Raw genomic sequence first — 133457 nt, 5'->3', positions numbered from 1 at the left:
TTGAGATAGCTTGCTCTCGGAATGCAAGGATTGAGTGGAATAATATGAGTCTTTGCATGAGATTTGTTGTCTCCTTGTCGCAAATAAGGTGGATCGGCCCATCAGCACCGCCATCTATTTCCTCCTCCCTAGTGGAAGCATCTCCAGACTACATCGGATTCCTTCTGCCAAAGTTTGGCATTTTTATCTAGGGGAACCCCTATGGGTATGCATTGCTAATTTCTATCACTGATCTTATTAGGGACGAAGTGTAGTATGTGTGGGTCAAGATTTGTGTTGTGTGAGGTCATGGGTAAGGTCATGAAGTTGATGGGAATGCAAATTGGATGGGCGTAGGTGATGGAGATCAACGAACAAGGCCGAGTGAAACACATGGCTCTAGGTCCGGGATCTGGAAGTAGGGCAAAAGCTTTAGTACACTATACCCCCTCTAGTATGGTTCGGAGCTTAATATTTGACTAAAGACGTGGAAACCATCTCGAACGATGAATGTACAATAGTAAAAGCTTCCGCTAGGGATGCAGAATAGCATTTCTCACTCGTTGGCTGAATAGTGGCCCCTGCTTTCCAATTTCAGGATTCTCAGATGGCCAAACGGTCCAATCTTCTCGCTAAGAGAGATTAAAACTTACGAATCAGCTATGAGAGATTAAAACATTGTCAAACTAGATGAGATGTTCGATTACTTCCTTTAGAAATCCTCTCCATTGCAAATGTTACAAAGCCTCTGCAACTACTTTTCCATGGGAATTTCACTGCAATTATATAAGATTGAAGTAGCTTAAGTTTTAGCTTTAACCGTGCAATGCTCGCATAACCAGCAACAACAACAGGGAGATAGTACTAGGGCGAGCTATTTTAGGTTTGGGCAAAAAGATTAGCGAAGCTGTCACCTTGCAGAATTTTGGGTGTACTCAGAATTATAGAGTCTCTATAGAGTGATAGCTATTGGGATGTCATAGAGTGATAGTTACTGCATTGCTCAGTATGCCACATCTAGCTTGTGATGATGGCCAGTGGCATACGGAGTCCTCAGGTTCCAGATTTTGTTCCAAGGAAACATGGGATAGAAGATTCCTATAAATAGTGCATATAAGATAGTTGGATGGCAGAGTAGCTTGAGAAGGATCAGCATAGTATAGGTGACTTTTGTAGATGTAAACATAAGCAAGTACACTATATAGGATCATGTATGACTACAGATTACAACTTTCTGCCACTTTGATTATTGAGTATTGAAGGGAATTACTTTTGTTTTCATGTTGCAATTCCTTTAGCCTCTACATATATTAATTTTTAAATTGTATCAGCTTTGTTGATATGTGTTTTTTTTGTTTGCAGGCGACATTAGAAGAGTCAAGATATGGGATTGATAAAATTTCACATCATGCTTTAAGAGACAGGGTAGTTGTAGCACTTGATATTAGTCTTCGGTAGTTGTTATAAGGAGAAACCTTTCCTAAGGTTGGTACAAGTAGTGCACCGAAGTCCATAGTTTGTGAAGCGACTTCAAAGGTATGCTAACAGCCTGTCTTCTTTTTGCAAAAACTATTTAGTACGAATTCTTTAACAATCAGGGAGCGAGACAGTAAATGTGGCTATGTAGCAAATGTTTGTGTTGTGAGGTCAGTTCGATGCCAAGTAATAGCCTCAAACCTCTAGAGGTTTCAGTCAAGGAAGCAGATCTCTTTCTTTGCAATAGGATCTCTCAAGAATGGAAGAGTCCACAAATCCTACAATTAGAGCTCCCTACCAAAGCATTCCGAGTATGAGTTCATATAAGCAACAAAGGCCACAATTTGTTCAATAGCAACAAGGCTTGCCTATTAGACAAGAATACTATCCAAGATTAAATCAGCCACCTGTATTCTCATTTACATACCCTCTCCAGCAGCCTTTTGATAGGATAAACACCCCTTTTCTGCAGTATCAATCAATGGGAATATATGGACCTCATCATACTAGAGATTTCTCACAGCATGCATTTCCACAAGCTACACTTCAGCAATCCCCAATGTCAGCATTCTCTAGTTATCACGAGGAAGAGGGATTCCACGTAGTATTGGACAGTACTGAATCTTGGAGGGAGAGCACTCAATGCCAAACTGCTAATCCCTCTTCCTATCCTAGCTGTACTAAAACACACACCCCCTCCCATGACAACCAGCAGGTTTCTAAAGGGAAGGTAGTAAAGATGAAGGATTGGCCTTCTAGAAAAAGAAAGGCATGTAAACGCCAGGAATCTGAAGCTGAAGGAGATGAACATGAAGACAATGATCCACAAAGGGGAAATAGATATTTAGCCAGTGAGTTGATTGATTTAGTAAACTTTCGCCTAGAGATGCAACCCAAGTTTGAGACACTAACCACTCATCATGAGCTACGGGTGACAATTGCCATCAAGATGGCATCAGAGGGGTATCCTGTGAGGCAATGGGAAAGTTATAGAGACAAGTGGGATTTTGAATTTAAGAGGTACAATGTAGAGTTTAAAAGCTTGCTAAATTAATATGGATTTGGAGATGATAATGAGCTTGAAGGTACATAATTTATATTGTTCAAGGATCAAGTTTTGAATGCAATACACAAAGTAATGCACAGAAGGCCAAAGATTGCTTCACAATCTAGATGTCAGAGTGTAGTAGGAGGGGCACGAGGACCCACTTGTGAAGAGAAGTTGCAATAGGAAGGTGTTTCAGGGATGGGTGGAAAGAGAGAAAAGAGAAGCTCTCATATTCAGTCCATTGTCTTTGATGCAATGGATAAGGTAATGGATAAGTTTGAAGCACGACAAAGCCATGAGGACATGAATGAAGCCATCAAGGCTGTTTCCTCATCGGCAAGGCAATTAGTGAAAGAACCAGAGGAAAGAAATGGTCCTATGCAACAAGAAAGTTGTGTTGATGAGAGAGTCTCATTGGTTAGCTTCGATAAGGAGAGAAAAGTATGCTACCAACTGTGCAAGGGGTGACGTGGATTGGGAAGCATTGGTGTGTTTAAAAGAGGATGACCTTCGAGGTGAGCTTCTCATCCTTGCCGGACCCGCAAGGCACATTTGGAAGGAGATCAAAAAATTGAAGCAAAAAGATGGTGGGGATAGCTCTTAGGTAACATATGTACATGCCACGCTAAGTGCTAGAAATGTTTTGACTCTCAGACTCAAAGGGGGAGATTAGCAATATTGGACTCTTCATATCCAAGCGGATGGCTTTATTAGCATTTTCCAAGGACAGAAAAATAATGATAGTACTTATGGGCTCAATGATACCGATATGAGATCAAGTTTCATCCCACTGGAAAAGATGAGAAGTCGTCATTGGGTTGATGTTTCAAGGTCTTGGGAATGACAACAATCCATCTTAGGAAGGAAACCTTTCATTTTAGCCCAACTTGCTTGTTTTTTGCTATTGTTTAATTCCCAACCTAGTCAAATCCCTTTGCCAGGCAAACTCAAATGATTGAAGAGTAGCAAAACCTCCCACCAATGTATACATCAATTAATACTCAAAGCAATCCCTTGCCTGCCTTAGGTGAAGAGCCTTCAAGGCCACGTGTTCAGTTCTATGATGGCAAACCCTCCTTCACTAGAACTTCCGAGCCTTGGGTACCCAGGTTCTAGCCACCGTCTCGAAGGGCAGGGTACTGATCAAATGGACTTTGGGGAGAGCACCTTGCCTCATCCAATGGCCCCTCATCCTAATCTGTATGCAACTTTGGAGGAGCTCCAAAAGGTATTCCCTTCCCTATGGCTACACCCTTATAGGACGGTACCTAACATAAACATATAGATGCCAAGGCCCATACTGATGAGGCTAGTAAACGCGAGCCCACCATGAGTGTCAGCCCCAGGTTTTGGCTCCAGGTCTTATGAGGCTAGGACTAGCAAACACAATTCCTATTTGGCCGACAAACTTCTATAATCCACCCCAAGGACCACCTAACTATGGTATTGTGCCAGCTCCTCAAGCACCTCCACTTGCACCACAAGCAATACTCACCAATGAGGCAATGAGGATCCTAGTGCAAGCACTAGGAAGGGGGGCCGCGTTGCAAGTTGTTATGGAAAGAGATACTAATGCTTCATGAAGCCATCCGGTTACCATCTCCAAGCTTATCACTAAGTTTCCAAGAGAAGGAGATCATGTCTCCCAAGTGGAAAGGTTCGAGTAGATTTGCGAAACTTTTGGAGACATCGATGACCTGGATAAAGTGAACACATTTGGGATAAGCCTTGACGACAAGGGGGGCCAATGGTACATGGCCTTAGGAGCTGATGAAAAAATCAAATGGGAGACATTCAGGAAGGCCTTTATAGTGGGATTCGCTCCCACTTGCCCAAAACGGAGTACGATCAACTAGTTGTATGAGGTTAAGCAAAAGGAGCATGAAACCCTACGGGAGTACATTGCTAGGATTAAATATATGAACTCCCGTTGCGAGCCTCGTGAGAGAATGAGCAACGACAGCTCCTGCTTGGATTCCTTATCAGGTTAAGGGATGCAAATTTTCATGACCATCTGTTCACCCGTAACCCCACGCCGTTTGAGTTGTGTAGCAAGGCCACTCTACCCTTGGATGACAATATGAAGGATAAGGACCAACTTGTGAAGTCCCCTGTCGCTCCTTCAGAAGTGTCTCATGCCAGCAATGCAACTAGCCCAAGAGAGTCTAAGGAGATAGCCCCTATTCCTCAGGGGGCAAACGCAGATGAGATGGCCCTTGATCTCTTGAATAGAGTGGCCCTACAACTCAAGGGAGGATTAGTAAGAGAAGGTCCAAGCAATCCTCACCTGTTTCCTAGAAGGGAAAACATGTGGTGTGGGTTGTGCACGAGCAACCACCCTATGAACGAGTGCCCATGCGTTAGGGCAAGGACGATGCTTTATTGAGCCCATTGTGCCAAAGGGAGGAATCATGAGACCTCCTAGTGTTATTATTAGAGGGTCAAGCCTTTGCCATTGTATCAACAAAGGGAACCCCTGACTTTAACCGTCCCACCTAACCAATTTATCCAAGGTCAACTTGCTATACAAGGAGCCCCCTTGCCAACCAAGTGCAATACAGGGCCCAAAATCTCGCATTGCCACCACCCATTCTAGGCCCTCAACCCCCCTCCACCTCACATCACCGCTATGAACCAAGTAATTGTTGAACAACCCTGGGCAAGTGGGATGAATTGTATGTGCCCCGTTGACAAGTAACTCTGGCCCATACGAAGGTTCCTCATACCAATCGGGCCAAATAAGTCACTATGTCCTTCAAGATGAATTGTACGTTTTGGTGTACCAAATGGCTTTTGCCCCTCAATGGGCTAGGGATATGAACACCTTGACACAAAGGCAGGCCATACAATGCTATTCATGCCAAGGCCCACACCGGGCCAGTGAATGTCCCTATAAGAATCAAGCCAATTGGCCAATCTCTTGTTTCAAGTGCCACGGACTTCACTTCCTCACAAACTGCCCCTATAAGGACGATCAACTCCTGCCCCATAAACTCCATCTGGTACCAATGCGCCGTTATGCACAGGCTGTGGGATGGATCACCTATCTAAGGATTGCCCAATGAGGTGAGCCCCAAAGGCGCCCCGGATCCTAAGGCCGGTATTAATCTGCTGCTCAAGCACTAAAAGGGGCCAAGTCTCATTGGTATAATTGAATGTGATCACTAGGGCACAAGCAAGGGCTATGAGTAGGGAACTCAAAAAATAGGCTGAGAGAGATAAGGTAGCTTCGACCCAATCTACAAGAAAGGGTATTCAGGAGCCATAAAAATTGGATAAGCTTATCATTTAGAGTGGGTCTGATGAGAGGACACCGCCACCCACCTCATCTGTCGATGTTGGACCAAGCTGACCCTTAAACTGAGAATGAGAGTAATGCGAAAGGGAGATGACCACAGGAGCAAGACTTAGGCTCAACGGTGCACAGTGAATACCTTGACCCTATAATTGAGAAGCAAGTGAGGAGGCACAACAGTTGGTCCGTGAATACCAGGAAAGATTTGAGGAGAGGCTTAGGACCGGTAAGGTTAGGGAAATTTCAATGTACTAAGAAACAAGCATCTCCTTGATCCTAGGCAAGTATACCTTATGTGACATTTGAAACTCCTTATCTCGAAATGGTATCATGACTGAGCAAACAAAGATAAAGGCACTTGAGAGGATGCTCAAACCTTGAATCTATCCTAGGTATACTCATTTACTCAAGTAGCAACACCTTGTGTGAATCCCACTTCATATGTATCAGAAGCGATATTCAGCCTTTGACGAGCTCAAGGGGAAAGCATTTGCTTTTCCATAAACAACAAAGATAGACCTAGTATTCAATGTCCATGCAGATGCCTCAAGGTCTGCAATTGGAGTCGTTCTAGCACAATCCAAAGGTCAAGTTGACTGTTTAGTGCATTATGCCAGCATGAAGGACTTCCATTCCTCCTAAACAAGACTATAGTCGCACCAAGAGAGGGACTCTCTGTATGACATGTACAATTTTTTTCTTTTCAAAACCCATATATGTATTGTGTCGATCATGAAAATTTATTATACTTCATCAACAAATTAGCAATCCAAGGACTCATCGAATGGTGGGTACTAGTGTTGTACATATTTATTTCCAAAATCATTCACAAGCCTAGGAAAGACTATTGTAGAGCAAAATGTTTATCCTAAGTGTCCCTCAAAACATTAGGGGAAACAAAAATTCACAACCCAATCGGATTCTTCAAGCCAATGCATTCATGACACATAAGCTCCAATGCCATGTAAGATTCTACTTTAAAATTTGGAGGGAAAATTAAAACTCTAAATACACATTGTCCAAACTATATCAATATATATATCACTAGAATGCTTTTGGTTAGACAATTCTAAAACTATAAAGCCCAACAAATCTGGGTGATTTCTAGCTATCGGTTTCCAAAGTTTCCCATGAACTTTTTGTGAAGTTTCAGAACCTCATTAAAAGGCCCTTTTGAGACCCCAAATTTCCCATAGTGAGGCAAAGGGAGTGTCCTTTTGAATTTCCTGATGCATTATTGTTTAAAGTTGATGCGCTAGATCTTAACCATGCAGAGCACCTATAGTACTTATCTAGTGCTATATTTTCCATGGATGTGCTTTGACACCAACACCAACAGCTAGCACTAAAAGCTTCGAAAGCATTCCAAGCTTTACAAGCAAGGAGTAGTGAAATCTTTAGGCAATTGGATTGCTACGGACTCCATCCTTGAAGAAGCTTACCAAGGTTCCTCTATGTCCATAGTACACAACCTTAAGCAACCTATTATGATTCCAAACACATCTCTACATGCTAGAGGGGACGAGCTACCAACAAAATGTCTCTACACACTTGAATGTTGGAAATTTGAGTGCATTCACTCATCAAAATATGTGCAATGTGGCTGCACAATGAAAACTTGCAATGATAGGAGTGAAAATGTGTAGAACTATACAAAGATCAAAGAAGAAGAGAGCTATGACGCATTGTACCCCTTCTTCAAAGTTCCATGCACACACTTTTTTGGTTGCTGCTACAAGATGGTTATAGAAAAAGTTAATGCGTTAAACAAGATCCAAAGTCTAGCATGTTTATAGATACTTTAAGAAATGTGCCATACATGAATCAAGCTTATTATATATAACATGTTATAAAATCTTAGATCTTTACATGGTAGTAACACAATATACCAAAGTTCTCCTTTGATAGATATCATATGCGAGAATTCAAAATGAAGATTTTTCAAAACTCTCAGTTGTACAACTATGAGGTATTGTTGTTTCCGTGCCAACATGGACTTAGGTAGAATAGAATGTGTGTGTAGAGTAACAGCAAAGCTCCGCTTGTACTTGCATAAAGCTAGAAATAATCCCTCTTAGAAATTCAACTTGCATGTTCTATATGCAAGTTCTACATCCGAGTTCTACATGCAACTCCTACATGCGAGTTCTATATGCGAGTTCTACGTGCAACTCCTACATGTGAGTCCTACATGCGAATTCTACATGCAACTTCTACATGCGAGTTCTACATGCAAGTTCTACATGCAATCCCTACATGCAACTCCTACATACGAGTTCTACATGCAAGTTCTACATGCGACTCCTACATGCAGCTCCTACATGCGAGTTCTACATGCAACTCTTACATGCAACTTCTATATGCAAGTTTTACATGTAGAGAGAGAATGCCTTACAATCCCTACATGTAGAGAGAGAAGCTCTCCAACTTGTATAAATACCCCATAATGGAATGAAGCCCACACTCTTTGGGGCATTGTGTTGAGTTCTACTTTGGTATTCCAAGCAATTGTCTCAACTGTCCATGCTTCCTTGCATTCCACGTCCAAAAGCATGTCCTAACCTTGCAACTCCTCCTCCCCTCTCCTCCAACCTTGCAACCCATCCTCTTTCTCTCTTCCTCCCTCCTCCCCCTTCCTTCTCCTCTTCCCTCCTCCTCCTCCTCTCCCTCTCCTCCTTCTTCTCCTCCCTTCTCCTTCTCCCTCCTCGTTCTCCTCCTCCCTTCTCCTCCTCCTTCCTCTCTCTTCTTTCCCCCATGCTCTTACACCTTCTTCCTCTCCTACTCCTATGCTCCCCCTAAACCCTTAGTTCCTTAACCCTTAACCTCCATGATCTACGAGGGAGATGAGTTCTCTATCATGTACTCTATCCTGAACCTTGGATCCTCCTTCTAACCCTGGAACCTCTTCTAAACTCTGGAACCTCTCTCTAACCCTTAGAATCTCCTCCTAACCATTGAATCTCCTTCTAAACCTTGGAACCTTCCTCTAATCCTTGAACCTCTTCTAGACTCTGGAACCTCTTTCTAAACCTTGGAACCTCCTTCTAAACCCCCTCTCTAACCCTTGAACTCCTCCTAAACCCTACAACCCCCAATGAAGGCAAAAGCCTTCATTACCCTAACCATGATGATACACGTTCCTTTTACACATGCATGCACAATGTTTGCTTACCACACTTAAGCCTTTTTCTTTTTTACGGAAGCACATTCTGACACACCAAAAGTTATGAGCAATCAATGATTAAAGGTTTTAAATGCCATAATCCAAAAGAAAAATTAAAACCACCTTCCTAGTCAAACGTGAATAAATTCAAAGCTGCACGTGTTTGACTACTCAAAAGTTGACAAATTCAAAGGTGCACCAAATTCAAAGCTGCATATGTATTTAACTACTCAAAAGTGGACAAATTCAAAGGTGTACAAGTGTTTGACTAAATCCACAGCTCCCCCTCCTTTCCTATAAAAGAACACCCATTCCTCTCATACTTTTTCTTTCACATCTTGCCTCCATCCTCTCCCTCTCCTCCCCCCTTCTCCTTCTTCTCCTCCTCCTCCCTTTTCCTCCTCTTCCCCATTCCGGAGCCCTACGCAAAACACTCCTCCACTCCGAGCCCTACACAAGACACTCCTCCCTCTCCATCGACCACCACCTTACTCCCATCCTCACATGGTGAGTTACTTCGAGCCCATTTCGCAACGATAACCTAGCCATCCATCCACCTTTTATTTGTCCTCAATAATCCCATTACATCGAGAAAGACTTGGAGAGTGTTCACGACAAGAAGCTATGCCAAAACTCAAGATGAATTAGCAAAAGAGTCTGCAGCCTCAGCAACAAGACCCACGCCAAACATCATAGCCGTCTCCTAAATGTAAAAATATCAGACTTGCATGCAAACTCATCTACAAGCTCAATGATACGGATGCAATCGCATCCAACATGTATGCAAGATAGTAAGAAATGCCAACCTCAACGAGACCCTCGCCAAATCTCTTCCCAAGAAGATTCGATGGCAAAGTCCACAATCTCAGCAACGAGATCCCCTATGAAATTCACAACCATCTATCCCTCCTCAAGAGAAGATAAGCTACCTGACTACGACCATAAATTGTATACTACAAAAGCATTACAGCAGGAATGACTCGCATTCCACAAGCTCAACAATCACTGAGTTACGTACATGGCATCCTAACTTCGAAATCAAAATAAGCCATAACCCGAGGACGGGTGATCAAATGGATCCGAGTATGTTGTGTCTGTACCTTAGGTAGAACAGAATGTGTGTGTAGAGTAGCGACAAAGCTCCGCTTGTACTCGCATAAAGCTAAAAATAATTCCTCTTAGAAATCCAACTTGCATGTTCTACGTGCGAGTTCTACATGCGAGTCCTACCATCGAGTCGTATCGAGTCGTACATGCAAGTTCTACATGTAACTCCTACATGCAAGTTCTACATACAAGTTCTACATGCAACTCCTACATGCAACTCCTACATACAAGTTCTACATGCAACTCTTACATATAACTCCTACATGTGAGTTCTATATGCAACTCTTACATGCGAGTTCTACACGCAACTCCTACATATAAAGAGAGAATGTCTTACAATTCCTACATGCAGAGAGAGAAGCTCTTCAACTTGTATAAATACCTCATAATGGAATGAAGCCCACACTCTTTGGGACATTGTGTTGAGTTCTACTTTGGTATTCCAAACAATTGTCTCAAGTATCCATGCTTCCTTACACTACACATCCAAAAGCATGTCCTAACCTTGCAACTCCTCTCCCCTCTCCTCCAACCTTGCAACCCATCCTCTCCCTCTCTTCCTCCCTCCTCCTTCTCCCTTCTCCTCCCTCCTCCTCCTCCTCTCTCTCTCCTCCTCCTCCTCCTCCTCCTTCCTCCTCCTTCTCCTCTTCTCCTTCTCTCTCCTCTCTCTTCTTTCCCCCATGCTCTTATACCTTCTTCCTCTCCTACTCCTATACTCCTCCTAAATCCTTAGTTCCTTAATCCTTAACCTCCATGATCTACGAGGGAGACGAGTTCTCCATCATGTACTCTATCCTAAACCTTGGATCCTCTTTCTAACCCTAGGATCTCTTCTAAACTCTGGAACCTCTCTCTAAACCTTGAAATTTCCTTCTAACCCTTGAACCTCGTTCTAAACCTTGAAACCTCCCTCTAACCCTTGAACCTCTTTTAAACTCTGGAATCTCTTTCTAAACCTTGGAACCTCCTTCTAAACCTTGAACCTCTCTCTAACCCTTGAACTCCTTTTAAACCCTATAACCCCCAATAAAGGCAAAAGCCTTCATTACCCCAACCATGATGATACACGTTTCTTGTACACATGCATGCACTATGTTTGCTTACTACACTTAAGCCTACGTCTCTCACCGAAATACGACTTGAGGTCCTAAGCTACACGTATATTACAAACGACAACCCCGATATATCTGTAGGTGACAAAAAGCCTCGGAACCCTGCATACTGAGAATACCTTGCTCTTCCTGGGAAAACCGTGGAAAAGAGCCAACAAGTATAGTATGATCGTAGTGTGATCATTTTTTCTTTACTCCAATGCCTAATCTCCATAACTACATATTTCCTATTCGTGTAGCAACCTTGGCTATGATTGAATTTGTAGCGACTTTGGCTTCCATTAATGCCATTTTTTGACAACTTTTCTTTATACCATGATCTCACTTCTTTGACTTATTATGACATGATCATTGTGCTCATGCTTCTCTAGAAAATTCTTGTCTGTTATTGAGTCTACTCAACCCTCTGTTATAATGAAGAGAGAAATCAATAGAGGAAAATATTAAACATTGCCTACATCGATTATTGAAGGCAACCGAATTCCCTCAATAATTTAAATGCGTGATGCTCAAAAAGCAGCTAAACACTTTCTGAAGAAGCCTTTCTGAATAAGAATTCAAAATTGCGACCATCTTCGAGTAATAGCAACTTCACTCTTAATGCTAGAATACACAGAAAAAGGAAAGGATTTAGCCTGGAATTGACCAAACCCCATAAGTAGATTCGCTACGGGGCTCTAGAAAAATTTATACTACTACAAATGAGGAAAGAAAGTAACAACTTTGTAGAGACCAGGGGGACTGCAAATGAGCAAGGCAAAACCTCAAAAACTGTGCCCTTGGAATAAAAATAAAAGACAAACAATAACCACAGGTGATATAGCACCTCTGTTAAAACTAAGTGTGGCTGCGCCATACATTACGTTCAAACCAAGAATCTACATTCAATACTCCATGCTCAAGAAACCTCTCAAAATAAGGCTTCCACTGGGACTTTACTAAGGCAAATAGAACTTTGTTCAATGTTGTTCTCAAGACCTCACATAATAGTTAACAAGAAGTTTCAACTCACCATTATCAGCTACTTTGCTCAAGCTTAGTCAATGTCATTCAGATGACAGAACAGCAAACTTTTAGCTTGTGCCTCAGAAGAGGTTTTACTTAGCAGAAGGAATTGAATCCAGTAAGAGAGAGGAAAACCAATATTTTTAGATATTGCCTCCTCTGATATACTAAATATTTTGTTCTGTTTCATAGCCCAGGTGAGCAGGCATCCACTTCCCTGGGGATCTGCTTCCCTAGGACACTCTTACTTTTGTATGGAGATGGCTTAAATTTTCTGGAAAGGAAAAAAAGGGACTTTAACTAAAGCCAGCTCAAAAGCCAAACCTGTTTGGACATTTGTCATGATTATGTCCTTCCAATGGTTTCCCTCTGACATAGTCTACCTTCAAATCTAAAATATGCACAGAATCTCATGATTCCTCCCTATTGTGGTGATGACCCACCTTTAGCTTACGAGCTCCTTTTGGTCTTTCCTTCGCCAAACCTTGTTTATCCAATGGCTTGACAGTGTCCATCATGTGTGGATTTAAGGTGTTTGCAAGGTGTTGATGGATAGCTGAGAAGGGATTTGACCTGAAATCAGGATGAGCTAGTACTTTCGCAAGCTGGTTAGCTTCATTTACCCTACAACAAGGCAATATTTCCCATCAGTTCACAAGACAACTATCAGTGCTTCATTACTCTACCCTGTCAATTTCTTTAAACAACAATGGGAAGAAAATTGCAGATTCTAATTGTTGTAAAAGCAAGGAAATACATACACAAGTAGCTGCCGAGCTTTGGCATGATTTCTTTCTGGAATCATTGGTCCTTTGCCCTTCCCATCTAAAGAAGGAAGAAACTCCGCGAGAGTGGACAAGTTGCTCAATGCAGATTTCTTGCGCCTGTGCTTTCTCTGATGAAAGAACAATGTCACTCACCAGAATAAAAAAAGGTCCTCTCTCTCATCTCTCTCTCTCTCTCTCTCTCATAAACTATACATAAGCAATTCTTGGTAGGGGAGTTAGGGGTTAAGGCACAGACACCCTACCCCATCATACTAGCTGAAACAGGTATGTTACCTCTAGAGGGGGAAGCATTATATCCATTCATGGCTAACCTCAACAAAGTTGAGAAGATGGACACCAATAGGATACCACACAAGGCGATGGAACCTACATAGATCAAAGGGCTGGCACAGAGAGGGAAGGGAGTGGATGGAATCATGGGGTATAACAGCCGCTGATATACCAAAAGATGCATGTAAATAAGGGAGATAGTGACAGAAAATGCTACAAAAAATCTGGCGAAACCCGGGAATAATAATGCAGTTTTATAAACAGGAATCTAACTCAATGGACAGCTATGGAATGAAGAAATACCTCAGGGAAGAAATATCAACATTTAAAAGGCATCTAACCTGTAAAATCAGAACTAGTTCACATGATCTCAAGGTAGAGAGGGGTACATAGGCAAGAGCTTGGATCCTCAAAGAGGAAAGAACTTGCGAAATGTGCCCAGTAGAAGATGAACAGCATGTACTTCTGAGATGAAGAGCCTATGCACACATCAGAGAAGGATATGGGGACAGCAAAGATCTAAAAGATCACTGGAGCAGCCAGCCAAAAAGTTAGGAAGCTACTTGAAAGAGATTTTGGAACATCGCAATAAGGTACTGGATCTAGCACACAAGCTAGCCCAACAAGTACTCAAGGCATGACTAGTTGTAACATTTTTTCTCACTGGATGTAAGAGATCACTATTAGTTGGTAGCACTCACCAGTTCCATAGATCCTCATTGGTCTTCCACGGACTTTAAGACAATCATATCATATAATCTCTCTCTCTCTCTTCCCGCCATCCCCCCACTCCCCCGCCAACCACTCTCCCCCCTTTTTCCCAACCCACTTCCTCTAGAGCTCTCTCTCTCTCTCTCTCTCCCTCACAGCAGATTGTCTCAAGCACACCAGAGGGTGACACATACAAATCTCAGATATGTTCCAAAGTCACCAAGGGCTTCAAATACCCTAGCTGTTAGACATTCTTCATCTTTGAGACGCATTTTCGGAATCGTTTTCCAGTTTCCTTTCGTTTACACTCTAGTTCACCTACATGGGGTGTATGAGGGATCATGATGATATATTTTGGATTTTGTTCTCGAAAGCCTTATTGTCTTTTGCAAACGCTTCTCTCTCTCTCTCTCTCTCTCTCTCACACACACACACACACACACACACACACTTTTTTTTTTTGTGAAACCAGTAACTATATTATTAACATGAGATCAATGTACATGACATTAGACTCCAAAAGAGAGCCTAATGGAAGAACTCAAAAACAGTCGGAAAAGACTTCAAGGCTAGTAGCATCCAGGTCCCTTGTGGCATAACTATCATATAGAGATTGCTTGAGGGACATCCTGAAGAAAGCATATGCCTGAGGAAACTGTTGTCCCATCCTAGAATGCAATCTCTGTGTCCAAATAGTCCATAGTACCCAAAAACGAACCCAGTGAAAGAAAAGGAGGAATGGAGACATCTGAGCTGAGGAGCATCCAAACATCCAGAAGAGTTTCCCGAATCTGATAGAGGGAAACCGAAGCCGCAGCAAATGAGAGACATGAGTGATCAATATCTGAGAGTACGGGCAAGACCATAATAAATGGGGAACTTTCTCACGGTGATGAGAACAATGCGACGTGCTGCCAATTTCACCCCAATAGAAAAAGCTCCCACAATACATCTCCAAAAGAAAAGCCTCTGTTTCAATGGCAATTTAGCTTTCCAAATTTTCTTTGAGTTGTGATTGCCACCAAGATAAAGGTCTATCCAAATTCCAAAGCGTGTTGGCATGCTTATCAATCCATGGCGGTGGAAGAAGAAATCTGTAAACCATCGAGGAGGCCAGATTATGCATTGAAAGTGAGCAGATATCGGGAGATAAGGAAGTCAGATTCCAGTCCAGTAATCTGTCCTGTACAAACAGTGGAGGAACAGGAACAAATGGCTGCAACATTATTGTAAGTATTCTCCAAATGGGCCTATGATGCAGACCCAAGGGGAATGTCCTGCAAGCTTGTGGAAATGAAAGCACATGACCATGTTGATCCACAACATCTCCGACAAATCTTATGCCCAATTTCATAAGATTATATGCTTTAACAGGAGCCTGTAAAGCAAGAGGAGATTCAAACACCTTGCTCCAATGGATGCTTTCCAAGCGAAGAGAATTACCATGATGGGAAGAAGCACCTGACCATTTAGCATAAGAGAGAATTCTCTTCCAATCATGAATAAAAGCAGTAGAAACAGGACAACCAGGAATTTTCCCCTGAAATGTGGACATGACTGCTTCCCAGTGATCTGTAATCCAATGCCCATATGCATGGGACTTCATGTTACCACACATAGCTGCTAACATAATAGCCCATGGCTGTTTTTGCTGAAAAAAATCAGCAATCATGGTGCTCTTTCTTGCCAACATATGAAACTGAAGATTGAGAATATTCAGTCCCCCATGAGTCTTGGGAGAACAAACGGACTGCATTGGAAGTAGTCGCAAAGCCTTTTTGCGAGATTTGCTTTTCCAAAATATCTCCATAGTCTGGGACATATAGGAGGCCAAATGCTTGAAAGACCAGGGAAGAAGCGACAAATAAAATTGCACATATGCCATAATGATGGACTATACTATCCGAAGTCGAACATGTAGAGGCCAAGTGGACAAATGCCAGTATTCCAACTTCTTGTTTATCTTTTGAAGCACCCATTTGAGCTGTTGTTGAGGGGTGATATTCCAGCCAATGGGATACCCTAAATGCCTCACAATAGTATGGGAAGAGATAATGTGGCCTGGCTAGAGAAGTGCATGCCAATCAGCTTCTTTCAATGCTAGAAGATTTGATTTCTGAAAGTTGATATGCAGTCCAACAGCTATGCCAAAATCATTCAGAGTATGCATCAACTGAGAGAGATCATTTTGGGAATTCCCCGGCATAAAATATGAATCATCAGCATATGCCTGTGCAAGAAACTGCTGTGCCCCTGGAATTTGCAAGCCATGAAGCTGCCCTGTATCTGCAAGATGGTCCATATGCAACAATAACGGATGAGTAGCAATGGCATAGAGCAACGAACTAAGAGGGCAACCCTGTCTCACCGAGCGGGTCATAGTTCATGTTCTTGACAACCCACCACCAAGCAAACACTGCAATGAGAATAGAACCAGTAAATAATATGGACCAACCGAGGGCCAAATCCCAATTTATGCTTAGTCTGAGAAATAAAATCCCAATGGACAGTATCAAATGCTTTCGCAATGTCCACTTGCAGAATGAGAACATCTTGCTTGGAATATTTGGCATACTCAATTGAAAGCAAAGCATTGGAGATGTTGTCAGTAATCTGTCTTCTGGGAACAAACCCATATTGCCTAGGATGAAGTCCTGCTTGCAAGATAAATCGGACCCTGAGGACAATCATTTTGGCAATGAGTTTGTAAATGACTGGCATAAGAGATATAGGCCGCCAATCAGCCATTGTCTCACACAACTTTTTTTTGGGGATCAATTTGACAAGGCCATGTTTCCAAGAAGAAGGAAGAGATTGTTCTGCCCAAGCATGATTGATCATAAGAAGCAGAGTGTTTTTGAGTTCACCCCAAAATGCACGGAAAAATTCGACAGTCAATCCATCCCAACCAGGAGAGCTGCCTCTACGTAAATGACTCAAAGCATCATCCAGTTCATTGAGCATAAAGGGCTGTTCCAATGCATGAGCCTGTTCCAGAGACAATATAGGCTGAACATGCATAAGAAATTGAGACCTAGCTGCATTCACTTGCATTGAATGATCAGGCAGAGGAGAAAAGAGATGCTGGAAATGACTAGAGCATTGCGATTCCAATTCTGATTTGGAGGTGGTCCAGGTGCCATCATCTTGCTTGATCCTGCAAATATCCTCCTTTCTCCTATCCGCATGCAGACTTTTAAAGAAGGCTTTGGAGGAACAACCCTTATCCAAAAGGGGTTTCATGCGAGCTCGAATTTGCCACTTCTTTAATTTGCGAAGATCATTTTGATGGATGAGATGAACCGCATAAGCACAAGAATCCTATTCAGAGGAGGTGAGCTGCCTATAAGAGCTGATTATATCCATTTGTTGCTTGTGAGATTGAGCCCATTTCAGCTTAATCGTGAGGTTTCCCATGTAACTCCGTCCATAATCTTGAATAACAGCCTGCAAACGATGTGGGCAAGACTGATCCAAGCGAAATCCATGTCCTCCTGAGCATGTAAGAGGAGGGGACGGACAGCCACTCTCACCATGTTATGAAATTGTTGATGAAGCAAATAAGCACTATTGACATGGAGTAAGCGACGACCAAAAAAAGGCATATCATCTGTCAAATGTGCTATAGATAATGTCAAACATACTGGAAAGTGATCAGATAGCAAGAGGGAATGATCAACCCATAGTGCACATGTGAAACTAGCATACTGCTGAGCATGCAGCAAATACCATCTGTCAAGTCGAGCCCAGTAGTGAGTAAAGGCATTGTGACGGTATGTATAGCCCATATCTCTATCCCTCGTTGAGAGCCATAAATCTTCTGCATGCAAGAAAGAAAGCATATCCTCCCAATGTCGAAGCTCAATGGGGATCATGTGAGAATGATGAGTAGTGTTGTCTTGGATGGCAGGTGAATTATTAAAATCTCCACACAAAAAGGCATTAGACAGCCATGGATATTGTTTGAGGGAGGCCCACATTCGAGCTCTTGTCGCAGAAGTTTGAGAGGCATAAACAGATGCTATTTCATAAAGATCAGCATGATAGATGCATCTGATCACCATCCAGCGACCCTGGGGGTCATTGTAAGCAACCGTGGGCTGCATATCATGTTTCACTAGCATGCATACCCCCGAAAAGGACATTGTACTAGCATAAAATATGTCATAACCAGCAAAGTGGCCGCTGGCCAGCCAAGAAGTGTTGGTTGTGTTCCTGTAAAGAAATTACATCGGGGTGCATTCTATGTACATATTGCCAAAAAAGTCTCCACTTATTGACATTACAAAGACCTTGAACATTGTATGTAATACAAGTGATTGAAGTAGACATAGAAGATATGTACAGCCAAACCAAAAAGCATAGTAAAAGTATAAGTTGTCAGGCCTCAGCCATGACATCGAGGTCCACCTGGCCTCCTGGATCATTGGCTCTATTATCCTCATCATTGTCACATACAGGGATGCCCTTCTTGAGCACATCAACCCACAGTTGAGAAGTGAGGCTATCAGTAGGGGTAGAGGCCTGCTGACCAGGGGTAGAAGTAGAGGCATCCCAATGGCGAGATTGTAACGGTCGTGGCTTGAGCGTAAATACCTTTTTGGGTTGCTGCCAGGCACCTTGGGGAGAGGCACGAGATTCTGAAATTTTGCCCTTTCCTTTATCCTTTTGCTTGGCTGAAATCTGAACTACATTTTCTTTGGGAGGGACAGATTTAGATGGCGCATCACCCAACTTGCTAGGCATGGGTTTAGGCCCCGGACCATAAGTTGGAGGGGAAGTATTTTCTGGAGCAATAGCTGTAGGTGGGAGCTGATGCAGGACTGCAGGGCACTGTGAGGCTAGATGGCCAAACTTATGACATGTGAAGCAAGCACCTGCAAATACTCCCCATTTCAAATCAAAATATTTTTCTCCCAAGGGAACATCCTCCACCTCTACCGCAATGGAAGGAGGGGTTGGGTGATCTGTATCCCAAAGAACACAAAACCGATTGCGATTACCCGAAGGACAGGGTGGGCATACAACTTGCCCCAAAGTAGCTGCCAAGCTTGGTAATTCAGCCCTCATATAATCCGGAAAGTCCACTACCTCAACCCATACAGGGCAATGATGTCGAATGAGACCATGATAATCCTTATTTGGCGACCATGGCATGACATGTACCATTTGTCTGCCATAGAATAGAGGGGACATCTCCAATATCTGCTGACGATATGAGGCATCCAAAAAGTGCACTTCATAAAAACCTCGAGAAGCAAAGTATACTCCTTCAACAAAACAGCCCCAACAAAGCCTGAACCCACTGAGCTACATCATTTGCTGAAGGTAGCTTCCCTGGGAAAAAAATGATAACTGCTTGCTGAGAAAACTTTCGGAGAGGAGCAACCAATGAGGGCAACTTCAGCTTGTACTTAAGGGCCGGGGGAGGTTTGGCCCACTCCTTCCGGCTGTGATGAAATTCATCCTTGAGCATGTCAAAGACATAGTGAGCATCTACAGATGCTGAAGAGGAAAAGTCGACTTGCTGTCTTTTGGAGTCCCAAGACAAGTCCTTTCGGGAGTAGCTTTTGAGATGGTCCTCCATGGAAGTAAGCAGGGCAGAAACGATGAAAAGGCAGAAAAAGCAGATCTGTACGAGAGGGTTTGTAGAGGGCAAACAGCACGGGAAGAGTAAAGACAAACAGTACGAAAAGAGCAGGGCTGTACGGACTGTACGAGACAGGGCAGGGATGTACGGATATCTGGAATTGTACGGACTGTACGTGATGCAGATGGAAAACGCAGAAACTGTATGGGGAAGCAAGAACCGAATAGTAATGCTGACGGGGCAGAGAGCTAGACTGTACGGAAAGGCCAGGGGCGTACGGATGTACGGAGGGGACTACTGAAAGGGGACAGCGATGGCAAGGTAAGCAGCAACGGGATTACTTGGGGACTCTGTAGGGATGAGCGGAGGCCGTTCGTACGGCCGTACGAGGGGTGTACGGCGACCGTACAACTGTATGGTCAGAAGGGGGTTGTACGGAAAGCTTTCTCTCTGTCGATCGCCTCTCTCTCACACAACACACACACACACACTTTTTTTTTTGGTGAAAGCACATTACTATATTAACATGAAATCAATGTACATGACATTAGACTCCAAAGGAGAGCCCAATGGAAGAACTCAAAAACAGTCAGAAAACACTTCAAGGCTAGTAGCATCCAAGTCCCTTGCAGCAAAACTATCATATAAGGATTGCTTGAGGGACATTCTGAAGAAAACATATGCCTGAGGAAACTGTTGACCCATCCTAGAATGCAATCTCTGTGTCCAAATGGTCCATAGTACCCAAAAGCGAGTCCAGTGAAAGAAGAGGAGGAATGGAGACATCTGAGATGAGAGGCATCCAAACATCCAGAAGAGTTTCCCAAATCTGATAGAGGGAAACCGAAGCCGCAACAAATGAGAAACATGAGTGATCAATATGCGAGAGTGCGGGCAAGACCATAACAGATGAGGAACTGTCTCGCGGTGATGAGAGCAACGGGGGTAGGAAGGGGAAGCAATGCGGCGTGCTGCCAATTTCACCCCAATGGAAAAAGCTCCCACTATACATCTCCAAAAGAAAAGCCTCTCTTTCAATGGCAATTTGGCTTTCCAGATTTTGACGAGTCGTGATTGCCACCAAGATAAAGGCCTATCCAAATTCCAAAGAGTGTTGGCATGCTTATCAATCCATGGCGGTGGAAGAAGAAATCTGTAGATCTTCAAGGAGGCCAGATTATGCATTGAAAGCGAATGGGTAGCAGGAGGTAAGGAAGTCAAATTCCAGTCCAGTAATCTGTCCTGTACAAACAGGGGAGGAACCGGAACAAATGGCTGCAACATAGTTGAAAGTATTCTCCAAATGGACCTATGATGCAGACCCAAGGAGAATGTCCTGCAAGCTTGTGGAAATGAAAGCATATAACCTTGTTGATCCACAACATCGCCAACAGATCTCATGCCCAATTTCATAAGATTGTATGCTTTAATAGGTGCCTGTAAAGCGAGAGGCGATTCAAACACCTTGCTCCAATGGATGCTTTCCAAGCGAAAAGAATTACCATGATGAGAGGAAGCACCTGTCCATTTAGCATAAGAGAGAATTCTCTTCCAATCATGAATAAAAGCAGTAGAAACAGGACAACCAGGAATTTTCCCTTGAAATGTGGTCATGACTGCTTCCCAGTGGTCTGTAATCCAATGCCCATATGCATGGGACGTCATGTTTCCACACATAGCTGCTAACATAATAGCCCATGGCTGTTTTTGCTGAAAAAAATCAGCAATCATAGTGCTCTTTCTTGCCAACATATGAACCTGAAGATTGAGAATATTCAGCCCCCCATGAGTCTTGGGTGAACAAATAGACTGCATAGGTAGTAGTCGCAAAGCCTTTTTATGAGATTTGCTTTTCCAAAATATCTCCATAGCCTGGGACATATAGGAAGCCAAATGCTTAAAAGGCCAGGGAAGAAGAGGCAAATAAAATTGCACATATGCCATAATGATGGACTATACTATCCGAAGTCAAACATGTAGAGGCCAAGTGGACAAATGCCAGTATTCCAGCTTCTTGTTGATCTTTTGAAGCACCCATTTGAGCTGTTGTTGCAGGGCAATATTCCAGCCAATGGGGTAGCCTAGATGCCACAATAGTATGGGAAGAGATAATGTGGCCTGGCCAGAGGAGTGCATGCCAATCAGCTTCTTTCAATGCTAGAAGTTTTGATTTCTGAAAGTTGATATGCAGTCCAGCAGCTATGCCAAAGTCATTCAGTGTATGCATCAAATGAGAAAGGTCACTTTGAGAATTCCTGGGCATAAAGTATGAATCATCAGCATATGCCTGTGCAAGAAATGACTGTGCCCCTGGAATTTGGAAGCCATGAAGCTGTCCTGTATCTGCAAGATGGTCCATATCCAGTCTTGAAGACGATCCTGTAGATGCAATGGAGGAACCGACTGAAAAGGTTGGAGCATCAAAGTAATCTTATGCCAAAGTGGACAATAATGCATTCCAAAGCCAAATTTGGCAGCGGCCAAAGGAAAAGTAAGGGGAAATCCAGCATCATCAACAACATCTTGAACCAAACGAATCCCCTTGAGACTCAGAAAATACGAACGTCGAGGCTCCTGCAAAGCTAAAGGAAGGGCGAACACTCTAGACCAATGTATACTTTCAACTCTGAAAGAGTTTCCCTACAAGGAATCACTGCCATGCCAATCCAAGTGTTTCCAATCCATTAATAAATGGGAAACCAAAGGACAGCCAGGGATTTTGCCTGTCATAGAACCAAAAAGAAACTCCCACTGGGAAAGCTGCCAATGACCAAAAGCTGGAGATTCAACATGCAAGAGTAAATGACGAATCATGGCAGCCCATGGTTGAGAATCTTACAAAAACTGCACATTAGTTTCCCCTTATGGGCAAGAATGTGCAGATGGATATTGAGAACAAAGCTGCTGTACCTGAAGCAAATGCAAGCTTTTTTTGCCATGGCGAGAATACCAGAAGATTTCCATAACCTCAGACATAAAAGAGGCAAGATCAGCCTTGCTGAACATAATAAGAGGCAAGTAGAATTGAATATACGCCATCAGAATAGATTGCACAATTCAAAACAGCTTGACAGCCATCAGACTAAGAATTATTGCATTTTTCTCTCACTACTGTAAATTGTGTAACTAATCCTATGGTAGTTAAATATTTGAGAGGACTTCTTTTGGCTTGCACTCCCACTAGCTTTATATCAGCTGAGTTTTATAAGAGCTTGGCTCTAAAACTCTTTTTGAGTACTATTGGCCGTCACCAGCTTATATGACAATTAAACCAGGAGTTATTGCATTTTCCTTGATGATAAGTAACCTTGGCATTGTATTGAATGTCCCATCATATTTGGTTTCTACACACACACACACACACACACTTTTTTTTTTTTGTGAGAAGAAATCTTTTATTGCTATAAAATAATTACATTCATAGTTACTTCGAAAATGAAGTAACTATTACTCAACTAAAGATCTCAGTATAAGCTGTATACACATCCTGATCAATCAAATGAGTTTGAACACAATCATAGAATGATTGCTGTAGAGATCGTTTGAAAAAAATAAAGGATATAAAAAGGGGATCACCAAAGACTCTATTATTTCTGTCCATCCATAAAGTCCATAGTGCCCAGTAGCGTATCCATATAAAAAATAAATCAAAACCCTGTCTCGGTGGATGAAAACCAAACAACCAGAAAAGCCAACCAAAAGTAACAGTGGGAAATCTCGCTCGAAGCCTTTGTCGGATGAGAGAGATGAAGGTACAAGTATGTGGACAAAACCAAAAGATGTGAAGCACAGATTCAGTAGGGTGTAAGCATCTGTGACAAACAGCCGGAGCAATATGTCTGTGTGCAAGTAGCTGGCCAGATGGAAAAATGCCAAGCAAGACTCGCCAAAGGAAAAGCTGTTGTCGAAGAGGGACTTTGTAATGCCAAAGGAGACGCAGCCTTTTTCTCCACCACTTTAGTGGGCGATCCATATGCCAAACAGTATTTGCTCTGTCAGAAATCCAAGGTGGAAGTAATAGCACTTTATATAGTGATGGCACTGTGATATGTGAGAACTTCAAGGGACAGGCTGAAGAGGAGGAAGAGCATAAAATCCAATCCTCAAGCCTATTCTGAAGTTCCAAGCGAGGTACCAGCAAAAACGGTTGAAGCATTGCTGAAATCCTATGCCAGAGAGGACGATAATGAGCTCCCAAACCGTATTTGCTGGTAGCCATAGAAAAAGATAAAAGTGTGCCATCATCCTGAAGTACATCCGCCACAGATGTAATGCCTTTAAAGGAGAGAAAGTAAGAACGTCTTGGTTCTTGAATGGCCAAAGAAGGGTGGAATACTTTAGACCAATAAATATTCTCAGCCCTCAAGGAGTTTCCCGACAAAGAGTCTTAGCCATGCCATTCCAAGAGGGATAAGATATGTTTCCAGTCAAGAAGCAGGCGAGAAACAAAAGGGCAGCCTCTGATCTTGCCTTGGATGTAGCCAAATATGAAATCCCATTGAGTTGGTTGCCAATGCCCAAAGGCAAAAGTATGAATATGTAATAAGAGAGAGCGGATCATGAAAGCCCACGGCTAATCTCCTTGCATAAACTGCAACATCATTTTTCCTCTGTGAGCAAGTAAATGCATGTGAATATTGAGAATGTTCAGACCCCCGTGCATCTTTGGAGAACAGAGACGATGCATAGAGAGTAATCTGAGACTTTTCTTGCCATTTTTTGCACACCAGAAAATTTCCATGATAGCTGACATAAAGGAGTTCAGCTCTGCCTTAGTGAACATAATGAGAGGCAGGTAGAACTGTATGTATGCTATCAGAATGGATTGTGCGATTTGCAAATGAACATATAGTGGCCAAGTTGCAAGCTTCCAATATTCAAGTTTTGCCCTCAACTTCGTCAACACCCAATCAGTTTGTTGGGAACGGGTGAGTTCCCAACCTAGAGGATAGCCGAGATGTCGAATAAATTGAGAAGCGGGGACAATTTCCCCACGCCACAGAAGAATGTGCCATTCCTGTTCATGCAACGGCAACAATTTTGATTTCTCAAAATTGACCCGAAGACCAGCAGCCAATCCATATGTAGAAAGAGCCTGCATAATCATGGACAAATCACTCCGAGTATTTTTTGGGATAAAGAATGAATCATCAGCATATGCTTGAGCGATCATGCTGTGACTGCCAGCAATCTCCAAATCATGCAACTGGTCAGTGTCCAAAAGGTGGTCCAGATATTGAAGCATTGGATGAGTGGCTATGGCAAAAAGTAAAGCACTTAGGGGACATCCTTGCCTAACAGAACAGCCAAGAGTCCAGGATGTAGAAATATCCCCTGAAAGTATGCAGGCAGCTTTACTATCTTGATATAGCCAAGTGATAACTTGCTGCATTTTTGTGCCAAATCCCAATGCGTGCATAGTCGATGAAATAAAATCCCACTTAACCGTATCAAAGGCTTTGGCAATATCAACTTGCAATAATAAAACATCTTGCTGCGTGTATTTGGCATATTCAATTCCAACATAGGCATTAGCAATGTTATCTGTGATATGCCTACGCGGGACAAAGCCATATTGGGCAGGATGCAACCCATCATGTAAAAACCCCTTTAGCCGATCGACAATCATTTTTGTAGTGACTTTTTAAATGACTGGCATAAGGGTGATAGGTCTCCAGTCTGCCAAAGATTCACAGATTAGTTTTTTTGAAAGGAGTTTGATAATACCTCTCTTCCATGTGTCTGGCATTTTCTGATTTTGCCATGCAGAATTCACCATATGCAGCAATGTATGCTTCAAAAGAGGCCAATATTCTAGAAAAAACTCAACCGTAAGACCATCCCATCCTGGAGATTTCCATCTGCCGCAAGATTTGATTACATCTGACAATTCCCTCTCAGTAAAAGGTTCCTCCAATTCCAAAGCTTGAGTAGTGGAAATAATAGGAGAAACGTGCTATAACAGCAAATTTCGTGCAACCAAAGCTTGTTGTGAGGGAGGAACTGCAAAACCAAATTGCTGAGAGAAATGTTGCACACAAACAGAAGCAAGCTGTGACCGCGAGGTGGTCCATGATCCATCAGGCATAAGCACCCTGCAAATTTCTGTTTTTAATCTCCTCTGATGCAAGCTTTTAAAAAATTCTTTGGAAGAGCAGCCTTTATCTGTAAAGACTCTTTGTCTGGCTCTAGTCTCCCATTTAGCCAGTTTTCTATGATCATTGAGTTGAAGACAATGTCTGGCCTGGCATAGTGTTGTTTGCTCATGCAGGGACAACGAACGAAGATGGCTGAGTTCAGTGAGATCCTGACAAGTAAGTTTGGCCTGAGCAATAGTTTCCCTCAGAGTCTTCATGTAAGACTTGCCGTAACTTCTTATCACAACTTGCATCTTGGAAACAAAAGAATCCCAGGCATCATCAATATGAACATAGCTGCGAGAAGACAGAGAGTGAGATGCTTCAGTAACCATGGCCTTGAAAACAGCATGTTGCAAGTAGCTATTGTTCACGATCAGATGTCGCCTTTGTGGCAATCTATCATCTGGCATATCATGAAAGGATAACCGCAACCATAGAGGTGCATGATCTGAATGCACAAAGGCATAGTTAATCCACATTTTGCATGTAAAATCCCCATTTTTGAGCTACACTATACCATCGATCCAGACGTGTCTGATAAGAAGAAAGAGCATTATGTTGGAATGTGTATCCAGGTGACAAAGGCTGCAATTCCTTCCAAAGGTCCACCAAATCCAGATGCATCAGTAATTGAGACCATGCATGCCTTTCAGGGGTTAACATATGAGTATGTCTGGAGGTATTGTCACCTTGTTGAGGAGCATTATTGAAATCCCCACATATAGGCATGATATCTCCATGGATATTGTTGCATGGCATCCCAAATTTCAGTTCTTTCTCTAGAGGATTGAGGTGCATAAACAGAGGCAAATTTAAACACCTCTCCTCGAATAATGCATTGAAGAACAAGCCATCTGCCTTTGTGGTCATTTAAAGCAATAATTGGTTGAAGCTCATGTTTGATCAAAATGACCACCCCTGAGAAAGAGTGCTCTCCAGCATAGAATGTCATAGCCACAGTAGTGTCATGTCTTTCCTGCATAGACATGTTGGTTATGTTCTTGTAATGCCACTATGTCAGGCTGAAAACTATTGATGTACAGCCACACTGTTTTCCATTTCCTACTGCCACACATCCCTTGGACATTGAGTGTAAGACATTTGATATGAGCAATCATATTTACAGATATTTATAGTAATATAACAACTATGTACAACAGCAAATTTCATGATGTCAACCCTGCATTTCTATCTCAGGGTCAATGCTTCTCCCCTGAGAAGAAATATCCACCTGAGGAGTAGACAGCAAAGCAGCAACCTCTTCTTCAGGGAAGAGTGTTCTGCTGGCTGTCACTGCAGCCCATGTGATCCCAATTCCTATATTGACCTCTGGGGTGTTTCCACTAGAAGACGCACCATTTCAAGTACGAGGGGGTGGAAGTCTTCTAGCAGAAATAACTTTTCTTGGACTTTGCCATCGATCGGTTGGAGGTTTCTGTCCTTTTGTCGAGGGTTGAATAGCAAGAGGTGAATGTGAAGAAACATTCCCATTTGAAACCACTGGAGCTTTGCCTTTATCCTGAATTCCAGAAAACTGTCTACTACCTTTGTTTTTATTTGCAATAGAAGTAGGAGCATCCTTGGTAGGCATTTGAACCGGTAAAACAGCAAGAGGCATTTTATGCTGATTCATTGGACATTGTGAAGCCATGTGTCCAAATTTTTTGCAGTCAAAACAAGCCCCTGCAAATAATCCCTATTTCAGTTTGTAAAAAGCACTTCCCATGTCCACATTATTCACCGTGACTGAATAAGAGTCTGGTGTGGGATTATCAGTATCCCAAAGAATGCAAAATCGATTTGAATTGCCATTAGGCCGTGGTGGGCAAACCACTTTGCCTAAAGAAGCTGCAATTTTAGGCAAGAGTGAGGCCATGCATTGTGGAAAGTCTACAACTTCAACCCAGACCGGGGCATCTGTGTCGGATTAAAGCCTGATAATCCCTTGTGGGAGACCATGGCAATACATGCACCCTTTGCTGCCCAAAAAAAAGAGACGAATGTTCCAAAAGCACTTGTCTGTGTACCTCATCCACCATAATAACCTCAAAAAAAACCCTGGCTGCATAGTGCACTTTGTGAACAAACGAGCCAGCCAGTGTGCGAGTCAACCAGTTGCCTATCTCTGCAGCAGGTGGCATCCGGCCAGGAAAAAATAAAATTACTGCATTTTTAGCATATTCTCTTACGGGATCCACAATTTCATCTACTTCCACCATGAGGCCAACTGATGGAACCGAATCTTTCCACTCTTTCCTTGTGTTTGCAAATCCTTCATGCATGACATCATAGACCAGTTGGGCCTCAAGAGTATCATGTACCGGGTCATGCTGACCCTCAGCCTGCTTTTGCTTCTTGCAATGAACCGAACGTTCCTTTTGAAATGTCTTTTCATAGGAATATTCAGCCATAGCTTTGTAAAAAGTGGAACTCAGAAAGGAGGTACCTGTAAAGTGGTAGTGGAGGAAAAAAACCAGTCCCAAAAAAAGCCCACAGGAAGCCCACAAAGAAGAGCAAAAGAGTATATTTGTAAGGAGAAAGAAGGAAAAGAGGGATGTAGAGGTCGAGATAGGATAGAAAACAGTTTTGTAGAGGAAACAGAGAGAAAAAAACCCGTAAAAAACCCCAGATGAAATATATTTCAGAGGGAAATGGAAGATTTTGGCAATGGAAAAAGTGCAGCAGACCCAGAGACTGAAGAGGAGAGAAATGGGAGTGAAGGCCTTCAAGATCAGGGCGTAGCTGTAGTCCGGAGGCAGAACCCTGCGCAGAAAACAGACCAGGAACCAGATACGATGTGGGAGCAGCAGACTGCAACAGGCGAAATGGGCCGTACAGGCCGTACAGCTGTACGGAAGCTGTACGGAAACTGTATGGAGGTCTGACGGGCTGTACGGCGGCTTATGTCTGCTCCAAAAGATCGAGTTCAGGGCGTTGATGCAGCGCAACAGGGTGCTGATGCTCACGGGCTGGTTGCAGGATGCTTTGGAGCTGATCTGCAAGGCTTCTCCACTCTCTACACACCTCTCACTAATTGAACACACACACACTCACACACAAAACAAATCCACAATCACTCCCCCCCCCCCCCCCCCCCACACACACACACACACACACACGGACCACACATACCGACAACAGCGAGTGCTCCATCACAAGTTTTATGCTGCCATCGCAGCCTCGCACATGGTCGACCCCCTCTTAGCCTTGACATCTCTGCCAACTTCCAGATGATCACCATAGTGCCACCAGCCCCCATCCTCTCCATGAGCTCAAAGATTCCTCTCTACGTATCAGTATTGTTATAAGTATGGCGTTTTAGTTTTCGTCATGGGAGTTACATTCCCGCTTAGAGGCTCCACCCCTCAACTCATTGGACCACCCTTCGGTCTTTCGAATACTTTTAATAAACTCTCTCTCTCTCTCTCTCTCTCTCTCTCTCTTAGAGGTGATGAGCCTTGGATTCTTCATTGTACCTGACAAAGATACATCTTCTGCTATGGGAATCAAGCTTCGTCCACTCAGCCTTATGCATATGAACAAATGCATTAGAACCGAAAATCTGCAAATGAGATATTGTAGGTTCCTTACCACAATAAGCTTCATATGGAGTCTTATTATCAATAGACTTGGTCTTGGTTCTATTGAGGATGTGAATGGCAGTGTTCACGGCTTCACCCCAATAAGTTGTCGAAAGACTTTTCCCTCGCAACATGGTCAAACCTATCTTTGTAATGATTCTATGCTTTTGCTCAGCAACTCCATTGCGCCAAGATGTGCGTGCTGTAGTAAGTTGCCACTTGATCCCGTGCTTCTTGCAAAATCCATTGAACTCGGTAGAAGTGAACTCCCCCCCCCTCTATCTATGAGGAAGGCTTTGACTACCTCCTTTGTCTCCTTTTCTACCTGGGCCTTCCATTCCTTGAATTTCTCTTAAGCCTGAAACTTCTTAGCTAGGCAATATATCTAGGTCATCCGATAGAAATCATCCACAAATAAAAGAGAATTACGCGAACGTGCAAATGAATTTCTTAACATCAGGCCACAGATATCAGAGTGAACCAACTCTAGTGGCTTCTTGGCTTGTGATGAGGCCTCTTGTGGGAACTTATCCCTGTGTTGCTTGCCCTCCAAGAAAGCCCTACAAACACGATCATTGCCTGCAATCGGTGGAAGTGCCTTCCTTGCCTTCGCTCACTGCGTAGGCTGAGCAATACTCAGTAATAATAAAGAGTGCGCGGGTAGTGATGTTGGCTGATTCCTTCCGCTTTAGGTCTACCTTCTTCTTCCGGAATTCCTTAGCTGAGTGACCAAGCTTTTCACAGTAGAAGCATTTCATCATCTTCTTCTTCTTTGCATCCTCGGAATTGCTTGGAATCCTTGGACTTGCTGTTGTCCCGCTTGTCCTTCGCCACAAGTGCTTTCTCGTTCGATTGATTGAACAATTTCTCATGAGCCTCCGCTTGCAATAGTAACAGGCCAAGCTTTTTGAATGTGAGAGGCTTGGTCCTTTGTCCCATAGTAACTGTTGTCACGAAGCTCTTGAAACTCCTAGGTAGCTTGTGAAGTGTCAGCAATGCCAGCTGACTCGAGTCTACCTTTTGACCAATTGCAACGAGATGGTCCCTCACCACGTTGACCTTCGCCAGATGGTTATGAACATTGTCTCTCTCTCATATCCAGATTGTACAACTGAAAGTGAGGATCCGTGACGTGCTATCTATTTCATACAAATCCTTTAGTATGGCCCACGCCTCTATAGACGTCTCCACCATCTAAATATGGGGAACTACTGCATCTGCCATCGTCCCTATCAACATGGCTAGGGCCTAGGCATCCTTCTCTTCCCACGCTGCGAGATCCTCCGCATCTACTGGAATAAGAATTCTTTCTAGCAGTCATAGGGAAGGTCTTACCTTTGTAGGCAGTGTCTACTCCCTTTACAAGTGGCACAAATGCCATGATCATGTCATCCATATATATGACATTCATTTCAAGCATCAATGGAAGATGATCAAAGAAACATTCATCAAAGATAGTCCTGAGGACAGACTTGATTCTAGTTTGCCAATCTACAAGTGTCCAAGCTACAAGTGTCCCTCTCTCAAACTTATCAAGTTTTGAGTAGAAGTATCTAGAACATAATGATGATTCTAGACTTGTCATGCATCAACAACTGATGGAGCAAGATCTCAGAGGGCTTTTGCAGCAGAAAGAAGTTCTAGGGGTCGCCTATCAGCAGCTACAGGCAGAGGCGAAATTCTTGCGCAGGTCGTCAGATAGAAGCAGTAGAAGGCTGAGACAAAAAACGGCCAGATCTCTTCGAATACTCCAGCATTGCTCACCAAAACTGACAGGGAGGCTCCTTGTGATGTCACCCAGCTGATCCTAGAAGGGTTTTCCAAGATATACTTCCATCAAAGAGAACTAAGACAAAGTGGCAAAATTTTAGCGACTTTTGTAGAGACAATGTTGGGCAGAATACGTCGAATTAGGCCAAGCCCTTCATTGTGTGGATTCGCCCTAATATGAAGTATCTCCAGCTGAAAGGATGGAGCAAACGAAGCTGTGGATGAGGAGAACTAAGCTTAAAGAAAAATGGGCATAAGATAGAAGAAGAAGAAGAGGAAGAAGGTGAGTTTGAAGAATATGACACGTGGCATCTAACTAGGATTTGGGCTACTAGGCTCATGGTGGATCATATTGCTCTGATACCAAATGAAGTAACTCAAAAAAGCACCTCCAATGGTTCAAGGTGCTTCTTTTCTTGCAAATAAAGACCATGCATCACATGTGAGCTCAAGAGAGAGCATCCCAGATCCACAAATCACTCCACTGATCTCTCCATGAATCTCTCAATCATCCACTAGAACCTTCCACACTCACACCTACTGACTGACACATCATCAATCACACCTACTACAGGCACACTCACCACACAGGTGGTCACACACATGGACACACAAGCACACACACAACCATAGGTATACCTTCATCAATTTGTTCTAACATGATCTAGAGTCGCGTGATTGGCCCAAAATTCTACCTGTCCCTCGGAGCTCTGCAAACCAGCTAACCTTTGTGTCGAGAGCTGATGCGTAGATCTTAGACATGACATGCCCAATCATAATGGGCTCATGGGATCCCCTGCTTTATGAATGGGACTGATGGCGTTAAGGGTTTAGGTGTGAGCGAAACTTGTGTAAATCGCCTCGTTAAAAAGCTAGGGCCATAGTATTTATTCCATATACGATGAATTCTCCCTTATGATCTTTAGCTTGGCCGAAGCTTAAAAGCTGCGTGTTTGACACCTCCGGCTGTGAAAAGAGTGCAAGAAGTAGAACGGGTTAAGGGTGAGAGGTTAGGTGATGGCTGATGAGGAATGTCATACAACGTGCGGAGTGCCATAGTGTTCGTGAGAGGAGATGGGACTCGTCGCTCGAGAAGCCTTCTTCTTTTGGTAGACGAGACAAGGGCACTTGCGTATCATATTTGTCTCACTCGGAAGGTGATGCTTAGTCTCAAATCTGAGTTGACCGTGGAGAGCCTTACACTCATCATCGTACCAGCCAGGAGGTGGCGGACGAGTGGAACGGATGGTGTGTGAAAGTGTGTAGGGAGGCCTTATGGTGGGAGCAGGTGATCAGGTGGTATGTCATGAGTAGATTGGAAAGGTGGGCGGAGTACTGAAGTGGAAGGCTATGATCAAAGTGTATGTCGTGATATGTAGTGTGTGTGGGTGGTGTCGTGGTGTGAATATATTAAAAAAGAGATAGGTGTGATCTGCTCCTGGAGGTGCTGGCGAGAAGGAGAAATGAGTGATGTGCAAGGTGAAGGCAGGGAATCCCATGAGATAGTCAAGTATGCTAGATGACCTCCCCAGTGTGAGAAACAAGTGAAACCACCCTAGGAGGGCCACCGACCCAAACCATTATAAATGACAAGATCATATATCCTACCCATGTCTAAGAATGCATGCCCATAAGATGTGACTAAGCCTTGCTTGTCTGTGGAAACTCCGGACATCATTGCCTCATCTAATCAACCTCTGATGATAAGATAGAGTCATCGTGAATATCTAAAAGCGATACCTGACGTGTGTCCATCCTTGCGTTGAAGTTTCTAACAAGGAGAGCTTCCCTATGGCTTGAGAAATCCATGATGTCTAGATATAGAACTGTGTATGGTGAAGTCTCAACCTCCTCGCATAGGTCTCGAGAAAAGTGTCAGGTCTAGGGGGGGAAGTAGCATACGACGGTATAGAGGTCTTGTCACGAGGTGTGTCGGATTCGAATCCACAGAAATCTAGCATGTGTGTCATGTGTATCCACGGAGGTCATGCCGATGAGAGATGATGAGAGAGAGAGAGAGAGAGAGAGAGAGAGAGAGAGAGAGTTTATTAAAGTATTTGAAAGACCGATGGGTCTATGAGACTGTGAAAAACCTGATACAATGAGCTGTGGTAGTGGAGCTACTAAACAAGCATCCACAGCAATGCAGAATGCAAAAAAATGCAAAATGGCAGTACTAATTCCTAAGTACAACATAATCATAGCTCGAATATATATATGAATCTCAGCATCATCATCCACATCATTATAACCATCATCATCATCATCATCATCAGCAACAGGACATCGGGATGGATGAGGTTGTGGAAGTGGAGGCATGAGGTCAGCAATAGAGCGTTGTTGCCCCCCAAGAGAAAATAAAGAAAAGAAAGATGTATTAACGTCTGCGAGAGGCCTCGTAGGCCTCTGGGACAAAGTACTAAGTACGCCAAAAAGGAAAAAGTACACCACTACACTTCTGGGCGCAGCAAGCTACCGTGGCTAGCACTGTCCTCTTCTATGGCACTTTCAACAGGAGGGGACCACAAATGCTGGTATGCATGCACAAAGAGATGGCTTGAGCGACTGGGGCTCCACATGGATAGACTCCCTCCCTTCCAATACAACATGGGTGCTCCGTTTTCTCCCCTCCTATCACACGAGGTCAACCAGGTTATCCGTGAGGATCTCTTACACCTACACACATTCCGGACCTGGTTAAGACCGAGTGAGCTCCCTGTGAAACTTAGCTTCTACAAAGATCACTGCTTGCATATCATAGAGGAGGGTTTCATTGACCCACCAGGATACACACAGATCTACTTACCCCACTCACTGAGGATCTCTCTCTTCCGAGTCTCTTCACATAGACTTCATATCGAGAGCGGCAAAGCAAAGCGCCTACCCAAGGAGAGGCGCATATGCACATTACGTGGCATGTAGGAGGTTGAGACAGAGGAGCACTTCATCTTCAGATGTCATGTTTACAATGAGATCCACGGGCGTTTCTACTGCCTCTTCAGAGATAGCTATAAGATTTTGGCCCGATTCCTCTCCTACCCAGACCAGAGGTGTTTGGCACGCTTCTTCATGAGGTACTTAGACACCAAAGAGCATCTCGAGACAGGAGCAGACTTCTTCCTTGGCTGATCCCTATCGGAGCTCTATCATGGAGTTTTTTCAGCCAGATCACAAATGTGGTGCAAGTCGTAATGGATAATGCCTCCAATTCTAGGTCTATGGATCACATGCTTGAAAGGGAGTTTCCCTCGATAATGTGGACTCCTTGTGCTAGTCATTGCCTTGATCTTCTCAGGGAGGACATAGGTGAATTGGCATGGGTGAAGACCATTGTGAGTGACCCTTGCTCCAATGTGAGCTTCATCAACTCAAAAAACAAGGTTCTTTCCATCTTTCGTACCTGCTCCGACTTGGAATTCAAGAAGCCATCAAAGACACTTTTTGCTGCTATTTGGCTACTCTTCGAGCAGCTCTATGATGTCCAAAACACGCTTGTTTCCTATGAATTCAAAGAATGGTTGAAAGGAGAGCGAAGTGCACTCAACGAGACGCTAAAACATTCAACGGCTTTGCTTCAAAGAGACTTTTTGGCAAGCGGTGAAGGTTTGTCATTATGTCCTTGTACAAGATATTGTGCATGATGGACATGGAGAGGCTACTTTAGGGCTTCTCCATCACTTCATGAAAGAGGCCATTACAGAGATTAGCGCCTCTACCATTCTAGATACGGATATTAGTCCATCATATCTTGGATGCCACACCAAAGCGTGATGACATCCTCTTTCATGTCAACAAGAGGTGGAAGTGGATAAAACGACCCATCCATGGTTTTGTTGCGCTCATGCATCCCACTTCAAGGTGCCATCTCTCTTTACTGATGGGGCTTGCACTCCAATAGAGATCCATAAAGGACATGCCATGAAGGGTCGAGAAAAGATGCCAACTTTGAACACTAGGAAGAGGAGAAAGAACCGTACATATCACTATATTCTTGTAATTCGCGTCGCTCCTGCGAGCTTCCATCCCCCATCGCTAACTACCTCCCCCCCCCCCCCCCCCGCCCCCTGTCTCTCCACTCTCACCTTCCGCTCGCCATCCCCCTCACCCGCCGCCTCGCTCGCCTCACCCGCCATCCCGCTCACCCGCTACCCATCCCTCCGCCTCGCTCGTCGCCTCCCATCCCCCGCCCCCTGCCTCTCCGCCCTCGCCCCCCCCCCGCCCTCGCTCACCCGCCCCCCTCGCTCACCCGACCCGCCCCTCGCTCACCCGCCTCGCTCACTCACCCGACCCCCTCGTTCCCCGCCTCCATCCCGCTCCCCCCCGTCCCCCGCGCCCTCACCCGCCTCTCCGCCTTCCACCCCCCCTCGCCTCCACTCCGCTCCCCCCGCTTCCTTCCGCTCCTTTAAAAAAAAAAAAAAAACACTCCGCTCCCCAATTCACCCCTCCGCCTCTGCCACATCACCCCCGCCCCCCCCGCCCTCCCGCGCCACCCGCCTGCCCCGTACCCTTCACCCCGCCCCACCCGACCCCCCCCGTTCACCCACCTCGCTTCGCTCGCCCCTCTGCTTCACTTCCCCACCCCGCCTCCACCCTCCGCCTCCGCCACCATCCCTTCCATACCCCGGCGCCATCCTCCCGCTTCGTCTCCCCTTTTGGGGTGGCAGCCTGTTCTTCATCGGAAGCTTGCAGTTAGTCTTGGCGGTATGGCGGCCCCCTGCCCGGATCCGGAGGCCCAGTCGGACCCTCCCTCTCCAGATGCCTACCGCGTTATCCTGACAGAGCAACAATCATCCCGAGTGCAGGAGGTTGCCACTGACTTTGCCCGTACCTCTGTTTACGGTAGAGTCATTGGACACTCTCCCTCCAGAGCAGCCATCAGGGACTGGCTCCAGTCCACTCTCCTGCTAGAGGATGGCCATATTGAGGAGGTGGCCCTTATGGGAAGGGGCATCTTCTGGCTCAAACTCTCCAATGAGAAAGCTGCGAGCAACCTGATTGCCGGTTCCCCCACATCGGTGGATGGAAAGATTATCATGATAGTCCCGTGGTACCGTGGATTCAGCGCAGCAGATTTTGATGTTCGGTTCCGTATACCTCGCCACCCAGTGACACTAGTTTTTCCAGGGCTTGCTGCTGAGCTGCGGCCGATTGTCAGGGACTTGGGCTCCCATTTTGGATGGGTTATGCACGACACCTTCGCCGATGCGGTGACCACGGCAGGAGCCCCCCGTGTCCGAGTGGCTGTGGCAGACCCTGCGACCCTCCCTGCAGTGATCGAGATTGTGACAGATGCCGGCAGCATCACCCAGAGCATGATAGTCACCGGACAGCCAGGTCAGTGCCTGAGGTGCCATGGCTTTGGGCACTTGGCGGCTGCGTGCCCACGCTTCGCCAGTTCATCTCGACCCCCCCCGCCCCCGCCTCCTCCGCCCCCGCCCCCCCCCTGGACAGTCACGTCAGGAGGAGCCGAGGCAGGCGGAGCCCGGTCCAGAGTTAGTGGGTGGCTGGACCGAGGTTAGAAGGAAAAGAGGAAGGAACAAGAAGATCTCGGATAAAGGCAAGGAGGCAGAGGTTACCCTTCCGGCAGCAGCACCCCAGAGACCTGACAGGAAGCCGCCCCAGGGACCTGGGAGAGCTTCTTCGTCGACGGCAGGCCGCCCGTCACAGCCCCAGATCCCCCCCTCTCCCGCTCCCTCGCCCCTTTCCACTCAGCCCCAGTCCCCTCCCCAGTTTCCCCTCCCTTCGCCCGGCCCGCAGCCTCAGCCTCCGTCTCTTCCTCCTCAGTCTCCTTCTCCTCCCTCTCAGCCCCAGCTCCAGAGGAGTCCCCATCCCCCCCCTCCCTCCGCCCCCCTCGACTCCTCTACAGTGTTAGTTGCACCCTCGGCTTCCCAGTCGAGGGCAGCCCCCGTTCCGCCTCCTCCACCTGCTCCGCCAGTCGCCTCCGTGGAGCTCGAGTCGCCTGCCCCTCAGCCTCCTCCCCCTCCCCCCCGCTGGCAGGACACCCGGAGTCTACACCACCACCGGAGCAGGCTTCCATGGCCGCTAGCCCCTCAGTGGCAGACTCTGATGGGTCTCAGCTTCAGGAGAGAGCGCTTCCTCGAGACTTTTACAGATCAGGCCCCTGGGACTACTTGGACGTGGCCGACCTTGGGACCTTCCCGGCTTATCTCGACATCAGCATCTTCTTGCTCCGCAAAGGGGCGGATGGGAAGATTGTCGCCTTGGCCCCTAGGGATGGCCCTAGCTTCGCCTTCACGTTCCTCAGCGATGGCACCGAGACCTGGACAGACGACACGGTTTGGGAGGCGCTCAGAGAGCAGACACACGCCCAGGTCTGTTCCTGGATAGGCCCGTCCGGTGGGCAGCTTCTCGAGACTCAGTGGTCCGAGGGCGATGTGCGCTTGCGGTGGCGCTGCGCCGCCAAACGCTTCCGACTGATTGTGATCCTCAGACCTGCCCCGTCATGGCCTCTCCCCCAGGATGTCAGAGCTTGGTCCCATCAGAAACTCCGCACCTTCTATGGGATGACCACTTCAGAGATCTCGAGCTGGCTCGAGAAAGCATTTGTTCATGGCACCAAAGGCCTCTCGCCTTTGTTGAAGGTGTTGAAGGACGGGCAGGACGATCCCGTCTCCCCCTCCAAACCTTCTCATAAGCGGCAGCGCCTCCATTCCGACATGCCTGATTCTTCATCGACTTCGACCGCGAGCAGACAGTTGTTCGCAGCCCCCCATCCCTCGCCATGAGCCTACACCTCGTATCCTGGAATGTGAACGGGTTTCACTCTTCTGGCACCCGTGGTCCCAGGAAGCTCATTTTGCGGCAGGAACTTCAGCCTGCAGTGATTGGTCGTTTGGATGTACTTCTGCTCCAGGAGCACAAGCTTTCTGCGGCTCATTCCCGTAGCTGCGGGAAGGTTCTCCCTGGACGTTCCTACACTTACTGGGAGCCCTCGATCGGCGCACAGGGGAGGAGCGGGGGTGTCTGTACCTCCGTGTGCGAGCAGTTAGCCCAGGGAGTTTTCGGTCATGGCACGTTGATCCCAGGCCGAGCCCTTTGGGTAGGCCTGGATTTGGAGGGATCCAAAATTGGAATACTCAATATCTACGCTCCTACAGACCTCCGATGCAGAGCCACTTTCTGGAGGACACTTACAGGGATTCTTCCAGTCATGGATTCCTGGATTGTTGGAGGTGACTTCAACAATCTGGAGTCATTGGAGGACCAGCAGGGCAGAGGTCCGGAGTTTACAGGTATGGCTCAGGCAGAGCAGTCCGCTTGGGACTCCTTCATCTTCGTGACAGGAGGTAGGGACAGCTGGAGAGACCCGTCCTTCCGGCGTTGGCACGGGAGCCTGGACTTCTCTTGGGGCTTCCGCAGGGAAGGAGGCAGACTCCTGGAGAGGCTTGATAGATTCTATGTCAGTGATTGGGCCATCAGTAGAGGCGGTCAGGCGGGTATAGTTCCAGGGACGGCACTTTCTGACCATGCGCCGGTACTCCTCTCATTAGATTCGGCAGCCCAAACCCTCCCCCCCCGGTCATGCAGGATTCCCGATTCTATTTTCTCGAGGGAGGACGTGCGTAGCAGTATTTGCAGTCTTTGGGACAGAGATTGGGGGGAGTGTACGGATTTGGTGGACTCAGTTGCGCAGGCTCTGCAGGAGTCCAGCCAGATCTGCCAGCTAGCAGCCCTACAGGTTCGTCAGGAGTGGTGGAGTAGAGAGAGAGCTCTTCGGAGGGACCTCGCATCCATTCAGCGACTCCAGCAGGCTTCCCCGGGCTCGGAGGAGCTTCGGATCCAGGCCCTTCGAGCCAGAGCCCTCCTGGAGGAGACACTCCAGCGCCGCTCAGAGTTTTCCTATCACGCCTCTCTCTCCTTCTGGGCCCGGAAGGGTGATCGGATGTGCAGAGAGTTCTTCAGGACGCATGGCCAGAGAGCTGCAGGTGATCAGCTTCGGAGTCTCAGGACAGCGGATGGTCACATCGTTACGGATTCGGGGGAGGTCCTGGGGTTGGCCACTGACTTCTACAGGACCCTCTTCCAGCAGGAGCCGCTTGCCCCTCGTGCTAGTCGTGCCCGTGAGGAGGTGTGGAGGCACATTCCATCCCTGGTCCAGCCTAGCATGCAGGCGATGTTGTTGGCGCCGTTTACCTCGGATGAGATGCTGGAGGCCTTGATGGCTATCGACGGACAGAAATGCCCAGGAGAGGATGGGCTTCCCCGAGCTTTCTTCATTTCCTTCTGGGACCAGATCCATCAGCCCCTCCTCGCAGCTCTGCAGGGGATTTTCAGCAGCGGTTTGATGCCAGAGAGCCTCTCTTCGGGTCTGATTTGCCTCATCCCGAAGGGAGGAGATAGACAGGAGATCCGCCAGTGGCGTCCGATCACTCTCCTTACTACCGCCTACAAAATCCTCGCTAAGATGATCAGTGCCAGAGTTCGGCCTCTACTCCCAGACCTCATTCATGACACTCAGACAGGCTTTGTCCAGGATCGCAGTATCTTGGATAATGTCTTCACCTTTTCAGAGGCGGCGGAGTGGGCTCAGCACAGTGGATCACACCTTGCCATTCTACTTCTCGACTTTGAGAAGGCCTACGATCGCGTGGACTGGGCCTTTTTGGAGGGGACTCTGGAGCGGCTAGGTTTCCCCGCAGGATGGATTCAGGGTATCTCAGCTTTGTACAGGACAGCGTCTAGCAGGGTCATCATTGGAGGCAGGATGGGTGAGCGCTTTAGCCTGGAGAGATCAGTGCGTCAGGGTTGCCCCCTTGCTCCTTACCTGTTTCTTTTCTTCGCCGAGGCCATGACTTACTACCTTCGGGCGAGGTCTACCGGGATCCGGGGGGTTCGCCTTCCACTTCGGGAGGACACGGAGCTTCTGGACTCGGAGTACGCAGATGATACAGCCCTTTATGTCCAGGATGATGAGAGGATGCTAGAGAGGGTGCGGATGGCCTTGGAGGTCTTCTGCTCGGCCGCTGGTGCGAAAATCAACTGAAACAAGTCAGTTGGTTTTCTCACAGACCCTGGGGCGTGTTCTCAGTGGGGGCGATTTCTGGGTTTCAGATGGATTCCACGAGGACAGACAGCTAGATACCTTGGCTTCCAGGTTGGCCTAGACATCACGCCAGCTCAGCAGTTTCTCCCGGTGCTAGACTCCATCCGACGGAAGCTGGCTTTCTGGAGTACTGCTAAGCTGTCTCTTGCAGGTCGTGCCCTGGTAGTTAACCAGGTCCTTCTAGCCACGGCTTGGTATGTGGCTTCATGCTGGTGCTTCTCGAGATCCAGCGTGGCACAGCTCAAGAGGTTGGTTCGGAACTTCCTTTGGTCTGGGGAGGATGGTCTTAGAGATACCAGAGCCAGGGTTGCTTGGCAGACAGTCATTCTTCCGCAGGCAGAGGGTGGCCTGGGGGTTATCGATCCAGAGCTTCAGAGTCAGGCCTTGTTAGGCAAGCTTGTCATCCGCGGTTTGACCCCAGGGGGGCAGACGTGGAAGATGTTGCTTCAGCAGGGAATAGGCTCTTGTGTCCCGCGCCGAGGTGGAGAGTGGCCACCGTCCCTCAGGTGGATCTTCACTTCTGCCCCGCTCACTCAGCCCCGTTCTCCACTCGTTCGTAGCCTCCTCATGGTGTGGAGGCGGCTTTGTCTCAGTCTCATACAGTCCCAGCCCAGCTGTCAGGAGGAGATCGATCGCCAGACGCTCGTCTGGAATGGGCAGGTCAGAGACGCCGAGGGCCTTCAGTTGGGGGAGAGATCACATATCAGGTGGGACGGCTGGATGAGGGGGCCAGCCCGGTCCCTTCGGGTTTGGAGGGATACGTACAGACATCTGGAGATGACCGATCTTGCAGTCGCAGCTGGAGGTGCACGTGGAGTCCAAGCGAGACGCACGGAGATTGACGGAGCGATCCCAGCCGCTTGGTTGGCTCCACCTGAGCCTCAGGTCCTCATGCCTGGAGACACCCGTTGGCTGGGACAGTTCACCCCCCGTGGCATCCCACTGGTGGTCGCAGGACGTTTGGATGACTCCTCTATCGCCTTCTTCGCGGTTTCAGGGGATGGACGACTCAGGAGAGAGGATGCGCTCATCGACCCCCTACTCCTGTGGCAGAGGGTTAGGGTCGTAGGCCTTCTGGGGAAGGTCTGGCGTACCGACCCTAGTATCGAGCAGGACCAGTTGCAGCTTTGGCGTCTTTGGCTATGGGAGGGGCGGGCCTTGTCAGAGCTTGAGTGGGACCCAGGAGAGTGGTGGTGGCCAGAGATTGTGACAGGACAGGGGCCGACTTCCTTCTTCGCTTACAGCACGACTCTGGGCAGGCGAGTTCTTGGGAGGATGCAGAGCCGCCCCCCCACCCAGCGACCTAGCTGGTACGCACAGGGTATTTCCAGGTTCTTTTTGCAGGCATTCTGGAAGGCCTTGTGGGAGAGCTGGCGGCCGCGGAAGATCTCATACTTCCTGTGGCTTCTTGCCCACAAAGGTCTTCCAGTGGGGAGCTGGTTGAGGCAGATAGGCCAGGACGGTTGCTGTCAGATTTGCCATGCGGACGAGGAGTCACACTGCCTGTGGAGCTGCACGCGCGCCCAGGAAGTGTGGAGGTGGACCTTCGGGCTTCTTACCCGCGCAGCACCAGAGCTAGGAGTGATCACTTGGGGCGCGTTCTGTTGGTGCAGCACCGCACCTGGTCTTCATCACTTGTTCGAGGCATGCCAGCAGGACCCCACCTTCCTTATCACACAGGGGACGTGGGGGCCGCTCGAGGGTATCCCACAGCACCTAGCAGAGGCTGATACAGGAGTTCGGGAGAGCCAGCCAGTCTGGGAGATTATCAGCAGCATTACAGGATGGCACATCTGGACCTCGCGCTGCGCGCAGATCCTCGGTGGCACTTCCTTATCGATTGCCCAGATCATGGCGGAGATTTGGAGTGAGATTATTCATACCCTCAGAGGCCAGTGGGACCAGATTCAGGGAGACTCCCGGGCTGGTCAGGAGAAGCGGAGACGCTTCCTCCAGGCTTGGGACACACAGAGCCTCTTCTTCGAGCAGACTACGCAGGGCCTTCGGTGGCACTACTCACCACCCCGATGGCTGTTCATTCACACTCAGCATATCCCTCCGTGAGAGTATGATTTATTATGCTACCTTTTAGGGCTGCGTCCGGTTTGTGAACGCAGCCCGTCAGCTATAAGCTGACCTCTTGTATTTTGTTCTCGAAGTAATATAATAAGCACTGTTTTTTCGGAAAAAAAAAAGGAAGAGGAGAAAGACTATAAAAAAGATACGTTTCCACCAAGTGCTCAAGAAATGATGGCAAATCTTCTAGAGCACAATCGGGTCCTCCTATAGCAACTCGAAGAACATTCATCCCAGCTAGAAGACAGTTGGACCAGACAACGCAACCTCTAGAGGAAAAAGAAGAAGGAAAGCCGCTGGAAGCAAAAGGAACCACAGATTTTGAAAAACTGCTCTTAGTGATGCGTGAGGAATGCAAGAATGAGGAGGCACTGCAACTTGCAGAGCTCGCCAAGGCAAAGAGGCAACAAAAGCTAGACCGAGAGGCGATGCTTCTCCAACACAAACAGATGTTTTTTTTTTTTTCAAAGAAAGGAACCTTCTATTAATGCTTAAAAAACAACAGCAGCCCCGAAGGTGCTGAGTATGGAAAAAAACCGGATCAAGGCTGAAAGAAGAAAAAACCAGCCTGTTCCAAAGAAACCCAGCTCACTGCCTAGGGAAACACAAACAGATGTTAACCACTATGCAGACAAGTTTGAGCCCGATAAATAGGGGGCCTCCAGGCCCTCATTTCTCATGATATATATTGTGATCCCGTTCTCATATTCACAGCTTTCATGGCAAACACCCGTGTGACCACTTGAAAAGTACAAAAGGCACTTAGGGCTGCAGCATTGACTACATGTCTCAATGGGTGACCACCAGTTGGACACAAGCAACACGCCACCCTTAATCCAATAGTTCCAATACCATGACATGACCTCTACAGTCCACATGAATGACGACAAGTTGCTCTAGGTCACCAGCCACCAAGGCTTGAACACAAGCACAAGAAATTGCAACAACACCATTTGATGGCAAATAGATTGCAATAGCCACGCTTCACATCTTTACAAGTGCTAGGATATTGCCAAAAAGGCCAATAGCATGCAGTTACACTGCTGTTGAAAGAGCCAATCTAAGTAATTAGAACAATGGTGACTGTACTTCAAATGGCACTAGATCCTCACTATAAGGTCTCCACAGTTCAATTGACTCATGAGTGACCACAATTCCAGCCGCCAGCAGTAGCACTCACTTCCAAAAAACCCTAGAAACTCCATACAGTTCAGGGAATGGTCGAACTGACATGCACGCTGACATGTGAGCTCCCATAAACCTCCACACAACCTCAAGCACCAAGATGATGAGGACTTTCAGTCCTCCAATTACCTCAAGCCACTCAAGGGCACTCAAGGAATCACTAAAGAGCTTGGACTTGTGAAGAAATTATCAATTTCCTCCAGCTTCCGTTTCACAAGCTGTTTAAACAGAAATACCCAGCGCGAGATGAGCTCCTACCGGATGTTAAGCCAGTACAAGAATTGCGGAAGCACATGTTACTATGTGAAACTAGTACAAGCATTGCAGAAGCCTATGCACAAGCACAAGAACTCTAAGGAGTAAGATAGACCCACAAACAAGACAAGTATTTCTCAGGAGACCAACTCCATCCTCTCTTGCACATGACCCAAAGTACATCTCAGGATGAGGGTCCAAGGCCGTACATGCGGCATATTATCCAGAAGTGTGAGGTGGCATGTACATGACATCTCTCCACCCATGTACCAATAGCACTAGCATTAAATGACTCATAGACCACTAGCAATAACATTAATGACCCATAGGCCAGTAGTTGGAACCATCACAAAACAGCCATTGATCTCCAACAGAGGTGTCTGCCATATAAGCTGATGTTTAATGCCACGTTCTTTGCAAAATTCCATGACTTTGTGTGACATATAATCCCCCCCCTTTGTCACTTCTAAGTATTTTGAGCTTGCAACCACTTCATTTTCAGCGGAAGCTATGAACACTGAAAAATTAGAAGACAGGTGACTTCATTTTCACACTAAGCACCAACAAAAGAAAGATAATCCATTAATAAATGTGATGAAGTATGATGCTCCATCAACAGATAATATATTAATTGGCCCAATGACACATCACACCAACAATGAAGACGTCCTGGCTTTCACTGAGCCATCCTTGAAAGGCACAGGTAAAGCTTCCCAAGAATGCACCACCCATAAAACTTTTGGAGTAGGAACAAGACCATAGACCTGTGCCAAAAAGAAGCTGCTGTTCTGCACTATATGCTAGCTTGAAAAAAAGTGGCTAGCAATACTTGGTTCACTGAAAGAGTTCTGCTGACAACAGAGCGTATGGTAGTACTCAAACATAAAAGCTTGCAGCGATATTCTCAAGGACTAATACAGACTATTGCTGTGCAGGAATGTTCATCCTAACCTAGCAATCGAGGTATCATGCCGTCTGGCCTATAAGGATCCATTTGAAGCCCTCAACCCCTCCTTGTGTCAAGGGTGCTGGAGAAGCCAAAAAGAAGCTGAAGGATTTATGCAATTGATGCGGCTGCCAGATGCAATGCACAACTGGCCAAGGAGGCCCTGCGTAAGGACATTAAGTTGTGCCCTCTGCATACGGGCCATTCATTTGCAAACTCGAATCCTAACAATCCTACGTCCTCAAATAATGACCTAGAAGTTTGCAACAAGAAATGAGAAGGGGGCTAGGGAAATTCTTGACAAACTAACCTCAAGAGGAAGAAGGCCTCTTGTGCGTGTCCCCCAATAGCTCACTGCATAGAGTGAGGAGCCACCACCTCACCAAGAAGCCCATCAGCTGCATAGTGTCACTAAGGAATCCTTGGGCTATGCGGTTGTATGGAATCCTTGATCCACACAAATGTACACATTCTTAAGTCCAACAAAAGGATTGCAAGAGGGTATTCCTGGTGCTATTCTGAATCAGAGCTGGCCTCATAAAAGGTGAAGGAGAATATTGCAGACCTGCACAAAACCTGTACAAGCAGTGTACATGAACCAAGCACGAGTGGGTGGAGAACGAAGACTCAATATCTTAGCTAGATCGTGTGGGCTATAGTGGGGAACAAAGACTCACTATCTTAGCTAGATCTTGGGCTGTGGTTTAATACCTGCTCCCTTTCAGGATTCCATTTGGTGAATGGATTCGCACCTTGATGGATTCAGGTTTTGCATTAACTGGGACAATGAGGGGCCATCACTTTGTTGTTTTAGTTTACTTTCATAAATTATATTTAGCATTGTTTGATAACTTTGTGGGGCTTTCTCATGGCTCTTTAAAGAGAAGCTTTGCAAACTGTTTCTATCTGTTAGCTGTGATTGTCATTTTTTATCTCAAAGACCCCCCTTTGTCCTTCCTGAGAATCAATATAACTTCATTCTTTCCTCATCTGTACACCCCCAAAACCTTGGTAAGTGCCACTCATCGCTGCCATTAACAGATCATACTCTCAAATCACACTGTTCACCCTATCATACAAGCTTTGGACTATTAAGTTCTTTGTTAAGGGTATACATTTCCATTGACAGCCCTGTGGTCCAAAACTCAGACTTCCGCTCACATGATAGATGATAAGGAAACCACTCACCATCTTTTTTAATCATCCCTATGTAGCATCATAAATTTATATACGAGAGAAAGTGTTGAACCTTTGAGATGGTTTTCTTTGCCTTTAAAGTACGCTGAGCCTCCTGCAGCTCTGGACACACAAGTTAAAGGTTACAACTTTTTTCATTGCAGAAAGCACCATCACTAACAAGAGCAAGCCCGTGATTAAGAAAATCACTTTTGACAAAAAAAAAAACCAGATAAACACTTAACGTTCAATTGCATTCCATTGCCTTTCAGAGATGTAGGATGGACATGCAAAGATATGCCATGGAACCGTATGTTTATGCCCGAGTATTTTCCATTTGGAAATCAGGCAGGGCCACATCTAGCTACATGTAGTTTAAACATGTGTGATCAAATGTGTAACTCGGAAAGAATTCATCATATGCAGAAGTGCAGAAACGGTGGCCCTCCTAAGCACTTTAAAGAAAGGAAGAAAAAGGATTTGCACAAAGTTTGCTCCTACAGGCTGAAGTAAACAATCGCAGGAAATGTTTAAAATTCAAAGTTGCACCTACTGGAAAGAAAATGCAGTTGCTTGGTTATTTTCCATTTCACTCGATGACTCAAGTTGCCATCACCAGGTGCTTCCTGTTCCTCCTTTCGACTGCAGTAATGCTTTGTCAGATTGTGAAGAATGTATGCATGACAATGTAACAATATAAAAATTAGTTGCTAACAAGCCTGACATCAAAGCTTCCTCAAAATCTTTAAATCAAACAAAGAAAGGATGTGAGAATGGATTACAGCATAGACTCAAGCGGTGTGGGACAAAGTGAATCCATTTACATGTAATCCTAAACGTATTATTTATTGTCCCTTCATCCCCCATTTCATTGCTTATACAAATTGAGACTGATAAGAATTCTGCCAATACATTTTTCATAAACAATGTCTAGGCAGCAGTTATATATGTTTTATATCTAAGGAAAAAGTATCATAATATGACCAAGCACATCACAAGTCATTGAAGTAAAACTCCCACTCAAATAAGAGTTGCAATATCAAGGTTTTAGAAATCATCCTGAATTTCAACATTTTATTAGGTGAACACAGAGAAAAGACTTGAGATCACAGCTCTACAGCCTGCCTGCTGTTCCCTGAACCCAACTAAAACAGATCCCCATAGCTCGTATTTTTTCCCTCCCTCCTCTTTGTCTCGGAGTTCTTTGAGCCAGATCGCACAGATCATGGCCCCACAGGTAGTCGGCGAGGTAGTGATCCAGAGCCAGTGACAAGGCACACCAGACAAAGGGAGGATGCACAGATTATGCTTGGGGACACCCCTCCCATGTTTAGACCCGGAGCTCGACCTTCACAACCCACAGGAGTTACCATGGACCTTGTCAGACGAAGAGCCACAACCAGGACACACTGATCCACCAATATAGACAGCCGTCAGCACTCTGTATCTGATATTCTACCACATCAATGGTTTCCTCATGACCTCACATCCGAGAGGCCCTCAATATCTTCCATATACACTGGTTCAGACTTGAGATGGGATCTGATTTGACATGACGATGGCGATGATGATGTAGATGTGCTCTGATGTTAGTACTGTGTAGTACTGGAACATTCTATGATTATGTGACATTTCTTTAGCATCTAGCATGGGTGATGATGCTTTTTTCAGTAGCTCCACCCTTTCAGCTGTATCAGCTTTCTTATAGTCTCATAGACCCAAATGCAGTCTTAATGTGGTTAAGGACAATGCAGCTGTCACATACCTGGGCATACGACTCAAATCATCCCCTTGGGTGGGAATATTCCTATCACAACGACAATTGAATGTGGTAAGGACACTGCAGCTGTCACATGCCTGGGCATACCGTAATGGGTTAGTGTTGCAGAGAGGGATGGTCATGATGGTCAAAAGAAAAAATTCTAAACCTTAGTCCAATCATTTTCAGACACATTGCAGCTGGTCAATTCTATCCTCTTGACCATGCAACGTACTACATAGCTTGCCGGACTGTCCATAGTACCAAGAGTCATCCCTTTTTTTAAAACCCAAATCATTCCAAAAGCCATGGGCTTCTCACTACATTGACTGCCAGCATTCAATGCTAGAGCATTCCAAAGGCAGTGGGATTGTCACTACTTAATTGCCAACAGTGTAACAACTATGGACTTCTAGGTTTTCGAAGGAGGCTTAAATGGTGAGTAGTCTATGTTCGTATGAAGGCACAACAGAGGCATGACTGGCTCGATGCTTACATCTAGTGCTCACTTAATAAAAAAGGAGGTCTCTATGCCTAGCCAACCAACGTACCAGTTCAGGGGCCAATGTGCAACCTGCCAGAGGTGCCCCTCTAAAGCTAAGTGGATCATTGCCACTACTTGGACTCACTTGTCACAAGAGAAAGAAAAGCTGGAAAGTAGCCGTGTGTCTATGCATGATCCACAGCTCCTTCCCCCCTCCCAAATTATCCTGAACATCCAATCCCTCATCATCAGACCAAAGAGTATGGGGTCCCACCACCTATGGAGGCAAAGTTGAAGCCCCAAAAAGGACAAGACGGGCACCCAACTGCGGCAATGGAACCCCCTTCTCTCTGTTGCAAGATCAGAACTGACACCTCTAGTGCAAGTAGCCATTTGGAATGTCAAGATAGTTCCAGGGCCCTTGCCACCAGAACTCCTATGTCGAAGGGGCTGTCCTGGGAAGACTTCAGCCCTGGAGTCCAAAAGAAAGGGGAAGAATCATGCGCCGGCCTTGAGTGAGTCTCATCTTGACCCTGCGAGGAAGAAGGCTGGGACTGAGACTATGAAGCCACACTCTAGCCCGAGGGCTTGGGTAGAGGCGAATGCTAAGCGGTTGACAAGGTGGAGGAAAAGTGGGTTTGAGGGGGGAGGGGGGGTGGCGATTGGGGGAGGGTTGAGGAGGAAGAGGCTACAACAATGGGAGGGGAGGTGAAGATGAAGCGAGGGGGGGTGGGAAAGGGACGGTAGTGAGGGGGGATCCTTGGCGTCATGTGACAACAACGGAGGAGTGCAGAGGGAGGGGCGGATAACGTGGGCACGAAGAAGGAAAGAGGGGGGGTGGAAGGGATCTGGGGGGTGCTGAGTGACACGGACAGGGGGACTGGGAAGGGGCACCTCCCTTGAGCCTGAGCAAGAAGTGGACTCATGAACCAATCGAGAAGTCACATGGGGCATTCAGGAGAACCGGGTCTGTCAGAAGGTTGAAGAAGACCTCCTCCTCAGGTGCCTGAGGTCAACATAAGGGGCTCCCTCAGCCTACGGTTGAAGAAAGGGGGATAGTGAGGCTCCTACCCCCGCTTGCTGACAATGACATGCTTGATATCTACCGTCGCTTGCCCAGTTTTCTTCGATCCAACGTAGTCCAAGCCCCCTCAGGCAAACATTTCTACCTATACTATACAGGAAGGCTCTCGCCCTGGGAGCCTAGAAACCTCAACCTCTAATGGAAAGAGCCCCATCCACCAGAATCGACGCTGTTATGGGTGGAGTCTCTAGCACAATGCCAAAACACCCTCCAATAGAACACAAAATTGAGCGGTACTCCTTTGGAAATCTTGGGAGCTTAAGGCTCATTCAAAAGCGTGGCACATGGTGCGTCAAATCCATGTCATCCACCGTGAAGCCATGGTATCACAAGATGAAGAAAACTAGATGTGGGCTGAGGAAAATCGGGCTGTCCACCAGGTCCTAGGTGATGTTGGGGAAGCTCAGCTAGAGAAGAAAAGCACGTCTTCCATGGATGGCTGCTTGTCCTTTGGGGAGAGGGAAACCCCAACGGCTGTAGGCGAGAGAGCTGCCATAAGATCCCCTCTGGCCAGACCAAATGGCCACCACTAGGATTAAAATCCCCAAGAGAACAACGCAAAGAAAACTGCTCCTGCTAGCAAAAGTAAGTCAAAGGGAGGGCTGGAAAGGGAGAAGGAGAAAAACAGAGGGATGGAAAGGGGAAGTAAAAAAGGGGAGAGACCCTGGACTACAGCCTCCCAGAAAGGCTGTCTAAGCTGTCTAAAAGCCAGCAGCAGACTGGAAAAAGAAGAGGCTAGGGGCTCAGGACTAGTGGCCTGGCTCCCTAGCAACTAACAGAGTGCAACCTTCCTGGAGGCCCCGAAAGGCAAAGAAGGGGCCAGGCGCAGAGCTGGGTAGCCACAAAAGGGGGTGACCGTCCCTTGGGACTGTTCGAAACAGGCCGAGGGGGAGCAGATCCAGTAGGCGGCAGCAGGGAGCTGGCAGAAAGGGGGGCTAAGCAGTGAGAAGGCAGAAGAGGAGGCGGTGCCAGGGGGGAGACAGGGATGGCAGCACGACAGAGCAGGGGTGGGAGGGGAAGAAAGACGGGTGGGGAAGCAGCTGGGGGCGGTGTGATGAGCAGCAAGAGGGGCTGGGTGGAGGCAGAAGGGAGGCGGGCATGGAGGAGCTGTCGCAGGAGAGGGAGCAACAGGAGCAGCAGGGAGAGGGGGGCGAGGACAGGGAGGAGCTGTCATGGGAGAGGGAGGCAGGTAGGGAAGAGCTGTCGCTTGGTTCATGTGTTTGTTATGAGATGAACCCATTCTTCAAATTGCAGCATAAAGATCCAGTAGCGTCAGGCCCATGGACTGTTTCTCCGCATTGAGGAATTTCCTTGTATCGCCCCCTCCTTGGCTTAAAGCTATGAAGTTCCTCGTCGACACTCACCCACGGAGGAGCTCTGATAAAATGATGAGTTCCTGAGGAAACAGACCTCCCCATCTCCACTGATACAAGCATCTGCCATCCTAGAAGTACTGAATAATAAATTAGCCATGCCCTGTAATCCACACCACCCAACATACTCTTTAGAGTCCAATCCCCACTGCAAGACCTAGTCTCTCAGGCCAGATAATGCGAAAGCTTTTTGATCAAGAACACCATGTGAGCGACATCTAAGAGCTCTGGCAGATAATACGACCATAATTATGGATCTCTTTCCCTTCAAAGGCCAATTGCATTGATTTTTCCAGACCATCCACAAAGATGAGCCTCTAGAATTATAAAGGCTCCCTTCTTTTCACTCTTTTCAGATTATCCTTCACAGCATAAAGAGCCTATTGGTAATTGACATGGAGAGGGAAAGCTATTATGAATCAGTTCCAAAGTTTGGCAGCCTTGTCACACCCCCTCAGGCAATGAGTGAGTGCTTTCACTATTTGAGGCTAGGTGGGGCAGTGGGGGAGCACATTATTCAACACCACAATCCTAAGAAGGCTGGTGGTGACCTTTTCGATAGAGACCAACCAGAGGAGGCAATTGATTTTGGGGGCATTTTAGCATCTAACAGAAGGTTATCGACCACATGCCACTTAGGATCTGGAAAACTGTGTTCAACGAACCATTCACAAGCTGACTTAACTGCAAAGGTCTCTGAACCCAGTGCCAACCCTGCCATGAACAGGTGCCAACCTCCAAGTCTTTATAAAGCATACTCTCAGCCTACTTTGTTGATCTACCGAATTATGCTGAATTGGATCCAGAATGTGTTTGAATAGAATCCAATAGGCTTTGTCATGGTTACCCATGTTAAACGTAATTTTACCTTTATCCCAACTCAAAACATTCTGATTTTTAGATCAAGATATCTGAGAACCCATGAATGCCATTGACCCAAGAGAATCAAAGCTTATGAACCCTCTCCACCCTTCCTGCCTCTCTTCCCCTCCCACTTCCCTCTCTTCCTGCTCACCCATCACGACGCTGACCTGGTTATCTAGGAGGATCTCATACAGCTACACACATTCAGGACCTGGTTAACCTCTAGCGAGCTTCTTGTGAAGCTTAGCTTCTATAGAGATCACTGCTTATGGACATCAGAGGAGGACTACATCAACCAGCTAGGCTACACACAAAAACACCTCCCCCATTCTTTGAGGATTTCGAGGCGGGCAGCTATGTGTTTCATCACGCCGACTACACATTGAGAGTGGACGAGCTGATGGCATACCTAGAGAGGGTTGCATTTGCACTCTGTGATCTATAGGAGATCGTGACAGAGGAGCACTTTGCTTTCCGACACCCCGTGTACTATGAGATCCAAGGTTGTTACCATTGCCTTTTTGTAGATATTTGGACCCCTCTCTAGCCCCATTTTCTCACCTGGATCAAAGATACTTGGCAGCTTTCAGACGAGTTGAGAACTATGACTAGCACATGGTCACAACACCACCTTTCGAATTGCTTTCCACAGTGACATACATGGTTGCGGTTGCGGATCCGTTTAAAGAGGAACAAGATGCTCAACCAACTGTCTCACTAGCCCCTACACCAGTGTCGCACTAACCCCTACAGAGTGAGCAAATAAGTTGGGAGTCATGATCTCTTTCCTAATGTTTGGGGCCCTCAAGGTGGGCCTGGAGCCACTGATGGCTGTTGCATGCCGCCACATGCATTTGGACTAGCCTCCAAAAAAGTCCACTCGCTCAAAAGGCCTTGTTTGCCAGCCCCCCATCTTCTCCATGAGCTGGGCCCAGCTAGCAAGTTGGAATGGGCATGGTTTTCATGTTGGGCATGTCAGCAGCAGTCGTAACATCTAATCTTACAATAGGAGGTGCAAAGAGCCCTTTGGTCCCCAGCAAGGGACACAACAGAGGGTTTACATCTTAGTGGGACAGACCCTAGCCCTAGAGGTGTATCATCAAGGTGAGCTCGTAGGAAGACGTGCAGTATGGATGGGAGTTGGGACTAAAGATTTCAGGAGCAGGATCGTTTGCTTGAGCAAAATATGCTCTTTTCTGAGCAGCTCGAGCAGGACAAGAAGACAAAGGAGGATGCAACGACATTGGACCGTTTTCGGCTTCTGTTGGAACAAAAAGATTCTTGAGGTGACTGCGCAATGATCCAGAGGTCAGGCCAACTTGGTAGCATATGAGGTCCAATGCAAGCGAGACCGAGAGAAGATGCTTGTGTAGCACTAGTAGTTTCTCATGGCCTGCTCACAAGTCCTCTCCTCATCTGCAGTACCCACAAACCGTGCATCAGCAGGAAGTCCTTTATCTGCATTGGAGTCTTCCATCTCCAAGCACAGTTCAGTGGACTATTTTGCAGCAGCTCTGACAGTGGTTTCCCTTGGGTCTACCAATCCAGAGGATCGTTTAGTTTCCACAGTCACTACATGCAATGCCTCAGGGATTTTCCCACCCATGGGGGTGGTGCATCCATTTCCAGAACGTGTTCTCAGGGGTCTTCCATCCCTAGGGCAAGCTTAGCTCATTCCGCACGCCCAGAAGATGAGACTCTTGGGTCTACCACCCACGGAGATCCTCCAACTTCAGCAGCCTAATCTCTTGGAGTTTCCACCCGAGAGGATCAGACAGTTCATGCGGTTACGTCGAATAGGTCGTTTACTTGTCCAGCAGCTTTATCATGTCCAGTTAGTTCCTCTAGGTCTTCCACTCCAAGAACTCAGCCAGCTAGATCAACTTTAGCAGGGGAACAGATGGTTTTCACAGCTATGAGGGATGGATCTTCCACCCTTGGAGATATCTCACACCCATCAGCATTTGCCATAGGTAAGCCTCTTGGGTCCAATAACCTAAAGAAGTTGTCTATTCCCCACAGTTAGTTCTCTTGGGGATTCCACCCAAGGGGACACCCCAAATGTAACAGATAGGTGTGATGGGTCTTCCACCCATCAGGCCCCTTCATCAGCTCCGGTCAATTCCTATGGGGATTCCACCCTTGCAGTTCAGTTGGCCACATCAATTTTAGTCAGCATGACTCACGTTTCACATTCTCATTAGAGTGTACTCAACAAAGGTGTGCTCAATCAGCAGAGAGGTTTTGAGGCCTTTGCATTATTGTGTCCTGCACTCCGGGAGGTTAGTCATACAATGTCCTCTCCATCAGATTGCAAGCCACCAGTAGTAGCAGTAATCAGTGTCTACACCAGCAGTTCCCTTGGTGATGACAGCAGTTCGGTCGATTCATCAGAGGTATGCTCAACAGCTACTTCCTCAGTACCTCAGGGGGACATGCTTAGTCCCAATATCCCGTCAGGAAGAAGATATGCCAGCCATCTCTCACTTATTTCGAGAGGCATACCAATCATTCATGGTAGACGAGGTGTTTTCAACAGTTCTGGACATCTCACAGTTCTTTCAGGTAGCATCCCATTCAGTTGAGTCATTAGAGGGGTGCCCAGCAGCTCCTCCGTTCCTTCGGAGAGCATCTAGTATAGTCTCCTCCTTGGAGCGGTGCTCTGCAGTGCCAGTCTGCTGCTCAGCTCCTTGGAGAGACAACCATAGTTCCATCTCTCCCAGAGTTTCTCAGAGAGACAACTACAGTTTCCACAGCTCCCGGAATCACGCAAGTTCTTTAGGAGACATTTCCATCCACAGTTCCAGATTCCAGGAAGGTGGCAGAGTTTTTACCCTCAGCAGTTATCACGCCAATAGAGGAGGCAAGTTCATTCCAGCTTTCCCTCACTGTAGTCATGCAGACAGCAGTACCACAGTTTCCAAGAGTGCATGTGAGTATTTTGAAGTTCCCAGGTTTTCAGTTTTGGTTGCCTAGCTTCAATGGCTTTCTCATCGCCCCAGCAGTTCCTGGAGTAGCACTAGAATTTCTCTGTTGGTGGATCTTCCGCAGTGAGGAGAATGCATACCAACAGTTGGCAGCCAGTTTCATGCCATTGGACTTCCGGTGTGCAATGCCTCCACATCAACAGCCCAATCAGTCCTCACAGCAGGTCACCAGGACAGCATGCAGTTCTTAATTCCAAGAGCCTATCAGAGAGCCATACCACCCAAGGATAAGGAGTATGCAGTAGTAGTGTGGTGGGATGACTGGCCTCAGCAGTTCGACTTCTAGTCTTCACGACAGTACTTGTTCTCAGGAGTTTTATTGAGCTGCCATGTTATCATAACAGAACATTTGTTCCTCAACCTTTTGGAGCTGTACCAGATCAGTCCCAATGCCAGACTATTATTCCTCAGTTCGTTGGCAGCACAAACAGTTGGTGGTCAGCACGATCACATTTGCTTCGCAGATTCACTCAGTCCCTCAGCAGCTATCATCATCCAGAATTTAAGCAGGACGGAATGTCACATGCACCCCTACACTAGGGAGCATGGTGACACACAGTCTGACCCATTTGTCGTACGCCGTGACCCCATTGTGAGCCCTAGTCCAGGGATGAGTCAAGCACGAGCTACGGGGATCCGTTCCAGATCAACATACAGGAGAACTCTAGCATGAGAGACACAAGAGATCTACCTAACTATAGTACGTTGCTTTATTTATACATGGTTGCCAAATCGGCATACAAAAATGTGCTGAGACCATTCCCATAACTATGACATGCGGGAGATGGAACTATGCTGCGGAAATAGGACACCCAAACCTCGCACGTATACTGGTGGAAGTGCTGCTGGAGGCTGGGAGCTGAGTCCTGAACTGAGGAAGGATGAGTGAGTGAAAAGGGGGGCCAAAGGCCCCTTATATAGGTCTGGGAACCAGCCAACCTTGCCTTGGCTACCTCGCAACACTTTGCCCTGGCGACCCGAACTGCTCCGCCGTGGCTTGTGACTTTGGGAACTAATGTTTCTGCTCAGCTAGTCCCTATATGTTACATCCATTGAGCAACTCAAGGAGCTCGAGTGGGCCTCTTAGTAGAGGGCAGCCAAATACATGAGAAATAGGTTAGACTTTCAGGAAATGAAGATCCAGCTCACAAAATAGTCCCACAGAAGCCAACAGCACAAGAAAAGAGATTTATGTTTGAGTATATAAATTAAGGGCCTAGATGAAGATAATGCTAGAAGAAAGAAAGAAAGATATATTAACGTCCGCGGGAGGCCTCGCGGGCCTACTGGACAAAAGTGCGGAAACAAAGTAAACTCATACAAGCCACTGTGAACTAGAGTGAAGGGTGGCTCGATAAGGCCCTCGCTGAATACTAGAAAACACATAAACTGAAATACTAATGTAGTACATCATATCAAGTCAAGCCACAAAAGCCAAATAGTGTGTAACATGAGTGAGGCATGTCAGGTGTTAGAGCTAATGCTCCAAGAACATGATCTGGCTCCATGTATCCAGGTTTCGTGATAGCTCTCTTGTGACACAAAGAGCTCACGTATCTGCATCTATCAAGCTATCTGGCGTTGTGGCGAGGGGCGTGGTCTCCTTGATCTCTAGATCCGAGAGAGAGAAAGAAAGAAAGAAAGAAAGTTTATTAAAGTCTTCGGAAGACCGATGGGTCTATGAGACTGTGAAAAAACCTGAATACAATGAGCTGTGGTAGTGGAGTTACTAAACGAGCATCCACACCAATGCAGAATGCAATAAAATGCAAAATGGCAGTACTAAGTCCTAAGTACAACATAGTCATATCCCGACTATATATATATATATATATATATATATATCAATCTCAACATCATCGTCGGCATCATCATCATAACCATCATCGTCATCATCGTCATCGTCAGCAACAGGACACCAGGATGGATGAGGCTGTGGAAGCGGAGGCATGAGGTCAGCAATAGAATGTTGTCGCCCCCTCAAGGGTGCAGTCCTAGTACGTCTCCTGGTCGTAGCTCTGCGTCTAACCAAGGCCACTATGACCCCCGTCGGTTGGTCTCCGACCCTAAACAAGGAGGGGATGTCCCCAAGTGTGATCTGTGAGTCAACCCTCTGTTTGAGTTGTCGGGTCACAGGCTCCAAGTCACGGTCATGTCGAGGTCTCGCATCATGGGGGTCTATGTGATCTAGCTGAAAGAACTCCGTGATAGAGCTCTGAGAGGTATCAGTCAAGGGAGAAGTCTGCTCCTGTCTTCGTGCTCGAAGTATCCTATCTTAGTGTATGAGCATCTCATGAATGAAACCAACCAAACATCGTTGGTCTAGGTAGGAGAGGACACGAGCCAACATCCCATAACATCTCTGAAACGCCCTCGGATCTCATAGTAAACACAACATCTAAAGATGAAATGCCCCTCTGTCTCAACCTCCTGCATGTCACACAGTGTGCATATGCGCCTCTCCCTGCGTAACCTCTCTGCTCGGCCGCTCTTGATATGAAGTTTGTGTGAAGAGACCTGGAACTGCCTACGGGAGATCCTCAGCGAGTGGGGTAGGTGAATCTGCGTATATCCTAGTGGATCAATGAAACCTCCGCTGTGATATGTAAGAAGTGATCTCTGTAGAAGCCCAACTTCACTAGAACATCACTCGGGCCCAACTAAGTCCGGAATGCGTGTAGCTGTAGTAGATCCTCATGGATAACCTGGTTGACCTCGTGTGATAGGAGGGGAGAGAGAGGAGCATCCATGCTATACTGGAAAGGAGGGGAGAGAAAGGAGCATTCATGTTGTACTGGAAAGGGGGTAGTCTGTCCATGTGGAGCCCTAGTCCTACAAACCATCTCTCTGTGCGTGCATACCAACACCTCTGATCTCCCCCTATTGCAAGTGCCATAGAAGAGGATAGTGCTAGCCATGCTATCCTGCTATGCCCGGATGTGTAATCCCCATACTCCCTAACTCGGTACAGATGAGCACGAGAATGTGGTCCATGGTCCCATGATCCCGCCTGAAACCAGCCTGTCCCACCACTCTGAGTCCTCGACACTCCGCAAATCTGTTGACCTCAGAATCAAGTACTGATGCTTAAATCTTGGACATGACATGTCCAATCATAATGGTCATGTAGTTGTCCAAGTTCATGGGATCCCCTGCCTTGTGGATGGGTGAGATACTGTTGATGGTCCAGGTGCGTGGAAACCCCAAGCAAACGGCTTCATTAAATAGCTTGGCTAAGATCGGTAGGGCTAGGAGGTTAATCCCATATGCAATGAACTCAGTGCATAGTCCCTCATGATCCTTCGCTCAGCCATTATGAAATTTCATTACAGCATCCTTTACCCCCCCCCTAGTGAAGAGAGTGCAGGATGTGGGGCGTGGCATATGTGATAGGTTAGGGACTGGCTGATTTGGGATATCATAGAGCGTGCGTGCATAATCAGACCACACCTTAGTGTCAGTGAGTGGTGGGGGGGACCGTCTCTCTAGAAATCTCCAACAAAAAACAGCCTTCTCCTCGTTCCAACGCACGAAGTCAAGTTTCTTCCTGCGTACCAGATGGCGGTACTTGCGTAGCATCGCTGATTCACTCAGAAGGCTGTTTTTTGTTTCAAATCTGAGTTGACGGCGTAAAGCCTTACACTCATCATCGTACCAGCTATTACAGGGTACGATCCCAAGAGGTGGACGGGTGGTGTGGGAAAGGCATGAAGTGCAGCCTCGTGTAGTGAGCGAGTGACTAGGGCAGCACGGTCTTCTAGTAAGGGTATAAAGTCAATGTATGCGAGAAGAATGTACAGACGACCAGAGTAAGTAGGTGAGTGATCGCGATCAAAGCGTATATCATGGTAAGTGCCATAAGAGCTCAACGGGGTAGAAAGTGCTGTGCGGCGGGGGGTAGAAATGCTAAAGAAAAGATAGGTATGGTCATCCCCTGGAGGGAGAGGCGCTACAGTAAAGTCAGTGATGCGAGATGTGAAGGCAGGGGATCCCATGATGTAGTCCACAACACTGAAGCCTCCCCCATATGGAAAGCAAGTGAAGCCACCTGATGCGGGCCGGAGAGAGAGAGAGAGAGAGAGAGAGAGAGAGAGATTAATGTCCACAGGAGGCCTCACAGGCCTATGGGACAAAGTGCAGGATACACCAAAGGGAAAAACTCATACAAGCCACAAAGGGCTGGAGCAAAGGGTGCGCTAAGGCCCTTACTTAGTACTATGCTGAAATAAACATATCATATCATATAATGTACTATTTGAAGTAGGATGAGAGCTGGAGCTGGAACTAGAACTTAGAATACAAAACCCAGCACTATGGTGGCTCGTCTATGAGCGGCAAAAATGTCTAGGATCTGCATCAGTCTAACTGTCTCATGCTGTGGTGACGGAGGGGGGCATGGTCTCCTCCTCAACCCACTAAGCTATGTTTAGAGTGACCCCTCGTCTCGGGGGGTCTCCTCTGAGAATGCAGACTTGGTCATGGAAGTGGATCAATCGTGACAGTGGGCCGAACCGACTCCCATCCTGATAGGGACAGTGGTATAGCCCCCCAGATCTCGTAGTATGTTGGACAGGCGGATAGAAAGTGCCCCTCTGTCTCAATCACTCCTAGTGTGCATAGCATGCAAATCTGCTGCTCTCTAGGTATACGTGCTGCTCTCCCTGTCTCTACTCTCAATCCTCAGCTGATGGGATGAAACCCGCATCTCCCAATAGCGATCCTCAGTGTGTGTGAGACTCCTCTGTCCTCGAGATATTGGGGTCTGATAATGAAACCCTCCTCCAAGACTCTCAAGAAGTGGTCACGGTAGAGCTGAGTCTTGGTGGGAAGCTCCTGATCTCCCCTTCAAGTCCAAGCTATGTGGAGCTGGAGGAGGTCTAACCGTATGATACGGTTAATCTTATCTTGTGGGTCGACTCAGGGGGTGCATCCATACTGTACTGAAAGGGAGCCTGTCCATTTGAATCCCGTGTCTGGCAAACCATGCGGATATACACGCATAACATGAGTCCGCCCGGCTCTCAACCAATCGTCTAGATGACTCTAGAGCCAGTCTCGGCGGTAGTCTCCATTGGGGTAGGTCCCAGGCTCTATGAATGAATGTAACTGTCTGAAAGATGGCATCAATCTGTAGTGGTGTCATAGCGAACTCTACCTGTACTATCTCATGCGGGACTGAGGGCTTGCTCCGAATCATCCTGGATCCCATAGTCACCTGTAGCCGCTCAAATCTCTTCCACTCTGCTATAGAAAGAGATGGAGCCATAGAAACACAACTCTTTCAAACCATGAGCCCCAAGACGGAAAGGTCTCAGCTCCAATGGTTGAGACACAAGTGAGGCCAAATGCACTCGGACCCGCACGATATCATGGAGATGACTACCTCATTTTACCTGCAACTCTTTCATGCAAAGAAGAATACCTCAAAGGTGTTGGTAGCCTGGACACAGGTATGGGCCCACACCCCCCTGGTGGTCACCCCAAATGTCATGGCACAAGTAGAAGGTCCCCTTCCACAGATGAGGAGTTCTTGGAAGCCCTCAAGGCTCATCTTGTGCAAAAACGCCCAAGGGAGAAAGGCTTGTCCCTGACTTTCTTTTCCCAGTGGAAGCTGTCTTGAGGCTGGATATACCTAATGCCAAAAAAAGAGGGGGGGGGAGCCAAATTCACATTTGCCAGTCGCACCAATTACAATTTTGGACACAACATATAAGATACTGGGGAAGGAACTCAACTTGATGATTAGCTCTAACACACTGAGAGCATGCGTCAGTGTGCTGGAGCTCACCACCATATTGAGTTCCCTTTAATCAAGATCTCTTCACTTTTTGGAACGGAGTGGATTGGGCATGAGAGGAGACTCAGCCTTATCCTCCTATTAGATCTTAAGAAGGTGTATGACAAAGTGGAATGGGATTTCTTAGAGGGTACCATGCAAAGGCTAGGCTTCAATCCTTGTTTTCAAATTCCTCTTCTCGAGAGTGAGCTGCTGCTCCTCCCCGTTCCCCTGCTGCTCCCCCTCCCTCAGCCCGTCTCTCTCCCCCCTCAGCCTGTCCCTAGCCCCTCCCTGCTGCTCCCCCCCCTCCCCCCCTGCTGCTCCGCCCCCTCCCCCTGCCTGTCCCTCGCTCCCTCCCTCTGTTCCCTGCTTCCGCCCCCTCCCCCCTGCTGTCCCGCCCCCTCTCCCTGCCTCCGTCCCCTCCCCCCTGCTGCTTCGCCCCCTCTCCCTGCCTCCGCCCCCTCCCCCCTGCTGCTCCCCCCTGCCCCCTGCTGTCCCGCCCCCTCTCCCTGCCTCCGTCCCCTCCCCCCTGCTGCTCCGCCCCCTCTCCCTGCCTCCGCCCCCTCCCCCCTGCTGCTCCCCCTCTCCCCCTGCCTCCGCCCCTTCCCCCCTGCTGCTCCGCTCCCTCTCCCTGCCTCCGCCCCCTCCCCCTTGCTGTCCCGCCCCCTCCCCTGCTGTCCCGCCCCCTCCCTGCTTGCTCTCCCGCCCCCTCTCTTCCTCTCACTCCTCCCTTTCTTCTCCTCTCCTTTCCCCTCCCTCCCTCTCAGCTTGCCCCTCTCCCCTCTCAGCCCCAGCCCCTCTCCTCCTTCCCTCCCCTTCCCCCCTGCTTCCTCCTAGCCTCCTTTCCCCTCCCTTGCCCCTCGCAGCTTTTTTGGAACGGAAGGAGCTTTTTTTTTTCTGTTCGAGTCGGCCTCCTCACCTTGATTGGCGATGGATTCCCCGTCAGCCAATCCTACTCCATCTCCACCGGCCGCGAAAACTATCACTTTCTCTAAAGACGAGTTGCAGCAGCTCAAGAAGGATGTAGAGATTGAGTGCTCTACCACTTTGCTAGCACGCATCTTCGGGTCTCACCCTTCCAGATCCCAAGCCAGAGACTGGATGCTTGCGGCTCTCCCCCTAGACCTCGCTCCTCGATTGGTAGATGTTCGCCTTCTGGGACGAGGTTTTTTCCAGGTTGTTTTTGACACTCCAGAGGCTGCGAGCACTGTGCTCAAGGCCGAGTTTTTACACCTGGGACACAGGAAGATCTTCTTTGAAGCCTTTCACCTTGGTTTCGACCCAGTTGAGGCAGATAAGAAATTCTTCTCGCTCTTCATCAGGTTCCCCGGGCTTCCCCAGGTTTACCATCGACTTCTTTCTGTTATTGGGGAGCATTTTGGCGCAGTTGCTGAGATCCCACCCCTCCCTGGGTTGCCATTGACTGCAGCAGAGGCAACCAAGGCTGATGGGGTTCCTTAGGGTCCTTTGCAAGGATCCTAACCTCGAGATGGACCACGTCATGATACAACGCCCGGATGGTTCCTTTTTTCGCCAGAGAGTGGAGATTTCAGGCAGGCAGGACCAGTGCAGGATTTGCAGGACCTCGGGACACTTTGCCAGGGATTGTCCCAGGAAGAAGAAAAGGCCTAAGAAGGCCTCTGGTACAGCTACCGCCTCAGGGCATCGACAGGGGGGACAGGGGGGGGATTAGACCCGGCACTTGCCCCTCGACCTCGACAGAGGGGTGGTACAGGTCCAGCTCCTGCTCCTCATTCTTCACGTGGCGGTCCTGCTCAGTCAGGTGGTGGTACAGGTCCAGTACCTATTCCTCGGCCTCGTCAGGGGGGTGGTACAGGTCCGGCTCCTCGACCCCCACCTCCCTCAGGCACACGCGACGCTTTACAGTGGGTTCCAGTACGTGTGCAGGTCCCTCCTTCAGTTCACGAGGGTACCTTAGTAGACTCTGCTTCACCTCGAGCTGTCCTTCCTGTCTCACCTTGCACAGTCCGAGACGCTAAAGCTTCGACCTCCTCCCCAGTTGCAGCTTCTTCCTTAGATCCAGCACTGCCAGATGTTCCTCTTGAGGACGGAGAGATTTCCGCGGCTGGGCAGACACCGGGTAGAGAGCCTTCCTCACTCCCTCCCTTGGACAGGGGGAAGGGGATAGCTTACACTGTTGATCCTCTTTCCTCACAAGGGATCCTTCGTACTCCGGTGTCTGGATTGCTCCACAGGAACTCGTTTTCAGCCTTGGCAGAGAGTTCAGATTTCCCAGAGGAGGAGTTTGTGCCCGCTACTTTTGGGGAGCCAGTGGTTGGATTTCCTATTGACAGGGCTTCTTCTTCAGGTGCCAGGATTCTTTCCCCTATTGACTTTCCTCCACTGGGTTCCTTCCCTCCTTCCAGGAGGTCTTCCCCTGTTGAGGGGTTTGTTTCCGCCACTAGGTCGGGTAAGGTGTTCCACTCTACATCCTCCCGTCGATGAGGATTATCAGTTGGAACATACAGGGCCTAGGTGGCATCCCACATCGCCGCCGCAGACATCTGATCCGGGATCAGCTTCATCCAGGTGTTACTGGGGGTCCCATTGATATATTATTTATTCAAGAGCACAAGCTGGATTATAGAGATTGTGCCAAGTCAGGCAAGTTGCTTTCAGGACATACTTTTTGGTCGCCTGCATTGGGCACTAGGGGAGGCACTTCTATTTCAGTTTCGCAGTCGGTTCTCCCCTTAGTTGTTGGGCACGGAGTCATTATCCCCTCTAGAGCTCAGTGGATTATTCTTTTGATTGGAGGGCGTAAGGTTGGCTTCCTCAACCTATATGCCTCCAACATTAGAGGGGAACGTGTCCTTATGTGGAAGACTTTGCTCTCCTGGGCCCCCATTGTGGATTCTTGGGTGATTGGAGGTGACTTTAACATGGTCGAGTTACCTTCAGACAAAAAAGGGGGTAGAGAAGGCGGACTTCACTCTTTGGAGAGAGCAGCTTGGGATGCCTTCCTTTTCCATTTCTGTGGCAGAGATACTTGGTGTGATGATGCCTTTCTTATTCAGCCACAGTCCCTCCTGTTCTCTTGGTCGAACAGGAGGCAATAGATGCCTATTCATGCACGCATTGACAGATTTTATGTAGATGACTGGGCACTAGACAGAGGTGGATCGGTATGCATTGCTGCGGGGGTTTCCACCTCAGACCATTTCCCTGTTGTTCTGACTATCTCAGAGCCTCACTTGAGAGGCCGATCTGCCAGCATCAGGATCCCAGATGCCTTTTACACAGAGGAGGACCTTACAGAGGCAGCCCTACGGGTATGGTTTGCTCATGTCCAGGGAGGGCAGCCACATCCTTCACATTTAGCCGCTGCCCTCTCTGGTATTAGCGACTTTTACTGCTCAGTTGCTTCTACCAGGAGACGAGATATTCTCAGACGTGAGATTGGTGTTCGCCAGCAGTTAGCAGCTTTGCAGAGGGAAGAGCAGAAACGGCCTTCAGATGCTTGGATTCAGGAGCGCCTTGCTGCAGCGAGGGCTCATTTGCAGTTATTGCTTGATCAGATAGCAGAGTATGCCTTTCATGCACGGGAGTCCTTCTGGATTCAGATGGGTGGTAGAGTCAATAAACACTTCTTCTCTACTCTTGGCCCTAGACATAGTAGAGAGAGTGTATCTCAGCTTATTGACTCACATGGGGTTTTACAGATAGAGCCAGATGACGTCTTACGCATAGCTTCAGATTTCTATGCCACCCTCCTTACTGCTGATCCTGAGACACACGATATAGAGGATGCTAGACAGGCTATTTGGCAGAGTATCCCAGTGTTGGTGAATCCAGATATGCATGTTCTACTTGACGCACCTTTCACCAACCCCACAGAGTTCAGGACTGCACTTTCAGCCCTTCACAAGGGCAAGTGCCCAGGTTTAGATGGCCTCACCCCGTCTTTTTTCATTGCATTTTGGGATATGATTGGAGACTATATTACTTCAGCCATGCAGGCCATTTGGGACTTTGGCGAGATGCCTGAATCGCTTACAGAGGGCCTCATCCACCTTATCCCAAAAGGAGGTAGCAGAAATTTATTGTCCCAGTGGAGGCCTATCACACTTCTGGGGACTTGTTACAAGATTCTGGCCAAGGCTATCAGCCTCCGATTGCAGCCACTTCTCCCTGATCTTATCCACGACACTCAGACGGGATTTGTGCATGGCATAAGTATTTTTTATAACATTTTTTCTTTCTGGGAAGCTTCAGAGTGGGCCATGCAAAGTGGCCAGAATCTTGCCATTCTACTGTTGGATTTTGAAAAAGCTTATGACAGAGTAGATTGGAGTTTTTTGGAGGGCACCCTTCTACGCTTTGGATTCACTGATGTTTGGATCAGAGGTGTTTCCTCTTTGTACAGATCAGCCCATAGCCACGTACTTATTGGTGGGGTAAGGGGTGAGAGATTTCAGATTTCGAGATCAGTCCGTCAGGGATGCCCCCTTGCTCCTTTCCTTTTTTTATTCGTGGCCGAAGCTATGAGCATCTATGTTAGATCTGAAGCTGACATCTTTGGGCTGAGACTTCCTATCAGAAGAGAAGAGGAGCTGCTTGACAGTGAGTTGGCTGATGACACAGCGATTTATTTGGATGCCTCTCCACAGACATTGACTTCTTTCAGGACAGCATTGGATTTATTTTGCTTGGCGGCAGGGGCGCAGATAAATTGGCATAAATCCAATGGCTTTTGGATCAGTGATGAGGACACTCCAGTTTGGGGACTTGACATAGGGTTCACTTGGGTTCAGAGGGGTGTGCCTATCAGGTATTTGGGCTGCCAGGTCGGCTTGGGTATTTCTACCATGCAGCAGTTTGCTCCCGTGTTGGAGAGCATCAGAAGGAAGCTTCTCTTTTGGAGCTCAGCCAAGCTGGATCTTGCCTCTAGAGTTGTGGTGGTCAACCAGGTCCTCTTGGCCACGGCCTGGTTTATTTGTTCATGTTGGTGCCGTTCTAGGGACTGCATCATTCAGCTCAGAAGACCGATCAGGAACTTTCTCTGGAGTGGGCTTGATGGCACAGCAGATGCCTTAGCCAGAGTGGCTTGGGAGACCCTCATCCTCCCTACACAGGATGGGGGTCTCAATATTATTGATCCAGATTTACAGTGCAGAGCCTTACTTTGCAAGATAGTGGTGCGAGGACTTATGCCAGGACAGGAACCGTGGAAGGACTTTCTTATCAGCAGCATACAGAGGTGCACACCTTCCTCAGGAGGAGACTGGATGAGCAGTGTTAGATGGATTTTCACCTCAGCACACCTCAGATCACCTTCATCCCCTCTCATGGTTGCCATTCTGAAAGGTTGGGCTAGTTTCAGAAGCTCTCTTCGGAGGATTCCTCCTTCCTCCCGGAAAGAGATTGATAGGCAGCCCATCATGTGGAACGACAGTATTTTAGATGATCGTGGCAGACCACTGGGTGCCTCACTCTACATGCAGTGGGCCAGGTGGGAGAGGAGACCTGCTTCTTCTTTGGGATCTTGGAAAGCCTTCCGTAGGCTTCCAGAGGAAACCAAGTCAAGGTTGACAGGACATCTCAGAGGGAGTGCAGGGAGGATCTTGCAGATTGAGTCAGCCCTTCCAGAGGCTTGGATAGACACAGATGATATGCCTCTCACTACCTCCACTTGGGCAGGTACTTTCTCGAGAGGCGGGGTTCCACTTCAAGTCTTAGCCTTCCGAGGTGCACAGGAGGATGCTTTGGTTTTCAGTGTCCAGGATGGTGGCAGATTGCTCAGATCTACAGATGATATATTGCTTGAGTCTGCTTTTCAGCCTATCAGGGTCGTAGGCCTTTTGATGCAGGGATCAGATTCAGAGTGGTTCTTAGACCCTGACCCCCAGTTACTCTCCACCGGGTCTTGGAGACTTTGGCTCTATGGAGGAGTTCCCATCAGGTATTTACAGTGGGACCCCGGAGAGTGGGAGTGGATTGACGCGGGGCATCGAGAGAAGACCATCCCCTTCTTTCGTTACACGGTCAGTAATGCCAGGAGATTTCAGCTCAGTAGTAGAGGCTGGAGACCCTCCAGAGTTCCTCATTGGGAGACTTTTGGTATTACTGCGGATCAGCAGAGGTACTTCTGGAGGAGGCTCTGGAAATCCCACAGGAATAGAAAGATCACTATCTTCTTTTGGCTTTCTATTCATGGAGGGATTGCAGTGAACCTTTGGAGGTCCAGATTCGGAGCCGACCCTACTTGCCCTCGTTGCCTTTCTGCTTCGGAGTCTATTCAGCATTGCTTATGGGATTGCAGACAGGCGAGATTGATTTGGATGGGGATAGCCAGGATCTTCAGTCACTTTGCCCATTCCCCACTCTTTATGACTTGGGGCTCGGTAGCTTGGCTTTCTCTTACAGGACCCCAGGTTTTCTATGAGGGACTTGACTCCTCCCGGGCCATTTCGGTTCGACATCATCGGGTTGAGCTCTGCTCGTTGGATGTGGTTCCACACCGTCCTTTTACAGCTGTACATGCCTCTGTGGATACTTCTTGGGAGATTATAGCGAGCATAGCAGCCTGGCATATTTGGAGATCCAGATGCACAGAGGCTATGGAGGGTTCTCAGGTTCATCCCTCGCACACATTGGCTAGTATCTGGACAGACATCGTACACACTCTGATGGCCGTATGGACGGGTATGCAGGGGGACTCCCGTGCAGCCTCAGCTAGGAGGGCTTCTTTCTTCAGGGAATGGAAGGATTCTCCTTTCTTCTCTGAATCTACTACAGGGTTTAGATGGCACTTTCAGCCTCAGCCTTGGTTTCTTTCCACCTCACTCTGAGGGGGTTTTTTATTATCCTCATGATTTCATGATGTATTCCGCTTTGAGCTTGCTCTCGCGGGTTTTTGTTCTTACTTAATAGAAGTCTTTTTCATGAAAAAAAAAAAAAAAAGGCTAGGCTTCACGGACTAGTGGGTGCAGCGCATTTCTACCCCTTATGAACACCGCTATAGCCAAATTCTCATAGGAAGACACACAAGGGAGGCTTTCTCACTCCCTCGCTCAGTGCGATATAGCTTCCCCCTTCCCATTTTTTCGTAGCAAGAGGTGTCAGGGTATTTCCCCTGCTCTCAAGTGGCTGGCTTGTTGGGTATGCGCCTCCGAATCCAACACAAAGAGGAGCTATTGGACTCATATGTTGCAGATGATACCGCCACTGCAGAGGGCTGCCTAGAGAGGCTTCAGCTCTCATTTGAGGTGTAGTATAGTTGTCTTTAGGAGCCAAACTGTTTATGTTAATCACTTGGTTTTCAGTCATCTAACCTTAGCTTATGTTGAATTCCCCAAGGGCAAATAGCGAAATACCTGATGACAAGAAGAGCTTTGAGGTCTTTTTGGTGACGGCCTCGTGCATCACCTCATGCTGGTGCTTTCACAAGGGTTGCAGTGGGCAGCTGAGGCGATTGGTGTACAATTTTGCTTGGTATGCTCAAACCGAACATGAATTCCCAAGCCCTTGTCACCTTGATTCTCCAAATAGAGGAAGGCCTAGGTATTAATGATCCAAACATGTAGAGCAGAGCCATTGGTTGGTAGAAGGACGACATGCTTTCCCCATTGAGATGGTCTCTCCAACCTACAGAATAGCTGGTCGGAGCCCTCCCTCTCGCCAAAAATTGTGCTCTCTCCGGAGGACGGTGCATTGGAGACGGTGGCCAACATCACAGCTTGAATATATGAATGCACACTACAATGCCTTGTTGGGGGCATAGCAGACTCAACCGGCAACACCTATCATAAACATATGGCATGATATCATCTAAACCCTGTGGGCCATATGTACGAAGGGATCTACGAAGACTGCCAAAAGGCGGAAGTGTTTCTGAAAGGCATGACATGTTGGCATTTTTTACATTCTCACGTTGTATACTCCCCCACCCTGGTTGTTGGCACCTGTTTCTAGGACACTCTAGGACGTAAGTCTCTTGAGAAGCAGGTGGCATAGCAGCCAGCTTCCCCTTTGATTGGTTAAGCGTTTCATGGATTCCTTATCTATATTGTTTTCTCGATTTTCTAATAGCAAGTTCTTTTCTTTGGAAGAAAAAAAAGGTGATAGCTTCATTGTCCTTGGCTTCTCTTTAAGAATAGCAATATCCCCATCCAAGGGGATGAATTGCATCTTCTCTTCAATAATTCTGCCCCCACTTGCAATATAGTAGGTGGTGACCCACCTCCATGTAGGCTTTTATGCTCTCACACATACAAATCCACACACCCACACATTCTTGAGCATCCATTTATACAAACTCTTCGTACTGCATTTCTATTGGCACTCCGGAGGTCAAGGGCAGACTCAGCCATGACGAAGGCTAGCACTAAAGGAGAAGGCTAATCAAAAGATAGTCCAAAATCTCTTCATTCAAGCTACAATTGCTCGTGAAGACTAAACGGTTTCATTTTAGTCTCTCCTAGACAAGCATCTAAATCTAGCTGATAGGGCAATGCACCACTTAAGATAGAAGAATTATCGCAAAACAGCAGGCCGCAACATGGACGAAAACTTCACAAGGTGAAATTTGCATGTCCGCTAATACGGCAGAAGCATTTACCTAGATGAGTCTAGGAACATGCTCAAACTCATCCTCTAAAAATACAACATAGTGCAGTTTCAATCTCATGATAGTCACCCACAAGGTTGAGAACCATAAACTCCGTCACGCATAAGGGACTAGCTACTATACATCCCCACTGATGTCATTAGTGCCCAACAGTGGGTGTAGACCATAGTATAAACATATGCTCTCACACAGAATAATGCCTCCACATACTCAATCTATCATGGACAGCATAAAAATAAGCTTATGACAACCTTCATGAGATGGTCAGGTATTATCAAACACTTATGAGACCCTTAAGCTATATTTTGGCCAACTTACTTAGAAGATGACGAGGCCACCTCATCCTGCAAACACATGGGAATAAAGTCAAATGCTTTGCATTTCATGTATCCATAACTAGTAGCTTAAAAAACCTCATAAATCAGATTGGATATATGATACCTTAATAGCCACCTTCTTGGCTTCCTTTTTGTTAATCTTTTGGCGCACTGTCTTTCTTTTGACCTGGACACATGGGCATTACGATGGGGATGTCAAAATGCATCAAGTATCAAGACATTATTATGCTCCCATGGAAAATCAACTAGATAGACGATCTACCATGGCTCCCTGGATAGAAGTCCCTCTATAGCTGAGAATGCTTTCACCAAAACTGATGGACGCTTTTCAAAATTTTCCACCGGTAGAACACCTCTTTGACAGCTTAATTACTCTGACAAAATACAAAAATGTTATTTTGAGAACCTTCTATATAATATGAAGAGCAAGGATTGTATTTGATTCAAAAGGGGGTGGAGTTCCTTATGGAAGACGGGGTCTCAATTGGAAGCATTTTGGGGTCTTGTGATGCTTGAACATAATATGGAAGCCTTTCCTTCTTTTTTCGTGTCCTACACTTTATATCTGTGAATTGAAACTATCCCCTCCCCCAACGAAATGCCTTGTATCTCTTGGATTGATGTGAGGGCAAAGGAGAGTGCCCTGTTTGAGAGTGGTAAATGGTGAAAAAGTAACCTCTCTCTCTCTCTCTCTCTTTCTCTCTCTCTCTCTCTCACCCATACCTCGCCGTACAGCAGGTCGTCGTACCTCGCCGTACAACAGGGTTCCGTACAGCAGGTCGCCACCCATACTAGCTCGCCTGTACCGTTGCCTCCGGACACAGCTGCCACCTCCGTACATCCTAACAGGAACAACACCTCGGGCTGAGCTGAGCCCTTGGCTCAGCCCACGGGGTTGGTTAGCGTCAGTGAAGGGCTTGGAGAATCTGCACGGTCACCATGGATTTCCCAAAGGTGAAGACTTTCGCCACGAACCCCGTCAGCAAGCCCTCTTACTTCGACATTGCAGCAACACCCAGCCCCTATGCTTTGACCTACAGGAAAAGGATTGGATTAGACCCTCAAGAGCACATTTACCACTTGGAGCATGAAATCGGAGAGCTCAGCCCTCTTACTTCGACATTGCAGCAACACCCAGCCCCTATGCTTTGACCTACAGGAAAAGGATTTGATTAGACCCTCAAGAGCACATTTACCACTTGGAGCATGAAATCGGAGAGCTCAGGCTGCTAGTTGTAGCTCTTAGCAGAAAGGCGAATGAGATGGAGAACAAAGGCAAGCAATAAATTATTGCAGAAGCTATAGAGAAGTTCAGCACATTTCCACCAGCACCAACTCTTGTCTCCAAGGTCAAGGAAATGATAAACACTCAGGTGAGTTCAGCCAAGGAAGAAAAGGCCATTGTTACAGACAACAAACTTAACAAAGCAGATCTGTACACAGAAGTAAAAGAGCAGCAGGCTATAGCACATAATAACAAGATACTACGCATTGGAGGGTTTCAAAAGGACCCTTTCCAGTGGAAGAATGGATAGTGTTATTGTAGGCAAACTCTACAATAGGGAGATACTTTAACCCGTTGTTTGCTGATCATGAACATAGAATTTTTGTGGAGCAGTCTCCATGTTGTTGGCTACCAGGTTATTCTTGTTCGGGGTTGCTTCCTCGTTGTTGCTAGGATTGGGCTTGACGGTCTTCGGGCATTCATAAAAGTTGTGCCTCGCTTGCCACACTTGAAGCAGCATCCTCAGAATAGTACTTTTGCCTTTCCTGAGGAAAGAGGGAGCTAAACGATCTTTCTTGCTTCTTTGAAGGAGGCTGGCTGGTCCCATTCAGTTCCTTAGGAAAGTCTCTTTTCTTCTGCTCCTTTGAGAAATCTCTCTGGGACTTTTGCTTGTCTTTGGAGCTGTGTTTGTTGGAGAAGAGCAGCTTCTTCTCCACCTTCAAAGCCATGCCGATGGTGTCCACAAGAGAAATAGGAGCATTGATATCCCCTTCATTCTGAATAGTGTACCGTAGACTAGCATAGAACTTTCTTTGCTGCTCCTTTTTGTCCTTCTTACTAAAAGCTTGGACTTTCAGCCGAGTATCCCAAAAGCGAGTAACATACTCACTAACCTTCTCTTCTTGTCGTTGATGGAGTATGTCCCATTAAATCATCATATCCGTCTTGAATTCTTTAGTGTTCTTGCAGCTGCTTCTTGAAGCACCTCCAAGTGTTGGCCTGCTCTCCAGTACTTCCCATGGCTGCCCACCAAAGTGAAGCACGATCTTGCAGATGTAAGGCCGCAAAACGGAGCTTGGCCTTCTCTTCATACTTATCCCCTTCGAAGAAGTAATCGAGATATCTCATCCAGGCCAGCAAGACTTTGGGCTGATCTTCTCCCTTGTATTGGTTGCACTTGAAGAGCTTGTCTCCAAGGGGTACTTCGTATTTTGCATAGCTTCGTCTCCTTGAGCGCCTTGAAGGAGATGGACTCCGATGCCGCTTTCTACCTCGAGGAGCGGAAACAGAGGATGACTTACCCTCCATGTTGGAGTTGTGGATGTCCGCACGGCCTCTTCCTTGGGGTTGGGGCAAGTCGTGAGTTCCCACCTGGTTGCTTTCCAAAACTTGAATTTGTTGGGCTATATTGGACAAGAGAGTACTCAACTCTTGGAGGTTAGGAGGAAGATCAAGACCATTGGTTGCCATGATGGTAGGTTGACTTAATGAAGAAAGAACTCAACAAGAGAAAGCACAAAGTACAGGACCATTGCCTAGGCTATGATACCAATGAAACCACTATGTGCTTTCCGCCGACACTTTAAACCAAAGAATTTATATGATGTCTTTCTTTTACAAACTTTTCAATATGCTCATAGATGCAAGTTGGAATGGAAGATTGCATGAATAAGAGACTGCATGCTGAAATGAACTTTCGAACAACATTTGAGAGATATACACATTTGCTCTTGGGTTGAGAGGCTAAGACGGACCCCCGCCCTTATCTAGGCTCTTTTATTGCTCAAATGGAGATACAAGACCGAGGTGCAATACACCTCACAAACTTAGAATCAGACTCTTGAGAGAGAGAAGACTCAGACACAACTGCAAAGCTAGAAGGCTCAAATTAAGCTTTATACAAGAGATGAATCAAGGGCTGGACGCCAAGGGCACCACAATCCACAAGGAAGATGTAGGCTCTTTTATTGCTCAAATGGAGATACAAGACCGAGGTGCAATACACCTCACAAACTTAGAATCAGACTCTTGAGAGAGAGAAGACTCAGACACAACTGCAGAACTAGAAGGCTCAAATTAAGCTTTATACAAGAGATGAATCAAGGGCTGGACGCCAAGGGCACCACAATCCACAAGGAAGATGGCTGCATAACCACCACTTCATCCCATATTAGTTGCACACTTCAGATCATAATGCAAAACTGAATTTCAAAACATAAATCTCAGATTCAAGCTCCCTTCCCTCATTGGAAGCCGTGGTTATGGTACCCTTGGACGCCTTTGCAGCCCCTCTTGCTGGAATAGGTGACAGCTTGGGTCTAGACTCTGGAGAGGAAAAAACTCAGTAATGGGAGGTGCAAGCTAGAGAGAGAAAGCCTGAACGGGGTATTGCTTTTACAGAGAGAGTGTTATGGTTGCTCCCAAGCTAGGACATGGAAAGAGATGCATGGTGCTGTTCCAGAAGTGCAGAGAGACTGATTTCTGCATGGTCTCCCTCAGCCCAGGATAGAAGGTGGACACTTGGCTGAAGTAGTTGGTGGGCTGGCTGGATCAAAGAGGCAAGAAGAACTTGCCCTAGATCCTTGCTGATTTGGCTCTAGGCACTTGCCCTTGTGCCCCTGCCATTGCCCTTCTGGCTGCCACATGTGTGGGAAACATGTCCTGGCTGCCAGCTCAGCTAACATGTGTCATCCTGCCACGTGGGAGTCTGCCATGTGTCACCCCCCGAAAACCTAAAAATCAAACGTGGTCGCAATTGAATTCTAACTGCACCTACGGGTTCCTAGCAATTAGACCTATACAATGACACACTCTAAAACCATATTTGAGACATTTTAACCTCAAGAGATAGAGTATTTGTTTGTCGTCTTATCTTATATCTCCATACCTCTTGGCATGTTTCTTGGCTCACACCCAAGGCCTGCGAACATTCTCTTGGATGGATCCTAGGTTGGTCTACAATATGTGCATGTAATTGGTAAAATGCTAGACCTAGCCACCATGAGCTAACTGAGCTGTTCACCCTCTTTTGCAAAGCATGCATACATATTTTGAAATAAATAGAAATTCACAAGAAAAATTACCAAGCAAGTGGATACAAGTTTGCAGGATTGTGACGTCACCCAGCTCTCTCATTGGCCAACTCTCCCGTCGCCTAGCTTCTCAGCCAGCCCTTGCCAACTTCAGTCAATCCATCGCCAACACCCTCGCCCTCAGCCAACCCCCTCCGCCATCTATTTTGCCATCCCTTGGCAGCATTAGCCGGCCCTTGCCAGCCTCAAGCAGTCCTCACTAGCCTCAACCATAGCAATAGCTGCCGCTAGCAGGGTCACCGCCGAGAGTAGCAGCCAGGACACTCTACCCCCTTTCCAACTTTGTCGACAACACCCCCCCTCCAAACCCTAATCTAACCTAACCTAGGTTGCCCTTCACCTAGCCTAACCCCGACAATGGTTAACCCAACCCAAGGGTTAACCCTTAGCTAGGTTGAACCCCCAACCCAACTGGAGGGTAGGGGGTAGCAACAGACATGGCCAGCAACCGAGCATCTCCTCTAAGTCGCCCCCCCCCTTCAACCCCAACAACCTCAAATAGCAGGGCCCAATACGCCATAGATGTAGCTATGACACCATCTCTGTATGGGAATACCTCATATGTTACAATCAAGACACCCTCTCCATATGCACACACATACCTACGAGGAGGTCTGGGCCGACCCATCATTGAGCACCATGAACAGATTTTTTATCTACAAGAGAAGGTAAGAGAGTTAAAGATGAAAAAACATGGGATCTAAAGAATGAGAAGGCCTTAGGTCTTCTAAGATGCGCACTTGGGGTAGATTTGAGCATTGTCTATTTACTGGCTTGCACATCTATGCACATAAGTTAAGAAGTTTATGATTCCACACCCCACACGCACACTGTGTGAGCTCCTGGGCATTACTATCAGTCTTCCACTGTGCGTACCCTCTGTTGGTTAATTTCACTCTTGAAAGAAGATCAATTGTACATAAATCATGAAAAGAGTAGTTTCTTTCAAGATCCAATAAAGTATTTAGGTCACATAGTATCCGCCGATGGGATTCGAGTAGATCCAAAGAAGATTGAATGCATATTCACATGGCCTAAACCCTGAGATATACACGAATTAAGATCATTCTTGGGATGGTGTAGCTTTTATAGGAAGTTTGTCAAGAATTTCGCATTCATTGCACATCCATTGACATACCTTCTTAGAAAAGCTAACCATTTCTTGTGGACCGAGCGTCAAGATAAATCTTTTGCAGCTTTGAAAGAAGCTCTCATTTAAGCTCCTGTGTTGCAACTACCCAATTTCTCTAGACCATTCTTTGTAGTTGTAACCGATGCTAGTGGATATGGAATTGGAGCCATGCTTATGCAAGATGGACATCCTATAGCATATAAGAGCTGAAAATTAAAACCAGTGGAATCCAATTATAGTACATATGATAAAGAATTAACTGTTGTTGTGCATGCCTTACGAATGTGGAAACATTATTTGATGGGAACTGAGGTTCTTATCAAAACCGATCAGCAAAGTATCAAGCATTTGTTGACTCAGCCACTAATATCCGATAGGCACATGAGGTGGGCATCATTTATACATAGTTTTCAACCCATGATTTAGTATCAACCTGGAAAAGAGAATGTAGTTGCTGATGCGCTTAGTAGAAAGCCAAGTATTAATCACATCACTGCTGTAGAGACCCAGCCTTTCGAAGGTATGAAGAATTCTTATCAAGACTTCCTAGACTCTTGTTAAGGCGAAAGAAAACCTTGGTGGTGACCCTTGGTCTAGCCAGAGAGGCTCTATGGCAGCACCCTCGAATCCCACAGCTGTTAAGGTTCTTCTTTCCCCAGCTGACAAGCAACAGATACAGCAGGCAGTTCAGTCCCTCCAGGACAAGGCGCTTGTGGACAGAATTGTGGGCCTCACACCTACACGGAGACAGGTGCGAGAGTGGATCCAGGCGAGCTTGGCATTAGAAGGAGACCACATCCAGGAGGTCACCAACTATGGACGAGGCGTTTTCCTCATCCAGCTGAGCTCCCCCGACACTGCCTCGACACTTGTGGAGCAGAGCCCCATCCTCCTCAATCCAGATCTTGTTTACCTCTTTCCTTGGTATCATGGGTTCACAGTGGAGGACATGGATAAGACACACCATGTTCCACGTTTCCCGTTTACACTTCGCTTCCCAAGGCTTTCCAAGGAGTATCGAGCCATCCTCCCTTCCATTGGTCGAGCATTTGGCGCAGTGCTTGAGTCCTTGCCAGAGTCGGCCGCCTCAGTTTTAGCAAATGATGGAGTCACTAGGATCAGACGAGTGGTTAAGAGCCCAGAGTCCCTCCTAGAGTTGATCCTTCTCGAGACCCTTGAAGGGGACACACTTCGCCAAAGGGTGGAGATTTTTGGGTTACTAGGCCAGTGTCTTCGGTGCAGACAGATAAGTCACCTCGCCAGAGATTGCCCCCATGGCCTCCCTCATGCACCTCCCCTCTCCCTCTACAGAGTAGACATAGTCAGCAGGGGTCCGGGCCCAGCGTCCTCTCAGGCAGGAGCAACAGGAGTCTCAAACCCCTTGGGTTACCCCCTCAGAAGGAGACAGGACCCAAGTTAAAAAGAAAAAGAACCGAAGCAAGTAGGCTTGCAAGCGCCGCACGCAGAGGGCCAATTGCAAAGAGAGGGATAGGATTGACCGAGAGGCCCTAAAAGAGGAACAGCACGAGCCACCTCCTCCAGCGGCAGAGGCCACCGCCCATCCAGACGGTCCTCCAGCTTCGGAGGTTCACCTTCTGATTCCACCCTTGCAACAGCAGCAAGCCTCAGGAGCTCCAGATGTGGCGATGGCGGAAGCCACAAATGCTAGCCCGATGGGGACCGCGGAGGAGCCGATCCAGAGCCCCGACGAGCCTGACCAGGAGGGGGGCCCTGTGGTTCTTGTACCTCCTCCTCCCCCTCCCCCCCCAGACCCTTCCCCCTCTTCTTCATTTCCCCCTCCCCCTCCAAGGTTCCCCCGCCCCCTCAGCCCCTCCTCCTATAGTCACCCTCACCACCCGACCCCCTCCCTCTATCCCCCGCGTCCCCACCGCTCCTTCTCCTGTCGTCCCCCTCTCCACTTCAGCAACAGGTTCTTCCGCTCCGACACCCCTACCAGTTGGCAAGGGAACGATGGCGCCCCCTTCTGCCTCCTCATCGCAGCAGCAGTCCCGTTCAGGCAGGGATCCTGAGGGACGAGGCTCATCTTCAAAGTCAGTGATCCCTAACCTATCGCGGGACTTCTGAAGGTTAGGACCCTGGAACTATCTGGAGGTTCCAGACTCTTATCCTCTACCATTGGAGGTAACGCTCATGGTCCTTCAGCCCCGAAAGGGGGTTTGTCTTTCTGGGACAGGCACCCACTCATAGGAGAGCCTTGTTCCCGACTCCCCCGTCCTCATGAGCTAGACCATAGTAAGTTGGAACGTACATGGGCTCCACGGCCGGCAAGAGTTGCAGAGGGCAGTGGTAGGGACGGGAAGTGGACATCCTTATGATTCAGAAGCACATGTTTTCAGCTTCAGACATCAAACGACGCCATCACCTTCTCCAAGGGAGAGGTCCAGAGGAGTGGTCCCCTGCATTAGGACGGAGTGGAGGGGTCTGCGTCGCAGTCTCACAGACTTTGGCCCCAGAGGTCTACCATCAGGGCGAGCTCATTCCAGGACGGACAGTTTGAATGGGAGTTCAGACGGAGAGGATGACCCCAGCTGGTCTTGTGGCTTGAGAGCTAGTTTGGGATCACGTTCCTCCAGTAGTCTCGCAGGACTTATGTAACAGACTTGAGGAGCCTTTCACAAATGAGGAGCTCTAGGAAGCCCTCAAGGCTCTCCCGTCCCAGAAGTGCCCGGGTGAGGATGGCTTGACTCTGGCCTTCTTCTGGAACTTCTGAGAGATTATCTCCACCCCTTTCCGTCTAGCTTGCCAGGAGATTTTTGACACAAGCCTTCTCCCTCAGTCTTTGAGCAGGGGGTGAATTTGTTTGATCCCGAAAGGGGGAGATAGGTCAGACATCCAACAGTTGAGGCCGATCACTCTGCTTGATACTGCATACGAGATCCTCGCCAAGGTCTTGAGTTTGCGGTTACGGCCCCATCTTACCGACATCATTCATGACACACAAACTGGGTTTGTCCAAAAGCGCAGCATCCTGGACAACATCTTCACGTTCTGGGAGGCAGCGGATTGGTCCAGAGAGAAGTCACAGCCGCTGGCCGTCCTCCTCTTAAACTTTGAGAAGGCCTACAACAAGGTGGAGTGGTCTTTCTTGGAGGGCACTATGAGGAGATTGGGTTTCTAAGACAAATGGGTCAAAGGAGTTTTAGCGCTATATGCAGGGAGCTCTAGCCAGATGCTTATCGAAGGACACACAAGCGAGGCCTTTCCTCTCTCTCGCTCAGTCCACCAAGGCTGCCCACTTGCTCCCTTCCTCTTCTTGTTTGTGGCGGAGGCTTTGGGCTACTATTTGAGATCACACGTGGCGGGTCTCACAGGGTTAAAGCTCCCAATCAGACAAGAGGAGCTACTTGACTCAGAGTTTGCAGACGACACGGCCTTGTATGTTGAGGGCACCACAGCGAGTCTAGAGAGAGTTAGGGATGCCCTGGCTATTTATTGTGAGGCCTTGGGGGCACGGATCAACTGGACGAAATCTATAGGTTTCTTCACACGCTGATCAGGAAAACAACCAAGAATTATGTACTTCACCATGTCAGATAGTTGAGACTTCATAGGGATCAGCTGCAATGTGGGCTCGTAGATGATGAGCTTATGAACCAGGTGCCAAAGCAGATACCCAGAGCACACAAATAACAAGTCAATCTCCCACACAATCCGCCTAGAACACACACACGAACACACAGACTGTTTGAAAGAGGGGAAAGAAGGCTTTGACTTGTTGTAGCTCTGTGTCAACCAAGAGTTTTCATACACACAGTCGTTCTTTGTACGACAAATCAACCACACATGATGTATCTACAACACCTCCTTTCAGCAGTTTGTATATGATAAACAGCTCGTACTTATGCTTCTCATACAGAATCCTCATGCACAAAGAACCCCCAAGAAAGCTCATCCATCAGGTCATCCCCTCCACCTATAGATTCATGGAGCCTCAACGATCAAAGTCCCTATCATGACTTCCATTCAGTCACTATTGCATCTGCACACAAGCTGTACGTCATACTCAGAATTGTGAGCAGCCACATCACAAGTGCTTCCAGCAGCGACAACTCCCAACCTGTCTTTTGTTCCAGCTAAGCTCCCCCACGCAGCCTGCACACTTGTGCGTGATTAAAGGTAACAAGCCCACAGCCCAAAAAAAAATAAGCGACTCGCACTTCATATCGATCAGCTCATTAGCTCTCCGCTCAGCTAATCGTCCATCAGCCCTGTGCTTTTTTCAGATCATCACACCCCGTTCATCGTCACCTTCACGTGTTCAAACACTGCAGCTACATTCCATGCTAATATATGCTCCTGCACTACACAAAATTCTCTACTCTCGCAGAGAATCTAGAGCCCATCTACTCCAAGATTCTGCAATCACGATCCCACCACCCAAGACCAGGAAGTCCTCCACACCGGCCACTTCATAGCTTCACCTCGTCGTGAATCCTTCACACCATCAGCAGTACCTCTGACCAGCAGCCTCCTCCACGACTCTCCAGCTTCCTTGTAGAGATCCCCCAGCCAGGTCTTGAGGCTCCCAGTCCGTGAGCTTCATGCCATCTTTCTCCACGCAGCCGCCCCCACCATCCCGAGCTCACTATTGCGCCCGCCTTCACCAAGCTCCTTTGAGAATTACCACACTGTCGCGTACCGCCAGCCAAAGGCCTCTCCTTCTCTATCATCCAGAGCGCAGTAGTGACGACATTTCTCTCCTCCACAAAAGAATTCCCCACGCCTGCAATCGAGTCACCTCCCCTGCTCCTCCAAGATGCCACCATCATGTTTCTTTCTTCCGATAACCACCACGTTCCCAGCTCCTAGCCGCCACCTCGCCTTCAGAAGCTTCTCCGTCATCCTCATGTAGCCACGTACATGCATGCTTCTTTGATATATGCCACGTCACCTTTGCCTCTTTTTTACCACTCTCCCATTAAAAAAAATGCAAATATCCCCCCAAGGCACATTAAATGCACATTTTGAACCTTTAGTCACACAATTCCCACACACAGTAGCATGCACATTAAGACTTGCATGCACCCCTGTACAAACACACGAAAACTGGGTGCCTTCTTTTACTGCAACTCTATAAGCCCATAAAGCTTAGTGCAAAGCAAGGTCCCACGCCTTCTCATGTGTTCTCATGATCTTTCCCATGATATTAGTACACACACCATTAAAATTTTCATTCATCCCATTACATTGGGGATAATAGGGACTTGCATATCTGTGTTTAATCTTCAGCTAACCACATAATAAATCCATCAGTTCACTCCTGAAACCTGGACCTCTATTAGAAAGCAACTCCAGTGGCACACCAAATCTACAGCAAATATCCTCATAGACAAATTTACATACAGATTTCGCATTGACAGCCTGTACTGCTCGTGCTTCAGCCCATCTCGTCAAATAATCCACAACTGTCAGCACATAACAATTTCCCCTGGCTGTCATGGGTAGAGGACCGATGGCATCTATTCCCCATTTCTCAAAAATATTATAAGCAAGCATGATATTTCTGAGTTCTGGATGTAAGATCCTCTTACTCATCTCATGACACTGTAGGCATGACCTGCACCAATGTCTCATGTCTCTCAGGAGGGATGGCCACACATACCCTTCTATAAGTGTTTTCCTCACCATGATTTTGAAAGCAAAATGTCCTCCACATACTGCCTCATGATTAGCTTATAGAATATGAAAAACTTCCTCATGCCAGGGAATTCTTCTGAGCACCAGATCAGCCCCTTTCATGTAAAGAACATCATCTATCAGACAATAATAAGCACAGCTTTTAATAAATCTGCATTTTCTTTGTTTCGGAACTTCTTCAGCCACTTTACCAGTTAACAGGAAGCTTTCCTCACAAGCTAATGTCACTCCCAGGTGGACCATAGAGTGTAAATGATATCCTGCCAAATGGCAACCAAGGTAGCCGAGGGTGGAACCGGGTGCTCTCCCATCACAAGATTGCACCGAGCCACCCAAATGTTCCAAGCCGTGATGCTGGCTACCACCTCCCAAACACTGTCCTCCCTAGGAGGAGGAGCTAGGGTGTCAGGGGGGACTGCCTCGTGGAGTGCAATCCTCTGAATGCTCTGACCCTGTATACGGTACGCTGGGGAGATCTCATCAATCTGAAACGTGTGTCCTCCCTCTATCAACCAAGCCACCATCCCCCAGGTGTAGTCTCTGTGTATACTTTGCATGCGTGCCATGTTCCTGAGGGCTCTCATCCAGATCCTCACTACACTACGACAGCTCCATAAGCAGTGCAGAGTAGTCTCTAGGACACTATCTGAGCAACAGTGGCACTGTCCCTCCACTCGCATCTGCTCCAACCACGGGCCGATAGGCAAGCCTCCGTGGGCTGCTAGCCAAAAGAAGTATGAAATCTTCCTCGACCGCAAGTTGGACCACAACCGCGTCCAAAACCTGGAGCGAACATCCCGAGGCACTCTCTGGATCACCCAGTGTCTCTCCCTCGAAGGGGTCCGCCTCGACGAGTCCATCTGAAGTCTCCTGCCAATCCGTGTGGTGCAGGAAAAGAAAGGCACCTCATCTATCATCTCAGCTAGGCCGCCCCTGGAGGACCGAAACCACCGCCCGGGTCCCGCTGGACCTCCCTCGGGGGTCTACCCTCCCATAGCCAGAGGCACCATCGAGAGGCGTCTTGCTCTGAGATACTGGGATCAATGTGCCACTCCTTCCCCAAGCGTCCTACCACTCTGATCATCTCGCAGTGTATCCCATCAAGACTCCCATCCATCTCAGGGTCACTCCTAGTGAGAGGCTGAAGCAGGCCTCCAGGTCCTACACAAAAGAAGCCAGGGTGCATGCTGTTGCGCTGCATCAAAATCCTCAAGGGAACACCAGTACGAGAAAATTGCCCCAACCATCTGCTATCTCTCCAAATGTGAAGTCCTTCCTACCAAGACTCAGGAATGGCTAAGTCAATCTTGTCGATCCGCTGCCTTGTCCCTCTCTGATGTGGATCAAGTCTCGCCTCTACCTCGATAGGTAGTCTGCTCCAGCGCCAAAAGACCCTGTTGGACCACTGTCCCACTATGCCCAACCAATGTGAGTCCGCTGCCCAAGCATACGTCCCTCATGATCTCTGACCTTTGGGTGCCACATAAGGGGCTGGCGCTCAAACTCCTCTTTGCATCTGGGCGGATGAGACCCCCTGCTAGTCTCTGCCAAACCTTGTAAAGACTCCTCATCAGGGGGGAGCCCTTCCCCGTAAGGGGGGCCTCTGAGAAGATCCATCTATGTGAATGCTGCCACTGTCCCCCAGTGCGTGGGGTGTTCCTCATAAGCCCTCTCTGTAAGAGGAGCTTCCAAGGCTCGGCACCTGGGGTGAGGCCACGAACCGCCAACTTGTCCAAAAGGGCCCTACTCTGCATCTCCAGATCAATGATACCCAAGCCTCCCAGTGCCTGCGGCATGATCACTGTCTGCCAAGCTACTCGCGCCCTAGTGTTCCTCGTGCCATCTGAACCTGCCCAGAGGAAGTTCCGTACCAACCATCCAAGCTGCCCAATGCATCCTCTGTGAAAGCACCAACAGGAGGCAATATACCAGGCAGTGGCAAGGACCTGGTTTGCCACTAAGGCGCAACCTACGAGGGAGAGTTTGACCGAGCTCCAATAGAGAAGCTTGCACCGAACACTTTCGAGGACTAGGACAATCTACTGCTCCGCTGTGATATCAATACCCACCTGGCATCCAAGATATCTTGTTGTCTGGCCCTGCAGTATCCATCTGAAACTGAAGTCACTCCCCCACTCATAGATCTCCTGTGTCTCCTCAAAGCCCGTGAAGAAGCCTATGGATTTCATCCAGTTGATCCGTGCCATGCCCCCGAGGCCTCACAATAGATAGCCAAGGCACCTCTGACTCTCTCTAGACTCGCTGTGGTGCCCTCAACATACAAGGCCGTGTCATCTGCAAACTCCAAGTCAAGGAGCTCCTCCTCCTGCCTGATTGGGAGCCTCAACCCTACGAGACCCGCCACCTGTGATCTCAAGTAGTAGCCCAAAGCCTCCGCTACAAACAAGAAGAGGAAGGTGGCGAACCGAGCGAGAGGAAAGGCCTCGCCTGTGTGTCCTCCGATAATCATCTGACTAGAGCTCCCTGTGTATAGCGTTGAAACTCCTCTGACCCATCGGTCTGAGAAACCCAATCTCCTCATAGTTGTTAGCCCTCTCTACTCTGAAGACTAACTCGAAACGCACTACTGCGACAGATTTACATGCGTAATCGTACTTCAGAACTGCGTATGAAAATTCATAGAGTAGAACAGTGATCGACAGAATCATTCATGATAAAACAATAAGGTAGATGCAATAGAATCTCTGTATTACATTTCTCCGAGCAGTACAACACCGTACTCTCTGATACATAACAATGATCCTTGCTCCGATCCTCATCAATGAGCCCCCTGAACGATCGCTCTCTTCTCTCTTATCTAACCGGCACACATAACTCCTTCACGGTTGCCGTGACGGTTGCCGTGCCTATTCAGTTCTCCGCCTAGTCCTAGAACTTCCGTCTTTTCATATCTCACTATAAACTAGTTACAACGTATTAATGATAATGATCTAAGGACTAATGATCTAAGGACTAATGATCTAAGGACTCCCCCCCTAGTTCCTCTTTGCTGTTGCTGCTTTTGCCCTTAACACTTGGCACTCCCGGTGAATCGGATTCCGGATCCGCATCCGAACCCACCGGTTCTCCGCTACGGTTCATCCTCGACGTCGCCACCGTCATCGTCCGCCGCCGCCGCTGCTGCCGCTGCCGCCGTCGGAACTGCTGGAGCCGCCGGCGCCGGTACTTGTACTGCCGGAGCCGCTTGCGCCGGTCGAAGTAAAGGTAGCTGCTGCGGGTTGAGAGCATGGGCATCCACAAAAATTTGGAGCTGTCCATAGAAAGGTGGTGCCGCCGCCCCCGCCTGCTGAGCTACTGCCGCCATCCGATGAATATAGCGGCATGCTGTCCGCAGGTCGACCAACATAGCTGCTCTCTCAACATGACTCGTTCTCCGCAGCTGTTGTAGCTCCTCTTCATGCAGTCGGGTCTTCTCAGATAGAGCGAGTTCGAGATCGGTTACCCGCATAGTGCGATCTGCTTTCTTCGCCACATCATCCAGTCGTTTCATTACCCGCCCCAATTCCTTGGTTTGGGCACCTGTTGATTGTTCTGCCGTAGTAGCTCTGAGCTTCAGCAAATCGGCCATGAGGCTCTTCACCTCAACTTCATGTTGCTGGTGCTCTTCTTTCCGGGCGAGCTTGAGTGCCAACAGCTGAGATCTGGCATCGTCACACTGCTGTTGCACCACCGCGACGTGTTCTTTCAGCTGCAAAAAGTGCCTTGCGTCCAAGGATTCCCCGTCCGCTGGCTCCGGAAAAGCTGCCACAAAAGCGGCTGCTGCGTCTGCTTGGGGTCGTGGCTTCATCGCGATCTCGGGTCTTTTTCCTCTGGCCTTCGCTCTTCGGAGGGCTTCTTCCAGTTCGGCGATCCGTTTGACATAGCCTTCGGCAGAATCCACCGGTCCCGCCGCTGTCTGCTTCCCGAGAGTATTTGCCGATGTAGAACTTCCACCCTCCGGTTGTGCCGCAGTTTCCGTCACCGGTACTGGTGGTAAAAATGCTGTTCCTGCGCCCCCTCCCGCCGGATCATCCTCATCCCTCCGGGCCAACCGTCGGTCGAGAGGCCTGCAAGCCCGCTCCAGCTCTACTCGCAATTGATGTTGATGATCAAGAAAAATACCCTGCATCTCTGCGACGAAGGCTTTCGATAAATCCAACAAAAGTGCCTCGTCCAGCATGCGTGTAGAGCTAGAGGGTTGCCGGTACGCCATCACTTCCGCTTCCAACAACTGCACCCTGGCGGTCGCAGTTGTAGCCTTCTCCGTCAATTGTTCCGTCAGCCGCAGGTGTTCTTGAGTTTGGGCGACAATCGCCGTCCTTGCTTCCTCCATATCCTGCTGTCGCCGTGCATCCATCTGTTGGAGTCGTACCAACTGCTCCTGCAGCTGTTGATTGCGTTCGAGCAGCCTGGCATTTTCCTGGCGCAACCTCGCCTCATTCTCCTCCAGCTGCCCCTTCTGAAAACATTGGAGCAAGCGCTCCGCCAACCGTCGTGCCGTGACCAGATCATAGGTCTCCACCGGCGGAGATAGCTGCAGCTCACCACTCCCCCTTGGGACTACACGGGTTTCCTCCTGACATGCCTGTCTCCCCGAACTGTCCTCCCGAGTGTGGACTGAGCTTTCCCCTTGCAAGGCCTCCGCTTCCGGGCGGGTTTTCTTCAACATTGCTCCTTCCGGCGCGAGAGCCAACTTTCTTTTCAATAAACTGGCCATGCGGCTCGATGTTGCTGAGACCGCTGGCCTACTCCTCTGGCTGCCCTGTGGAACTTCTGCCGGAACCACCACCGCAGGTACTACCGCCGTAACCTCCACCGTAGGTACTACCGGAGTCACCTGGTTCCTTGGCATCAGCGTCAGAGCTCCCTCCGTTGTTGATCTCGCTGGTTTCACCTCCTTGGACTCCTTGTCCGAACCATCGTCTGTGGACTCCTCCACCTCCACATACGACCCTGGGACTACCGGTTCCGCATCTGGTCCGAACAAAAGAAATAAGACTTGCCCCATCCGAGATGTTGCCGTTGGCTTCAAGAGCTTCTTGGCCACCTCCAGAATTCTGTCCGCCAGCAACTTCGCCCAGGGAACCGGTTTCCCTTGCTCCGCCCTCTGGAAATAGGTAAACTGGGTCTGTCCCAGTAGCTCTGCTTTCACCTTCTGCCAGAGTGCCTCCGCAATAAACTTGTAGCATGTCTTCTTCGAAGCATCCAGCTTCTTCATGTTGTACTCCCCCTTGCAACCTGCGCCGAGAGCTGCCTCCATGGCACTGCTGGTAAGCTTCGTGACTTTGCATGGACCATCCACCGGCAAGTGCAACCGGGCCGCTACCAGCTCCTTGCACAAGGTGAAAGTCTTTCCATACACCACGACCTTGCGCCCGCGTGCAAGCTGCGCCAAGATATCTTGCGCCAATGGATGAACTGGTGTCGTAGCCCATGGCAAACCCGCGAACTCCACCAGACGAGTTCGTGTCAGCCAAGACTGCACAGCCTCATCCCAAACAGGTAACGGATTGATCAGATGGAAGACCACCATAGCGGCGAGAAGCTGGGATGCGAGGGAGAAGAGTTCTGGAAAACAAAGAGTTGGAAATAAGCCCCCTTTTGCTTCCAAATTGCCTTTTGGATGCCCTGGTGAACTCCTTGTTTGCATGCAACGATCAAGTGTCCCATCATCCTGATAAAAGCCCCACTTCGAAGATTCAGTAGATTGCATGGCGGCGTCCGCGCTCCGCAACACGAGGCTTTGCTCCCACCGTTTCTCGGAATAAAGTGAGTGAGACCACACGTGCGTACTAATAGCCCCCATCATCGGTTTCTCCACCGAAATGGCTACAAATGCATTGGAAATGATCATCACAGGTGGTTTCTCCGGAAATGGGTAAGGTGGCATGGGCCCTGTATATGGTCGGAGACGAAATCCATTTACCGGCTTCTGCAACAGCTCCCCCTGTAGTGTTCCTAATCGGAACGTGCCGTCACCATAACGCTCCACCACCCAATACGGACCTCCCCACCGTAACTTCAGCTTACCCGGATGCGGACCCATCCGAGTGTTAAACAATATCACGGCATCTCTCCGTTTGAAGGTCTTCTTCTTTGAATGATGGTCCACCCAGACCTTCCGTCTGTCCTGGACTACCTGTGCAAGATACGCACTGTTGAACCGCTCCTCACCCAGCCGATCCAGCTGTTCAATCCTCCGGTCTACGGACTCGTCCCAGCCCAATTTCTCTGCCGCTGCAATCCGCAGACTCGGTACTAGAAATTCCATGGGGACCACTGCTTCAACTCCGTAAACCAACTTGAATGGCGTGAACCCCGTCGCAACCTTATAGGAAGTCCGGAACGCCCATAATGCGGAGTAAAGTTTTTCATCCCAATCTGTCCGATTTTCATTGACCAGCTTTTTCAGAATGACTAGCAACACCTTATTCGAGGACTCCGCCTGTCCGTTTGCCTGAGGGTAATACACTGTGGACTTCTTATGAATGATTAGGTGCCGGGTAACCAGTTCCCGTAACACCGCATTAAGGAAATGCCCACCTTGATCCGTGACGAGCTCAACCGGACATCCGTACCGTGTCATAATGGCTTCATAAAGGAATCTGGCCACAGCCTTTGCCGAATTATCCTTCAGTGCTCTGGCCTCCACCCATTTGGTACAGTAATCCGTCGCCACCAGGATATACCGGTTACCTGTCCTCCGTGCCGGCGGCGAAAACGGACCTACAAAGTCCAGCCCCCACTTCATGAACGGTTCGAGGGCAAGTATGGGATTATGCGGCATTCGGTCCCGACCTGATGGCTGGCCCAACCTCTGGCACACATCGCATCTTTTGACGAACCTATGCGCATCCCCCATTAATGTTGGCCACCACAGACCTCCTTGGAGTACCTTCCGTCCGGTTACTTCTCCTGCGAAGTGTCCACCGCTGATTCCTTGGTGAGCCTCTTCCAGGATGACCTCCTGCTCATGTGGGTACACACACCGTCGCAACACACCATCTAGCCCCTGCTTATACAATTGGTCAGCAATGATCCGGAAGTCTCTGCTCTTGAGCGCGAGCCGTTTCCGCTGGTCTCGCGACATTCCGTCGCGCATCTGGCCCGTGTCGACAAAGTGAAACATGTCGTCGTACCACGTCTTTGGAGCTGCCGGTACCACCGCCTCCAGTTCGAACAGCTGGGCATCCGAAAAATCGTCTTCCACACCCATCGGGTCTTCGCCAGATTCCAACCGCGAAAGGTAATCCGCTACGGCATGTGTACTTCTTGGTCGATGGACCACCGTGAAGTCGAACTCCTGTAAAAGCAGCATCCACCGGGCCAACTTTCCAGTGAGCTCGGGCTTGTGTACCAAATACAACAAGGCGGAATGATCCACATGAAACGTGAACCGATTCCCCAACAGGTAGTGACGAAACTTTGTTACGGAATAAATCATCCCCAATGCTTCCCGCTCCGTCGTAGAGTAATTCCGTTCGGCTTTTGACAACCTGCGACTTGCATAATACACCGGTCGGAACCACTTGCTTGTCGCTTCCTGCATGAGGACACTACCAATAGCCACGTCCGAGGCATCCACGAAGACATGAAACATCTTCGTCCAATCTGGCGGCTGAACCACCGGTGCTGTCGCCAACATCAGTTTGAGCCGTCGAAAAGCTAAGTCACAAGCAGGAGACCAGACTACCGGTACTTTGTTGAGTTGGTCATACAGTGGTGTCGCCACATCCGCCAGATACCGCAGCATTCGGCTGTGCCATTTAACCTGCCCTAGGAATCTCCCGAGCTGCTTACCGTTGCCAGGAACCTTTGCCTGCCGAATCGCTTCGACCTTCGCCGGATCTACCGCAATGCCTTCCGCCGAGACAATGCAACCCAGCAGCATACCGCTGCCCACGGCGAATGCACATTTCATAGGGTTCAGACACAACCGTGCCTCCCTACACCGGGTTAAGCATTTCTTCAGATGCTCAAGGTGCTGCTCGCGACTCCCAAAAACACTGAAATCGTCCAGAAATACCTGCATAAAGATTAGTAAATAATCATGAAATATTTCTTGGACCATGCGTTGAAATGTTGCCGGAGCATTCTTTAGCCCAAATGCCATCACCAGGAAAACAAATGCTCCCCACTCCGTGATGAAGGCTGTTTTCTCTCGATCTTCTGGTGCCATCTGCACCTGGTTATACCCACTGAAGCCATCCAGAAAAGAATACATCTCGTGACCTGCCACTGTATCCAGCATAGTATCATTAAACGGCAATGGAAACGGATCCGTGATTGTCGCCGCGTTAAGCTTTCTGTAGTCAACACAGACCCGCAACTTCAAATTCTTTTTCGGAACAATCACTATTGGCGAAAGCCACGTTGCACGGTCAACCGGACAGATAAACCCGACCTTTAGCAGCCTGTCCAGCTCCTCCTTCACCCTCTGGGCATAGTTTGGGTTCATTCGATACCGTTGTTGCCGAACCGGTATCGCATCCTTCTGCAGATTGATCTTGTGCTGATAGAATTTGGGATCGATGTCGAGCAAATCTGTGTAGTCCCAAGCGAACACGTCTTTGAAGGATTTCAGCAATGTCTCCAATTTTCCCCGAAATCCTTTATCGAGCTTCGCACTGACACGGACGTTCTTTGGCTCCTCCTCCGTCCCGAGGTTAAGATCCAGCAGCTCGTCTTCTTTGACCCTCCGCGAGCGACGGAGTTCCTGCTCGAAAACTCTTTCCGCCTCCGCCACTCCCGCTTCGTCCGGCATGTCTCCTGTGCCTTCCGGTAGACTCCCTTCGATTGGTTCTTTCGTGGAACTGGATGACTCCTGCGTAGCCGAGGGAATCTGATGCTGATATTGCTTTAAAACGGCAACCACATCGACCTCGAACAAGCTTACCAGCTCCGTATTCCTACTGAAGTAGTCATCCTCCTCTTCGACCCCCATTCCGTCCATCATATGGATACCTTCCGCCATCGTCGGTCGGAATGGTGTCCTCAGCCCTTGTTTGGTATGTACCGAGAGCTTCAGCTTCTTTTTTCCTTTCCGAATGGTGATGCGGTCGGATTGCCAGTCTTGTTTCACACGGGCCTGCCGCAACCACGGTCTTCCGAGCAATAACGGGTATGACCCGCTAATATCCTCCATCCGGAGAATCACCGCAGCGATTTCGAACTTCACGCCGCAAACCTCCATTTTCAATCCACGGAGCAATCCTAACGGCTGCACTCTCCGTTGGTCTGCCATCCGAACGGCGAAGGGTGCTGATTCCCATTTTGTGATACCCAATGGCACCAGCATTTGTTCGGACAGGATGTTGACCCCAGACCCTCCGTCCAGCAACACCCCTCCCACACGACTGTTCTCCAGTGTTACGGAAATTACCGGGACCGCTTCGTCAAAAACAGGAGGCTGTACTTCCGCTTCAGGCTTTGCAGATCCGTCTGACGACACTTCCATTGTTACCGCTTCCATCTCCGACTCCATCGCCCTGACTGGTTCCGTCAATTGTTTGATGAGAGAACTCCGGAAATTGGGTACCAATGCTAACAATTGCTCCATTGTCATGTGTATTTGCTGTTTCCGCAAATCCTGCCATAAATCATATGGTTCAACACCCTCCTCGCCGGTCATCAGGCTATCCTTCTGACTGGTAGGTAGACAAGTCGCTTCTGGCTGCTCTCCTTGCAGGCGCCTTGCCACCTTCGCACCATTCTCCGTCACCAAGACCGCCTTTTCCGTGCTCGGCCTAGGTAACTCCGTTGGGGTTTTCTGGACCCATTCACCGACCGTCGACCGCACCTTTTGTTGTGCCTGCCAATCCAACGCCGTAGGTCTCCCCTTCTCTTGCGGGGCCTTGTATTCCGGCACCTTTTCCTGGGATCGTGTGACCACGAGCACATCTCCGCTCGCACTTCCTCCCACTTTGCCTTCAACAGGGACACCCGCCGGTACTTCCGGTACTTCTTCGGACTTCGGACTAGGCTCCTTGCTATCCTGTTGCTGACTGGCATCATCGCATTCGATAATCAGAACCGCATTCACTGCTGGTGCGGACTTGCCTTCTCCGGATCCCCGGGTTGCTTCCCTTTCCGCCTTGTGGCGCTTGAATAATTCGCAATCTACCTTTCGATGTCCGGGTTGATTGCAATAAAAACATAGGAACGTCCGTTCCCCTGCTGGTTCATCTGCACCTGTTCCAGCCGTTCTCGGCCGCCAAGGTCTTTTCGCCGGTGCGGCTGGTACCGCGGCTGGTGCTGCGGCTGGTGCCGCAACTACCGCCGCCACCGCTGGTGTCGGGGCTATTCGTGCGTTATAGCGGCAGATCTCCGTGGTATGCGTCGCTGTTTGGCAAATCGCACACCACCGCTCATTCAAACCGCATTCCTCTGCTAAGTGTCCTGCATTCCGGCACCGATTACACCAAGTATCCTTGCGAACTTTTGAAGAGGACCCTATTCCACTATCCCGGCTTTTGGCTCCGGCAGCAGATCCTTCCGGAAATAACTTCCCTGCCGCTTTTCCAGCCTTCCGCCTCATGGAACGTTTGTCCTCCTCCTCATCCGACTGATCCGACTCCTCCTCATTATCGGTATCGGAGTCTCCCTCAGCCTCCTCATACTTCACTTTTCCTTTCCTTCCCTTGAAAGTAAACAGGACTTGTTCCGCCCTCACCGCTGCTTGGACGACTTCTTCCAATGAAAGAGCTTCCAGATCCAACGATGCCAGGGACCTTTTCAATCCTTTATTCAGCCCCTCCATGAAGTAAGCATTTTGGATGGGGACTGCCGGGGTAGTTGCTGCATCGAGGCGGCGGATCAACGACAGAAACCTGGCCGCATACGCCTCCACTTCTTGGTTCTTCTGTTCCAGTTTCCCCAGTTTGGCCAGGACATGAACACGGGTCTTGTCCTCCCGAAACCGGAGCAAAAAGGCATCCCGCAGTAGATCAAACGTGGCGAAATGGGTAGCTCCATATTGCGCGATCCATACTGTCGCCTGCTTCTGCAGTGTCGGGATGAAAGTCGCCATCTTCATAAGATCTGTTGCCTGCACTGGTGGAGCCGTATTCACCATCCATGCCATCTCAAATGACAGTATATGTGCATCCGCATCCTCCTTATCCCGTCCCGAAAACTTGGGGTACTTCACCGTCATCCTGGGTACCAGTGGTGGAATAGCCGCGCTACTTACCGCCGGAACTCCACCCCCGCCTCCGCCTCCACCGCCTCCACCTCCCCTACCGGGATCTGGTGACGGACCTGGGGCTCCGCTTCCTGCAGGCACACCACCCCTCCGTCTCCTGGGACTCGGTGGTGGGGAATTCCGCAACGGTGACGCTTCGTCTTCCGGAGGAGTACCTGTTAAATCAAACGGGCTACTGCGTCCGGAGGATTCGCCTTCCTCCTGAACACCGGAAACGACTGGACCTTCCTCTCCTGGGATCAGCGGAGGTGTGTCAGAGCGGCTACTACTCTCACTATCCGTGAAGAAGCCGAAGAGAAGATCACGTTGAGCCACATATCTGTCATGCCGTTCCTCGCGGGTTGTACGTGCCGATACTGGAGTTGCAGGCTCCCGAGGCCGTTCCGGAGAGCGCGATGTTCCCCCTGGCGCACTCCCAGCGTCATTCATGCGCTAGTCCACGCACCGAGGAATCAGAGTATTACAGATGGGGATCATCCAACCTCTCCGGGGTTTCCACCGCGACAAACATGGAAATCTTCCGTGGTCGCCAAAGTGTTAGCCCTCTCTACTCTGAAGACTAACTCGAAACGCACTACTGCGACAGATTTACATGCGTAATCGTACTTCAGAACTGCGTATGAAAATTCATAGAGTAGAACAGTGATCGACAGAATCATTCATGATAAAACAATAAGGTAGATGCAATAGAATCTCTGTATTACATTTCTCCGAGCAGTACAACACCGTACTCTCTGATACATAACAATGATCCTTGCTCCGATCCTCATCAATGAGCCCCCTGAACGATCGCTCTCTTCTCTCTTATCTAACCGGCACACATAACTCCTTCACGGTTGCCGTGACGGTTGCCGTGCCTATTCAGTTCTCCGCCTAGTCCTAGAACTTCCGTCTTTTCATATCTCACTATAAACTAGTTACAACGTATTAATGATAATGATCTAAGGACTAATGATCTAAGGACTAATGATCTAAGGACTCCCCCCCTAGTTCCTCTTTGCTGTTGCTGCTTTTGCCCTTAACAATAGTGCCCTCCAGGAAAAACCACTCCACCCTGTCGTAGGCCTTCTCGAAGTCCAAGAGAAGAATGGCCAGTGGCGACTCCTCCCTGGACCAATCCACTGCCTCCCAGAACGTGAAGATGTTGTCCAGGATGCTGCACTCCTGAACAAACCTAGTCTATGTGTCATGGATGATGTCGGTAAGATGAGACCGTAACCGCAAACTCAAGACCTTGACGAGGATCTTGTATGCAGTATCAAGCAAAGGATCGGCCTCCAACGGATATCTGACCTATCTCCTCCTTTCGGGATCAAACAAATCCACCCCCTACGCAAGGATTGAGGAAGAAGGCCTGTGTCGAAAGTCTCCTGGCAAGCTACATGGAAAGGGGTGGAGATAATCTCCCAGAAGTTCCGAAAGAAGGCCGGAGTCAGGCCATCCTCCCCCGGGCATTTCTGGGTCGGGAGAGCCTTGAGGGCTTCCCAGAGCTCCTCATCTGTGGAAGGCTCCTCAAGTCTGCTACATAAGTCCCGCGAGACTACTATCGGAACATGATCCCAAATGGCTCTCGGGCCACAAGACCGGCTGGAGTCATCCTCTTTGTCTGAAAGAGCTGGCTATAAAAACCGGTGGTCGTGTCAAGAATCTCCTGCGGGTCAGTGTACATGATGCCCTACGAGTCCCAGAGACGCTGTAGTTGTGTGCCTATCGATCGGGGCCCAGTGGTATGATAGAACTACGTCATCATCCTGTCCCTCTATTGTACCCATCGGGCCCAAGAGGAATGATAGGAGAACTCAACCCGCCGCAGCTTCGTGTCCTGAAGCTCGAGACAAGCGCTCTCCAATCTATCACTAAGCCACTGAGACATTGGGTCCTGCTCCCTGAGCCTCTCGATGGAGGCGAGATCTCTCCTCAAAGCCCACTCGCGCTCATGAAGGGTCCTCCTCCGCCTGAGGGCGCAAACCTGTAGCTCCACACTGCTTCTCTGAATCGCATCGGCAATCCACGCAGCCCAGCCCTCACTCGGTGCCATCTCTGAGTGCTCCCAGATCTTTGCCATAACCCGCTGAATCTCCTCATCCTGCAAGAGGTCCTCTGGAATGCAGACCCCCTTCTGAATCGCATCGGCAACCCACGCAGCCCAACCCTCACTCGGTGCCATCTCTCAATGCTCCCAGATCTCTACCATAACCTACTGAATCTCCTCGTCCTGCAAAAGGTCCTCAGGGATGCAGACTCCCTTCTGGGGGAGACCTCGGCAGGGCTGATCCAAGTGAAGTACCACTGGAGAGTGGTCGGACATCGTGGTACCTGCAAGAATCCCAGTAGTGCCGCCTCTGTGTAATGCCCAGTCCCCAACATAGAAGCAATCTAATCTCTCGAGCAATTCATCGTGTCTCCTCTGTCCAAAGGAGAATAGAAGGCTGCCAAGAGTCCTACTGAACTCTGGCTCTGTCCATGGATCTCTACCACTGATCATGAAAATGAACTGCTCCCAGGTACTACGCTCTGCTGCTAGCATCTCAGAGAACGAAGCGCCGCCCTGCTTGTCTTCCCCAAACTCCAGGTTGTTGGAGGCCCCTCCAACAATCCAGGAGTCAACATCCGGAAGACACTCTGACAACCTCCTCCAAAAGGCCAAGCGATGCTGTCTACACGCTGGTGTTGGAGATAAGTGCACACTAAGTGTACTATTTCCCTAGTCTACATTTGTCTAGTCTAGTCTAGTCTTTGTGTCTTGAGTGCGTGCCATGTGGCACCTCTACAATTATCCCATAAGCACTCTTGCTTTATGTTTTGTACTTTGGCCCATATATTCATGGGTCACATCATTGCAATCTATCTATCTAGCTTGTGTCTTGTCTACACTCTTCTCAAGGTACTTCTTGTCTTTCAATCTTGTTATTATTTCACTTCTAGTTTTCTAGTTTCTAGTTCTTGCTTCCATATTCCAACATGGTATCAGAGCTAGGTTGATCCCTTTTCTCTCCCCTCAGTCTGCTGTAGCCATAGCTGCCTCTTCTCAGATTTCTCCCCGCTCAGCTGGTCGCCATCTTCATCTTCTGCTCGTCTTCTCCACGCTGCTGCCGTTCCTGCTGCCGCTCCAGATCTGCCCGCCATCTCTCTGCCAGATCTGCGCACCAGATCTGCACGCCATTGCGCTGCCAGATCTGCTGCGCAGTTCCACTCTCTGCCAGATCTGCGCATCAGATCTGCCAGATCTGCTACGCAGCTCCTCTGTCAGATCTGCGCAGATCTGGCACTGCTGTAGCTCCCCTCCTGCTCTCGCTCCTGCACCTGCATCAACGAAAGGACATTTCGAAGTACAAGTCAAGACTGTCCATACAGTCCGTACGACTGTACGGAATCCGTACCTGCACAGGCTGCTGTTCGCGATCTGCGCCATCTTCATGGAGATCTGCACCATCTGTTCGTGACTGCACGGAGCTCGCGCTGTCTGCACCTCCTGGACCGTGCTTCTTTTTGTGCCTCTACCTCTGCCTGGGATTAAGGTACTGTGCATTGCCTCTTTCAGTTTGCTGAGCAGTTCCTTTTTTTGCTGGTTCCTCCTGCTTCGATGCGCTGTCACATGCTATGGCCTTGACAAAGTGGTGAGAGAACCAGCTTCTTGGATCTCTCCTTTCTTTTCTTTTTGCATTGTTGTAAGGGAAAAGACACTGCCCTTGCATCTTAGCAAGAGATAAGACCTTCCCACATGGCATCTTCCTCTCATTCTCTCATGTCTATCGACAAATTCAATGGGTCCAACTTTCATACTTGGCAAATCAAAATTAAGTGCCATCTTATGAAAGAAGGTCTTTGGGACGTTGTTCACCGTGTTGCTCCCGAAGAGTCCGACATTGAGCAAGTTGTCACTTATGTTCCCAATGCCAAAAACGACAAAGCCTATGCTATCATCTTGCTCGGTCTTGGAGATGATTACATTCATCACATCTCCGACATACAATCTGCTTCTCAAGCATGGATCACTTTGGATACCCTTTTTGGACCCAGATCTAAAAACTCTAAGATTGCACTTATGATCTACATATGCAGGAGGGAGCTACTATAGCCTCTCATGTCAATTATCTTCGCAGTCTTATGGTTCAGCTTGCATCAGTGAAGTCCCCCATCTCCGAAGATATTGCTATTGCTATGCTTCTCAAAAGCTTACCTGACACCTATGCTACTCTTGTCACTACCTTCAAGTATCACAATAATCCTTCTCTTGAAGGTATCATCAATGCTCTCCAAGAGGAAGAAAGAACTCAACAACGAAAGGTAACTGACACTGCATTTTTAGCAAAGAAAGGAAGTTCTAAGGTAAGAAAGCCTTGCACCCATTGTGGCAAAACTAATCATATGGAGAAGGACTGTTTCAAGGCTCATCCATGCACCATTTGTGGCCGTGATAATCACCGGGAGAGGGACTGCTACTCCAAACCCTCTACATCAGCCCCTGCATCTACCTCATCCCATGTTGCTGCAACATCTCCATCAGCTGATCCTGCTGTTCCTTCCTCATATGATGAGAAGTGGGCTTTCTGATTACTTCTATTTCTTGTCTACCACTTTGACCACCGATGATGTAGGTCAAAGGGTTCTAGTGTCTTAGTCTTTCTGTTTACAGTCAGTCTTCTGTCTATCTAGTCTTGTCTGTCTGTATATCAGTCTGACTGTGTTTTGTTTTAGATCCATCTTGTCCCTACCCTTGTGGACCCATATGAGGATATCACTTAGAGGAGGGGTGTCTCAAGATCTTTGTCTGTCATGTCTTCTATCTTGTCTCTCAGTCTATCAGTCTTTATGTCTATCTTCTAGTCTTGTCTTTCTGTCTTACTCCTAGTGTCCACTTAAGGAGGGTGTTGGAGATAAGTGCACACTAAGTGTACTATTTCCCTAGTCTACATTTGTCTAGTCTAGTCTAGTCTTTGTGTCTTGAGTGTGTGCCATGTGGCACCTCTACAATTATCCCATAAGCACTCTTGCTTTATGTCTTGTACTTTAGCCCATATATTCATGGGTCACATCATTGCAATCTATCTATCTAGCTTGTGTCTTGTCTACACTCTTCTCAAGGTACTTCTTGTCATTCAATCTTGTTATTATTTCACTTCTAGTTTTCTAGTTTCTAGTTCTTGCTTCCATATTCCAACAGCTGGGACATACACGTTCAGGATTCCAATCCTGGACTCTCCCGTCCGAACTCCCATCCAAACTGCCCGTCCTGGAATGAGCTCGCCATGATCGTAGACCTCTGGAGCCAAGGTCTGTGAGATTGAGATGCAGGGACCCCTCCGCTCCGTCCTACTGTGGAAGACCACTCCTCTAGACCTCTCCTTGGGAGAATGTGACGACGCCGTCTGATGTCTGCTGCTGAAAACATGTGCTCCTGAATCATAAGGATGTTGACTGCTCGCCCTACCACTGCCCTCTGCAACTCCTGCCCGAGCATCTGGTACTGTGGCGGGCTACGAACACGATCGTGGAGCTCGTGTACGTTCCAACTCACTATGGTCCAACTCATGAGGACGGGGGAGTCGGGAACAAAGCTCTCCTATGGGTGGGTGCGTGTCCTAGAAAGATTGACTTGTGTAATTTTGCTGGGGGTTTGGAGGGCGAGTAGTCAGTGTTTGTGCGGCATCGTACTAGGGTGGATACTGGCTCAATACTGATCTTCCGTGCCCACTTCATCATGAAGGAGGCTTCCACCCCGAACAAATCCGCACACGTCTGGAGGGGCCAAAAGTGTGCCTGCTCCACCTTTGCCTCCATCAGCAATCTGATAACTCCCATCACTAAACCACACACCGGCTCCTCGCGCGTGAAGCTCAGCTAAAAGTTCACCTCCGCACCATGGGCGTACCAAAGATCTAGTCCCTGTGGTCCCATCCACTCATCCATCATGAGCATAAGCTGATTATCCAAATTAGCATCAAACACCTCCGGGGACCACTTCTCCAACCCTATGGAGGCAAACGAAAATCTCCAAACAGGGTGTGTCTGAGATCCCACTGCACTGATCAAACCCCCTTGCGGGACTGAAGGACCATGAGCGTGATCTCCAATGGTAGAGGGTATGAGTCCGAAATCTCCAGATAGTTCCAGGGTCCTAATCTCCAGAAGTCATGCGGTAAGGGACATCCAGGCTGGAGGTTGCGAGCTGCTCGCCGGGGGGACGAGCCTGTCTCTGAAGGTCCCTCTCTGAACGCGGACCTGCTGCTACGATGAGGAAGAAGAAGGGGGCATCATTGTTCCCTTGCCTGATGGTAGGGATGTCGAAGCGGAAGAAGCTGCTACTGAAGCGGAGAGGGGAGCGGAGGCAGAGGGAGAGGTTGGGACGCGGGGGACAGAGGACGGGGGGCGGGTGGTGAGAGTGACCATCGGAGGGGGGACTGAGGGGGGGGGGAAAGGGGACGGGGGGAGCCCTAGAGGGGAAGGGGAAAGTGAAGAGGAGGAGGAGGAGAGGGAGAGGGGGAGGGGGGGGGGCAGGGGAGGGGAGGAGGAGGGAAAAGGACGATCTCAGGTCCCCCTGCTGATCAAGCTCGCTGGGGCTCTGGATCACGGCCCTCGTCAGGCTAGCAATTGCGGCTTCTGCCATCGCCGCATCTAGAGCTCCCGATGCTCTCTGTTGCTGCAAGGGTGGGTGCAGAGGCTGGACCTCCAAAGTGGAAGATCGGGTGGATGGGCAGAGGCCCCCGCTCCTGGGGGGGACTCCTGTTGTTCCTCTTTCGAAGCCTCTCAGTCAACCCTGTCCCTCTCCCTGCGGTTGGCCCTCTGTCTGCGGCGTTTGCAGGCCTGCTTGCTTGTTTTATTTTTCTTTTTAGCTTGTGTCCAGTTCCCTTCCGAGGGGGTAACCCATGGGGTCTGAGAATCTTGCTGCTCCTGCCTGAGAGAGCGCTAAACTCGGGCCTGTTGACTCTGCCTACTATGTGGAGGAGGGGGAGGAGACACGCGAGGGAGGCCACGGGGGCAATCTCTGACGAGGTAGCCCATCTCTCTGCATCGAAGACACTCGCGTGGTTACCCGAAGATCTCCATCCTCTGGCAAAGTGTGCCCCCTTCCAGGGTCTTGAGAAGGATCAACTATGGGAGGGACTCCGGGCTCTCCACCACCAGTCTGATCTTGGGGACTCCATCATCTGCTAGAACGGAGGCAGTCCTCTCTGGCGGAGACTCAAGCACCGTGTCAAATGCTCGGCCAATGGAAGGGAGGATGGCTCGATACTCCTTGGGGAGCCCTAAGAAATGAAGTGTAACTGAAAATCGTGGAACATGGTGTGTCGTATCCATGTCCTCCACTGTGAACCCATGAAACCAAGGAAAGAGGTAGACAAAATGCGGGCCAAGGAGTATGGAGCTCTGCTCTGCAAGTGTCGAGGCGGTGTCAAGGGAGCTCAGCTGGATGAGGAAAGCGCCTCATCCATAGATGGTGACCTCCTAGATGTGGTCGCCATCTAATGTCAAGCTCGCCTGGTTCCACTCTCACACCTGTTTTCGTGTAGGCGTGAGGCCCACAATTTTGTCCACAAGCGCCTTGTCCTTGAGGTATTGAATTGCCTACTGTACATGTTGCTTGTCAGCTTGGGAAAGAAGAACCTTAACGTTTGGGTCTTCCTCTAGGTGCTCCAACCAGCTCTAGCACCATTTGGCTGGGATTCTCTCCATCTTGACTCAGATCTGCCTGGTACAGTTGGATTTGAAGCTTTTCACCCTCTTTATGTCACGTTTGCACACATTGCAGTGACATTGAGGTGATTTTGCTTTAGAGATTGGGGCTTTTGTGTCACATTTACAAAATTTATAGAGTTTGATTACATTTTGGGGCTTTTGCAGTATTTGTCGTATTTGAACTTCATTTCCACTCTGACACTAGGGATTTTGAATCTATTGCTGACAGATTCCGAGATATTTTTAGATTTGCAGGTTATTTTGTCACATTTGCTTAATTTCAACAAAATTTGGGACTTTTGGTCATTTGCTACTGAAACCAAAAAGTACACAAAATTCACCACTTAAACAATTGGAGAAGAACACAAATCACACCATGAAAGCGACAACAGACTGGATACAATCTCCCTCCCCTAGATGAGTGGCTCACGCTTCCTCATCTAGAGTATTTATGATATTTCATAAAAGCATAAGGAGCCAAAATTATCCGTCTCTTCCAAAATAAGGATTTGCTTTACATAGCCTCTTTGGGCCTAAAATTGAATTATGTCCTCTCCGTTGGAAAATGCAATCCCTACAGGGCTTCGAAGGCCATGTGAAATTGTTGCCTATTTCGATAACTTTCCAGTGACAAGCTCGCGAGCTCCGTAGAAGAGACGTAGGATGAGCGCACTCCCATATATATTGCAGCATTTTACATGCTGGACAGATCCTGATTGCTGAGTTGGACCTTCGCATAGTCTCTCAAGGTGACTGGCTAAATGCTTGCAGCGATGCGAGTCAATGATTTCCAACAGAATCATAATAATCGAGCTTTACAGCTGGGATCGATCGTCCAAAGTAACTAACACAACTTGTGTTGATAATCCATCGATTCATCCACCATCTTCTTCCTGTCAAGTCGTTGCAGATGAAGAAAAGCTTTTTCTGCAAACTGAAAGCTATTGGAAGTGATCAAATCGGCAAACTGGTGCGACGTAGCTAATGCTCCTAGCTTGTTTTTGCTACTTCTCTCTCGCGCGCTCGCTCTCTCTCTCTCTCTCTCTCTCTCTCGATCTTGACCACCGTCCTAGTGCAAGGATGATTCCTACCTGTAGCCAGCTAGCTCCTTCCGAAGTTGGTCGCCCAGCTCGTAGACTAAATGCCAACTGCTGCACCCCTCTTCCGTCCCATCCCTGATCCCCTCCTTTCCCCAGAACGACCATGCATGGGAACTATGTTGGGGCACTCACATGTAAAGTTGATGGAGGAAAGCCGTTCGCAAGAGTCCTTTGGGTGAGAGCACAATCCGCTTACTTGAAGCTGGAGGAAAGATGCTAAACCGGGAATTCAAGCCATGTTGATGGACAGAGGCGATCGGCGGTAGCCAGGAGCCTCCCGGGAAACTGTCCAGGAAAGCACCTCGCAGCCTAGGACCACTTTCTTGGATGGCGAGCGGGCCGTCCCCCAGACTTCCGAGAAAAACAACTAGATTTGCGTGAAAAACAAGTAGATTTGAGTCATCTGGAAGTCGTTTGCAAGAAAATTCAACTTCAATACAACGCAAAAAACAACTGCAGGCAGCCTTTCCATCGTGGAGCAAGTCACTACTAATTCATATTTGAAAGGGAAAAAAAAAGCAAATGGGGTCCACTCGAACCCAATCCATCCTGCAAATGTCACGGGTGGTGATTTATTATTGATTTTGTGATGCCCATATTTTGGAAGCTGAAGTCCAACACATACATGAATAAGGCGATACAATAACTCATCCTCATTGCAGTTTATATAATATTGTCACGTGGACAACAACCATATGAATAAAGGTGTAGTCATCCTTCAGTCTTGCATCCATCTTAGATTTCCTTTCTCCCTCGCATCGATAACACGCATTAAACAAGAGGAATGTTATAAGAATTTAGTATAAAATAATAAATTTTGAATGGACTAGTAATTGAAAATATTTATATTATAATATATAATATATAATTATTATAACCATAGTGTGGGCGGGGAGGCGGTGCGCTTCCTTCCCAAAGAGTTATAATCCAAGGGCACTGGTCCTATCTTGGGTGTTGAGATAACACCGAGAACATAAATGCTAAGAATATTAGTGTCGAGGATAAGTCTCGTGAATGGATAAGAGATTGGCATTACCTAAATGTCAATAGTCATAATTGTAGTCGAACGCTGAGAGACAATATCCCAAAAACTTGCCAACATGATCTGCGTGTGTCCATGAGCAGGATGATTCCAACATTCGCAGACTGTTTAGTAGACTCTGGATAGCACAAAATTATAAGTATCATTAGAGGAAGTTTGAAGTAGAGCACGTAACATTCTCACTCTCCACTTAGCCAATGTTATGTGGAATGCAGGAGATAAAGCCATGGGTTAAGACTTAGCCAAGATTTCAAAAATCAATCCAAATATGCAAGGTGAATTGATTAGCAATTTAATAACTGATCAATGCATGTGCCAAGAGGAGCTTCTCTCTATATCCCGCAGTAATGCACGGGTTGCATACTAGTTCAACCAACCTTGGGTTGGTGATTCGTTAGAAGAAAAGGATTATGTAACTTGTGAACTAATTATAGTCTTTAAATATACATCTAAAACTTGGGATTCTTCCAACAATTTGTAGCTATTACATTGCAAAGGTTGCTTGTCAACAAATGTCTACAAAGCAATCACAAGAACTCATGAAACGGCTTCTATCACAATTCTTATGGTACCAAAGCCATGCCATTTTGGGTAGCTACTTTTTGTTAATTGGGCATTACTCGTGGGCAGTGTGGCTTAATATCCTCTTAGGTCAGCTTCTTCTAATGATTTTCAGCACCTCTCCACTATCTACGGTGACTTTGCTCCAATTTGAAGGGTGAGCAGGCTAGCCATAGCGATTCCTTCATAGCTGCGACCTGGTACTGGGCCAAGTAGCATATTACGAGCTCTATTGTTAACCAAAATTGTATCCTATGCCTGACAGAGATCATTGCTCACCTACAGCTTTGATAGACACATGAATAGTCTCACATCTCGAGAAGTGATGACGACCATCTCAGATTTATATCCCCAATGGCCCTTGCTCTGCTATGATATCTAGTGTCTCATGGTGTTGCTTCTTGCATCTATAATAGGGAAGACTACTTGAGCTTGGTAGGATTGGCTCAAAGCACTGCCTACAAAGGAGAATTACTAGTTTTGGTGCATTATATATATTAATTGCAATCGGGAAGCAAAAGCCATGAGAGCCAACCGTTGATTCGAGTGTGTAAGCTAGTTGCAATGGTTAATGGAAACAGTGAGCAATTTATAGATGGAACTTCCATTAGTCAGCTGGCTCAATTATAAGAAACGATCGTCCTCCATAGCCATTTAGGTGAGCTACGTACAAACTGCGATTTGCCAATGCACAATGGTCAATTGTGAGAAGTGTTATAGATTGAACCATTAAGGAGTAGACTCATTCGGTGAAGAATTCGATTACAAGATCTCACAAAAACAAAGACATCTCTTGGAACACTTTTCCTTTCAGATGTAGAGGAACCACTTGGTGTGGCAAATTACACAAGCTCAAGTCTGGGTCTATCTTTGTATATGAATCTAATGGGAGTTCGATGGTGGTTCTAATGCAAAGTGCTTTTATTGCTAAGGAATTCATCACTCCCCTCACTCAACATGCAAGGGTTCATACATGGGTGGAAGGTAGCAAATGAAGGTTGGAACTCTACTTTGCTAGGCAGCACCCTTCTACGTAATGAGCTCTACGGTTACTTATTCCTTCAAATTGCATGATCTCTGTCATCGTTTAGTGCCTACCAATTCGGCAAAAATTACAGCACCTTATGCCACATGATCTCATAAAATCTCGTTGATCTCTCTGACCTCGTCTACATCCAAGATTACTTCGGTTGGGCTGCAATGACTTTGACACTCGACTTTGACACTCAAATAGTTTGCAAATCAAATCCTCAAGGAGAAGAGCCGCCAATCATATGTTGGAGGTGATTTTCTACTCAACACCCATATAAAGACGTTTCGGCAGAAACAACCATTGACAAACACACGATTTTTACATGGACATACAAAACCTTCTTCTAAGGACGCAATAAAGTGCAGACTTGCTTCATAAACTATTTTCGCATAAAAATATGAAATTTTGAATAGCGCCTTTGGGCTAATAGAGATGCTTACCTAATTTTTTTGAAGCACTATGGTTTGCATAGTTTAACTTGATGTCAATGGCCACGTAAAGAAAACAAAGCTTCTTTGAGTTTGAGGAATGATCTCCCTCCTCCTTATATAATTTTGTGGCATGAAAGCATAGAAAATCATGTCTAGGCTTTTCCTCTCAAAAGCTTATGATGTCAATTTTATAAGGATATTTTGTAGGCCTTTAGATCAAACATAAATCAAGGGCTTATAATTGGGACATGTGTCTCAAGGAGAGCTCAAATAACCCAAACAACACCATGGTTTGCATAGTTTAACTTGATGTCAATGGACACGTAAAGAAAACAAAGCTTCTTTGAGTTTGAGGAATGATCTCCCTCCTCCTTATATAAGTTTGTGGCATGAAAGCATAGAAAAGCCTATCTAGGCCTTTCTTGTCAAAAGCTCATGATTTTGGGTCAATTTTATGATGATTTTTTGTAGGCCTTTAGATCAAATATAAATCAAGGGCTTATAATTGGGACACATGGCTCAAGGAGAGCTCAAATAACCCAAACCTCTCCCTAGGCTACCTGTCGTTTTAAAAACAAAGTAATTGACTTCCACGATTAGCAAGATCGATAAAGTTAGTTCTTGCATATTGGTTAGTGCCCAAAAATTTTGTCCAAATGTGGTCAACCGTGGATTGTAGTACTTGAGTTCATGAGTTGATGCATGTTTTTTTTTTTGTGTGCAAAAAATAGAGTGTATTCATCAACTCCTTTCTATCTGAGGGTACTCTGTCTTGGTTATTGTGCTATCAGTTGATGTATCATGTTGCCGATTGCTCTGATTGCTCACTTGCTGTTCTCTTTGTGGAAGTAATGTCATAGTGCTGCCTGCACTATCAAGTGTAGACTGTAAGTTTTACCAGTTCTTGCATTTCAGATAGGAAAAGAATAAATTGTTTAATTTCATGTTTTCTTTTTTTCAACATAATGTCTTGCACTATTATGTGTTGTTCATTGTTTAAGTTCTGAAAGAGTTTATAATTTTCTTTGTTTTGCATCATGAGTTGTGTTTTGGGTTGACTTTCCTAAGTGTTCCTTTTTTTACTTAAACATCCCATTTCCATACAAATTTTGTGCTGTGTTTTTGGATGAGATTGATCTTGTGTCACCTATTGATGGTGATTGTATTGTTGGTAGTAATTTTTTATTGAATTTTGCTCTATTATGTTCAATGGTTTGCTTGTTCTAATTGTACATGTCATGCCATGTTGGGGTCTCTTTCATTAGTGAGTGTTCAGTTTTGGTGAAAGGTAAGTATAGTAGGCATTCTTCTCTATAGTGGTTCTTGGGGTCCTTATTCTTATTGTAGTTATTAAACCTTATAACTTTTCTTTTGTTCTCTTCTTTGATGAGTTCTTATCCTATGTATATTCGCTTGACAATTGTGCAAGGCAAAGTTGCTGTAGGTGTAGTGGTCTTTTTTTGTATTTAGTGATAATGTCTTCAAAGAGATGTCAGTGCTTTCCGGGTCCATCTTCTCTAATTCCCACCTTCGTTTTAACAATAGTGTGTGCTTATCAGGTGAACAAATGTTTATGTAAGTGTGTCTTCTAGAATTACTTATTAGAGGTATCAATAGCGAAAGATAGACATCTTGTTGAGCGCTTATGTGTTGAGTGTTCATTAGTATTGCGTTTCCTATTTTATGAATGCATTTATTGGCTAGTGCCTTTGATATTATGCTTTCCTTAATGCTTGCTTAAGTGCTTTTTTAGTGGCTTTGTATTCCTTTGTTATGTATGAAGTGCAATAATCAGCAACACTATGTGAGTTTAGGATGAATTGTATGTCAGTGTTTGCTCCCCAAAGTGTTGTTATTGTAGCATTTAAATTGTTTGTGGAAACATCTTTTGGCTCTCTTCTTAAGAAAATTGTAGGTTCATTTATTTTGGAGCTTAGAGTTGTAATATATTCTTGCTCTAATATGTGCACGTGGTGCAAGAACGTGTCAAAGTCCATTGACATGATTGTTGAATCATGCAGCACAGATTCTATTTTCTTGAAAGTTTTCCCATGTTCTGCATTACGTTGTTTTGCTTCAAGTGGCAATAGAAGTTTCCTTGGACACATTGGTAGTCGTGGAATCCAAATCTACATGCGCTTCTCCCTTCTTATGTGCTTATGTGTTTGAATGTCATTGCTTGGTGCCTCTAGTAATGAAGAATTTGTTGTAATCTATCGATCTATGAATGCTACAATTTCTTCATTACATCATGATTTTATTGTTGGTGCATCTTCAATCCACAGAAGGTTGTGGTTATGCTGACTGCCTTGATTTTGTAATTTAGTTACAAAGAAATAGTGCAATACTTTCCCCACAATCATTGAGTCCTTCTGTAGGAGATGTTTCATCGCATTGAACCTGTGTACGTACTATTGATCTACAGCATGGATGATTTTTTTGCATTAGTTTCGTTAATAAGCGAAAGTTTTATATGGCTTGTGAAAGTTTATATGCTTTTATAAAATAAGAGCTTAGTATATTCGCTAGAATTTGAAACTAAAATTAAAAAAAGAGCTAGGTTTAGCCTTTAAGATTATAAAATTATAAATAAAGTCCATGAAAATTTGCCAAAGTTTTATATAATAGATAAATATATTTGGAAACTTTTGCCTACATATTATATATACAATTTAAAAATTTGGGTAGATCTATAGAATTAAGCACCAAAAGATAAGCACCAAAAGAAGATTTGTGCAATCAAGTATAATCTAGTGTTAACATTTAATATTTGCTAGAATGATAATAATGTAGAGGTTTTATCTATTTGAACATGAAGCCGTTTGATATTGCATGAACTGTAAATGCAATCCGTAATCTAAAATACATGATTAATGAGCTCCTATGGTATATGTGATTTTAAAATTGCATTTGAGTCTTTAGATACTTTCCCTATATATATACTTATATAATGATTATTTTCCTTTAATTGCTTCCTTCTTAATTTCCTATGGTTGTTTACCATGTAACTTTTCAATTTATCGTTGTACCTTCTTACTCATTTGGACTCAGTGCAAATGAAAGGTGCTATCTATCTCCACATGCACCTTCAGTTACACACAACACCCACCAAACCACACCCCCTAACCGTTATACACCGCCATCTTGGAGCCATTATGCACCGTTATGCACTGCCACCTTCTAGCTCTTATCCTTACATCCTCGCACTTGCACCTCACCTCTGTAACCCCATTTTTTTGGTGCACTGAGCACTCCATCCTACTCTTTGCCTCCTTTTTTGAAATTCTTGCATCTCTATTAAGCTCCCAACTCCTTTGGTTATGCTTCACTACATCCCAACTTCATCAATCGACTTGCTCTCCTCCTCCTCCTCCTTACCATCTCAAGTGCCTTTCCTACCATGCCTCCTTCAAACAGGTTCTCTCCTTCTACAAACAAACCATCCCTTCATTCAAGCCTATATTTGTGTCCACTTGTAGCTCGGCTATCAGTGCGCCAACTTCCTGTGGGCTTTATTTTCTATGTTGCAGCCTTATCTCCTCTGCAATTCTACTACTTACTCCACATTCAAGGTCGTTATTCAACTCGCAAGGTCTCATTCTTCCCTCTCTTGCAACTGCTAGCACTATGGCCCTCATAGGCAGCTAGGCTATCCACTAGTACCTTGGTGCTGCTGTCCCTTTTCTATGTGTTGATATAGTAGCTACGGCTTTCCGTTGGAGCTTTTTGTCGTAACAACTCCTCTTTTACTTTTAGGTTCTCTTCTGTCTCTTTTTGCTCACTAATTCCTCGCTAACTGTGGTGTCCTATTACTTCCATTTTCACATTGAGCAACCCTTCCATTGTTTGCAGGCTGCTATGCGTAGAGCATGTTCAGAAGAAGAGTGAGCTGCTTCTGAACCAGGTATTTGAATACATGGACACAGATTTGAATAAGTACATGGATCTTCATGGATAGAGTAGTAACGGCACCCGGAATCCATTACCAATGAAACTGATTCGGGTCCATTCAATTGTATTACAGAAGCTCATATATTCGAACTACGTAACGATTTATACTTGACAATTCTGAAAAACAAGTAGTTGCAAAGCTGTGGAATTATATATATAATATGAGACCATGGTGGCTTGCCACGAGCTACCCACTAGATCTTAAAGGAGACCACCTATGGGATCAAATTCTAGAGGTGGGGAGGAGGGCATTCCTTTTTCTAAGGTGTATTAATTAATTTGATTATTTTAATTTGATTATTTTTAGAGGAATGGGTTAAAGTCGACGGCGCTGCCACTTAGCTGGTCATAATATAGGCCGTTGTGAGATATTAGGTTGTGCCAGACTGCAGTATGCTTGGCCTTTGCTCTCATAGATTGCCTTCCTCTTGTCTCCCATGCTTGACACCTTGTTCTTGGATCCTTGTGCAAAGATTTATCTTGGGCTGCTGTTGGGACAAGCATTTCATACTGCCGCTTCAGCTATCATGATGCTTCACCATTTTGTGTAAGTTGGAGGTGGTTTTATGAGTCTCGTTACTCGTGGTGTTCTGTGTCATTATGATTCGTGAATACTTGTGATTCGATTAAAATATGGGCATGATCACGATTCACGTTACGTTGTGTGCCAGACGTTCGCTCATATGCTCAGTGCTCATCTCTTTGTTGCTGTTTCTCTTGAGCCAACTGATGACTGCTCTATATATTTCTTCAGTGGGCTGTGATTTACAACATCTTGGAGCCCGCACCAGTTTTTGAACAGAGCTATATCTAGCTGCAGCGCATATATACCCAGATTCATCATTTTTGGTATGAGAGCATAGCAGTTCCGTGCTTGATTCTAGACAAAGGAAACTATTCGTTCCTCGGAATTCAGGTAAGAGTTTTCTGTCATGCACATTTCTTCACAATCCATGGAGCTTCACGGTGGAATGGGAACCGCAGTACCAGCATCTCTTGAAGCAAGTCTTGACTCTCTGTCGTGAACTCGTGGGGGTCCCTCAGAGACGTGGTATCCTGGTGCTTCATGGACTCGTGGCCTCTGCAATGGCTTTCTCTAGGTCTTGTCCCAAGTTCAAGCCCATCTTGACGATTGTAGCTCGTATCGCTTTTTATACAGTCTGCGATGTGCGTGTCTCATTTTTGCATGCATTTCTTTGGGCCTCTGAGGTTGCCCCGACTTCTGCCTTTGATTAATCACCTGTCTCTCACAAGTCACGATCCGGTCTCTCTCTTTTGCAATGCATGATCTAAGGCTGCATTGATGAAACAAGCTCGGGATAACCGCATTGGCAACTACTTGTGTTAGGAGTATTAGATGCACAGATCGCGCACCACCTTTCATTGACACCACCTTTCATTGAGAGCACAATCCGCACTGCGCAGACATGTGAGTCGTGAGTCATGACCAGGATTCCGATAGTGACTACATCAGAGCTCTTGCTTTTCTTTTTGATATAATAATATATCCACACAATGAACTCCCTCCATCGACCATCCACTGTTGATCACCGCCCCGTTGATTGATGCAGCCCGAATCTTGCTCTCAGCAGAAGGGTCGGTACCCTTCTTCTCTCTCTCTCATGATCCAGCAGTGATGATCTTTTCTGCATCTTTCGATTGGCAATGTCACAATTTCTCGTATGTGAGTGTCCCACTCAGGCATCTCTCCCTCTAATTTTAGACGTGTAGTTTTCTCATCCGATTCGTGTTTTTTTTTGAGCTAGTTCTTTGATTCTTTGAGTCGTTAATTCACTGTATAATCCAAGTGTTGGGGCTGCTATGTTTCTATGTGGTAGTGTATGTAAAGTTGCTTGGTAGTCTCCAAAGTACTGATCAGTGCATTGAAGATGTATTCAGATACATAAATCTGAATTTGTGGCTGCCAACAGGTTGAGCTTTGAGGGAGATTAGGGACTGTTGACATGTTGAAATCAGCTACTGTTGGTTGTTGGTTGTGCCAGGCAAAATCTGGTGAGAACTCAGATCATTGCCTCTTTCTTGGTTCATTCTACAAGCTCATGGATGCCCTTAGCGATTGAAGTTTTTTCTCTACCCTCCAATGATGACGTTCTCTATTAATTTGCATATTTGTAGAGACACGTTGACAAAATTCTCTCTTAATCTACATTGTAGCTTGGTGACGTTCTCTCTTCATCTGCATAGTTGTAGGCTGCTTGTAGAAATATAAACTCATTATGCATAAAAGAAATACAAACTCTTTCGTACATACTACGGAACATTGTCAGACATATGAAGGGGGTAATACACAATAACATTCATGTCATTCCTTGGAAAGAATGGGCATTATCCTTCCTTAAGAAATAGGTGTGTGAGCCATGGCAAAGCTTAACGATCAAGCAGGAAGCTTACCAGATGTGATTCTTAAAATTTGGAGTAGAAGGAAGCACCTTCATTGCTCAACATGCTCAGAAGTCTAGAAAAAAGAAACGAGGAAAACTACTTGTAGAAAGTAGCCACTCTTAAAGTACATAGGAATAAAAGCATACATCCGCATAAGCTAGAATTGTGCAGCATCCTCGAATGACATAAAATGGAATTCAATCTACAGTCTTTGATGAAGAGGAACCTTTTCCAATAGACCCTTATCTATGTCTATTTGAATTTTGGTCTTTCATACACCATAGCCAGTAGCTGTAGAGGATTGACTACAGTACGGAAAGAATTAAGGCTGACATGTAGGCAGCAGATCTGCTGCTACATGGGTAGCAAGTCTTTTTTAATGTATTTATTGGTGCATTGTATAGAGTAAGTTAAAATTAGTTTGGCATGCTTTATGTAGTGTAGTATTATGATTTCAAACATGAAATAAGGGCTTGGTTCAGGAACTGGTGTCTGGTTCCTGCACTCACAAGGCAAGGGGCTAAGAGGCACCACGACCTAGGACCAAGTTTCTTAGATCTAGTTGATAAGTTGAAGAAATGTATGCTTATATATTTTTTAAAAGTTTTTGTTGTGAATATGCATATGCATCATTGTCTGTGATGTGCTCTTTCTTTTTTAATGTATTTATTGGTGCATTGTATAGAGTAAGTTGAAATTGGTTTGGCATGCTTTATGTAGTGTAGTATTATGATTTCAAACATGAAATAAGGGCTTGGTTCAGGAAGTGGTGTCTAGTTCCTGTGCTCACAAGGCAGGGGGCTAAGAGGCACCACGACCTAGGACCAAGTTTCTTAGATCTAGTTGACAAGCTGAAGAAATGTATGCTTATATATTTTTTAAAAGTTTCTGTTGTGAATATGCATATGCATCATTGCCTGTGATGTGCTCTTTCTTTTTTAATGTATTTATTAGTGCATTGTATAGAGTAAGTTGAAATTGGTTTGGCATGCTTTATGTAGTGTAGTATTATGATTTCAAACATGAAATAAGGGCTTGGTTCAGGAAGTGGTGTCTGGTTCCTACGCTCACAAGGCAGGGGGCTAAGAGGCACCATGACCTAGGACCAAGTTTCTTAGATCTAGTTGACAAGCTGAAGAAATGTATGCTTATATATTTTTTAAAGGTTTCTGTTGTGAATATGCATATGCATCATTGCCTGTGATGTGCTCTTTCTTTTTTAATGTATTTATTGGTGCATTGTATAGAGTAAGTTGAAATTGGTTTGGCATGCTTTATGTAGTGTAGTATTATGATTTCAAACATGAAATAAGGGCTTGGTTCAAGAAGTGGTATCTGGTTCCTGCGCTCACAAGGCAGGGGGCTAAGAGGCACCACGACCTAGGACCAAGTTCCTTAGTTGTAGCTGACAACCTGCAGAAATATATGATTATTTATGTTTTTAAAGTTTATGTTGTGAATATGCAGCTAGCATTATTGTTTGGTATGCATGATGTGATGTGATTATTCTTTTTTTAATAACTTGATATCAATTTCATGTATGTTGGGCTATGATAAAGTTGTTCCATTTCTTAGATTTAGAACTATTTTTGAATGCTCTTTTGTTTTGATCCTACATATGGTTTAGGGATGGAAGGATCTAAGCATAAGGCGATTGATTTTGAGTTATCTAAAGGATAGCGGAAGTATGTCAATTAGGTCCTTCGAGATGAGCTTCTTGTAGAGATAAATAACATGAGTGCAAAGGAGATGGAGATGACCATAGAAAGCACTTCTAGATTGCATACTCTAAAGAGCAAAGTTGTTTTGAATACAAGGCATCAAGTAGAACTAGATCCTAACAGGAAACACCTTGTAGGGAACACAAAATGGGACACTGATGTTATGCTATGGGTAGAGAGCAACATTGGGAATGTCTTGGCCCGGTTTAATGAAGCATGCGCAAGGAACCCAACATTTGCAAATGATATTAATGAGGAAAAGATGCATTTATGGAATTCCTTTTGGGCTAAAAATAAGACAAAGGCTATAAAGTCGGATGTGAAAACCATACTAGCTATAAGTTGGGAGAAAAAGTCAGCAATTGCTTTCGGAAGGGTGGAGGAAGTAGCAAAAGGAGAAGAAAGTACAAGGATTTTGAATGGAAAAACACGAGAAGTACAAGGTAGTGATTCTCAAAAGCTACAGATTAGGGGAAGTCATATAAGCAATGTGTCCTTCATGATGTACATAACTGAAAATGAGATCCAAGTTGGTGAAAAGATAGGTTCTGGCACACATGGATTTGTCTACAAAGTACAACTCACAGGTGCTCCAGGATTATTACAGCATATATGCTATGCTAGAAAGCAATATAAGGGTGACATAGGGGATCGTACACGAGAGGCAAGGAAGGAGGCACAAATGCAAATTCGGCATCCTGTGCTTGTTCGTGTTATTGCAGCAACTCCAGAAGAGCCCTTGTGGACTATCACACCATATTTTAATGGTGGTAGCTTGATGGACTTCATGAGAACTTTACCATATGAGCAAGGTAGGTTTAGGCGCTATGTTGACATAGTCCTAAAAAGAGGTAAAGAAACGAAGGCAAGGGCACAAGGAACATTGGAAGATGTTTGCACAAGGGAGCAAATAGAGCAAATTAACTACTTTAGTTCAAATGTGCACCACATTATACATGCACTCATTGCTGGACTAGCAAGGTTACATAAGGGTCAATGGATTCATACAGACTTACATCCTAGTAACATTCTGTTAGATTTCACAGCAAATGGTGCATATAGAGTTGGCATAATTGATTGGGGGATGGCACTAGTTTCTTCAGAGACTAGAAAAGCTTTTAAGGATATGAAGAAGACACCTCTAGAGACTGACCAACAATTTGCACAAAGGAAGCATAAGAAAGAGCAAGAGCATGCACGAAAGAAGTGGTTTGCACCTAAGCTTCAATGTTTTTCTAGGAGAGGTGTGTATAGCCCTCAGTTAGACATATATGCATTAGGATGGATAATTACAGAGATTATACAATTTTGGGAAGATGCAGTTGGGTATTTTGAACAGTCTTGCCACATGCCTGATAGTGCACTATTGAAGTGTATTAAAAAACATGCCTTTGAAAAGATGATGACTGAGAATTCTTTAGAGAGAATAGCACTTATGGATACCTATAGAATCCTATCAACATTTGGATGTAATGCAAGTCTAGCAATGCGACCCCTTGATGAGATGAATGTTGCTTTGAAGCTAGCAACATAGAAAATATACTCAGTCTACCTTTAAATGTTGCTTTGGATGTAATGCAAGTCTAGCAATGCGGCCCCTTGATGAGATGAATGTTGCTTTGAAGCTAGCAATATCTTGTTGTTGTATTCATGTGGTGGACTTATATTCATTTTGTATTCATATAGTAGATTTGTATGAAAATAAATTAAAGTATTTCTTCTCTTGGAAGATGTGTTATACTTGATTTGCAACACACTTGAAGTGCACATAATTTTATAAGGATAAGAATTATTATGCTATTTTTTCAGCATGTGTTTAGAGAAAAGAAATTATGTTCTATTTTATGCTCAACTAATAAAGAAATAAATTTTTAAATAGGTACTTATCATGGGAAGAAAGAAGAAAGTTCAAGCTCTAGAGAAAAATACAAAAATGACATCTTTCTTATTACCTTCTACATCATTGGGCACTAATATAAACATGTTTACAACATCGAGTACACCAGAGAATTTACTCTCAAGTTCATCATCCATGAATCATGAAGCAATTTATGGGACTCTTGAACATGCTCTGGGCACAATGCATCATGCTAGAAATCAATGTTCTAGATCACTACTTAATGATGATAGTTTTAACAAGGATTTGAGTTTTCAAGTCTTGGAAGCAGGGAAGATAGGATCACAAAACTGTAATCAAGGGAATGCAATTGGAATTGAAAATTCATCAGCTGCACATCATTGACAAATAATGAGGTAGTGGATTTAACTGGATTGGAAAGTGGAAAAATGTCAGAAACAGTATCATCAATGTCAACACCAACTGAAGAAGCCATTGAGAATGCATCACAAGGTTGCAACTCTTTAAGTAAGCAGAAGAGAAAGAGAGCTTGGGATATTTGTAGGAATTTTCAAGAAGATTGGGTAGCTAAATATCCTTGGTTAGACATAGAACAAGTGGACACTGGGGATGCACCAAAGTGGGCCATTTGTAAAATATGCACATGGGTAAGGAAAAAGGAGGCACGGTTACAATGGAAGATTGATACGATTGAGAAGCATTGTGGGAAGGTTTACAAGACTGTAGAAGATACAAGTAATGAAAAGAAAGTAATCAAAGAATGGGACAAGGAAAATAACCGCCACTTAAAAAATGAGATTGAGTACAATAAGTTCTTGCTTGCACAAGAGTCTAGCAGAAATAAAAGTGAAGGATCATTGAAAAAGCATTGGGAATGTATCGATGATCAAGTTGATAGAGAAAAGATAGTGCAATTCTCAACTATCATGCAAATATTGAAGCAAGGCCACTCACTGATAGACTTCTCGGGTTACCAATCATATCTTCAATTTTTGGATGTTCCTAATTTGGCAAGCATGCATTGGTCAAGGAGTAGCACAACAGATATGGCTAACCACATGAACCAAGTCATAATTAATGATTTAAAGGAGACTTTAAAACTTGCAGACTTTTTTTTTGTATCATTGGATGAGTACACAGCTGTGGATACTACATCGTGGTTGGGAATGCATTTGTACATGGTGGAAAACAATAAGAGAAAACCATATTTTTTACATGTACACAAACTTGATTCAGAATCCAATGCTAATAACTTAGTGCAAGTCTTGATCCAAGCTTTAAAAGAGTATGGAGGTGACAGATTCTGAGATGGTCAAGAAACTTGTTTGTTTTGCATGTGATGGTGCTTCAATCTTGCAAGGTTGTCGGAATGGTGTCTCTGTACAAATAGAAACAAAATATGCTCCTTACTATGTTGAGATACATTGTATGGCTCATCGCACAAATCTAGCTTACAAAGTTGTGTCCACATTTCCATCAGTACAACAAATTGAGACGTTGGTTAAAAAAAGCTACTCTTACTTTTGCAAGAGTCCAAAAGGATACAATCAATTTAGAGTTATTGCAGAAGCAGTGGGTACAAAAGGGAGGAAGATTTTGAAGAATGTGGATACTAGATGGATATCTCTGGTTCAGCCAGTGAAAAAATTATGGGATGAATACAAGACTTTGGTCTATTTAATGCACATGGAGGTAGAAGAAGAGGTTGAAAAGGCAGATATTTTGTATCATAAACTGACCAACATAGATTCAATATTGGGATTGTGTGGAATTATTCCACTTTTAGACAAAATGAATATGTTGAGTAAAATGTCGCAATCGAAGGATATTTATATCAATGAATATGTCAAGGCAATAAAACTCACTAATTTGAGTATAACAACAATATATGATAAGAAGTCAAGCTCCAGTTTTCAAGACGAGAAATTGTTCAAAGATTGGAAAAGTTTAATAGACCTAGATGGGGATTCCTCACTTTTAACATGTGACCAGGAAGGATATGTTTGCCTTCGTGCAAACAATCAGATTTTCAGGATGACAAGAGAAAACAAACGACACAAAAGACTACAATACATTAAAAAAGAGGCTTTTTTAAAGAAAGTACAAATGGTGAAAAATGCCCTTAGTGAAGTTGCAAGTGCAGTGGTAGATGAGATTAGAAGTAGGTTTCCACGAAATGACCTAATGGAAGCATTTACCATCATATTTCCACATTTTTGGGTCAATGGATCTTATGAAAATATCAAAGCAGGTCTAAAGAATCATTTGGATGCTCTTAAAAAACACTTTGGATAGGACATTGAGATGGACAATATAAAGTACAATGGTTTGTTGGATTTTGGAAAGCTTTATTCACAGTCTTCCCTTTTTGGAGAAGTCATGCACCAGCAAAGTAATTTAATGGAAAATGTTCAAATACAAGGTTCGATGGTTCAGCTTTGGAATGAGCTCTCTCACAGTACATTCCTACAAGATAACATTTCTGAGTACTTTAAGCTTGCAAATTTATGTCAAACCTTTATTCTTGGCTCAGTTGAGGATGAAGGGTGTTTTAGTACTCTCGGTTACTTAAAGAATAAGCTTCGTAATAAGCTAGATGATAACTTAGATCTTAGCTTGACATTATACTCTTGTTCTTATGATGTTAGGAGCTTTCCATATGATAGAGCATTAGCACTCTGGAAGTCAAGCTATAAAAGAAAAGGCTATAATTAGCTTTTTTGGACTATTTAAACTAAACTTTGAGAATTTTCTTCCCCCATTGGATTTGAAGGATATTCATTATCGTTAAACAATTTTATGTTTTGCATACTCTACAGTATCCTAAATGCTAGCTATTTCATGTATTTTGAAATTATGTAAACCGAAAAAGACAGAGTTTTTAATATAACTAGTTTTTAATATATTTGTGAAAATTGAAATGTCCTAGAATATTTAGCCAAGTTTTGAAACAAAAATTATAACAAAAGATATAATTCGCCAATTCTTTGAAACTTTTAAAAATAATTTATGAAAAAATTTGGCAATATATTATAATACTATATTTCTACACCTTCGATAAAAACATCCCTGATCTACAGTGACATGGTCTGATTGGATCATGTCACGTATCTCTAATGGCATTGTTGTTGTTGTAACTTGTGATCCATTGCTTCTAAGTTCTTCCAAACAAGAAATCAAAGGTTCCCACAATCTCTCCATTGTGGAGAATGTTACAAAGAAAGTGGAAGATCCTATTTGCCACACCATTGTGAAGAGATTCTTCTTTAGTTTGTGCTTATAGTCTATACAAGTTTGAAGGAACACTAATTTCTAAATCCAATGTTTGAGTTTAGTCGTCTCTCAATGTTTGTATCACCTATTGCTTCTCTCACATGGAGTGTTGTTTCGTTAAGTTTTCCTTTCATCATGCATATGCATGTTGAAGATAGAACCTAGCGAATTAATATCTTCATCATTTTTAAGTACAAGTTTTCAATGCTTAATGCAAATCTTCTAGCTTTATTTGTTAATTCCCATTGTGCTATGGTTTGATAAGGTGTACATGGTGGGATATTGTACATCCTTGCTTAACCATAGAAGATAGTCAGAAATGCCAACTCCTCACAATGTGCATATTTGAATGTGCTTAGAGGAGTGAATCCTTTAGATGGTGCAACGACGATGGTTTTATCTTCAAAATCAACAATGTTGGCTACTATACAGACCATGAACTACATTATTTGTTTCAATATCATCCTCGATTATAGCTGCTAGCATTAAATTCCATCCTCTTCATTGCTTGCACTTGCTTCTTGGTTTTGCATGTTTTTTATGTGTGTTGTCTAGCTTGTGTTGAGTTTGACATTGTACATTTGGTACAAAGGATAACTCATTAATTCTTCCAATGCTTGAAATGTCAGAGTTGGTCGGACAAGTCCACGCGTGTAGTTGTGATTATATCGTAGCTTTCTTTGCTACCATTACAATTGTGCTATTAGTAATGAATCATGGAAGGACACATTGTGCTCACTCAACATTAGTGAGGATATTAACTACACTCCCACGTATTCCATATTTTCCATCATATGTTATTTCCCTTATGTGGAAAAATGGTATCCTGATCGATAACAATCCAGCTTCTATGTTGTTTAACATAGGCGTGTATGTTGTCTTTGTTGCCATAATCATGTTCTTTATGTTGAGTGTAGGTACCTTCTCATTGCATGCCTATTATGCATAGGATGCATAAAGGATCCTTTTTGTTGATAGAAAATGGTGTGGTAGCAACTCATGGTCTTGTAGGAATGCCACTATGAATGGGATCAGCTGTTGAGATATCGAGCTCCACTCGCGATATGCCAGGGTGACTGTTGTGCATTTATGTCACCGACTTGTTAGTTGGAGATGCGGTTGGTACACTGCCCACGAATAATAGCTAGATGATAGCTATCCTTATCTACTCTAGTTTGTGGCTCAGTTAGTATGCCACCTTAGTTAGTTGAGTTTGGTTTGAGACCCACATATAGGTTCTTCTATTTTCTTTGTACTAGAGTTCTTTTGGCTTTCACAACTTAGAAGAGGAAAACTGTTTTCAGCCTCCACCTTTGTGTGTATTCCCCCAATTGTTCATGTGAGAAAGCCACAAGTGAGACTCCTTCCCTCTCTCCCACAATCTTCACATGGTATCAGAGCCTTGTTCGTGGTAAGGAGCTCAAGAAAGCAAGCCAAGTTCGTGGTGTCCTAGTAAGAGGACCAGTGTTGCTTTTCTATTTCGAGTTTGGGAGCAAATCTCTGCAGGTAGCATAGCCAGAAGTGCAAGAGTGCACTGTCTCAGATTGAGATGCCCTTCGCGGTGTGGCGAGAGCACAGTATATGCTGCGGGTGAGGGCTATGCCTTCAGTGACGTTATTTTTCTGATTCGAGGTCATTTTGGGGCCCGTTTTGGAGACGGAAGTTCTCCGCAGGCACTCAGAAAAAGGCCCTGTTTTTGCTGTGCGACCACTGTTCTGCGGGTCGGTGAAAAGTTGCCGCAGAAATTGCATCGTATGCCTTTGTGCAAAGATATTGGGAGTTGCAGATTCATGCTTGTTGCCTGTTGATGCAAAATCATCACTAGGAAGTGACTGTGTGGTGAAATACCACTTTCGTCAGTTTTGCAGTTCTGCCCGTGTGAGGCAAAACCTGTGTTTTTTGTAGTGACAGAATATTTTGTAGTGTTCTGTAATGGCATCTGATTCTCTTTCACAGATTGTCACTGAAAAGCTTGACAAGAACAACTTCCAGGCATGGAAGTTTAGAATGATGAATTTCTTGATGGGAAAAGGCTATTGGGAGTTCATTACAGGAAATGAAGAAGAACCTGTTCTTCCTAATGTTCCTAGTCAATAGGAAATGCAGGCATTCAAAGGATGGCATGAGAGAGCCAGGAAAGTTATGTACTGGCTGTCTATCAGTATTTCGGACTCCATGATTGTGCATATTCAGGATGCAAGTATGCCAAAGGTGGCATGGGATACTTTGGCAAAAATGTACAGCACAAATATGCAAGCCAGGAAAATGCAGCTCAAGCAGGAGCTGCACAATGTGCAGAGAGAAAACATGAGCATCAATGACTATCACATGAAGGTGAAGAAAATTACGGATGCACTTGCTTCCATTGGGTCGCCAGTGGATGATGACGATTTGGTTTCTGTGACCTTGAATGGTCTAGGAAAGGATTATGCACAATTCCGGACATCCATTGCCGTCCGTGAAAAATTTCTAGATTTTGAGGAGTTGATTGCTCTTCTAATTTCTGAAGAGCAAAGAAATGGGGGTGCATCTTCTTCAGTAGGAACTTCAAAAGAAACTGTCTTCTACTCAAATGCTGGCAGAGGTAGAGGCAGAGGTAGAGGAGGCCGATCTACAGGCCGTGGTAGAAATCAGAATATGCAGCAAACGCAAGAAAACCAGTCCTATGCAGGAGGACGTGGTAACTCTAGAGGCAGGGGGAGCCAAAGAGGCCGTGGTGGATGGCAGAGAGGCCAAAATGCAAACAGCAATGTTGAATGCTACTATTGTGGCAAAATGGGTCATATGGCTAAGGACTGCTATAAAAAGCAGAATGACATTATGACTGGAAAATTGCAGCAAGGCAATTATGCATCTTCTAGTAGGCAGGGTGATGACAGAAATGAGCATCTATTTATGGTGCAACATATGACCAATTCTGTGACAAGTGCAGAAGAACGAAATGATGTGTGGTATGTTGACTCAGGTGCATCAAACCACATGACAGGTCATGCAGAATGGATGCAAGATGCAAGGAAAATGGAAAAACCAGGATTTGTGGAGACTGGTGATGATACTGCACATCCTATTGTGCAGATTGGCAAAATTCCTTTGTTTATGCAGGATGGGAAAAAGAAATACTTGTCTGATGTATTTCATGTCCCGAACATCACCAAGAACCTGGTTTCTGTTGGTCAGATGGTTGAGCAGGGCTTGCAGGTCAGATTTAATCCTCATGGATGCTTTGTTGAGGATATGAAAAATAATAGTCGCTTGATAGCAAAAGGAAAGAAGAAGGGCAGGATGTTTACGTTGGATGCGGACATGCCTGAATTGAGTGCAGCAATGTTTGCACATGGGACCGGTGTAGTTGCAGATATTGATATCTGGCACAAACGCATTGGTCATGTTAATATACAGTGACTTAAATCAATGCAAGCCCAAAATATTGTTGCAGGATTGCCTAAATTCAAGGTTGCAGAAATGCACAAGGTTTGTGAAGCCTGTCAATTTGGAAAACAGGTAAGGAAACCTTTTCCTAGGCATGTTCAAGAGAGTAAAAAGCCATTGGAATTAATCCACTCTGATGTGTGGACTACAAAAGCTGCATCTATTGGAGGCTGTCACTATTTTGTCACATTTATTGATGACTTCAGCAGAAAACTATGGGTGTATTTTATGGAAAAGAAAAGTGAAGTGTTTGGACACTTCAAAGCTTTCAAAGCTATGGTTGAAAAAGAAACAGGCCTGCAAATAAAATACCTAAGGTCAGATGGAGGGGGAGAGTACCTCTCAAATGAGTTTGCAAGGTTCTTGCAGGAGCATGGTATAAAGCAGCAATATTCATGCAGTCATACCCCACAGCAAAATGGAATTGCAGAAAGAAAAAACAGGCATATTGGAGAGGTATCTCGGGCTATGCTAAATGAAAAAGATCTACCAGATTATTATTGGGCTGAAGCAGTTGCTACAGCAGTCTATATAATGAACAGGACTCCCATTGCAGCAATACATGGCATGATGCCAGAGGAGATGTATACTGGTAGGAAACCAGATATTTCTCATTTGAAGATTTTTGGTTGCATTGCCTATGTCCATGTGCCAGATGAGTTGAGGTCCAAGTTGGATCCAAAAGCTGAGAAGTGCGTCTTTATTGGTTATTCTCTGCAGCAGAAAGGGTATAGATGCTATAACCCTTCTACACGTAAGTTCACAATGAGCAGAGATGTTGTTTTTGATGAGATGAGCAGCTGGTATAAACTAGTAAATGTGATGATTGATGTAGATGCACAAAATGGTAACGCTGCACAGAATGCACAGCAGCAATCACAAAATATCAGTGGACCTGGAGTGTCCTCTATCAGTGGTTCACATACTTCACCATGGAGAAGCAGATTGAGATCAGGAGAATCCCCTCAAAGCAATGCAGAGAGTGGTACGCAGGTATCACAAAAAGGAAAAGAGAAGGTAGATCAGCCCATGTTTGATGTGAATGCAGGTCACTCTTGTGTGGATGGTGAATCCAGTGGCTCAGAACAGAGCATTGATGATGAGTTGGGTATTCCTTCTGTTATCACACCTAGAGTAAGGAAGACTAGGGATGTTTTGAGAGCACCTAGAAGTGAGCCTATTTTGCGTAGGTCTACCAGGGTTAGGTATCCTATGGATAGGCTGAAATATGATGGATTTATAGCCATTCACTATGCCTATATGGTCAAAGTGATACAGGAACCAGAACCCACTTCTTTTGAGCAAGCCATGGGAAATGAAAAATGGGAGAAAGCCATGGATGAAGAAATGGATGCCTTGGATGCTAATGCTACATGGGAATTGGTGCCTTTGCCTAAAGACAAGAATGCAATTGGCTGTAAAAGGGTTTATAAGATCAAGCACAATGCAGATGGTTCTGTGAATAGATACAAGGCAAGATTAGTTGTCAAGGGGTATGCACAGACATATGGCATTGATTATGAAGAAACTTTCAGCTCGATTGCAAGGATGGCAACCGTAAGAGTAGCCATTGCTATGGCTGCATCAAAGGGATGGTCTTTACATCAGATGGATGTAAAGAATGCCTTCTTGCATGGTGATTTGCAAGAAGAGGTCTTTATGGAGCAGCCAGCAGGTTATGTTCATGCTATTCATCCTGAGTTTGTTTGCAGGTTGAAGAAAGCCTTGTATGGCTTGAAGCAAGCACCTAGAGCATGGTCTGACAAGATAGGACAATATCTTGTCACTATTGGCTTTCAGATTTCCAAGGCAGATTTCTCACTCTATGTGAGAAAAACAGAGAAAGGGATTATGCTACTGGTCATTTATGTTGATGATTTGATCATCACAGGTGATAGTGATGAAGATATCCTTCATGTGAAAATGCTATTGAGACAGAAGTTTGAGATGAAGGATTTGGGAGAGCTGCGTTATTTCTTGGGCATTGAGGTGATTAGATCACCAAGTGGGATACAGCTCTTGCAGAGGTAGTATGGATTGGACATGCTATCCAAATATGGGATGACAGGCTGTAAGCCTATTTCAGTTCCTTTGGAGCAGAATGTGAAGCTGAGTGCAGATGCAGGTGAGCTTCTGGAAGACCCTACTATGTACAGATGCATAGTAGGAAGTTTGATTTACATGACTATTACCAGGCCAGATTTGAGCTATGCTGTTGGGTTGGTAAGTCAGTTTATGCAGGCTCCAAGGAAACCGCATTTGGATGCGGCTAGACGCATACTCAGGTATGTGAAGTCCACATTGTAGTATGGACTATGTTATGAGGCTGGGGTTCAGATACAGTTGCATGGATACACTGATGCTGATTGGGCTGGTAGTATTTTTGATAGGCGATCTACTAGTGGATATGTGTTCTCTTTTGGGAGTGCTGCAGTCACTTGGAGCAGCAAGAAACAGCCTACAGTTGCCTTGTCGAGACAGAGGCTGAGTACAGAGGTGCAGCAATGGCTGCATGTGAGGTAGCTTGGTTGCATAAGCTACTCTATGATATGCATCAGTCTACAGATGGGCCGGTTGTCATTTATTGTGACAACATGAGTAGTATACATTTGGCAAAGAACCCAGTCTTTCATGCCAGAACAAACCACATTGAGGTGCATTATCACTATGTGTGGAAGAAGGTTTTACTAGGTCTTATTGATCTAGTTTATGTCAGCACAATGGATCAGGTAGTTGACATATTCACAAAAGCATTGGGCACAGAGAAGCTGCGCAAGTTCAGAGACCTGCTTGGTGTGCAAGAATTGGGAGAGAGTTGTAGCTCTCCCCCGGTCATCCATGATCACGTCAACTACTTTCGCAACCCAAAACTTCATGTTCTCATGTTCATCATCCGATGGTCGAACTGCAACAAAACAATGGACATCTATGTCTATTTGTGGCATAAACTCTCTCTTCTTGGGTCCACAATATGGACGTGAGAGCTCGAGGGGGAGTGTTGAGATATCGAGCTCCACTCGCGATATGCCAGGGTGACTGTTGTGCATTTATGTCACCGACTTGTTAGCTGGAGATGCGGTTGGTACACCACCCACGAATAATAGCTGGATGACAGCTATCCTTATCTACTCTAGTTTGTGGCTCAGTTAGTATGCCACCTTAGTTAGTTGAGTTTGGTTTGAGACCCACATATAGGGTTCTTCTATTTTCTTTGTACTAGAGTTCTTTTGGCTTTCACAACTAAGAAGAGGAAAACTGTTTTCAGCCTCCACCTTTGTGTGTATTCCCCCAATTGTTCATGTGAGAAAGCCGCAAGTGAGACTCCTTCCCTCTCTCCCACAATCTTTACATCAGCTTCTTAAGTCTATTATTGAATGTTAACGTTCCACAACAAATGCATGCAAACTTTGGAGAGTCTCTTATTTTGTTCTTGTAAACCTAACAGTGATAGATGGGTTGCCTTTTCCTTTTTGAGCTCTCCAGTGCATTGAGTCACCATGATTTGGCATAGCAACATTCTTAATCGGCGATACAAAATCCATCATTTGATTGGTTGTGGTGTAATTTGTTCACCACAACCGACCACAAAATGTTTTGTTTCCTTCATTTTCATTGTGAAGGCACATGCAATCTCCTTCGTTGGTAGATGTGGATACATCGTAATCAAGTTGTGCAATTTTGCCTCATCATTTGGACTCCAGATATTGTAATGTCGTTTCTTTGTTCTCTTGAAAAGTGGGGATAAAGTTGGTGGCTACTATGTATCATCTAGAAGTATAGTGTGTGTTTCTTTGTTCTCGAGAGTGCAAATACATTTTATGGTTGCCAACTGTGATCCGTCATATTTAAGTATGTTGTAATTGACTTGCAACAAAGCTGAAAATATTGTAAGGCAATAAAAAAGGATTGTTCTAGAGCTTGAGGAAACATATGTTGCGACATGTTCTCTTGTAATGTCTTGTTAACTGTGGATACAAAACACTCTTGCAAGCAATAACCATAGGCTTATAGATGAACTTGTGGACGATCCTATGGAGTTGAATAGCATATTCAATAATGACTCATAGTTTTTTGATGGAGTCAACTCAATCAAGCAGTTGATGATGTTAGTGTTTTGGGTGTGTTTTTCATTGAACCTCAAGTTTGTTCTTTCAGTGTTGTAATCATCAAAGCTCTCAATGTAGGCCCCTTGTGCACATTTTGTTTTGTTTTGTTTGTGTTTGGGGAAAATGGAGTTATTGTTGGGGCGTTTGTGGTTTCATCTAGAATGGATTGTGTGGAGGGGTGTTTTAATGTCTTCCCTGTATGCTTTCTATCTTACACAACTTGTCTCTATCTTGTTTCAGAGATATGGAACGCACACCCATTTCACTTGAAAACCTACTCAAGCAATTATAAACTATCAATCTTGACGATGCAGCTATAGTAACATATGCTTTCACTTGCTCATACATGATATTAGGTTCAACTTGCCTATTAAGCACTCTTGTAATAAAAAAGCATGGTGTCATTGATATTTTTATTGTCTTTTCTATCGAGTTGTAAAGTACATGGATTAATGAATCATAAGTTCTTGAAGAAATGAACTCTAAGATGCACTTAATGATGTCAGTATTGTGGGGGTTCCTTTGATTGAACTTGATTACTTTGCTTAAGTTGTACTCATCCCAATTTGTAGTGAGTTCAATCTTTGTTGTATGTTTGATTTGTGTTATAATGAATCATGAGTTTACACTCTCTTACAATATGGGGGGACTTTCTGATTGTTGACAAGAATGTAAAGTGAAAGTAAAGATATCTCAATGTTAACACCCATGTCAAAGAAAAAGGGGACTTTATAAATATTCAAGTCCTTTTGAAACGGATTTTAAGGTTCCTCGATATCAACACCCACATCAACTGAATGTGCAAATGAAAATAACGTAGAGAACAACTTTTATTTCAATCCAAAAATGCATCTACAGGGCAAGATGCCCTCATCACCAAAAGGAAATAGATACTGCAAAAACATATCAAATCAATCTATGTGGAAGGCATGGAGCCTCCATGACTACTACTAATCCATGCAAAGGAAGAAAAATGTGTGGATGTCGCATGTCATTGAGGGTCGAAAGAAATGATGTAGCCGGGACTATTGATGTAAAACTACCAATGGGCTTCAACTCTAGCAGCATTGAACAAACCATAAGAAATGTCCTCATATAACTCCAAGAACGTAGTCTGCATCCACATGTGGGCCCACGATCTAAACTAGAACATCGGATCCATATTCAAGTAAAAGCCTCCCTTTCAATGAAGGGACTTGCACAACCTCTTGGATGGCATCACAATTGTAGTAGTAAGGGTGGCTAGAGTCTCTGTTAACATGATCACCCCCGCATAAACCATATTGATAATCCACAAGTTGCCCATTTACATTCATGAATTGCAATATGCCATAGACCTACTACACATTTTTTAGACAGATGATTAGTTTAAATCTCTTTTGTGTCATGAAAGCAAATAAAAAAACAATTACTATGTCCCATAGCCAAGCTCAGCAATCTGACCACTAAATGCTTGCTTGCGCTCCTCTCACTTGCGTCCCTCTAGAACCTCCGCTAGGATTGTAAAGTCATATACACATAAAGTATTTCAAGCACACAATGTATGAAAAATTCTATAATGTGTACATAACAATCCCATTCTCTGTGAACTCATGAGTCAATCAGGTCTGAATACTCTACAAAGAATTGAAGTCCAAAATAGACATAGTTTGGAAAGCCATGGTGATAGGATCTCTACAAGCTTTCATGCAACCCTAAGTATAAAGAGCAACCGGTTAGCTTAAATGGACCATGAGTTGTTTTAAATGATGGTGCACCTTTGAAATTAGAGGGTGTGGGGGTTAAAGGTCACTGTGCCTTAACCCCAGTTATGTACAATACTCAAACACATATATAAATGAATGAAAAAGAAGATTAGGGTGGTTCTGCACCCACCAAAAAACTTGTGTGGCTCTCTGTCTCTCTCTCTCGCTCTCTCTCCCTCTTCCGTTCTTGCTTCCGTTGAGAGCACTCTCAACTGGTATCAGAGCTCGGGTGATCTAGCTGAGCGTGCGTGAATGCTTGGAAGCTCAGCAGCTCTGTGGGAGGAAGGAGAAGCTTTGTGGGAAGCTTTGTGGGTGACTTTACTTGCATCCGAGTGTGCAGAGACCTTGGAGAAACCTTTGGAAAAGTCACTTTGGCTTTACGAAGTGGTTTTGAGAGCCTGTTAAGAGCTTTCAAAGAAAAAGTCGTTTTTTGAGCTTTTCCCTGTTCCGTTCGATGACAGAGACTCCGTATTGACTTGTGGAGGCAACTATTGCTTGCTTTTGGTGTCCACATTACTTCAGGAGCTTGGAAACACCTTCATTCTTGAATCTGGGATCATTTCAGTGGATTTCTGACTCACTGTGTCAGTTCCTGCGTTTTTTGCCCGGGTGTTGGAACTCAAGTTTGGAGCAACCATTTGCAGATCTGTCAGTTCCGGTGGACTCAGGAGGTCCTAAAACTTCTATGTTGCTCATCATTCGCACTCCGGTGGAGTTTACAGATAGCTCTGTTTCCAAAAACGTTTTTCAGTCCGTGTGTTGGACCCAGTGATTGAGGCCACGGTTTCCAAAACCGTCTGTCCCATTGCGTTCCGGATGCCCAAAAACCCCTACCTATCAGTTCTTGCGTGATTCAGTGGAGGATTTTCAGAGTTATAAATCTCTGTGTATTCGATTTCATCTCTCTGTTATGCATTTTTCATACTAAGGTTTTGAAACCTTAGATTTATGCCACATGGCAGTGGATAAGTATTGACTCCCATTTCTCACTCATCGGTTGGGATTTTGGAGTTCTGGCAGAAGAGAGATATTTGCAGATTTTCTTGCTGAGTCCGATTATGCAATGGCGCCCATGTTTTGAAGCATCTCTGGTTGTATTTTCAGTAGCGCTCATTACCGTGGGACTATGATTTCTTGAGCATACCTTATGCAGATCACTCTGGTTGCAGTTTGAGCAGTGTGCGCTCATTCGTGGTATGCATTGGGTTGCAATGGATGATTTATAGGCCATTTGGATGCATTGCGGTCCTTGTTGGATGCGCTGATAGGCCCAAATTGCCTTGTGGGATGCTATTTTTTATGGACGCTTTGCACATGGATGCTATTTTAAGCTGAGGGACAGCTTTGACACATTGCAGGTGATGCACTGATAGTGCTATGCTCTCTTGGATGAGACATTATTGATGCATATGCCAGTGGACAGTGTTTATGCTTGAGTCATTTGGCACTTATTGGCATTTTCTTTTGGGCCAGATTTGCTCATATGGATGCATAGTATATGCACATGAGTCAGATGCTTTGAGCTTTGAATTTTGGTGATATTTCACTCTATTGTGGCATACACATTTGGGTGCACCTGGTATTTGGTGTGATTCTCTCTTGCAGGCACTAGCATTTGGGATTTTGCTTTATTTGCATCATGGCATCCTCTTCCATGCCTGAAAAGGAGTTTTTCAGCATTAAAAAGTTTGATGGGACAAACTTTTCTTTGTGGAAAGAACAAATAAGGGATGTGCTTATTCAAAAGAAGCAGATTAAACCCTTGGCAGGGATTGAAGCTAAGCCTGCAAATATGTCGGAGGATGATTTGAATGAGTTGGATGCATTAGCAAAGTCTACTATTAGACTTCATCTTGCAGAGTCAGTTTATTTCACAGTAGTAAATGAGCAGACTACGGAAGATTTGTGGAAGAAACTGTGTGCCACTTATGAAAAGGAAACTGCCTCTAATAAAGTTTACCTCATGAAGAGGTTGTTTGAGTTGCAGATGAAGGAAGGGGTCTCCATTGCTTCTCACTTAAATGAATTCAATATTATTTTCAGCTAGCTTCAGGCTCAGAAAATGAATTTTGATGCGGAGACTAAGGCAATATTTCTCTTATGTTCATTGCCATCCTCATGGGATACCTTCCGTACAGCTGTCAGTAACTCTGCACCTGGTGGAGTACTGAAATTTGATGATGTTGTGGGTAGCTTGTTGGCCGAGGAGATTAGACGGAAGTCTATGGATGGCAACAAGCAGGATGCAGCCTTAAATGTGCAAAGGGGTAGATCAAAGTTCAGGGGGAAGTCCCAAGAAAGAGGGAAGTCTCATAGCAAATCCAGGGCATGGAACATTGAGTGTTACCACTATGGCAAGAAGGGCCATATGAAAAAGGATTGCTACAAGCTAAAAAGAGAGCAAAAGGATAAGAAAAAGAATGCAAATTGGGGTGCAAATCAAAAGGAAGAGAGTCCAAGGGAGGACAAAGGAAAAGTGAAGATCGAGGAAATCAATGCAGTCACACGTGATAGTGACAATGATGTTCTCTTCATGTCTAGTTTATCTGCAGAGTTGCTTACCACTTCAGATGATGCATATTCCCAGGATTGGATCTTGGATTCAGGTGCTTCATTCCATGTTACTCCCCATAGGGAATGGTTCTCCACTTATGATAGTGGAAAGACAAGTTGTGTGCATCTTGGAAATGACTATGCTTGTGACATAGTGGGAGCAGGTGACATAAAGTTTTCTTTTGCAAATGGGTCTGCATTTGTTTTGAAACATGTGAGACATGTGCCTAAGTTGACCAAGAGTCTTATTTCAGTGGGTCAGCTAGATGATGCTGGTTTTCACACCACTTTTGGCTTTCAAAGTTGGAAAATTCAAAAGGGCTCTATGCTTTTGGCCAGGGGTGCCAAGTGTGGGACTTTGTATCCCTTACATGTATCAGGGGTATTTGATCATGTTGTTGCAATAACCGAGCAGCCAAGCACTTCTTTGTGGCATTGCAGGTTGGGGCACATGAGCCAGAATGGAATGAAACTCTTATGCCGTTTGGGTTATGTACCGCATTTGAGTTTCTCTGATTTTGAATTTTGTGAGCACTGTCTCTATGGGAAGCAGACTAAATCAGCCCATAAAAGAAGGGGAAAGAAAGAGTTTGAAATGCTTGATTTGGTGCATTCAGACGTATGTGGTCCCATGCCTACACGGTCATTAGGCGGGGCTGAATACTATGTGACATTCATTGATGATGCAACTAGGAAAGTGTGGGCTTATGCTATAGCTCGGAAGAGTGATGTGTTCCAGGTATTTCAGAAATGGCTGGCCTTGGTTGAGAATCAGTCAGGTAGAACGCTTAAATGCCTACGGACTGACAATGGTGGAGAGTATCTCTCTCATGACTTTCAGCATTTCTGTGATACACGTGGGATTAAGAGGGAGCTCACATCCCCTCGTACTCCAGAGCAAAATCCAGTTGCAGAAAAGATGAATCGTACCATTCAAGAAAGGTTGCAATGCATGCTTTCCAATGCAAGTCTTTCTGGTGGTTTTTGGGCTGAGGCAATGAAGACTGCAGTGCATGTGATCAATAGATCACCTAGTAAGAGTTTGGATGGTGGTATTCCTGAAGAGGCATGGAGTGGCAAGAAGCCCTCTTACTCTCATTTGCGTATATTTGGGTGTGAGGCATATGCACATGTGCCAAAAGAGCTTCGAAAGAAGCTAGATCCTAAGTCTAGGAAATGCATCTTTCTAGGTTATGGTGAAAGTGGAGAGATGGGCTATCGTCTCTGGGATCCAGAAGCAAAGAAGATCATACGCAGCCATGATGTGGTATTCAATGAGAAGAAGATGCATAAGGCACCCATGAGGGATGTGGAAATGAGGAGAATCACTTTCCAGGATGTGAATCCACCTGCATATGTTGATAGACAGCAAGCTGTCCATGCACCAAATGTGCAAGAAATGGTGCCACCAAGTACTCCCACAGGTATACAATCAAGGGTAGATGATGAATCATCTATTGGTGGAAATGATGAGCCAAATGTGGCTGATATGCAAGTGGGACAGCAAGCTGAAATGCCATTGAGAAGATCATCTAGAGTGTCTAGACCGCCTGATAGGTTTGTTCCAGGGGTAGACTATGTGATGCTTACTGATTGCGGGGAGCCTTCTTGCTACAGAGAGGCTATGATGCGTGAGGATCAATGCAAGTGGGAGTATGCTATGCAATTAGAGATGAGTTCACTTATGAAGAATAAGACTTGGAACTTGGTTTCTTTGCCACATGGAAAGAAAGCATTGCCATGTAAATGGGTCTACAAAATGAAGGTCACAGGTGATGATGTGCCTAGATACAAGGCCCGTTTGGTTGCTAAAGGGTTCAAGCAAGAGAAGGGTGTGGACTTTGATGAGATATTCTCTCCGGTTGTGAAGATGACCACACTTAGATGCATGCTTGGACTAGTGGCAGTAGAGGATATGGAGCTTATGCAAATGGATGTCAAGACAGCTTTCTTGCATGGGGATTTGCATGAGGAAATTTACATGGTGCAGCCGGAAGGCTTTGAAGAAAAGGGCAAAGAGCATTTAGTTTGCAAGCTGAAAAAGAGTCTCTATGGTCTTAAGCAAGCACCTAGAGAATGGTATCAGAAGTTTGATGCTTTCATTCGGTCCCAGGGTTTTAGAAGGAGTGAAATTAATCACTGCCTCTACACTAAAAGGGCTAAGGATAGTAGCCTGATAATCCTGGCACCATATGTGGATGATATGCTATTGGCTAGCAAGAATACTTATGAGCTAGATGCATTAAAGACCAAGTTGCATGAGGCCTTTGATATGAAGGATTTGGGATTTGCAGGTCATATTCTTGGTATGCGCATCATGTGGGGTTAAAGGTCACTGTGCCTTAACCCCAGTTATGTACAATACTCAAACACATATATAAATGAATTTAAAAAGAAGATTAGGTTGGTTCTGCACCCACCAAACTTGTGTGGCTCTCTGTCTCTCTCTCTCCTTCTTCCGTTCTTGCTTCCGTTGAGAGCACTCTCAACTGGTATCAGAGCCCGGGTGATCTAGTTGAGCGTGCGTGAATGAATGCTTGAAGCTCAGCAGCTCTGTGGGAGGAAGGAGAAGCTCTGTGGGAAGCTTTGTGGGTGACTTTACTTGCATCCGAGTGTGCAGAGACCTTAGAGGAACCTTTGGAAAAGTCACTTTGGCTTTACGAAGTGGTTTTGAGAGCCTGTTAAGAGCTTTCAAAGAAAAAGTCGTTTTTTGAGCTTTTCCCTGTTCCGTTCGATGACAGAGACTCCATATTGACTTGTAGAGGCAACTATTGCTTGCTTTTGGTGTCCACATTACTTCAGGAGCTTGGAAACACCTTCATTCTTGAATCTGAGATCATTTCAGTGGATTTCTGACTCACTGTGTCAATTCCTGCGTTTTTTGCTCGGGTGTTGGAACTCAAGTTTGGAGCAACCATTTGCAGATCTGTCAGTTCCGGTGGACTCAGGAGGTCCTAAAACTTCTATGTTGCTCATCATTCGCACTCCAGTGGAGTTTACAGATAGCTCTGTTTCCAAAAACGTTTTTCAGTCCGTGTGTTGGACCCAGTGATTGAGGCCATGGTTTCCAAAACCGTCTGTCCCATTGCGTTTCGGATGCCCAAAAACCCCTACCTATCAGTTCTTGCGTGATTCGGTGGAGGATTTTCAGAGTTATAAATCTCTGTGTATTCGATTTCGTCTCTCTGTTATGCATTTTTCATACTAAGGTTTTGAAATCTTAGATTTATGCCACATGGCAGTGGATAAGTGTTGACTCCCATTTCTCACTCATCGGTTGGGATTTTGGAGTTCTGGCAGAAGAGAGATATTTGCAGATTTTCTTGCTGATTCCGATTATGCAATGGTGCCCATGTTTTGAAGCATCTCAGGTTCTATTTTCAGTAGCGCTCATTACCGTGGGACTATGATTTCTTGAGCATACCTTATGCAGATCACTCTGGTTGCAGTTTGAGCAGTGTGTGCTCATTCGTGGTATGCATTGGGTTGCAGTGGATGATTTATAGGCCATTTGGATGCATTGCGGTCCTTGTTGGATGCGCTGATAGGCCCAAATTGCCTTGTGGGATGCTATTTTTTATGGACGCTTTGCACATGGATGCTATTTTAAGCTGAGGGACAGCTTTGACACATTGCAGGTGATGCATTGATAGTGCTATGCTCTCTTGGATGAGACATTATTGATGCATATGCAAGTGGACAGTGTTTATGCTTGAGTCATTTGGCACTTATTGGCATTTTCTTTTGGGCCAGATTTGCTCATATGGATGCATAGTATATGCACATGAGTCAGATGCTTTGAGTTTTGAGTTTTGGTGATATTTCACTCTATTGTGGCATACACATTTGGGTGCACTTGGTATTTGGTGTGATTCTCTCTTGCAGGCACTAGCATTTGGGATTTTGCTTTATTTGCATCATGGCATCCTCTTCCATGTCTGAAAAGGAGTTTTTCAGCATTAAAAAGTTTGATGGGACAAACTTTTCTTTGTGGAAAGAACAAATAAGGGATGTGCTTATTCAAAAGAAGCAGATTAAACCCTTGGCAGGGATTGAAGCTAAGCCTACAAATATGTCTGAGGATGATTGGAATGAGTTGGATGCATTAGCAAAGTCTACTATTAGACTTCATCTTGCAGAGTCAGTTTATTTCACAGTAGTAAATGAGCAGACTACGGAAGATTTGTGGAAGAAACTGTGTGCCACTTATGAGAAGGAAACTGCCTCTAATAAAGTTTACCTCATGAAGAGGTTGTTTGAGCTGCAAATGAAGGAAGGGGTCTCCATTGCTTCTCACTTGAATGAATTCAATATTATTTTCAGCCAGCTTCAGGCTCGGAAAATGAATTTTGATGCGGAGACTAAGGCAATATTTCTCTTATGTTCATTGCCATCCTCATGGGATACCTTCCGTACAGCTGTCAGTAACTCTGCACCTGGTGGAGTACTGAAATTTGATGATGTTGTGGGTAGCTTGTTGGCCGAGGAGATTAGACGGAAGTCTATGGATGGCAACAAGTAGGATGCAGCCTTAAATGTGCAAAGGGGTAGATCACAGTTCAGGGGGAAGTCCCAAGAAAGAGGGAAGTCTCGTAGCAAATCCAGGGCACAGAACATTGAGTGTTATCATTGTGGCAAGAAGGGCCATATGAAAAAGGATTGCTACAAGCTGAAAAGAGAGCAAAAGGATAAGAAAAAGAATGCAAATTGGGGTGCAAATCAAAAGGAAGAGAGTCCAAGGGAGGACAAAGGAAAAGTGAAGATCGAGGAAATCAATGCAGTCACACATGATAGTGACAATGATGTTCTCTTCATGTCTAGTTTATCTGCAGAGTTGCTTACCACTTCAGATGATGCATATTCCTAGGATTGGATTTTGGATTCTGGTGCTTCATTCCATGTTACTCCCCATAGGGAATGGTTCTCCACTTATGATAGTGGAAAGACAGGTTGTGTGCATCTTGGAAATGACTATGCATGTGACATAGTGGGAGCAGGTGACATAAAGTTTTCTTTTGCAAATGGGTCTGCATTTGTTTTGAAACATGTGAGACATGTGCCTAAGCTGACCAAGAGTCTTATTTCAGTGGGTCAGCTAGATGATGCTGGTTTTCACACCACTTTTGGCTTTCAGAGTTGGAAAATTCAGAAGGGCTCTATGCTTTTGGCCAGGGGTGCCAAGTGTGGGACTTTGTATCCCTTACATGTATCAGGGGTATTTGATCATGTTGTTGCAATAACCAAGCAGCCAAGCACTTCTTTGTGGCATTGC

The 133457-nt window shown here is 46.1% G+C and overlaps 1 protein-coding gene and 1 pseudogene across 5 annotated transcripts; one reads left to right on the top strand and one right to left on the bottom strand.

Moving 5' to 3' along the window:
- Window positions 1-11963: 11963 nt before the first annotated feature.
- On the bottom strand, window positions 11964-100450 carry LOC147902233 (ribosome biogenesis protein). Of its 5 annotated transcripts, none has more exons than XM_087374976.1 (9): window positions 100212-100450; window positions 69255-69366; window positions 69096-69158; window positions 68973-68998; window positions 46291-46379; window positions 45811-45860; window positions 12947-13080; window positions 12629-12809; window positions 11964-12459 (listed from the first exon to the last, which is right to left on the bottom strand). In XM_087374976.1, exons 2-9 carry the CDS (start codon window positions 69255-69257, stop codon window positions 12451-12453), a joined length of 555 nt encoding a protein of 184 aa, XP_087231102.1. In that variant the 5' UTR covers window positions 69258-69366; window positions 100212-100450; the 3' UTR covers window positions 11964-12450. The 5 variants fall into 5 exon arrangements, with proteins under 5 accessions (XP_087231102.1, XP_087231100.1, XP_087231101.1 ...); XM_087374974.1 differs by adding an exon at window positions 69741-70026 and having other exon boundaries at window positions 11964-12809; window positions 100212-100449; XM_087374975.1 differs by lacking the exon at window positions 100212-100450 and adding exons at window positions 69741-70026; window positions 100071-100199 and having other exon boundaries at window positions 11964-12809.
- On the top strand, window positions 34254-34933 carry LOC147902234 (uncharacterized; annotated as a pseudogene).
- Window positions 100451-133457: the final 33007 nt, after the last annotated feature.

Source organism: Dipteris shenzhenensis, chromosome 5, assembly GCF_047967505.1.
Source record: "Dipteris shenzhenensis isolate YYH24624 ecotype China chromosome 5, Dip_SZ_1.0, whole genome shotgun sequence".
In the NCBI taxonomy this organism is placed as follows: domain Eukaryota; kingdom Viridiplantae; phylum Streptophyta; class Polypodiopsida; order Gleicheniales; family Dipteridaceae; genus Dipteris; species Dipteris shenzhenensis.
The sequence above is the reverse complement of the archived record's forward strand: the minus strand, read 5'-3'. Positions and strand labels throughout refer to the sequence as shown.

Coding starts and splice junctions, on each gene's coding strand:
- LOC147902233 (XM_087374974.1), bottom strand. Junction 46,380..68,972: donor GTGGCCTCGTCATCTTCTAA/GTAAGTTGGCCA, acceptor GCATTACTGCAG/TCGAAAGGAGGAACAGGAAG. Junction 45,861..46,290: donor GCAACTGCATTTTCTTTCCA/GTAGGTGCAACT, acceptor TTGTGTGTCCAG/AGCTGCAGGAGGCTCAGCGT.